Source organism: Moschus berezovskii, chromosome 22, assembly GCF_049115385.1.
Source record: "Moschus berezovskii isolate FMDL1 chromosome 22, NW_MosBer_1.0, whole genome shotgun sequence".
NCBI classification, from domain to species: Eukaryota; Metazoa; Chordata; class Mammalia; order Artiodactyla; family Moschidae; genus Moschus; species Moschus berezovskii.
In genome coordinates this window covers 50,379,926-50,493,027 of record NC_142481.1, presented here as the reverse complement: position 1 = coordinate 50,493,027, position 113,102 = coordinate 50,379,926, and the positions used below count along the sequence as shown (strand labels likewise).

At 50.8% G+C, this 113,102-nt stretch overlaps 1 protein-coding gene across 8 annotated transcripts; it reads left to right on the top strand.

The window, feature by feature from the left end:
• Positions 1-12,661: 12,661 nt before the first annotated feature.
• On the top strand, positions 12,662-82,481 carry BANP (BTG3 associated nuclear protein). Of its 8 annotated transcripts, none has more exons than XM_055412976.2 (13): positions 12,675-13,001; positions 30,607-30,745; positions 34,339-34,430; positions 37,218-37,417; positions 48,267-48,383; positions 49,619-49,794; positions 56,904-57,143; positions 61,477-61,644; positions 65,305-65,432; positions 66,906-66,977; positions 68,861-68,899; positions 80,498-80,737; positions 81,843-82,481. In XM_055412976.2, exons 2-13 carry the CDS (start codon positions 30,676-30,678, stop codon positions 81,912-81,914), a joined length of 1,614 nt encoding a protein of 537 aa, XP_055268951.1. In that variant the 5' UTR covers positions 12,675-13,001; positions 30,607-30,675; the 3' UTR covers positions 81,915-82,481. The 8 variants fall into 8 exon arrangements, with proteins under 8 accessions (XP_055268958.2, XP_055268951.1, XP_055268952.1 ...); XM_055412977.2 differs by having other exon boundaries at positions 12,676-13,001; positions 66,915-66,977; XM_055412979.2 differs by having other exon boundaries at positions 12,681-13,001; positions 66,915-66,977; positions 80,498-80,641.
• The last annotated feature ends 30,621 nt before the right edge of the window (positions 82,482-113,102 follow it).

The following is a 113,102-nucleotide window of genomic DNA, read 5'->3' as shown; positions in this document are numbered from 1 at the left end:
TGGCAGCCCACCAGGCTCCCCCGTCCCTGGGATTCTCCAGGTAAGAACACTGGAGTGGGTTGCCATTTCCTTCTCCAATGCGTGAAAGTGAAAAATGAAAGTGAAGTTGCTCAGTCGTGTCTGACTCTTCACAACCCCATGGACTGCAGCCAGCCAGGCTCCTCCATCCATGGGATTTTCCAGGCAAGGGTACTGGAGTGGGTTGCCATTGCCTTCTCTGTAGCATGCACTTACACGTGCACAAATCATAATGGGAAAAATATATTTAAAAATGTATGTATTTGTATTACTGAGTCACTTTGTTGTACAGGAGAAATAAACACAACATTCTATATTAACTATACTTCAATAAAAAATTTTAAAAATAATTTTCATGAATAATTTTCTCCATCAGTGTATATAGCTTATTTCAACACAGCATTTCATTTTTTTTTAAATTTTACAATATTATATTGGTTGGTTTTGCCATACATGGACATGAATCCGCCCCGGGTGTACATGAGTTCCCCCTCCCGAACCCCCCTCCCACCTCCCTCCTCCCCTTATCCTCCCTCTGGGTCATCCCCACACACCAGCCCCAAGCATCCTGTAACATGCATCTACCCTGAACTGGCAATTCGTTTCACATATGATAATATACATGTTTCAATGCCATTCTCCCAAACCATCCCACCCTCACCCTCTCCCACAGAGTCCCAAAGGCTGTTCTATACATCTGTGTCTCTTTTGCTGTCTCGTATACAGGGTTATCGTTACCATCTTTCTAAATTCCATATATATGCGTTAGTATATTGTATTGGTGTTTTTCTTTCTGGCTTACTTCACTCTGTATAATAGGCTCCAGTTTTATCCACCTCATTAGAACTGGTTCAAATGCATTATTTTTAATGGCTGAGTAATACTCCATTGTGTATATGTACCACAGCTTTCTTATCCATTCGTCTGCAGATGGACATCTAGGTTGCTTCCATGTCCTGGCTATTATAAACAGTGCTGCAATGAACATTGGAGTGCATGTGTCTCTTTCAATTCTGGCTTCCTCGGTGTGTATGCCCAGGATTGCGATTGCTGGATCACATGGAAGTTCTATTTCCAGTTTTTTGAGGAATCTCCACACTGTTCTCCATAGTGGCTGTACTAGTTTGCATTCCCACCAACAGTGTAAGAGGGTTCCCTTCTCTCCACACGCTCTCCAGCATTTATTGCATGTAGACTTTTGGATAGCAGCCATTCTGACTGGTGTGAAATGGTATCTCATTGTGGTTTTGATTTGCATCTCTCTGATTATGAGGGATGTTGAGCATTTTTTCATGTGTTTGTTAGCCATCTTTATGTCTTCTTTGGAGAAATGTCCGTTTAGTTCTTTGGCCCAGTTTTTGATTGGATCATTTATTTTTCTGGAATTGAGCTGCAGGAGCTGCTTGTATATTTTTGAGATTAATCCTTTATCAGTTGCTTCATTTGCTATTATTTTCTCCCATTCTGAAGGCTGTCTTTTCACCTTGCTTATAGTTTCCTTTGCTGTGCAGAAGCTTTTGATTTTAATTAGGTCCCATTTGTTTATTTTTGCTTTTATTTCCAATATTCTGGGAGGTGGGTCTTGGAGGATCCTGCTGTGATTTATGTCAGAGTGTTTTGCCTACGTTCTCCTCTAGGAGTTTTATAGTTTCTGGTCTTACATTTAGCTCTCTAATCCATTTTGAGTTTATTTTGGTGTATGGTGTTAGGAAGTGTTCTAGTTTCATTCTTTTACAAGTGGCTGACCAGTTTCCCCAGCACCACTTGTTAAAGAGACTGTCTTTTCTCCATTTTATATTCTTGCCTCCTTTGTCAAAGATAAGGTGTCCATAGATGCGTGGGTTTATCTCTGGGCTTTCTATTTTGTTCCATTGATCTATATTTCTGTCTTTATGCCAGTACCATACTGTCTTGATGACTGTGGCTTTGTAGTAGAGCCTGAAGTCCGGCAGGATAATTCCCCCAGTTCCATTTTTCTTCCTCAAGATTGCTTTGGCTATTCGAGGTTTTTTGTATTTCCATACAAATTGTGAGATTATTTGTTCTAGTTCTGTGAAAAATATCGTTGGTAGCTTGATAGGGATTGCATTGAATGTATAAATTACTTTGGGTAGTATACTCATTTTTACAATATTTATTCTTCCAATCCACAAACATGGTATACTTCTCCATCTATTAGTGTCCTCTTTGATTACTTTCACTAGTGTTTTATAGTTTTCTATGTACAAGTCTTTTGTTTCCTTAGGTAGATATATTCCTAAGTATCAACACAGCATTTCATTGAAACACTTATCATAATTTATCAAATCTCTCTCCCTCCAGATGCACTTTTTTTTTTGTCTTATATGTAACACTGCACTGAACACCTCTGAATGGAATTCCTAGGTCTGACGTTTACGGATCAAAGGAGAAAAGCACTGACGCTGTTGATCCATGTGTCACGCTGCTCACCTGAGAGACTGTGCCAAGTCCCACTTTCATCCACTCACCTATATTTTGAGCCAAAGAGTCTCAGTTTATCCAACTCAACACCTGCTAATTTTTGGCTATCTCCTTTGCACATAAAACACTATCAGTGGGCTTCATGGACTATAATTCTCTGCAGGAATTGGCGAGGCCTCATGTGGATTTGTGATGGTGAATTCTGTGTCAGCTTGACTGAGCTGTGGTGTCCAGATATTGCGTCAAACGTTATTCCGGATATTTCAGGATAGGCATCTTCTTGGATGTGATTAACACGTAAGACTTTGAGTAAAGTAGGTTATCTGCCACAATATGAGTGGGCCTTGTCTGATCAGTCAGAAGCTTTAACGGAACAAAGACAGATTCCCCTGGGCAAGCAGAAGTTCTGCCTTTGGACCTCACCCCACACTCCTCTACCCACCATGTCAGATTTTGGACTTGGTTCATTTCAGTTCAGTCGCTCAGTCGTGTCCGACTCTTTGTGACCCCATGAAGTGCAGCATGCCAGGCCTCCCTGTCCATCACCAACTCCCAGAGTTCACTCAAACTCATGTTTATCGAGTCGGTGATGCCATCCAGCCATCTCATCCTCTGTCGCCCCCTTCTCCTCTTGCCCCCAATCCCTTCCAGCATCAGAGTCTTTTCCAATGAGTCAACTCTTCGCATGAGGTGGCTAAAGTATTGGAGCTTCAGCTTTAGCATCAGTCCTTCCAATGAACACCCAGTATTGATCTCCTTTAGGTTGGACTGGTAGGATCTCCTTGCAGTTCAAGGGACTCTCAAGAGTCTTCTCCAACACTACAGTTCAAAAGGGTCAATTCTTCAGCACTCAGCTTTCTTCACAGTCCAACTCTAACATCCATACATGACCACTGGAAAAACCATAGCCTTGACTAGATGGACCTTTGTTGGCAAAGTAATATCTCTGCTTTTCAATATGCTATCTAGGTTGGTCATAACTTTCCTTCCAAGGAGTAAGCGTCTTTTAATTTCATGGCTGCAATCAGCATCTGCAGTGATTTTGGAGTCCAAAAAAATAAAGTCTGACACTGTTTCCACTGTTTCCCCATCTATTTCCCATGAAGTGATGGGACCAGATGCCATGATCTTTGTTTTCTGAATGTTGAGCTTCAAGCCAACTTTTTCACTCTCCTCTTTCACTTTCATCAAGAGGCTTTTTAGTTCCTCTTCACTTTCTGCCATGAGGGCGATGTCATCTGTATATCAGACTTGTTAGGCCTCTCCAGTCACATCTTTCAAAGGGCAGAAAGAAAGACTGAAGTTTCTATTTTTATTTCCCCTCTCACCTTTTATAATTTCTCTTTTCCATATGTTTCTTAGAGGACACAGTACATTAGAACCTGATATACGGATATAATTCATACATAATGACACATGCATTGAAGGAGCAGACTCCAAACCTTTTTGCTGAAATGAGTGTGTGATCAAAGAAAATAATTTTTCTTCGAGAAAAATTTTCTATGAGACCCCTCAAATTTCTTGGCATTACTCTTTACAAATAGCGCTTAAATGACAGAAATTCAAATTTGCTCCTAAATACAACCAAGTGCTCTCCAAAGTGCTTTAAGATCCCAGCAGACACACTGTCCATAGTGAAAAGTGAAAGTGTTAGTTGCTCAGTCGTGTCCGACTCTTTGCGATCCCAAGGACTGTAACCCACCAGGCTCCTCTGTCCATGGGATTCTCCAGGCAAGAATACTGGAGTGGGTAGCCATTCCCTTCCCTAAGGGATTTTCCCAGCCCAGGAATTGAACCCAGTTCTCCTGCACTGCAGGCAGATTCTTTACTACTGAGCCACCAGGGAAGCCAACACTGTCCATAAAGGAATTCTGTTTTAGTCCAAAAGAAAAAAGAAAAAGAAAAAAAGGAAGAAAAAGTAAATAGAAAAAAACACTGGGCAGAATCTTGAGAACACATGGATGTTTCAATATGTTTTATTCATAGTAATTTCTTTTGCTTCTGCACTGGATTGTTTATACCACAATTTTCAGCTTGCACTTTTACTGATTTTATGGATCCCGGTGTTTCCGGATCTGCAGAGCCTGAGGGAATGCTTTGTAGTGGAAATTTCACGTTTACAGGGACATCACACCACAGTGCTGCCCTGATGGCCATCACCTGTCTGGCTTCACTGCTCTGCGCCTTGAGTCAAATGAAAACAATGAAGCCGGGCTGCCATGGAGCCCAAGGAAACCAGCTCCTCCTCCACTCCTGAGACGCTCTCAAGCCTCTCTTTCTGGAAAGTGTGACTCAACAGCTGCTGGGAGAAAAGAGCCTCCCCTCTGCTGGACAAACCTCAGCGTCCACATCACAGCTGGAGCTTGGCTGCTCCTTGGGTCTCTCCAGAGCCCAGGGACACACGTGCTGGCGCAAATGCCTTGATGTTTCCCCCATACCTGGCCGCGTCTCCTTCAGTAACAGCACCTAAGAGTTCTCCCTAGGATACTCCCTCCCCTGCCAGCTGACTCCTCCCCCCTCCCTGGTGTATATCAGGCTTGGCCAATCAGAGGGAAAGTGGCTCACAGGTAACCTGAGTTGGCCAGTACCTGTCAGCCCTGGAAATTGCTGCAGCTGTAGGAGAGAGGCCCTGTCTGTCCCTGGGCGTTATGAAACAGCTCACGACGCATTGTGAGATCCTGAAAGGATCCAAGAATGGAGAGAAAATTGAGCCCCGAGATGGGAAGGGTGGGTTGGGAGAGACAGAGGCAGAACGAGAGAGATGCACGCAGACACAGCGGCCCTGCTTCAGCTGAGCACTTCCCGTTGCTGCATCCTGAAGTCCGTTTCCAAATTTTCAGGTACTGCATCGATAATTTCCTTTTATGAAGCTTGTTTAATCTGTTTTCTGTGTATCCCAAAAGGCCCTGCCTGAGTCTCCATCCTACAGATGACGCACCCGCAGCTGAGAGTGGTGACAGGACTAAGTCCCCTTGCTAGGAAGAGGCAGAGACAGTGCTCACGTGTGTGGCCTTGAGCTCTTTATCTCTTTGGGCCCCACCACACGACTAGTCTTCACTTCCACAGGCGTATACTTAAGGTACACAATCATTGCTTGCGGTATGACAAGTAGACAGTCAATCATCTGTTCCAGGTTCTTACCGGGTCCAAGGAGATCTTTGGTTGGAATAAAAGATGTGCATAGACTCTAGACCCCAATGATGTGCTGTTGCCCAGCAGACCACCCCAAAACAGTGGCTGAAAACAACAATCATTTATTGAGCTCACACATCTGTAGTCTGGGCCGGGCTCTGTGGGAAGAGCTCTCTCTGCTCCAAGAGGCATCAGACTCGGAGTTCACCTGGGGCTGGAGGACCCACTCTCAAGATGGCACACCCCTGTGGCTCCTGGGGGTTACTGTCGGTTCCCCTCCACATGGGCCTCTCTCAATCAGCAAGTCAGCATTTGCTCACCCAAAACAACGAGGAGTGTCATTTAGGAGGTGAAGCAGGTCCCCCAATAAGTTAAATCGAGAGTTGTACCTTGTGTGACCCAGTGATTACACTTCTAGGTATGCATCCAAGAGGTATGAAAGCATAAAACCACACAAACGTACATCTGAGTTCATAGGGGTGGTATTCATAATAGCCAGAGACAGAAATAACCCAAAGGTCCATCAGTGAATGCATGAATGAATAAATAAAAGTATATAATTGCAATTATTTAGCCATTGAGAGGAATGAAGCTATGGTGATCAAGACAGCATGGTATTGGCCAGAAAACACGCACCAATCATTGGTACAGAATTGAGAGACAGGAAATAGACCCACATAACTGTGGTCAATTGATTTTTACCGTGGAACAAAGCAAAGATCCCCTTTTCAACAACTGGTGCTAACACAACCGGACACACATCCACATGCAAAAAAGTCAGTCTACACACAGACCTCATACCCTTCACAAAAAGTAACTCAAAATGGATCACAAAGGGTGGAGTGGGAGGGTTGGGAGGGAGGTTCAAGAGGGAGGGAATATGTGTATACTCATAGTTGATTCATGTTGTATGGCAGAAACCAACACAACATTGTAAAGCAATTATCATCCAATTAAAAATACATTTAAAAAATAGATCACAGATCTAAATGCAAATTCAAAGCTATAAAATTCCTAGAAGGTAACATGGGGGAAAATCTAGATGACCTTGGACTTGATGATGACTTTTTAGGTACAATATCCATGAAAGAAATAATCAATAAGCTGGACTTCAATGGTCGTGAGTTTGAGCAAACTCCAGAAGTTGGCGAAGGACAGGGAAGCCTGGGTGCTGTGGTCCACGGGGTTGCAAAGGGTTGGACATGAACGAACAGCTGAACAACAACCACAGCAGCAGCCACTCTGGAAGACGGTTTGGTGATTTTTTACAAAACTAACCATCGTCTTCTCATGAGCTGCCAATTGCTCCCCTTGGTCTTTACTCATAGGAGCTGAAAACTTATGGATGTTTATAGCAGCTTTATTCATAATTGCTAAAGCTTGGGCACAACCAAGATGTCCTTCAGTGGTGAAAGGATAAATACACTGTGGAACATCCAGGCAGTGGAATACTACGTAGTGTTAAAAGGAAATGTTTGTCAAGTCATGAAAAGACGTGGAGGAAATTTAAATGTGTTTTACTAAGTGACTGAAGCCAATCCAAGAAGGCTATAGGCTGATTCTACCCATATGACGTTAAGCAAAAGACAAAGCTGTGGAGAAAGTGACAAGATCGGTGCTTGTCAGGGACTGTGGGGAGGAAGGAGGAACAGGTGGAGCACAGGGGACTTTTAGGGCAGTGAAACTACTCCGAATGAGACTATAAAGGGGGATACACGTCATGGCATGTTTGCCCAGATCCATAGATTGTAGGACACCAACAGTGAGTCCTGATGTAGACTTGGGACTCTGGGCGGTGCTGGTGTGTCTATGCAGGGTCATCGACAGTAAGAAATGCACCACTCTGGCTCCGGAAGGAATGCTGATCAGGGAGAGGTTGGGGATGTGGCAGAGGGTATATGGGAAATCCGTACTTTTCTGTTCAATTTTGCTGTGAACTGAAAGCTTCCCTAAAAAATAAAGTTGAGTAATTTAAAAAAAGGAGTGATGCAGTGACACAGGCTACAAGGACGAGCCCTGAAAACGTTACGCTGAATGGAAGACGCTGGTCAAAAAGGCCACATACGTGTGATGCTGTTTATATGAAACGTCCATACAGACAGGGGCTGGGGGAGGAGGGGGGAAGGAGGGCAGGTAACAGGGAAAGGTGATGAAAGCATTTGGGAACCAGTTACTGACAGTTGCACACCACTGTGAATGCACTTGGTGCCACTGGGTTGTACACCTTTGAATGGTTAATGGTTAATTTTATGTTAAGCGAATTTTTACTGATGATAATTCCTTAAATTTCTTCATGGCCCAGAACACACAGCAGTTGCCGGTCCTGGGTTGAGTGGAATTCCCCACCAGGTGGGGGTTGCAGCTACAGGGCATGCTGGATCCTGCTCCTTCCCACGCCCCTGGATCGTCTCTGAACTCTGTTCCCAGGACCCCAGTTCACTCCAAACCAGGTCTCTTCCAAGTGTCTGGGGAGGGGGAGGAACTACAGAAGGGACCCCAGGGTGGCACTGCCCCGGGCAGGCTCCGGGAACAGCACAGCCATCCATCAAGTCTCACATCTGCAGGTCCAGGTGGCATCGAGCGCTCCGCTCCCCTACCCCCACCCACCTGAGGGTCAGATTTGTGCTTCTGTCCTGTTGAATCACCCCTTGGAATATTCTGATTCTGTCCCCCCTGCTTCTCTACCACCACTGTGACCACCCTAGTCCAAGTCTCCATCGTCTCTTGCCTGGACCCCTGCCACAGCCTCCACTGCTCTCTCCAAGTCCACTCAGGACCCCTCCTCTCCACCTCCAACTTATTTTCCAACACTTTAGCTAGAGTGAGTTTTGAAAATTCAAATCTCATCATACCCACCCTGGTCCCAAAACCTTGTAAAGGCTTCGAGTTATCTTAGGACAAAGACAAAACTTGTCCCTTGGCAAGTTTTGACGGGGACCTCCACATCCCACACCCTAAGTATCTTTCCTGCCACAGCTCACAAGCTTCCTCCTCGGAGCGATAGCACTGCCATACTATGGTTAAGAGTGCTGTTCAACCGCTCTGAAATTCACGTCCTGCACAATGAAGAGGGATTATAATCTTGTGCCTGGCCTAGGCGAGGTAACTCAACACACAGGAATATGCCCGTTTCCTGAGACAGACCCTCCGCTAAACCCTTGACAAACTCTGCTTCCCTGAATCCTCCCAATGTGCCCGTGAGCTGTGGGTTTGAAATGCCATTTCCCAGAGGAGGTGGCTGACTCGCCACAGGAGAGCGAGGACTCCAAGCCCAGGTCGAGCCTGCTCCCACAGCCCTGCTCTGTGGAGATTATACTCTCTTCCAGGCTTTTCCTGGGCGAATGAGGGCTTCACTTTTCTCCCTGATGGGTGCATTTTCAGGAGCAGGATGCTTCTAAGGATTCCAGGGTGTGCCTGAAGTGGGCCCTGCGTGGTTTCAAACAAAAGAGATATTTGCAAATGCCTGGCATGTGTGCATCCACATGGGCCCCCATCTCTGGGGCCATCCAGGCCAGCATGCACCTCCCTCTCTTTCTATAAAGCTCTCATCGATCTGTCTTCAGCCTAGTTAACTCTGGAAACTTGGATTGGATTCTATTTTATTTATTTTTGGCTGAGAGACTTGTGGGATCTTAATTTCCCAAACAGGGATTGAACCCTGATTCCTGGCAGTGAAAGTTCGGAGTCCTAACCACTGGGAAGCCAGGGGATGGGTGGTGGTCCCTGGATCAGATTCTAGTAAGGCTTGATGGCAAGGAGAAGGGTCCCCTGTGGTAGGGAAGTGAATTTCATTGGTAGGCAGTGCTCTTCACTGATTTCTAGTTATTTGATTTTTTAAAAACCATGGTGAATCAGTTAGGCGTCAATACTGCACACCTTCCTTTGTCTCAGTTCTTGGGCAGCAAGTGAAAATGAAAGTGAAAGTAGCTCAGCTCTGTCTGACTCATTGTTACCCCAAGGACCATATAGTCCATGGAATTCTCCAGGCCAAAATATTGGAGTGGGTAGCCTATCCCTTCTCCAGGGAATCTTCCTGACCCAGGAATCGAACCAGTGTCTTCTGCATTGCAAGCAGATTCTTTACCAACTGAGCTATCAAGGAAGCCCAAATAAAGTAAATAAAACAGAAACATCAAAAACAGAAAAGAGAAGTCTAGCACTCTAGCCTAAGGACAATTACTGTTTTGCTCCACTTAAAAGTGACTCAGGATGACTGAGTAGTGGCCTGTAATGGAAGGAGCAGGCAAGCCCACACCTGAAAGGGGGCTGCAGATGAGGACTTGGTGATATTTTAAAACAGTGTGAAAAATACCACCTTACATTCATCTGCTTTCTAGTCAGATACGCACGTACCCTTTTAAGAATTTTAGAGTTAAGTGTTCAGTCTGGTTGTGACTGAAGAAGAGGTGGGGAAAGCACAGCTCTCTTGGGACTTTTGTGGTTGGCTTCAGAAACCCTTTCCCCACTGTGAGCAGACCCTGGACTCCAGATTCAAGTGCTCTGGATTCAGGACCCCACTTTCATCTTTTCCCAGCTCTGTAAACTTGCAGAGAAACTTTCCAATCTCTTTGGACTCTTCCTCAACTCTGAATAGGACAGATCTCATTTCAATACCAGGATCTTCCCTGCTCTAACCTTCTTTGGAATTTCCTGAGGGCACTTTTCCTGCAGAGGAATCTGGTGACCGGTCTCAGAAGACCCCTGAGGGCTAATTCTGGAAAAGCCCCAACAAGGTTGCCCAAGGCTCCACAGCTGGTTACTGCCCTGAGTAGTGTTTTATTATTGGCAAGAGAGAGGTGGGCAGGAAACTCACAGTAAATCGTTTCTTTTCTGAAAGAAAATAGTTCTACCATTTCATGTTTGGAGGATCCAAGGAATTTTAGCTCATTGTAAATGATCACCAAAGAATTGATGCTTTTGAACTGTGGTGCTGGAGAAGACTCTTGAGAGTCCTGTGGACTGCAAGGAGATCCAACCAGTCCATTCTAAAGGAGATCAATCCTGGGTGTTCATTGGAAGGACTGATGCTGAAGCTGAAACTGCAATACTTTGGCCACCTCATGCGACGAGTTGACTCATTGGAAAAGACTCTTATGCTGGGAGGGGTTGGGGGTGGGAGGGGAAGGGGACGACGGAGAATGAGATGGCTGGATGGCATCACCGACTCGATGGACATGAGTTTGAGTGAACTCTGGGAGTTGGTGATGGACAGGGAGGCCTGGCATGCTGCGGTTCATGGGGTCACAAAGAGTCGGACGCGACTGAGAGACTGAACTGAACTGAACTGAAACAACTCAGGAAACAGAGGCAAGTGTAAAGAAGAAAAATGAAAAGCAGTGGTATTCCCAGAAATATCGGTAAGCAGGAACAACATTCCTGAGAATTGTCTATAGTTTGGGACTGTTTTTCCTATAGTACCCATAAACACACTTTCATGCTCTTTAAATACAATACAACCATATTTACAGTGTCTATATTTATATATAAATAACATTGCATTATTACATATGGACATTCTATACAGTATACATTGTTGTTCGGTGGCTCAGTCCCGTCCAACTCTTTGCGACCCCATGGACTGCAGCATGCCAGGCTTCACTGTCCATCACCATCTCCTGGAGCTTGTTCAAACTCACGTCCATTGAGTCAGTGATGATATCCAACCATCTCGTTCTTGTCATCTTCTCTTCCTACTGTCAATCTTTCCCAGGATCAGGGTCTTTTCCAATTAGTCAGCACTTTGCATCAGGTGGCCAAAGTATTGGAGCTTCAGCTTCAACACCAGTACTTCCAGTGAATATTCAGGATTGATTTCCTTTAGGATTGACTGATTTGATCTCTTTGCAGTCCGAGGGACTCTCAACAGTCTTCTCCAACACCAAAGTTCAAAAGCATCAATTCTTCAGGGCTCAGTCTTCTTTATATCTAACTCTCACATCCATACATGACTACTGGAAAAACCATAGCTTTGACTAGACAGACCTTTGTTGGCAAAGTAATGTCTTTGCTTTTCAATATGCTGTCTAGGTTTGTCATAGCTTTTCTTTCAAGGTGCAAGTGTCTTTCAATTTCATGGCTACAATCACCATCTGCAGTGATTTTGAAGCCCAAGAAAATAAAATCTGTCACTGCTTCCATTGTTTCCCGATCTATCTGCCATGAATTGATGGGACTAGAAGACATGATCGTTTTTTTGAATGTTGAGTTTTAAGCCAGCTTTTTCACTCTCCTCTTTCACTTTCATCAAGAGGCTCTTTAGTTCCTCTTCACTTTCTGCCATAAGGGTGGTGTCACCTACATATCTGGAGTTATTGATATTTCTCCCAGGAATCTTCATTCCAGCTTGTGCTTCATCCAGCCCAGCATTTTGCATGATGTATCCTGCATGTAAGTTAAACAAGCAGGGTAACAATATACAGGACTGACCGCACTCCTTTCCCAATTTGGAACCAGTCCCATTGTTCCATGTCCTGTTCTAACTGTTGCTTCTTGATCTGCATATAGGTTTCCGAGGAGGCAGGTAAAGTCGTCTGCTATTTCCATCTCTTTAATAAGAATTTTCCACAGTTTGTTGTGATCAGCATAGACAATGAAGGAGAAGTAGATGTTCTTCTGGAATTCTCTTGCTTTTTGTATGATCCAACGGATGTTGGCAATTTGATCTCTGGTTCCTCTCTGCCTTTTCTAAGGATACATAAAAAACATCAATTACACATAAAATATATTACACATATAATTAACATATATATTTTCCAGGAGCGTGTCTTGGAGCCTGTAACGACCCTGGGAACCCCTGAGCTCGCCGGCTACTCAGGGGAACCCCGCTGCAGCAGCGGCCAGAGACGCGCCCGGCGCAGTGGACTTGCACAATTCAACTACAAGTCCCAGCATTCCACGCGCTGGCACAGGTCAGGGGGATGGGACCACAAGTACCAGCAGGCTTCGCGCAGACGCAGGAACCACGAGTCCCAGAATGCACTGCTCGAGGCTTGCGCAGGGCCTTCCGGGACATGTAGTCGTCTATGGCGCTAATTCCTATTCATTGGACCTCAAAGAAAATGCAAATTCCTCGAACGGTCCGCCAACGCGACTTTTCAGGGGCTAGTGAGAAGCTTGAACGCGTGACAGAGAAGTAAGAAGTTTGGGGGCCAATCTGTGGCGCGGATGCAGGACCCGTGCGCATGCCCAGCGGTCGTCGGCGACAGCCCAGCACGCGCGGGAAACTCCGAGCGGCAGGCCCCGCCCCCGCCCCCGGCTCTCCTCCCGGTGAGCCTGCGCAGATGGTGCGGGGCGGAGGGCCGCGGGGAGGGACTCGCGGCGCCTGCGCAGAGCGGCGGCTTCTCTCGCGAGGACGGACGCCATTATCGCATCTCCCCGACAAACACCACGAGAATTCCGCAGCCCACACGGTAATTGCAGCTCCCGCAGCCGGTCGCGTCTCCACCTCCCCCTTCCCGCGGGGCGAGAGCGAGAGCGAGATCTCCCCTCCTCCCTCCTCCCTGCGCCCTCCTCCGGCCGCGGCGCCCGCGCCGCCGCCCCCGCCCCCCTGACACGGCGACCGGCCCCAACGGCCCGCCGTCCTGTGCGCCCCCGCCTCAGCCCTGTCAAGCCGCCTGCCCGCCGCGCCTCAGCGCACCCGCACCCGGCCCCGGCCGCCCATCCCCTGGCCCGCCGCCCCCGCCGTCGCGGTGCGCGCGGTCAGTCGCGGAGCGGGCCTCTCTTCCGGGACCAGGCCCGCACGAGCAGCGTCCGGCCGCGGGCGGGCGGGGTGGGGTCGTGCTGCTGCTGCGGTGTAGCCGCCCTGGACCGTGAGGCCACGGGCGGGCAGGCGGCTAGGCGGCGCCCCCCCCGGGGAGACCGGAGGCCTCGGACGCGGGGACAGCGGCTGCGGGCGGAAATGCGGGAGGCGGCGGTTCGCGCTGGGCGGGCGGTGGGCCCGGGTTGGGGGCGGCCCTGGGGACCCCTGCCCGGTGCTCGGAATTTCCGAGCCGCCGTTACCGTTAATTCCGTGTGTTTAAAGCTCCTTTGCCCCCCTTTTTCTGGCCATTGAAATAAGCGTGTGCTCCTGGGACGTTGGGTCCTGTCAGGACGGCTCCAATTTTGAGAAAGCGGATGCCGTGTGTCCCGCCAGCGTTTCCAGCGCTTCTCATCGCGGCGGTCGGGTCAGGTGGACAGGGAGGTGGCTGCGGCCCACGGAGGGAAGGGGCTTCCCTGGGACACACGACCAGGTGTGAACGCGATCTGTCCCAAGTCCATGTTCTGAAAAAATTGCACACGTTTGATACTTTAATAAAGTAATGCCACAAAGTGTCAATGGCAAACTATAAAACAACGGCCCCAACCCCACCTCCCAGTTCCACTCCTCCAAGAGTTTTTTTTGCTGTTTCCTAAGCAAGTTCTTCGTAGCTGTAAATAATAAACTGGCACTTTACTGGTTTTATACATTCCTGACTTGCTGTTAACAGATAGAATGACTTAATTTTTCGTATCGTATCTCACCTCCTCTATCCCCAGAATTCACTATGTTCAGTTAGTTCAGATTGTTTATAACTAAGCAGATACTACTTCAAAGCCAGATAGTCTGTATTACCCTGTTAAACGGGTGTTTGCTTTTTTTCTGTTGTTTGTGGTGGCCTTTCTTTTTCTTTGCACTTTCTGTTCCTGTTCACTCTTTACCTTTTATTATTATTATTGTTTTTTTTTACTGTTCCCTGAGGCATGTAGGATCTTAGTTCTCTGGGGATTGAACCTGTACCCGCTGCAATGGAAGCGTGGAGTCTCAACCACTGGACTGCTAGGGAAGTCCCACTTTACCTTGTTTTAGATTCTGAAGGATGGCACTGAGTCTCTCTTACCGTCGCCATCCCCAACCTTGTGGTGTCCTTTTTCTAATCTGGATTGTTTACTCCTTAGACCAGCACCGATATCATCCTGACATTTTCTTTTACTATACCACTGAGTTTGTTCAGGTCTCATGTTTTAATCTTGACTTCCTTTATTAGAGTGAGAACCTACTGCCAAGTAGCCTTATTCCTTTTAGATAACTGTTCAGGATTCTCTTTGGTTTTAGACATTTCTGGAATTCCCCAAAAATGTAGAGTCCTACTCTGAATGCTTTCTGACTCTGGGGACTTGTCCTTCAGCTCTGGAATTTGAAAGTCTCTTGTGTCGTGTGAGAATGTCTTCTGCTCTGCTTTTGGTGGTGGTTTAGGTGCTAAGTTGTGTCCGACTCTTGTGACCCCATGAACTGTAGCCTGCCAGGCTCCTCTGTCCATGGGACTCTCCAGGCAAGAATACTGGAGTAGGTTGCTATTTCCTTCTCCAGCTCTGCTTTTACTCTTCTGTTTTAGGAGTTTCTGTTAGTTTGATGATGGACATCTTGGATTAACCCTCTAAATCTTCTGTCGTTATCCTCTTCCTGTGCCATCTTATTCTTGTTTTTGGGATAGAAACATTTATCGTCCAATCCGACTTTAAAGTTTTTTATTTCCACAGTCAAAGTTTAATTTCTAAGGATTTATAATGTTCCCTTTTCATAATAATGTATTGTTTGATGAATGGATTATCTCCTTGACTTTGAGGTTACTAATAAGGATTTTTTTAGTTCTCTGATTTCTTGTGTCCTGTTGGACACGACTGAGCAACTGAAATGATTGTGTCACTGTTGTTTTCCTCTGTTTAAAAAGGCTGGCTTTTTGCTTTGTGTGGCAAGTACTCGTCAAATACTGGTAATTATTGTTGTCTAAGGCCAGAGGAAGCAGGCAGAGAACTTGTGAGTTTGGGGGGCTGATTATTTTGGTCGCAGCCACATGGCAGCTTGTGGAATTTTTGCTTTTCAACCAGGGATTGAACCTGGGCCCACAGCAGTGAAAGCATGGTGTCCTGACCTCTGGACCACCAGGGAATTCCCCTGTGGGACTACTTTTGAAAATGTGGAGGTTTCCCATTGGGTTTTGGGGAACTTTTTGTTGTGCTGGGACCTCAAATGCCAGAAGGCAGATTTTCTCTGGGGCTCTCAGCTTAAGGAAGATGCCTTTGATTGGGGGCTGTTCCACTTGGTCTAGGGAGGGCCCTTGTACAGCTCTTCATAAGGGACCTGACTTCCATGTGCAGGCACAACCCTTGCCCTCTCCTGGTTTGGAGTCCTAGCCTTTATAAGCTTCGAGGCCTCCTTTGTTGTATCCACTCCCGTGTGCTCCGATTACTGTTTCCTCTTCCCCCATTAATCCTCCTGGTCTGCCAGAAATTTGCAGAATCTCTTGCACATCTTATATTCTTTCTTGTAGATTTATTATATGATACTAAAAGTCATTTTAATGGGATGAGCAGAGTTCACCTCTGAGGCCAGTCGCTCTGTGTGAGTAGGTATTCCAGCCTCGCTTCTCATCACTCTGCTCTCCTGCCTCCCATTGACTGTAGTAACGAATGCCTAGTGGCAGAGGGATGACTGGCCAAATCTTGGTCCCCATGGCCTCCTCCGCATTGCATTTGTGGGTGGATGGTGTGTGTTCCCACTGGATTTTCTCCTGGCTCCAGAGCCGTGGAGGGGTGCCAGGCTTAGGTGGGGAATGCCAACCATAGATGATGTTAGAGCAAAGATTGTGGGTTTAGCCTCTGCAGGGGGCTTGCCTTATATCACTGGGCCAGAGTTTAAGGATTGCCTCTAGGCAAGTGGTGATTACTGTGCTTGAAGTGTAACCTTGATGCATTTTAGTTGATTATCCTTCGAAAGCTGTGAATAGTGAAATACACCAGTTATGTTTGCCGGGGCCTTGCTAGTGGAGGCATTGCCATCGCTGGACATTTGTGAGAAACATGGACCCTCAAGCCCTGTCCAGATGTATGGAATCAATCTGCAGCTTTATAAACTTATCCTTTTGAAGGAACTTTAGATTTACAGAAAAGTCACAATAGTTCGGGAGCTTCCCTGTGCCGTTTACCCACTTCCCTTAACATTGACACCTTAGATTATCAGATATCGTCATGAAAATCAGAAACTTAACATTGTCACAGTATTGTTAGCTGAAATGTGGACCCTGCTGAACTTCATCAGTTCTCTACTAATGTCCTTTTTCTGTTTCAGGATCTAATCCAGGACCTCACTCTGCATTTAGTTGTCATATCTCCTTTAGTCTCTTCCAATGTGGGATGTTTACACATCTCTCCCAAAATGTTTATAAATTACAAAGGAAGAATTATACTCTCAGAGTGGAAAAACCTGGCATCTCCAGTAATAAGACATAATGATATCATGTTCCCTGATGATATGCATTGAGATAGAAACGTATACATGAAGTCTAATCATGAGAAAACCCAAATTGAGGTATATGCACCAGAATCTTGACTAGTGTGCCTCAGAAACGTTCCAGGTGTGGAAAGATAGCGAAAGAGTCAGAATTTGCAGGTTAAAAGATTGTCAGGTATGGTACATGCACTTGCTGAAGAAATACTTCTGTGCTAAATGGTCCATAAGGAGCTAAGAGAGAAAACCCCCCCAGCCTTGTTTGGTGGGTGCTAAATGGGTCTGCCTGGCGCAGGCTCTAGGTGAGTCTGTGTAAGCAGCTCATTGATAACACCCTTATAGCTTACTAGCCTTAGTTTTTCCTTACCATCTCATCTACACTATAAATTCTGAAGACTTTAGCTGTACAGTTGAATTCATGATATCATAATGCCAGACTTTTAAATGTCCTTATGACTTTACCACTTTTAACTTTTTAAATCTGGAAAAAATAAGCATTTTCTCATTTTGAAGAAAGGAGTTCTGCAGGTAATGTGTATTAAGGTTCTTATTGAGAATGTCTTGGAAAAATGTGTAAAAAGCCCTCCCTTTCCAAGAGAAGGATAAAGATCATTATTGTGTCCTCTGACTTCACATACTTGATGGTCAGAAAAACAAAAGCACATAGTGAATTGTTCACTGGAGGTGCCCTGAACTATTCTGAAATGTTTATTGGAATTCGAAGGAATTTGACAGCAGCTTTTGGGTCCTGTGGTTGCAAGTTGCTCTTAAAAAGTGACACGTGCTTCTTATTCGGGAATAGAACCTGGAGCTCACTTATTGCTCAGAAGAATAGACTCCTAGCATCAACCCTCCTTTCGGAGTACTTTTAAGAATTCTCAGCCCTTTGGTTTCTCACTTTTGTGTAGTTTGTGAAACCAGTTTAAAGTGAGAGCTTTAGCTAATCATCTTATCTTATGCCATCTGCCTTGCCGTCGGCTCTGTCTGTGCCCGGCCTACCTCCTGGGAAGACGGGGCTGTCTTCAGATCTAGAGGGCATATTCTTGACCCCGTCTCATCCCCCACCCTCCCGCCCCAGCCAGGCATCCCTTCACCGTAATAGTACGTCTTCCCGGGTATGTCTAAGAGGAGGCTGAGCTTGGGATGACTACCCAGAGCCTGCCCCTGCTTGAAACCTGTGGATGCTTTTGAATTAAACCGTGATGGAAACCTTAACTTCCCAAACAGATAGCACATCTGAAGCATTGTGGAAGTCACCTGAATGATTCCATTTTTTAATTAAATTCTTTGTGTTTTCCACATCTACCCATTGTCAAGGACCAGCCAGTTTGATTTTATGTTTTGGTCCACCTGCCTTCATGGTGGGGTGAACAGTAAGATGGCCTTGTCTTTATAGTGACCCTCATACTGGGGTGGAGGGATGGTGATGGTGCTGACCACTGCCCAGACAGGTGACCCATAAGGTTGGATTGCTGACAATACATAGATGGTGGAAGAATGAACTCCAGCAAAAGCCAGAGGAGGTGAAGAGATGAGGACAGGTAGAGAGGTGAGAGGAGTGTCTGTGGAAGGTGACTACACTTTCCTTCCGCTGAGTCCTTCTGTGTTAGCGTTTAGTTGAGTGCGGGGAATGCTCTGAGTGAGTGAGTGGGCAGGAAGAGCCCAGGTGGGAGGGGTGGGTGGGGGTGGAGTGGCGTCAAGAAGCTGGGGACTGGGCTGAATGGCTTGGGGCAGAGCCCTGTACCGACAAACCTTTTGTAATAAAGATTTACATCGTGTGCTGCAAAGAATGTTGCTTCTGGTCTCTAGTGATTTTTCCTTTCTCTTCACAATGGAAAGTCATCAAATAACTTGAAGCAGAATTACACCTTTCTAAAGTAGCAATGGGTTTGGATAAACTGGCAGGGAAAACTTGGTGCTGGTATTTCCTTGTTCGTGTGAACTGTGTGTCCCTTGAGTGTGGCAAGAGCCCCGGGCACCTTGATCTTCCTGGATGGAGTGGGGACAACTCAGGCTGGGTGCCAGCTGCCACCACCAAATACACCCTGTAGTCACGTTGGCAGGTGGACTGCAGGACAGGACTGCCTGCTGCTACACTGTCCTCCTGGAAACGCTCATGGCTGGAGCCAGGGTGGACCTCACGATCAGGTGCTGTGTCAAGCTGCCTTTTCTGCTGGGATCTTCTGCAAACACAACACGTAATTCACGATCTCTCCAACCACCCCCTTCTCCCCGCCCCAATTTTGACTGGATCTGTCCCAGAAGGCTAAGCGTTCTGTTCGCCAGCGAAGAGGCGCAAACACAGTTTGTAGTTACATGGCCTTCTGGTTTTGAAACACTTGATGGATTTCTTTAAGGTTTGCAGGATTCAACTAACAACACATTTTTTGTGAAAAAAAGGCTTCAATACTTTTTACATTATTTTAAATTTGTGTAATTTAAGTTTATAATTCAGCTGTGTATAAAATGCAGTCCTACTATGTTAGGAGAGAGGAGGCTGAAGGGGTGCAGGAGGATGAAGGAAAGGGTGCTGCCTGGGCTCTCTCCATGCCAAGTGGCAGTGAAACACTCCACTCCCCTGGCTTCACTGGTCCTCACTGCTTCTCCTGGGATCATTCAAGAGCCCAGGAAGCCTGCTTTGCCTCTTTGGGATTTCTGTAGATGTGCTGTAACCTGAAGCAGAAATTGCTCCTTCCAGCCAATAGGAGGTGAAGCAGGCAGAGCCAGCTCAGGCTGGAGCACCCTCAGGAGGCCACCATCATTTTTCTGCTTCTCAGTAAAAGTTCCTGTTTCTTTATCCCCTATCTCAGTCTCCACGCAGTTTCGAGAGTCTAGAGGTGCCACTGCTGACGTTAAACACTCTGCTCCAGAGATGTCGACAGACTTTTTGTAAGGGACTGGAAGAGTAAACAGTTCTGGCTTCGGGGTCTGTCCCATCTACTCAGCTCTGCCTTTGCAGAAGCCAAAGTAGACGTGGCTGTTTTCCAATAAAACTTGTCTACAAAAACTAACTCCTGGTGGGGCCTGCCTCTCAGAATGTGGTCTGTGACTCCAGACACCGTGCTAATGCAAGTGGAAGACGTCCAGGCGGGGAGTCAGCAACACTGAGCTGATGGTGGGGGGTGCTCCCAGTGGGTCCCTCTGCACAGGCCACTCCTCCAGCAGCTGTGCCCATCACCACTGACTTGGAGGGTCTGGAGGTTTTATTTTGGAAAAATCTACACTGAGAGAAAAGTCAGAGGCAGCCCTGCTGAAGTATAATTGGTGTCAGATGAGAATGCATCTTTCTGTCCTTAGCACTGTTCTTTGGAACAAAAGCCTTAGCAACTCTTCATAGGAACTGGGTTCGGATTTTTTTCAGGCTTGAAAGTTGTAAGAATAGTACAAGTGATTATGGTGTAGTCTTCCCTTAAGGTCTCAGATGCTAATATTGTATATTTGCCCTATCCTTTCTCCTCTGCAACTCTTCTGTGTTTGTGTGTGAGTGTTTTTCTTTTTTCCCAAAACAGTTTAAGCTATAATGTCCCGTTAACCTTAACATTTAAGTGGCTGTTTCCTGCAAACAAGGACATTCTCTTATATAACCACAGCACAGTGTTCAAGGCTAACAGAGTCTTATCAAGAGAATGTGCTGGTCATAGCTAACACCCTTTTCCAAAAACCCAAGAGCGAATACACATAGACATCACCAGATGGTCAGTACTGAAATCAGATTGATTTTGTTCTTTGGAACCAGAGATGGAGAAGCTCTATATGGTCAGTAAAAACAAGACTTGGAGCTGACTGTGGCTCAGATCATGAGCTCCTTATTGCAAAATTCAGGCTTAAATTGAAGTAGGGAAAACCACTAGGCCAGTATGACCTGACTCAAATGCCTGCTAAGAGTCGGACATGACTGAACGACTTCACTTTCACTTTCATGCACTGGAGAAGGAAATGGCAACCCACTCCAGTGTTCTTGCCTGGAGAATCCCAGGGACGGGGGAGCCTGGTGGGCTGCTGTCTCTGGGGTTGCACAGAGTCGGACACGACTGAAGCGACTTAGCAGCAGCAGCAGGTATGACCTAACTCAGATACAGTGGAAGTGACGAATAGATTCAAGGAATTAGATCTGATAGAGTGCCTGAAGAACCATGGACAGAAGTATGTAACATTGTACAGGAAGCAGATACGAAAACCATCCCAAAGAAAAGTGCAACAAGGCAAAATGGTTGTCTGAGGAAGCCTTACAAATAGCTGAGAAAAGAAGAGAAGCGAAAGGCAAGGGAGAAAGGGAAAGATATAGCCATCTGAATGCAGAGTTCCAGAGAATAGCAAGAAGAGATAAGAAGTCCTTAAATGAACAATGCAAAGAAATACAGGAAAAACAGTAGGATGGAAAAGACTGGAGATCTCTTCAAGAAAATTAGAGATACCAAGGGAACATTTCATGCAAGGATGGGCACAGTAAAGGACAGAAATGGCAAGGATCTAACAGAAGCAGAAGAGATTAAGAAGAGGGGGTGATAATACACAAGAACTGTACAAAAAATGTCTTAATGACCCGGATAACCACAACGGAGGTTATACATCCTGGAGTGTTAAGTCAAGTGAGCCTTAGGAAGCATCACTACGAACAAAGCTATTGGAGGTGATGAAATTCCAGCTGAACTATTTCAAATCCTAGAAGATGATGCTGTTAAAATGCTGTGCTCAATATGTCAGCAAATTTGGGAGACTCATCAGTGGCCGCAGGACTGGAAAAGGTCAGTTTTCATTCCAATCCCAAAGAAGAGCAATGCCAAAAGAATGCTCAAACTACTCTGCATTTGCACTTATTTCACATGCTAGCAAGGTAATGCTCAAAATTCTTCAACACTACGTGAACTGAGACATTCCAGATATACAGGCTGGGTTTATAAAAGGCAGGGGAGACAGATCAAATCGCCAACATTTCTCATAGAGAAAGCAAGGGAATTCCAGAAAAACATCTCCTTCTGTTTCATTGACTACATTAAAGCTTTAGACTGTGTAGATCACAACAAACTGGAGAATTCTTAAAGAGACAGGAGCACCAGAGCACCTTACCTGTCTCCTGAGAAACCTGTATGCAGGTCAAGAAGCAGTAGTTAGAACCAGACATGAAACAAAAGACTGGTTCAAAATTGGGAAAGGAGTGCATCAAGGCTGTATATTGTCACCCTTCTTATGGAACGTATATGCAGAGTACATCATGTGAAATGCTGGGCTGGATGAATCAACAAGCTGGAATCAAGATTGCAGGAGAAATATCAATAACTTCAGATATGCAGATGATACCACTGTAATGGCAGAAAGTGAACTAAAGAGCCTCTTGATGAGGCTGAAAGAGGAGAGTGAAATGCTGGCTGAAAACTCAGCATTCAAAATACTAAGATCATGGCATCCGATCCCATCACTTCATGGCAAATAGAAGGGGAAAGAGTGGAAACAGTGACAGATTTTGTTTTCTTGGGCTCCAAAGTCATTGTGGATGGTGACTGCAGCCACAAAATTAAAAGACGCTCCTTGGAAGAAAAACTGTGATAAACCTAGACAGCGTATTAAAAAAAACTAAAACATCACTTGGCCAACAAAGGTCTGTTTAGTCATAGCTATGGTTTTTCCATAGTCAAAGCTATGGTTTTTCCAGTAGTCATGTACAGTGAGAGTTGGACCATAAAGAAGGCTGAGTGCCAAAGAATTGATGCTTTGAGTTGTGGTGCTGGAGAAGACTCTTGAGAGTTTCTTGGAGTGCGTGGAGATCAAGCCGGTCAGCCCTGAAGGAAATCAACTCTGAATATTCTGTGGAAAGACTGATGCTGAAGTGTTGGGCGCGACTTAGTGACTGAACAACAACAGCAGTTTTCAAAACTAGGAATCTCATCGATGCAGCTGTGTTATCTAAGCAGCAGATCCAGCTCAGATTTTGCTTTTCACTGATTATCCCAGTAATGTCCACTCCTTTTTCTGTTGGCTGCACAGTGTGGCCCGTGGGATCTTAGTTCCCCAAGTGAAGGTAGAATCTGTGCCCCTTGCTCTGTGAGTGCACAGCCTTAACACTGGACCACCAGGGATGTCCCATTATGTCCTTTTTTTTTTAAGCAAAAGAGAAAGGGGCTCCTTTAATAACTTTGGATATATTTTCCCCAAGAATATTTGCCCTGGCTGATATGATCACAAGTTAGGCACCATACTCCTTACAAACTGCAAATTTAATAACATCAAAAGTTTGCATTTTTATTGTTGACAAATCACCTTGCATCATTTCCATCTGCCATTCTGTTTGAGAGAGGGAGGGGAGACTGTGAGTAGAGGTAGGAGGCAGAATACCAGGCTGTTTCTAAGGTCTCCACAGACCACTGGTTGCACATGCAGATGTGGTGGGATTGTGAAGTGCTAGAGTTGTGGACCCAGAAAAGAACATTACCTTACTTGGTGGCATTTGCTAGGTTTATGAGAAGTTCTCTGAGGTCACTCTCTAGTATATATAATCCTGTTGACTCGGGTAAAGGTTATTTTGGGGGGCTTCTTCTGTTCGGTGGTGGACCCTTTTATTTATCAAAGTGAAGTTGACCCTTAAACAATGTAGGGTTGGGGAGCCAGCCTCCAGGTAGTGGAAAATCGGAGTGTAACTTTCAGTCGGCTGTCCACATCCATGCCTCTGCATCCTCGGATTCAACCAGCTGCAGCTCCTCAGTACCATAGGGTTTGCTGTTGAAAAAAGTCATGAGGTTAAGGTACTTAAGCCTACAGATCCAGTATATTGTTACAGTCCTGCATCTTTGGCTGATGTCATATTTTATGTTATCAGAGTAATACTTCACAGTGTAAGCTGTTTAGTAGCTACCAGGGAAGAAAAAATTTTAGGCATTTGTGTATGTAGAAGCCAAAGCCTTTATTACAAGATATGTGTAGACCTCTGCAGTGTATTTACATTGATTGTTGGCAGTTAGTGAATCAAGTAAGAGTTGCTTTTAATTACTTTTATGGTTTCTATTTTACAGCAGACATTATCTGAAATTCACTTTAACATGTGTGTGGTTCTTAGGCTTTCTTTTTAGAGCTGTAATTCCTGAAGGCAGTAGTTGACAGAGTGTGGGCCCCAGAACCCTGCGGATGTCCTGGAGACCTTCCCAGCAGTGAGAGTAGTTTTCATAATGATTGTCAAGAGGTCATTTGCCTTTTTTTGCTGACGTTTAGACTGAGACCCCGAGCTGTAGGGATTCTTCAGTTCACACTGCTGTGCAATTCGGAAAAGCCATTCTCATCTAAGAATATCCTTGATGAAGCAATGAAAATCATTCACTTTGTTAAGTCTCAGCCACAGCCCCTTTCTGTACTCTGTAATAAAACAGGATGTGTGTGGAGAGTGCTTCTGCGTTTTGGAGTTGGAAAGTTGCTTGGAGGACAGGCCCTTCTGCAGTTACTGGGTTGTTAGCTGAACCGGCCGCTCTTTTTCATGGACCACCAGAACAGACTAGTTGACATGTTAACAGTATTTCTTACTAAATAACCAGTTAGCCTGTGACTGCAGGGAAAGCAGCTAACCCTACTGTCAGTGGTAACATTTGCGCTTCCAAGTGGAACTGGAATTTCAGAAAGCTTTGTCTGCTACTGTGAGCCTACAGCTTCCTAATATGTCAAGGCGTTTCTGATGAGATCAGTGCTGATACTAAGGAATGTGATGCTTTAGATAATCTGTAATAAATGGCATTTGGAAGATCTGCCTAACTCACTGAGCCAGTATTTTCCAGATGACCAAATCAGACCTGGGTCAGTGTCCATCTCAAGTGCAAGACAGATCAGTGGATTTTAAAGTAATAACGTAAAGAAAAGTTCATCAGTAAGGTTTTAGATTCCTCACCACAGCTTGCCTTCAGGGAGAAATAAAGCCCTTGATGAGTGTGTTGGGGTTGATTACAGAGCGTTTCTGCAACTACCTGAACACGCTGCTCAGGTGCGCCACCCCCTCCCAGCTGCACCTCTGGTGAGGCCGGCTCTTTCTCTGCAGCAACAGATAGGAGAACCTAGTTGTTTTCCAGTAAGTCTGACATTGAAGAAATCTGTGGAAATGTAGAACTGGGTCTCTCTTCTTGCTAAGGTTTTGCTTTTATTATTTTAGGAACTCTAGTAATTTTTGGTAAAAAAAAAAATTTTTTTTTTGTGTTAATATATATTGTATTGATTTTTGTAGTTTTTAGATGAATAAAGTGTTCACACATTTTCTGTTCTAATCTCTGAGATGGGGATGTTGTTAAACACACGTCCATGAGCACGAGCTCGCCAACTTTCAGAAGGGGAGGGACTGCTGAGACCGTTGCATCTTGATTGAGGACAGCGGTGCTGTGGGAGCAGCTTAAATTTGGCCACTTCCCTTTCTTGCATTAGTGGTTTGTATTTGAGGCGATTTATCCATTTTGGAAAGTGTGACTAGAAGTGGCCAGTTTAATCAAATATGATAATTGTAGGGGGAAGGAACTGCTGTCTGCAGCTAGTTTGACCTTTTCCTAATTTCAAACTTAAACATCTCTAGAGGGCCTGTTTTGAAGAAGAACTAGTGTGGTCTGAATGTTCCTTTGAATCAGTGCTTCTTCCCGATGATACATTTTCTCTTTCTTCCCTATTTCTCCTTTGCGTCTTCCCCTTGCCAAAGCTGAGTCTTCTTCACATGTTTCGGTTTAATAAGAGTTGATTTCTTTGCTTGCTGCATTCTGGTTTTTAATTAATTTTTATTACTACATCTGTGTTCAGACAGGTCTGACTGAGTGGAATGGTCTTTATTCTCTTGAAGGGGCCCTGAGCTTGAGGTTTTTAACTGGGCACCACTGGGCCACTTCCTGGAGGAGATGGAGGTTGCTGCTCTGGTCTTCATGGCGTGTGGACTTGGTCTTGCTGCTCAGGTGGGCAGAGCAGAGCTGGCGCCAAGGTGGGGCAGTGGCTGGGGGACCGGGACCTGGGGGTGGGCTTGCTGTGGAGCCTGGGGCTGGCGGATCCCATGACTCCTCTCCGAGACTTGTCTTTGGGGTCTTCTGTCTCTTATACTCATCAGGGACACTCTTGCCCCTCTGAGGACTGTTGTCCGAGTATTTGGCATCTGTAAAGGGAGGTCAGACTGGCATGGCAACTCCAGGGCCCCACCAAGGGTACCCCCACTTCCACCTGTGACTTCAGGTCATGCGGGCCGCGTCTCTTCACATGGTCACTCTGCAGGGAGCTGATGGCTGGGAAACGATTCTGGTGGAGCAGGGCCAGGTCACCATCCTGGTGTCACAGCAGCTGCCTTGCGTGCCTCTCTGGACGTAGCCTCCTACAGACAGGGTCCACAGGTGCTTCTTCAGGGGCCAGTGGGAGAAACAGCTCTGCATGGTGTCTGCCCTAAAAACCCCAGGTGTTGTGACATCCCTATTGGGATGACTGTGTGACGTAGTTCTCGTGGTGACTGAGGAACCCAGGGTGGATGCAGCGGGCTCTGCCTGGCTGCTTTTTCTTGATGCCTTTTTGTCACGTGACAAGTGCTGCTGGGCTGCAGGGTTTCCTTTTCTCACCTTTACTGCTGGCGCTCAGTCACGTGTTCAAATACAGTAGCTCTTCTTTTTCCCCCCTTTCAGTGGCCTCATGGTTTTATTTTATACAGGTGTCCAAAATATTTAAAAACTAGAAAAATCGAAACTAAACGTACCGTTCTGTGTTTCTGCTGATGAACAACTGCTCCTGTCTGTCACTGACAATCCGCAAGAAGCTTGTATTTCCACTGTGAAACCTAACATGTCATTTGCGTGCAATTCACAGTTACAAGCTAAACAGGTCTGTGACTTAGTTACACTACAGTCATTGAAATGAGAGCCTAATGCCGAGAACTCTGCAGGCCTTACTGCATGGTTTGTCAGCAGACATGCCGCCCTCCAGAGTTTCGTGCTGGATGGGCAGCAGGGTGTCTCCCCAGTGCTCCCCCCTAGCCCCACCACACTGATGTACATGGTGTGCCAGGCCCTATGCCGGGCAGTGAGTGGGATGGTGAGGGTTCCTGCCCAAGGGAGCTTGTCTTCCAGCAGGGGAGACAGATGCCAAACCAGACAGATATTTTGCCTGTGTCGCAGGTTAGATGGAAGGGCTTTGTGATGAAGCAGGAACAGGCAGCCGGGAGATGGGTGCTGCTGGTGGGCGTGACGGGTGGGGCGTGACTGGGCGGACGGGCAAGTGGACGGCAGAGGGTGAGGACTGGGCTGGTGTGTGCCCGCCCGGCTGGGGCGGCCTCCTCAGGTGGCAGAGTGAGGAGCCTCAAGTGGAGCCTGCGGGCACAGAGGGAGCCTAGCTAGTGCCAGGCGCCAGGCACGTACCTTGACTGAGCGGGAAACCTTTGCTGGGCTTTGAGCAGACAGGGCCGCTAAGATGGGCTTTCATGTGACCCATAGCCTCTAACAGGTATTGGTGGCGATTCTGGGTGAAGGCAGACCAGGGAGACCCAGGTAGGGCCAGCACATGGGTCCAGATACGCACTGATGAGGCCAGAGTGAGGTGGGAAGTTCTGCCTTCAGGTCCGATGAGAGGAGGAGAACCACACCTGGGTGGGCAGCCTGGAGGTGTGGACAGGGACCAATTCAGTTTGGCCTCTTCACATTGAGACTGGAGACCCAGAGGAGGGGGCCCAGAGGCCATTTGGCACAAGGATGTGAAGTTCCAGGACAGGTTGGAGGTGGAGCTGATTGTGTGCTGTCGGCAGGGAGATGGTGTTTCAGTGCCAATGAGAAGAGGCCCAGGGCCGAGCTGGAGGGAGAGAGAAAGCCTGACCCCCCAGCCTGGGAGAGGGAGCGCCCTCAGGGCAGGGGCAGGGGCACCAGAGGTCCTGGCTGTGGATGCACACGCATGCAGGCTGGGAGCAGGGTTTGAGGCAGGGTGGAAGAAAGCACCCGGTTTTTATCCAGATTTGATGTGGTTGGCTTCATCTGTGTGGTTACTGCTTTATTTTAGAGAAACTATTTCCAGTGTAATAAGCACAATAAATAGAGTGTGCTTGTAGGAGGCTCAGCGGCCAGAGGACGAAGGATGAAGGTCAGCTGGCGTTACCTGCCCTCTTCCCTTGTGGCTGCTTTGGTTCAGTGAGTGTCATTCTGGAGCATTTTGTGTGCATTCACACACACACACACACACACACACACACACACACGTGACTGTACACACCTGCAGTTTTCCTTTCATCCTTTTTTTCTGTTAGTGTTATGTTCTGGAGACCATTCCATCCACATGGATGGCTGTGGTGTTCACGTCACTTACTGTACAGTCCCTGGTGACTTAGCACTGGGCTGTTGACTTGGCTGGTGGGCACCCTGGAGGATGCTGTCTTCTCGTTGCCATTAGAGACGTTATTGAACATTTATCGCAGTCCAGCTGCTTTATGATATTAAGACTGGACTATCTCCAGGACTTCTGAGAAATGGCAAATTTAATTTGCCAAAATGGCAACTGCATGCATTGTTCTGTTCCAGTTTTCTTGGGCTTGTTGCCCTAGTTTTTTTTTTTTTTTTTTTCTTTTCAAACCATCACAGTTAGCAGAATTTTAAATGACTCTATCCTGGCAGCAGAATCATTTTGAGTAAACACCCTGGATCATGTGTGGTGTCCTCATTTGGACGAGGGTAGGGTTCAGGATTTTATGGTTAGCTCGGAGTGTTAAGCCACTCACAGAGCTCCCAGAAACCAGGGAAGGCTCAAGTCTGGCACCTGAACACTTTTCACTAGCTCTTTGTGAGACAGGTATTTAACGTGGGACTTGAGGCGCCAGGCCATCGTGAATGGGCTTCAGGGTGGATCACAGAGGTTAAGCCTGGCTGCATGCCACAGATTCCAGAATATGTTGTTTTTAGAGCAGGTGACTGGCAGTTTTCCTTCAGATCAAGGAAGTCCGGGAGGCAGGTGGTCAGGGAGGCAGCAGGGGAAGGGCACGTGGGAAGGGTCTGGGGGCTGCCCTTGCACCAGCTCACTCACGCTCCATTGGCCAGGGGGCTTCATGTGGCCGTGGTGCGCTGCAGGAGGGGCTGGGCTCTGGTGGCCACATGCCCTTTGAATTCACATTCTTACAGCACTGAGTGTAGTGGAGAGCAGGTACTGGTTGGCTACCAGCTGTCTCTGTGAGGTGACTGAGTTTCAGGAACTTGGCAGTGTCTCTGTGTGCTTTTTTCTTGAAAGAGAACCTGTAATTAAAAAAAAAAAAATTGATTCTGAAAGCAGTGTGTGACCCTAAAACACTTTAAACCCATTAGTTCAAAGACCGAGGTGAGAGGGTGTTATCTAATTGAGGACCACTGCCTGCTTGAAGGGGCTCAGTGTACCCCTGACCAAGCCAACAGCATGAGTGGCTTTGGTGTTCATGCTGACCACAGTTAATCTGTTCAGAGATCACCTTCAGGGGACACAGATCTAGGGAGACAGACCCCTGGTGGGCCCTCCAGTTCTCCCAGCTTGTTCCTTCGGAGGCCTGGGCCTGCTGGTGAGGCTGCACTGGCATGTACAAGGGGGTAGGAGGTGACGGTTTCCCTGTAACAGATGCCTCAATATTTAGTTGTCTGATCATTTTAAAAAGTACTTTTTGAGAAGGTGATACATGTACATGGTAAAAGCAAATATAATTTCCTTTTATCTTTATGCCCCAGAGATAGTCTGTGCACATCTAGCATATTTCTTAAAAAGAAAAAAGCAGATTGAATGCATCCTCCTACAAATGGTTGTCTGTCCCTAAGAAATTCTGGAGCTGCTGCCATTTAAGCTATACAGTTTGAATCAGAATTTATAGGGTTTAAGAACATGTGTGGAACCTATGAATTTAATTTTATGCCTGTTGGAACGTAGCCACTTAAAGGAGCTGTCAGTAGACTCCTGGTTGGAAGTGGATGACCTAAGACTCTTGATTTGGCTGCTTCTGCCTGGAGCGGGGGTGGACTTGCCTCAGGACTGTGAGCTTGTGTGTGCGTGTGCGTGTGTGGCTGGGGCAGTGGGTGGTACTGTCCTGGAGAGTTGGGCACTCAGTGTCCGCCCTAGGGAACGAGCAGTCTAGTTGGGGAGCATTTACTTACAGGTGATTAAAATACAAAGTGTACAAATATTACAGTGGCATTGGCTCCTGACCTCCAGGTACCCAGTGTGCAAGTACCTCGTTTAGACCCGTGTCAATGGGTTGAAACTGGAGTGGCCATGGCCTTGTTTCTCTTTTGGGAAAGGTGTGTCTGGGCCCAATCGGAGAGTTCCAGGGCAGGAAAAAAGGAACAGACTGTGTTGCACATGTGATTCTGTCTCAGGGGTGACTGGTGGGGGCCTAGCTCTGGCCTGGGCAGGGGGCTGGTGCCACGATCAGTCCTCCCAGGCGCCGGCCCTCTGCTCTGCCTGCCTGAGGGGAGGGCATGTGAGGAGTGGAAACGGGCAAGGGGACAGCCTTGATTTTTGGAGTGTGGTGTGTGCAGTGGAGCTGAGAGCTGATTGGGGCAGGTGAGGGACAGAATGTGTTCTGTGGGCAGAAAGGGGGCCTGGGGACATCTGGCTTGGGGGTGATGCATTGCGGCTGTCTTAGGAAGGTGACTTGGGGGTGTATGGGAATGGACTGGCAGGGTGGGGGCTCATCTAGTAACAAGGGACATTTTGATGGTTTGAGGCAAGAAGAGCCTCATGTGGACATGTCCACAGGCTCCTGGGGAACCTGTGGATATAGAGCATGGCCTCAGTTTCCATCATTTCAAGATCACGGTTGTTCATCTCCCTCTCGGCTTTCTTGCTCTTGTTTCTAGGTGGCAGGAACGCGGTCCTAAGCGTATCTGATTCCCGCTCATCCACCTGCCACTCTGCTCGCATCCTGGATGATGTCAGAACAGGACCTGGCCGACGTGGTGCAGATCGCCGTCGAGGAGCTGAGTCCTGGCCACCCAGGTACAGAGCTGGGGGTGGTCTGGGAAAAAAACCCAAAGGATCTTCCTCAAGCTTCCCTTCCTTCCCTTTAGTAAAGCAAGAGAAACATCAGGACATGCTCAGAGTGCGTGAGCCAGTCAGCCCCACGCCTGTCCTCGTGGTCCCTTGGCAACCCCCAGCCCACCCTGCGTCCCGGCCATCCAGCCCTGGCTGCCCCGGCCCCCCTCAAGCCCCCGTGGTCCCGTCCGTGCCTCTTCTGCAGCTGCAGATCATCTGCCGTGTGTGTGGACACCTTCGAGGTGTTGCTGCTTCCGCCTTCATCCGCTTCTTCCCTGGGAACGGCGTTCACGTGGTTTGCACTGTTTTTCTTCTGTGTACACCCTGCAGTAAAGGTCTTGCTGTGTATCATGGCAGATATTAATATTTTTGTAGGGTGAATTCCCAGAAGCAGAGCTGCTGTGTTTATTCAGAGTTTTGATAAGACATTGACAGGCGTCCCAGAAACACTACCCAGTTATTCTGAGAGATGACTTTTTCCTGCACTTTTGCCAGTGCTGGTAATCTTCCTTAGTGATGTTCAAGGCACTCAGCTACTTTGGAATCTTAACTAGATACTAGACACTTTATAAGAGGAAATATAGATTTCAAGAACTTTATGAAACACTTTGTCAGCACTTTTATTTTGTAAAAAAGATTTCTTAGTGTTCTCTTTTTTCCATTAAAAAATTTTATGTGTTTAATATGTCTGTTAAGTTTAAAATAATAAGCATATATAATTAAATCACAAAAATTGTTTTGGTTGCCTGGTTATTCTTTGTGGAATTGTTTAGTCATTAAGTCATGTCCGACTTTTTTGTTAGTCCGTGGATTATAGCCTGCCAGGCTTCTCTGTCTGCGGATTTTCCAGCAAGAATACTGGAGTGGGTTGCCATTTCCTTCTCCAGGGGATCTTCCCGACCCAGGGCTCAAACCCAAGTCTCCAGCATTGGTAGGCACATTCTTTACCACTGAGCTACCTGGGAAGCCCTCTTTGTGGAACAGTAGTATCGAAATGCTGACTCTTTTCCCCACAGAGAAGAGAATTTTTAGAAATCTCAAAGTGTGATGATGTCTTGTATGATCTCTTAGTTGAAGAAGCTTAGTTGGGAAATTAGTTATGTATGGACAATGGGCAGAGCTTGTAATTTTAGGCTTGAACAAGCAATCATGAAGAGATGGGGATACCCTTTTAGAAATGCTACTCTTTAGTCAGTTTTTTGGGTGATGAACAGGTAGGCCTGGCGTGCTGCGATTCATGGGGTCGCAAAGAGTCGGACACGACTGAGTGACTGAACTGAGTCGGTTTTTTTCCTAATTTTGCTTCTGAATTGTTTATAAGAAGTACTGTCACCTGGTAACTGAAACGGTCAAAAACTTGGCAGATCCTTGAGCAAAGTCAGGGCATCTGAAGTTAGCTGTTAACCCCAGATTTCTCTGTAAAAAGCGAAGCGGTTTGTTTAGAGCGAGAATATGAAGCCTTGACCTCATTTAGTGCCACTCCTCATATACCAGTGAACTGAAAACAAAGCAGCACTGTCACCAGGCATCACAGTTTTAAAAACAGTTGCTCACATTTTGTTGGGTAGACAGTTTCTTTAGAAAACACTCACACTGCAGTACGATAATAAAAGAAAAAATGGTCCAGTTATATAAGTTTTAAGTGTTTTTAGAAACTACTAAAATTTTAACAGTTTACTTCCCAAGTAAATTCTCCCTCTGTTTAAAAAAAAATTTTTTTTCTCCCTCTGTAGATTTCAGTCCAGAGAAAGATTAGAGGAGTCATTCTTGATCCTGGTTTTGTTCCATGTAACTTCCTTAAATGGCTGTGAGCTACAGCTCATGGCTGTGTAATGGGTACCTACTGTGTGCAGGGAGGGCTCTCTGAGGACAGGGGACCCACCGTCTCTGGCCCCAGGACCCCCCACACCATCAGGCACTGTGCTGCACCCCCACATTTACGTCTGGAGGGAGTTTAAGGTTGATATTATTTTTTCATCTCTAAAATGTAAACTTTGTAAAATTTAAAAATGCAGTCAAGCAACTAGAAGAAATAGAAGTTTCCCATAATTCTGGCAGGAGAACTGCTTTTGAGCTTTTGACATATACATCCTTCCATTTTTCTTGATTTCCTGTTGAAATCAACATACTCAGTTAGGTTCTTGTGACTGTGTGTGCCCACCATGTAGCCACAGTCTATTTGCCCATCTGCATACACACACACGATTGTAACCTTTGTTGGGTCTGCCATTCCAGGTGACCGTGATGGCTTTAAAATGAACATTGAGCTTTTTTAAAAGAAGTGCATGCAGAATTGTAAAACCCAAGGACAAAGAAGAAAATGAACTAGGAGCCCCGTGGCTCATAGAAAGTGGAACCAGGTGTATGCCCCTGTTGCCACCACAGGCTTGTCTCCTTTTCCTCATGTGCTTTGCTGCCCCTATCTCATCACCTTGAGATGCTTCATGCTGCCAAGGGAGAGGAGACCAGTTGTGTCCCTCGTCAAGTCACTTAACTTCTCTGGACTTGATGTCAGCAAATTAAAAGGATTAGATTAGTGGTTGCCAGAGCCTCTTCATCCTCCCAGTTCTGTTTTAATCACCAGCTTCCAGTGGGAGTAAGCAGGCTTCAATGAAGGCTCTAAGAACCTGTGTTGCTAGCACAACACGTGTAGGCTTGGATGTTTCCTTTCTCTTAAGTGAGAGCTTGTTCCTGCATATCTTATGGAGATGCGTGAGGTGTGAATACACAGTGTACGACGCAGAGCCCTCTGGTGAGCACGTCGCTCTGGCTTTGTTGGCCTGTGGCTGGTTTCTGCCAGGTAAAGCTTCAGTGTAACTTGAACCTCTGGAGACCAGCTTAGTGCTCTTGCCTGGGACCCCTGAAGGGGGTCCTGCTAGCGTCTCAGGTCTGTTCGGTGTCTTTACATTTTAGAGTTTTGAGACAAATCACCTGGTAAGTACAGATGTAAAGACATCAGGATTGGGACCATATTGTGTCAGTCCTGAACCTGGGCCGAGTGACTTATCAGTGGAGAAGTCGTGAAGCCCCCTTGGAAGGTGCTGGTGGGAGACCTCCATTTCAGATACACTTTTGGGGAGTGGCTTTCCCTGAAACTTACTGTGTTACGTTTGAGACTAGTTTGATGACCAACACTTGAGAAGATGTAGCATTCTTAGAGTGGTTTTGTTTTTGGAATGAGGTGGCTGGCTGACAAGACCGTATTTTAAAGTTGGGAAGAAATCGTTGTTAGCACTTGGTTTCTGTCACAAAGGGTGGCTGGATAGAGCCTTGAGTAAGAAGCCTGCAGTCTCAGTATCAACTCATTGGCACATTAGGGAGATAATTTATCCAATATCTCAGTTTTTTTTGAGATTAAGGAGAGGTCCTATTTTCTGCCTGACTGATAATTTTAAGTTAAACCTGTAAATAGTAAAATAAGAAACAGGTTGTGCTAATTCTCGTTTAACCTTAGGTGACACCTTTATGTTTAAGGTGTTGCAATGGTTTACTGTCTTAACATGAAACAGCTCTGTTCAACCTTTAGTATTGAAGTGTTTTTTGTCTCTGATTTTCAGTTGTATTGGAGAATCATGTAGTGACAGATGAAGATGAACCAGCTTTGAAACGCCAGCGATTAGAGATCAATTGCCAGGACCCTTCTATAAAGGTGAAAATATTAATATATGTGGTTTTTTATATCTGATGTGGTGCTGCTGTAACATTATCACAATTTGGGGTGAGGAGGAGCTTAAATAAATACCAATTTACTTTCTCACGGTTCTGGAAGTCAGAAGTCTGAAATCAGGATTTCCCCAGGGCTGAACTCCCTTCAGAGGCTCCGAGGGAGGGTCCCTCCTGCCTCTTCCAGCTCCTGGGGGGGCCCCAGGCATCTGTGGGCTTGAAGCCGCACCCCTCCAGTCTCTGCCTCCGTCTTCACGTGTCTTCCTCCATGTCTCTGTCTTTTTTCTATCTCTTAAAAGGACAGGGTCAACCTCACCTAGGATGACCTCATCTTATCTTGGTTACATCTGCCAAGATCCTGTTTCCAAGAAAGGCCTCATTTACAGGTCCTGGGGCTGAGGATGTGGACATATTGTTTCTCTGAGTCCCTGTTCAACCCCCCACAAGGCGCATCCAGCCATGAATGTTTCCCCTTGAAGACTCACAGTGTTTAACCAGGATTGTGGCCTCCTACACAGACCCATGGACCTCCCATGCTCGGAGGGAACGCACACCATTCCCCCAGTGATGAAGCACTTGTGTGCCTGTTGTTTAGGGTACCTAAATTCTACAGTTTGCTAGATGGGGCCTTGGAAACCACTGGCTCAGTCAGTGGGCGATCACTGTTTCTTGCCTTTATTTGTTGGGTCTGCTGTTTGCAGAGCCACAGAGATGAACACCAGCTCCTGTGAGAAGTTAGGACTGCAGTGCAGAGGAAAACCAAAGGAACTTTTAGTTGATTTATACAATATTGGGTTTGTTTCTGCTGTACAGCAAAGTGTACATATACATGTATCCACTTTTTTTTAGATTCTTTTTCCATACAGCTCATTATGGAGTATTGAGTAAAGTTCCCTGTGCTATACAGCTGTATTCTCTGTTTACCTGGGCCTTCTGTGTGGAAACATCTGGCTCATCTTGTTAACATGGAGAAGCAGCATGAAGTTAACCTTGTGGGTAAAGACACATCTAGTTAAATTTCTATTTCAGATAAATGTGTAGAGGACCACTGGTTCAGTTTGGTTCAGTCACTCAGTCATGTCCGACTCTCTGCGACCCCATGAATCACAGCACGCCAGGCCTCCCTGTCCATCACCAACTCCCGGAGTTCACTCAAACTCATGTCCATAGAGTCGGTGATGCCATCCAGCCATCTCATTCTCCGTCGTCCCCTTCTCCTCCTGCCCCCAACCTTTCCCAGCGAGTCAACTGGTCGCATGAGGTGGCCAAAGTATTGCAGTTTCAGCTTTAGCATCAGTCCCTCTAGTGAACACCCAGGATTGATCTTCTTTAGAATGGACTGGTTGGATCTCCTTGCAGTCCAAGGGACTCTCAAGAGTCTTCTCCAGCACCACAGTTCAAAAGCATCAATTCTTCGGCGATCAGCTTTCTTCACAGTCCAACTCTCACATCCATACATGACCAGGGGAAAAACCATAGCCTTGACTAGAGGGACCTTGGTTGGCAAAGTAATGTCTCTGCTTTTTAATATACTATCTAGGTTGGTCATAACTTTCCTTCCAAGTAACCCTACGTTATATAGTTAAAAATAAAATGCAGTTAGAATTTCGTCACAGAAGAGGCTTGTGTGGTGAATAGCACAGCAGTCAGATGTGGATAAGGTCAAGTGAAAGCTGTCCCGCCACGTCCCTGGCCTGCAAGCACAGCCTCGGGCCACAGCTGGAACCTGCCACACATGTTCTGGGAAGTGTGCTCACCAGGTTGCCAGAGCTCTGCAAAAGGGATAGATTTGGATGATTTTTGGTTAATATCACTTGTATCTAGGAGACTTATTTAAAAGTGCTATTCTTTGCCTTTCTTTATTGATTTGTGAAGTTGTGTTGCTGGTATATGATAACTGATGTTCATCCAAACTCCAGGCAGAATCATTTCTAATTCAGAATTAAGACGATAAAGTTTTACTGTTTAGAGAATTTGGGAGCCGCATGGTTGATGTCTTCAAATTATAAAAAATAGTGGGATCATTAGTGATTTGACCTTAGGACTTCGGCTACTGGTGAGTGGTTGTCACGATGCTTAAGTCAGAGGAGCCTCGGACACCGTGTCTACTGGGCTGAGCCATCACGGGCTGGCTCCCGCCTGGTAGCCTCGTCCCCATGTCAGCTGTGAGGCCAGCAGGGGCGCGCCCCACCTCCGTGTCCCTGTTGACCCACGGCAGGAGTGGCCGCTGGGGGAGGGGGCAGCTTCTCACTGGGTGTTTGAGCCGGTCCTTGGTCCCAGAGAGGGACTTGGGTGACGGCGGTGGAAGGTGGGGCAGCTCTTCCGATGGCCACTAGGTGGCAGGTGTGCTGCTCCCACACGCGGGAGCCTTGGCATCATCACACCTCACCTTGGGGCGGTGGGTGTCCCGGGAGCAGGCAGGTTTCTGGGATCTTTTGATGTTGGGTGTAATCTTTTTTCATAGAAGCATTTGACTAGTTTTATGTGTAGGTTTACTGATTAATAGACTCACTTGTAAAGCCCACTTAGGTTCTGTGGATCTCAGTGTAACTGAGAGTTGCAGCTGCTCAGAGCAGAGCCAGTCACGCTGTGAGTGGACAAGGTCCAGCTTGTTTCCTGAGACACTGCTACTCACAGCTAGAGCTGGAGTGCCGGGCTCGTCCTGTGGGGACAGATGCAGCCGAGTGTGGGAGAGAGCTGCTTGGTGTTCTTGGAACCGTCTGCTTGGACTTCCAGAGGCCCTTCCTGAAGCTCTTCTGTTTTTCTCTTGCAGTCATTCCTGTATTCCATTAACCAGACAATCTGCTTGCGATTGGATAGCATTGAAGCCAAGCTGCAGGCTCTGGAGGCCACGTGTAAATCCCTGGAAGAGAAGCTGGACCTGGTCACCAACAAGCAGCACAGCCCCATCCAGGTGCCCATGGTGGCTGGCTCACCCCTCGGTGCCACCCAGACCTGCAACAAAGTGCGATGGTGAGAGCGCCCTCCCCAGGCTGCGGCCTCGGCACTCAGGGTGGGACGCTGGTCAGACCTGGACAAGACATGCGCCTTTTCCAGGCAGCTGGGTTGTCCTCACAGCTTCTTCGTGACATAAGCTGGTGCATCTCTGCTTTGGAACTGGCTCGCCAGAGCTTTGAAGCTGTACCTTTGTTTCTTCTCTTTTTCTGTTCCATCTGGCTAGTCTTGAGAGGTTTTTTTTCTTCAGAGGTAGCTTTTTATAAATTTCACTTGAGAGTATCAGACTTTCCACTCAAGCCTGTAGTTTTCATTGTGCCTCTTAGTTTTCTTCTCTGTTTAGAGCCTAACTGTAGTGGGGTGTGCAGTAGTTCAGGTACTGTTTGAATCAAAGCTTCTGGAGCGTGTGGGCTGATGTGGGGGTATGCCTGTGCTTGGTCCCGGGCACCATCAGGTTCCACGGAGATGGGCGGAAGCCCAGGCCGGGGTGGCTGCACCTGTCAGTCCTGCTGGCATTTCTGTCCTTTCCCACGATGGGCTGCAGAGAAGTCTCGTGCTGGTGGTGACACCTGTCTGTGCTTGATGAGAACTGGGACCTTTACCAAGGGTCTCGGGGCCAACTGCTGCCTCCCGCTGAGTGTGGAGGGGCCGGGGGAGGGGAGGTTGCTACTCAGGAGTGGGGGCCCTGGCCAGGCTACTGCGTTGTCTGCGGGTCCCCCATCTGCCCCCTGGGGAAGGGGCAGTGCTTTCTGGGGCATGTGGGATTGGGGAGGGTGTTCATGGACGGGCCAGCATCCAGTGGCTGCCTGTTGGTTTGCCTGGGATGGCTGTGGACGACACCTGCAGTGTGCACCCTTGTAACTCTCAGAAGTGTCACGGTGTGTTGGGGACACTGCATGGCCCCGCCACCTGCTCTCCAGCCAGGGTTGGGGAGGCCTCAGGGGTCTCCGTCCCCAGAGGAAGGCTAGGTGGTCTGTGCTGTTTTAACCCAATGTTTATACTATGTCCTGACGGTCAGCTGTGTCTTTTCTCCCCGTGGACACTTGGTGGAGTGTGTTTTCTCTGCAGTGAGACTCAGACTTGCCAGGACCAGTGCCATTTTTAAAGAAAAATTTTTTGTAATGATCCCTTAACCTAAGATGTAATGTCTAGAAAATAGAACTCATAATTTAAAAAACTGAAGGATGGTAGCGTATAGCGTATAATAATGTAACATATGTCACAGTACGTAAAAGGCTGGGGGCTGCGTCGGGAGGCCGTGGATAGGCCCACGCCAGAGCTGGCGACCAGGCGGCTGTCGCTCTGGGACTGGGATGCCAGTTGGAGGGGGAATATTACAGAAGGAGTGGTTCCTGTTAAAGCGACAAGTAAAACAATGTGCAATTCTTTCTAGACTCAAACTATAGTAAAACTTCTGGAAAATTCACATTATGTTAAGATTATACAGAAATATTTTGTGCACGAGCATAGAACACGGTGAGTCTGGGCTTAGCAAGTTAGAAGCCGGATTCTCACTCTGAGTGTCTGGGACGTTTGCAGCGGGTGTGGGGGGAGAGGTGGTATTAGGGAGGCTTCTCGTGCCTCGCAGGCTGTCAGCCCCTCGGTCTCTGCCCCTCGACCTGGGGGAGTCTCTCAGGCGTGAGCAGGAGTATCACGGGCCCCACTTCAAGACAGCTGCTCTGAGAGCTGAGACAAGAGTGAAGGCAAGCTTCCTGCCCTGAGTGAGGACAGCCTAGTGGCTTGTTGCTTTATCACCGTGTGGGGAAAGGTTGTCCCCGGGGGCAGGGACACAACGTTCAGGCTCACCGTCTGTGGTCTGTGCGGTCCCGTGGGGCGGGGGATGGGGACGAGTCCGCGGGGTTGCAGGTGCTGCTACGGCTGTGTGTGGACCCCGAGGCCGCTGGTTTGGGCTTCCCTGGCGTCGGGTCCTGGGAGGAGGACAGGCCCCCCAGCTTGCCACGGGTGATGCAGGGCTGGCGGGGCGTGTCACAGAGTGTGCTGAGTTGTGTTCGGTGTCCACACCGCCCGTCCTGGAAAGGAGGACTGCCTGCCCTGGCCCCTCCCACAGGCAGTGAAGGACCGCCGTGGCCATGCCTGCCCGACTTGGGGGAGGCATTTCCAGGCTGCAGGAAGCCCCTTCTCTCCCCAGCGTTCCAGGAGACCCGCTAGCAGCCTTCCTGGTCAGAACCTCCCATGCTTTGCTCTGTGGGGAGGAGCTTTGATCATGCAGAGGCCCGTGAGCTGTTCTCTGTATGCATTCACAATTAACACAAGAGTAAAGTTTCCTAATGTGGACTCAGATGTATAATCCAGTTCACACAACTCAGCTTTTCTAGTTTTAAAGAATCATATCATCATATTGTCATATTATTGAATATACTTATTGGCAGCAGGTTTATTGTCATTAATAAAACCATTACTTATACCTATTAACGTGAGATTGACAGAAGGAAAGGTCATTTCTCTGTTTTCTTAGGTATAGTTTAAAATAGGTTGCATATGAATGATTTTTTAAAGAAGATATTAAATCTGGCACTTCCCTCCATGTAAGTTCTAAAAAGGAAAGAAAAAAAAAGAAGTATGTAAATCCTGGATTATTTTATATCCGGATCGTGTATTTTCAAAACTAACTGTAGTTTCATTCGGCTGCTTGGCAAGGTAGAGAGTGTGATTGGGCAGTTCACCATTTTCCAGGACAAGTGAGGATGACCCTGAGGAGTTGGGAGCAGGACTCTGGGTGGTGGGTGAGGCGTCACCCACTGCAGTTGCACCGGCCTGTCCTCCTCGAGAAGCACACAGGGCCCAGAGCAGCCCCAAGCACACTCGCCTGTGGGTTACTTCTAATGGAAATAGGCCCAGACTAGACTTTGGTATCAACTCTGAGAAGTATTTTTTTATTCTCCTGGGTCCCTGGAGCATAGAAGCCAGTGGACTGCTGCCAACTCAGTTGGCATTTTTAGATTCAGATTTTTCAGATTCTATTCCTGAATGAGATTCTTTAAATAAATTCAAGAAAAAAGAAGACAGACAAAGAAAACCTTTTTCTGTGATGCTCAAGCTTAATTATAAGAAACTTGCCTGTGAGGTTACCTGGATGGTGTGTCATCCACTAGTGCTGGGAGAAGGAAAGTGGACTTGAATTCTTAGGTGGATGCCTTTTTTTCCTTTCTTGCGAGTGTACCACACATTGGGATTTTATTCATCGTGATTCGAGGCGTAGCAGTGTGAGGCTTTAACACTGAAGCCATATTGCGCTGGCATTGGAAATGGCGGACCGGAGGCTTCCTTTGCTGAGCTGCATGACTCAGTACGTGACAGCTTGTCCGTCCTTCACACGCTGCAGTAAGCATTTCAAGATTGGCCTCCGTTGTGCTGTGAGGCCTGGAGGGGTCAAGTGTATGTTCAAGGATGTTTATGTGGACTAGTGTAAAACACCCTTTCTGCACTTGTTTGAAGCCAAACTTTGGGGTTCCTCTGTGGCTCAGATGGTAAAGAATCTGCCAGCAATGCAGAAAACCCATATTTGATCCCTGGGTCAGGAAGATCCCCTGGAGAAGGGAATGGCTGCCCACTCCAGTATTCTTGCCTGGAGAATCCCATGGACAGAGGAGCCTGGTGGACTGTATAGTCCATGAGAGTTGCAAAGAGTCAGGTACAACTGAGCGACATTGACTTGAGGCCAGACACAGCCACTTGAAGGATGTGCAGTAGTTAGGACTGAGATGAGCCTGGGGTGCAGGCCCACGTAGGGTGCTGTCCTGGTGGGTGCCCACTGAGGGGCCCACATGAGGGCCCCTGTGCCATGCAGAACCCAGGGAGCAGTCCCTGGTGCCCAGCGAGGTCCTGTGGAGCCAGACTTCTTGAGAGTGACTCAAAGTCAGCTGGTTTGCGCTGGTTTGTTTTCTTCAATTGAATGTACTGATTAACTAGAAAAATGCTTGTGTTTCCTTTAAAAGCAACCAAATTTTATTCTTTATTTTTTAATGTATAAATGGTTTATTTGTTTATTGAGATGTAATGGACATATACCAGGTTTTTATTTTTAAAAGCTTAAACATTTCTTATAAAGTTTTAATGTATTCCTATAATTTTTAAACAATTGTAATGAATCAGAGGTTTCTTTGCATACTCAGAACTAAAGATAGAAGTTTTTTTTTTTTTTTTTTGCCACACTGTGTGGGTTGCAGGATCTTAGTTCCCGATCAGGGATTGAACTTGGATGAGTGATTATTTTGAATTGCAAAAGGATCAGTGTCAGCAGAGTATAATGCAGATGGAAGGGAGGCACACACTGTTCCAAATATTTTTCAATATTCTGCCGTAGCTCCCACCATCACAGATGACAAAGTTGGGCATCATCATGTGAGTGGAAATAACGCCTGACTTGACCACCTCACCTGGGTGCTGATCACGGTAATCAATCAACAGTCTATAATAGGAAGAGAGGAAATCTTATCTGAACCAAACTGAGGACTGTAGCCCGGAAGACAGCCTCTCAGATTACTCTGAGGAACTGCTCTGAAGAAGAAAAGCACAGTTTTAAATCTTACAGAGCAGAGAGCATCAGACAAGTCAGGGATTTGCTCCTTCAAGGTTTCAGAGCAGCAGACCAGCACGCACACACACTTTGGCACTTGGGGGAGGAGGGAAGGGAGGCTTATCGTGGAAGGAGACCCAGCACTGGTGTCTGGGAGGGAGACCTCTCGTCTTCAATACAGGTGTTCTCTGCTGGCGGTCAGGGTGCCCTTTTATGAAGAATTAAAGCAGGCTGCTGCTGCTGCTAAGTCGCTTCAGTCGTGTCCGACTCTGTATGACTCCATAGATGGCATCCCACCAGCTCCTCTGTCCCTGGGATTCTCCAGGCAAGAATACTGGATTAGGTTGTCGTTTCCTTCTCCAAAGCATGCACGCATGCTAAGTCGCTTCAGTCGTGTCCAACTCTGTGCGACCCCATGGACAGCAGCCCACCAGGCTCCTCTGTCCACGGAATTCTCTAGGCAAGAGTACTGGAGTGGCTTGCCATTTCCTTTTCCAGTTAAAGCAGGCAGTGGGGCACAGACAGGCTGTTTTATTAATCACAGTGACTCAGGTATAAGCTAAAACTATTCCCACACCTGAGTGCGTGAGCGTTGCTTTCATCCCAGGCCGAGGGGGGCAGATCCTGGTGAACCTTGGTGCCGAGCTGGGTTTTGGTCCTGAAGGTAGGGGATGGAGTTTGAGGCAGACACCGCAGCCTGGCCTCCCCAGGTCTGTCTGGTGAGGACTCTTTGGAGGACTCGGCCTTTGGGCACTGAAATTACCTAGCTTGTCTTTTGGAGGTTAGAAGCTTCTGCCCAGACAGCAGCGCCCTCGGCCTGTGTGGAGGCGCAATTGTGGACACTCGAGGACCGCCTCCTGTCCTGGGACTCAGCCCCACCCTAGAGCATCTGGTATCAGTGCATCGCTGTGGGTAGTGGCTGGACTCCTCTCCCGGTTGTTTGCTTGGAGAATGCATGATCAGGGCCTTCCTACTTTCTCCTTGCTACCTGGAGACTGGAAATAAGGGGTGACTGTGCTGCTCACATAGACCTGATCTTCCCAGGGACCCCATTCTCTAACGGAGCTTAATGAATGCTGGTGGGTTTAACCCCTGCCCCGTCCACTGATGGTGGCCACAGTGTCCATTCAAACAGTGGTCACTTGGTGGGACTGATGAATTGTTTTAGGACAGCAGCTCACAAAGCAGTTTCCGGACACTGAGGGAAAGTCGAGGGCCACTTTGTAAGTGTAATTGGAAAATGCTTGCCAGTACACCTCTGAAAGCTGAAGACATTTGATTTCACATCCATCAAAACAAAGTGATTAAAATTCCCAGTACTGAAAGGTGAGTGGTAGCAGTCATTGAAATAGGATTATTTCTCTTCTCCACCAGCAAGTGGCAAAGGACAATGAGCGATTCTCGGTTTTGAATCCAGGCTCCATTGCCTGTAAGTGGTGAGACCTCAGGCAGGTTCTACCCTTTCTAAACATCAATTTCTTCAACAGTAAAAGGGGAATAAAAATCATAAGGGAGGGTTGCTATGAGGGGTAACCTGGGAGGTGAGAAATCACTAGTATTAATGCTCATCCTTTGGCGAGTGTTCAGCATCAGCCAGCCTCACACTTGCTGAGGCACCAGCTCAGGACGCAGGTTGCCCTGAGTGAGGACAGTGTCCTGGTCTGTGCCGCAGGCCTTGCGTCTCTGGATGCCTGCTCTGTTCTTTTCACCGTGCAGACCAGCCGCATGAGCCTGGGAACACCACTGGGATCTGAGGCTGCTCCTCGACCACACAGGACTGCCGGTGTCCTGGGCATCCCTCTGGAAGGCTGGAATACATCATTGAACAGAGCAGACACACAGCACAGAGGCTGTGGGGGAGGCCTGGGCGGCCGCAATAGCACCAAGGCTATTGTGCTTGGTGTTTGAAACCTGCGCAGCCATCAGAATCACCCAGAGAAGCTGTTCAAAAACAAGAGTCAGGTTCAGGGAGTTGTGGGGTACAGATCCAGCTCCACAGACTTTGGTCAGGAAGGTTGGCTCTGTTGCTCAAGGACTTGGACTCAAACCTGACTTTACCACTGAGTAACCGTGTGACCTTGGACTGGATGTCGGCCTCTCTGTGCAGGGAAGGTACTGCAGTGCCTGCTGCCCGTCGAGGGTGAGGGTGAGGCCTCCTTTCAGGCGGGGTTCTGAGCCACTCCTGGCCGTGGGGAGCGGCCCTCCTGTGGCTGCCCTGCAGGGCAGTGGGGGTCCTGCACTCACAGTCACTCTCCGGCAGGGTGTTGGCCCTTGGTCTCATGCGGTGGGATGACCTTTACTCCTGAATGAGAGTATACTTAGGCAAGAGTACTCAACTAGTAACTACTGTAATCTTAAAATTGGGCGAGAATGTCCAGCTTGCAAATTAGCCTAATCTTAGAATTAAAACAATCAGGGTGATCTCTGGGTCTAGCCATTTCCCTTTTGGTTAAGTTTTCATTTAACAGGAACTTTAAAAGCAGACATACAGTTCTAGGTAAAGATGTAGTAATAGTTTAAGACTGTGAGGGAATGATTTGAGCACGTAAAGATTTAAAACCAGAATAACCCAGGGATAGATAAATTGATCAATGAAATGGACTTGAGAGCCCAGAGTTAGACCAACACAGATATGCCAGCTAGATTGTGAGAAAGCTGCACAAGCAATTTAATGGAGGAAGGACAGCTTTTTGAATAAATGGTATTGGAGCAGTTGGTGTCCACAGGAAAGATGAAAGAAATGAACCTTGGTGGAAACTTTACCTTAAACAAAAATTAATTCAGAGTGGATTACAGCTTTCAAGGTAAAATGTAAAGTTCCAAAACTTTGGGATAAAGACACAGGAGAAAACCTTTGAGACCTGGGAGTAGGCGGAGAACTTTTGAGACTTCATACCAAAAGAACCATCCATGAAAAAAAAGATAAATTAGATTTCATCAAGTTTAAAAGTTTATGTTCCATGAAGGGCCTGTTGGGAGCTTAAAAGGCAGGCTACCGATTAGGAGAAGCTATTTGTAAACCACACATCTGATAAAAGGTAAAGACCTGTCCAGGGTAAAGACCTCTCGAAACTCAACACTGAAAAGCCAGCCAATCCAGTTTGACAGCTGGGCAAAAAGCAGAAACCAGCATCTCACCAGAGAGGAGGTGTGGATGGTGAGTAAGCACATGGAGAGCCACTGAGCAGCGTCAGCCAGCAGGGAAATGCGGCGAAGAGGCCACAGAGCTCCCCAGGGACCCTCCCGACGCCAGCGAGTGCGGAGCCCCTGGGCCTCCCACCACCACTGTGGGCGTGTGGGCGGGGGCCCCACTCTGCTGCAGGGTGGCAGCGGGAGTTGTTCCACCAAGCTAACCTGTCCTTACCACACGGCCCAGCAAGCACATCCTCAGGCACTTAGCCCAGAGAAGTGGAAACTCGTGTTCATACAGAACCTCCACACAAGTGTCCATGACAACTTTATGTGTAATAACCAAAGCCTGCAGACACCCCAAGAGCCCCTGTCTGGGTGAAAGGTTAAACAAACGTGCGTGCCCCAGGCACACACTCGGGCCCAGGCTTATGCCCTACACGACATTGGCTGACACAGCATGGGGGTGGCCAGGCACTTATGCAGGCAGTCTGGGGGGCAGGAGGATGGGGAGGGGGTTCATCTCCAGCAGGGACTCCGCGGGCAGGAGCTGTTTGGCATCTCCAAGACCAGGGAAAGCCTAAACTTCCTTTTATAGGTCTCTCCTGATCAGGGCAGGCCCACCCAGGACGATCTGCTCCTTGATTAATCTAATGCCAACAAGCTGGGCCTTTTAATCACCCCTGCAGCCCACCTTCCCAGTAGCGCCTCCCCCCCCCGCCCCCCGTTGTGTCTGACTTGTCCCTGGGGCTGTGACTCCACCTCGGCAGGACGCTCACGTGCTGTGACACTCGCTCCTCAGGATAGCTGCTGCCTCCTCCTTAGTGTCATGTGGATGTTGCATAGTTTCTGAAAACCAGAGTATTATTTTGTACAGTTTGAGGTCGACATAACTCTATTAGCAGAAAGGGTATATTGTCTGGCATGTTAATGTTGATATTTAAAAACAGACTGATTCATTGCTTTCTTAAGTGTTTCCATTATAATCCAAATACAGTCATCCTTAAAAATCCCATGAATAAGCTTTAGACTGTTAAATTTTACATTGTCTCTTTTGCTTTTTTGGACTTTGATTCCCATTTCATTTTCTTCACAAAATTTTATCCTGTGAACCAGGTTGTTACACGCCTTAGTAGTGGAAATACAGATAGAACTTGAAGCTGAAAAATGTATTTCTTGTAACCATAAAGCCTGAAGGGTGTTTTTTTTTTTTTTAATCTCTTCTGGATTGAGAACTCTTTATAGTTATTAGTATGCAGTTGAGGAAAACCATGCAAATTACTACTAGTTTACAACTAATTCTTAACAATGCAGTATTGTGAATGTACCTCCCCGCCCCCAGACGGATGGGGCTTTAGTGTGAGTTAATTCCTGAATCTCTGGCTAGTGTGAGTAATCTGTCACTTAAAATGAAGCAGGCTCAGCACCACTTCTGTTTCTGTCCTCAGCTTTTACAGTTCTGACCGCCGAGAAGCTTCGTTTGTGTAGATCAGGATGTGGGAGGTGAAGGGCTCCTCATTACTTCCCATGCGTGCTGGCAGCCTCAGCAGTCCGTCACCACAGGTTATGTTCAACTGTTTGGGCGCTGAAACCGGCTGTTGTGGTTTCCCGTGTGCTTCATGGGAGGCAGGTGGTGAGGAGTGACCCCCGCAGGGCGCTTACTATCTCACGTCTGGGTGGACAGGGCTCCTTAGTGTGGTTGAAGGGAGGCTTTGTGAAAGGGAACAACCACATTGGCCAGAGGTGCTGTCCCGGGGGTCATCTTTAGGATGTCGTACCTTCTGGAAGGAGGGCCTCAGGGAGTTGAGTCACTGAGGCCCCAGCATACCTAAGGAACCAGGCGCCCCCTGGGCTGCCTTTGCTCCAGCTTGAAGTGGGTGTCTCAGACCAGCGTTTGCTCCACCTTGAGGTGCTATAGGAAGCAGAGGTCCGTTTAGTCATCGACTCTACCAGACATTGGTGTGAACCCGTTTTAACCTGTTATTTCTGGCTCACCTCTCGGCCCGTGAAAGGGCTTATACGCCACTGGGGTGAGGGGATGGATGTCTCTGTGTGGGGACCTGGGTGACACCAGCCTTCCAGGAACACACTTGGGAAAACACCATCTCCTGTTTTGACACATGAGTTGCTAAGGCTGTCACATAGGAGCCTGTACATGTCACCTCAGTACCTGGACACCTGTGGGTGGGTGTCAGGGCCTGGGGGGTTACCTCTGGTGTCACTGACAACTGAGTAGAATAACTAAGAAGATGATAATGGCTGTGAGTGGAATGTAGTGACTGTTTTTATTTTAGGAAAACACCCCTTGGTCCTGTGATTCACTGTGCCAAATGGCAGGAAACAGTACCATTTGTGCCTCTGATTTTGGGGGTGTTGACGGTGTGTGGCTGGGACGGGGGTGGGGTTTTCACGGGTGCTTTTGGGTATGTGAGTGCTCCGCCTGTAAAACAGGGTCCTCCCAGCGCTGATTTTTGGGGGGTGAGGTCTAGGGATGACTTTCTTCCCGGGTGACATAGCTGTGCATCCCAACCACCTGTTCTTTCTGCACGAGGCGTGGCCAGGAGCACTGAGGATTGGAGGTCTCAGGAGCAAGAAGTCTCAACGACTGTGCTTTCCATGCGTTTAAACACACGTCTCCCCCGAGGAACAGCCCCTGTCAGGACACGGTTCTTTGAGCATGATTTCCATCAAAGCACAGTCTCCGGCCCTGGGCTGTGGGTCCTGCACTGGCCTGGCATAACCCAGCGGTCAGTGCTGTGCAGTCACCTGTGGTCCCTGCTACAAAGGTTTGCCCCTTTGCACACAGCACTCTCCCCTGGCATGGGACTGAAAGCCTAGATTTCAGAAGGGAATTCCCTGGGGTGGTTTTCCGTGCAGACTTGCTGCTTCAGGATACTGACTGTACAGTGACAGCTGTGACACCCATCTCTTCTCCATAAAGATGTGAACATTCCTAAGCCACTCCTGAGACTCACTACCGTCTCCTGATGGTACCAACAAGAAGCAGGGTGAGACTCTGTTAAGAAGCCCCCCACTGCCCCAGCTGGCCCTCCGCCCGTGTTGCTCATGCACGTCAGGGGACCCTGCTGGGCCTCCCTGGCTCGGAGCAGGGCAGGGACGTTGACTGTTGATGACTCTGCTCTCACCATGAACGCTGTCGTGTTAAGGTCTTCTTTTCTCTGTGATTCTTTTGTTCCCTAGCGTCGTCCCCCAGACTACAGTAATTCTCAACAGTGATCGGCAGAACGCCGTTGTAGCCAAGATGGAAGACCCCCTGAGCGGCAGGGCACCGGAGCCCCTGGAAAATGTCATTAGCAAGTCAGTAGCACGACCCCACCTCTCACCACCACCGCCGGGCCCCGGGGACGGGGCGGCGTCTGGGGCGCCCGTGTCGTCAGGCCCTGCGTGCTCATTGTGGTCCGCGCACCCTGCCCTCTCACCTCACTCCCATCTGTCTGTCTGTCTGTCCGAGCATGTCGGGTCGGCGGACACCCCGTCTCATTGGCGAAGTGGTGGAGGCATTTAGAGGTGGTGCCTTCTCCACTCCTTTCTCTCTGGAGATGCTTCGGCTGTAACCTGAAGCCGAGGCGAGGGTGCATGGCGGGCGTCTTTGCCCCTCATGTGCGGGGCCCCCCTCCCCGTGGCGTCGGCCCCGCCACACTGCTTCCCAGCGAGTCTTGCAGGCCCTCCTGCAGCAGTCCTGCTGCTTCTTTGTCGTGGCCCAGGCCCCCAGGAGCCCAGCCAAGGGAGGTGGGTGCAGACACGGGGCCAAGGCCATGGAGCAGACGGCCCGTGAGACCGGCCTGGCAAGGGTGGCTGTCATGGCAAGTCTGGAGCATTTAGTGAGGTCCAGCCCCGAGGTGGAGCCGCCGCCCCCACCGGGGTGCAGCCCCCTTGAGCAGGGATATCTCACTGCTTCCCCTCTCTGGGTGCAGCAGTCTCTTGAAGTAAGTCGAAGGGTCACGTGTCTCCAGATAAATTTTTTTTATTTTGAGCGCATTTTGGAGCTGTGGTGGTCTGGTGTCCCAGTGGTGTCTCACCGCTCCGCATCAGGGTCCCTTGTGGTGGTGAGAGGGTCCCCCAGGAGGCTCTTGACTGGCTTTTTTTAGCCCGCTTGAGCGGCTTCTGTCAGCGGGGAACAGTCGGCAGTGAGAACTGCATCCTCCCGGGCTGTCTTGTTCAGAATGTCCCGGGATGGAGCAGGTCGGGGCTGTCATCTGAGTCTGCAGACGCTTTCCCAGAAGTCGCTGTGACCCCGATGGCAGTGCTGTGCAGGGTCACCTCCGTGACAAGAGGCTGTGTGCCCAGCCTCGAGTCACAGCCTGTTGTGATTTCACTTCCTTTAAACGTTTCAAGTTTCCTGCAGTTTCTTGGAGCCGCAGACTGCTTCCTGCTGTTAACGTGAGCAGAAAGACCTGCGGGAAGGCTGGTGGCGTGGTGTGCGTGCAGGGGTGCGTCTCACTGAGACGTGAGGGGGAGCGTGCGTGCAGAACTGTCTCCGCGTGCTGCCACGCTGCTCTCACCATGCTGCTGGTGTCTCTGTTTCCGCACAGTGCAGTGCCCGGGCGTCGGCAGAACACCATCGTGGTGAAGGTGCCGGGTCAGGAGGACAGCCACAACGAGGACGCAGAGAGCGGGTCTGAGGCCAGCGACTCCGTCTCCAACTGCGGGCAGTCAGGAAGCCAGAGCATCGGCAACAACGTCACCCTCATCACCCTGAACTCGGAAGGTGCGTCCTCCCCGCACGTGAGGTAACAGGTGTGCAGTGGCCCTTGAACGGCACAGGCTGGAGCCGCAGGGCCCGCGACATGTGGACTGTTCACTGGCGACCACGGAGGGGGATGACTAGCAGTGACGTGTGAATCTCTGACCGCATGGAGAGTGAAATCCCCACAGGGCTCAGGTTTTTTTCCCCCATTGTTTGGAAAAGTAATACATATTTATTGCTTTTGAAAGATGATAAAATATAAAAATGACGAAGGAAGTGAGAATAACTGGAAACATTTCTGGTCCAGAGAGCTCTACAAATCACATGCTGTACTTACCACCCTATAAGTTGCTTCTCCCCACTGCATGGTAGAAATCTCTCCATGTTAATACTGATTTACATAATCATATTCAGTTTCACTCGCTGAATCTGGTTCTGGTGATGGGCAGTTGTGACTTGATAGCTGGTGGTTGGCTCACTCGTCTGACCACAGCTCTGTCCTGTGTCTCTGACGAAGGTCAGGGTTCCATTCAGAGGGACTGCATGTCCAGGTCAAGGCCATGCCGGGGGCTGTGCCACTCTTGCCCATTGTGATGTAGGGGGACCGTCCTCTCTCCTGTGGGGACTGGGGTCCTCTCTCACCTGGCCCTGGGTTTGGGAGGTGGCCTGGCTTGTGCTCCAGAGAGTTCCTGCCACCTGGCAGCTCTGTCCTGCTCTTGAAGGTTGAGTTAATGTTTCCTAAACAGGCCTTATGACAGCTTCTGGAAAGAGAGATGTGATTACTCAGGCAGACGTAGCATCGTGTCACCAAGTTCTCAAGCCTGTGGTTTGTTAACTAGAGAGAGCTGGTGGGGTGTTTCTGCTTCTTTGTCCAAGTTGTTGATTTTTTCCTGAAAGTGTAGATTTTTCTGCGGACAAAGATTGTCCCGTTTGAAAGACTTATTACCACATTAAAATGTTGAAAACAAAGTTCTTTTTAAAACATTCACCTCTAACAGAAGTTGCAGAGTGAGCACAGGGAAAAGGTTTCCATTCCATCAAACCGACCATCTTAAAGCGGACATGCTGGCAGGCTTTAGTCCGTTCACAGAGTGCATAGCACCACTGTCCAAGTGTTTTCCCCAGAGAGACCCCAAAGCAGGACCCCGTGCCCCGTCCTCCAGCCCCGCCGCCTCTGACCAGCTTCTCGTCTCAGGTTGCTGGTCATGCCGGTCCCCCGAGGGAAGCAGAAGTGCTCTCCTGTCGCGTGTGCCAGTGCTGCATTCTTTCTGGCCGGCTGATGGCCCATCGTGGAGACACGTGCTGTTTGTCTATCACCCGTCGATGGACACCAGGGCTGTGCCCACTTTCTGAGTGTCATGAGCAGCGCTGCTTTGCACATCTGTGTGCAGGTTTTTGTGTGTGTTTTCATTTTTCTGGGGCAGATACCTGGGAGTGGAATTGCTGGGTCAGGGGCGCTAGTCTCTGACTCATTAGATATGAGGAAGAGAGGCGCTCCTGACTTCATCCTAGTGGAAAGCGAATGAAAATTACACTTGCAGCAGCTGCAGAGAAAGTTCTTATTCTTCATCCATGTGGGTTTTGGGTAACCTCCCTAGATCTGGCTACTTACTTTAGACCTGATTTGTTTGGTTTAAATGGCATCAGCTCCAGACATTTGGGGGAGTCTGGGATTATCATAAAAATAGAAGATGTTGTCTTTTATTTCTTAATGTGGTGTGATTAATGTGAAATATATTTTAGTGGGGGAAGCTGCAGACTGAGTCAGATGTGAATGTCCATAAAGGAATCACAGTTTGACCTTCTTAGTATTAACATCTATAGGAAAAAAGTAGAGGTTTTTCTGGGGGTCTGAGTAGGAGATTACCACTGTCCTCTGGAAGGTCCCCCCGCAGTTCCAGCGTCCTCAGTGTCGGGTTGAGTGTCCTCGGTTGGCCTGGGGTTTGTTAAGACGGAGCAGAGACGGCGCGTGCGCCTAAGTGGCTGCTGTGCACGAGGACACAGGGAGAGGCGCTAACCCAAGGACGAGTCCTGTGGAGCTGCCACCGGCTGTCTGGTCAACATTCTGAGTGATTCAGATGCTCTGAGCAGGGGATTAACTGTTTCCCTGCCACACCCTCCTTGGACTGACCCGCCAGGCCTGGGGAGCGCCTATCGGAGAAGCAGCATTAGCCCATAGGTGCTGAGGGGCCAGAGTCCTCTTCTGATAAGAGCCCAGGGCTGCACTGGACACACGCTCTGATATTCTTACCAGAGTACTTCTGTGCCTCACTGCAGAGAACCACGGATTTTCAGAATGGTTATTTCTTAGAAATCCCTTGTGGTCTGCATGGGTTGGCATGCCGTGCTGTTCCCTGATAGATCTGGAGGTGTCAGGGATTTACTGTGTCTTAATTTGGCATTTCTGGCTGCCGCAGTACCGGCTCCATTTGGATCAGAGGGAAGTGCTAGATGGGAGAGGGGCAGTGAACAGTAGGCTTACTCCTTAGCTCCTGCTTTCCACCCTGCCCCTGGCAGAGAGAGGTCGTAGTTCACCCCTGTCTTTGGTTAAGTACTGACAGTGTGTGGGGTGTAATGATTTCGGTCTCTTAGTTCAGAGACTAAGTTGGTGAGCTCAGTTAGGGAAACAGACTAGCCAGCATGGACTGAAAATGGGATGTCTTCATTAATGAAGGGATTTCATTAGATTCTTAATGATGAGTTTTAATTCTTGCTGTTTATGCATTTGATAATTCTTACAGAGCTGGACTAATCCTGCATATAAGATATTTGGAACTTGCTTTCAGTAGCGAAGTACCTTGATGAAAACTGAATTATTGTTAGAAATCAGACTGTACATGTCGCAAAGCCTCAAGTCAGTGAAATGATTTTATGTACCTTTCTGGGGTGTGCTGGGGCGGGGGTGTGGCAGGGAAATGAAGCCTGGGAGGAGCAGGTGGTTTGGGAGCCTTGAAGAAAGGTGTAATACCTTCACTCAGAAGGACTTGGGTCAGCATAGGATACGAAGGGTAGTGTGTGGTTGTGTTGGGAGGCAGCCCATGAAGCAGGTTTTGGAAACCTCTCTGAGCCCCTTCCCAGGCCCCTTGGTGCCCCCACAGCCTACATGTCACACACAGAGAAATTCACAAGCAGCTGGGGCAGCCTGTCTGAAAGCCTGGCAGGAGTGCAGCCCAGCACCCACTCATGACACAGGGCGTCCTCTGAGGCTGGCCTGGAGAGGCTCGAGGCCTGCCTTGAGGACCTGATCTCCTGTGACCTTCCCCAGGTCACGCATGGGCACCAATGCACCCTGAAGCCTATGGTGAATGGTGAAGGTTGCCCCCTCTCAACTTGTTCACTATCCTTTAACTGGAGACTGAAGTGTGTCCCTGGTCCCCTCTCGTGGCTGCAGAGATTTGAGCCAGTCATCAGTGAGGGTTGAGGGGGACCGGAGCCCAGGGTGTCTGGGGGACCTTTCCATCCATCACAGCCATGTGCACAGGACTTAGAGCCTTCTGGGACTCCATGGGTGGGCCCCTGGCATCTTTAGAGAGAGTTCAGGCAACAGGCTGGGTTTGGTTGCGAAATGGCATCTGGAGTGGCTGTTGACCTCCCAGCCTGCATGAGACGTGGGCAGGGCGTGCAGGTCACTGTTCATGGATTCGAGGGTTGCCCTTTGCTTTGGAGGCATGGTGATGCCTCATGGGCATTTTCTCAGAGTCGCTGGGTTTCAGTAATGCATGTGAAGTCCTGGCTTGCAGGAGGCGCAGGTTAGATACCATCCTGTCCTCCCCACGTGATCAGCTTCCCACTTGAAGAAGAGGGATGCAGGGGTGCGCACACCTCAGTCCAGGGACAGCCAGGTGGCTTGGAGTCACGTCTCCCTGGTGTTGGCGGATGTGTCAGGGTGTGCACCACCACCTCAGGAGGTGGGCCTTTGTATTCAAGTGATGTACACGTGTGTATGCATGTATATACACATGTATGTGTGCACGTCAGGAGGTGGGGACACAGGTGGCTGCTTTCTCTGCTTCAACTTGATGCCCTTGAGAATGCAGTCATCCTCTTCATTTTGTCGCTTTCTCCTCTTCATTTCATTTTCCTAGAACTAAAATAGAGCCTCGAAACACATATTTATATTCTGAACTATTTGAGTGGTTAGAAAGTTCAAGTTACTGCTGAAGGGTTTTCTTCAAATAGGTTTTCCAGAAGTGTCAGTTAATTTAATTAAAGATTTAAATGATTGGAGTAGAAAGCAAGTTTATTTTTCTTAAAATCCAACTGGTAGTTTTTAAATATAGCTACTAGAATCTACTGTTTCAGCTGCCAAAACTGGACCAAGCTATTTTAGCAAAATAAATATATTCTCTTTGAATTGTCAAAAGGCAGATTTCTCAAATATTTATGTGGGCAGGTGCTCCATCTTATTTTACATTTAAAAGGCATGGTTCATTGTCACTGTCAGGCTAGGCTCCGGCCCCCATGTCAGACCAGAGGTGAGACAGGGCTGTGTTGACAGTTGTGACTGGTGCCCCTGGGTGAGGACGGAGCATCCGGGCCAGGGAATGTGGAGGGTGCTGTGTTCTCTACTTGTGTAGGAACTTGAAGTGACGTCTTTCGTCCTCCAAAATGTGCTGGTAACTGCCCTGCAGCCCATGTGCCACCTCCGGGGCTGGGGCCATGTGTCAGCAGTGAGCTGGGTGAGGAAACAGCCTTCATGGGTTTGAGGGCTTGTCCTCGTGGCCTCGCGCCTCCGCTCACAGTGGCCATTCGGTCACTTCCTCGCCATGTCCTCCCGTGCTTGCATCTGCCGCAGGATTCCCAGAGCTCATCTGTGAAGCCTGGGTAGTTTCCATCAGGCAGCATGATGGGTGATTATTGTTTACATAGAAAACGAGGATTAGTTTTGGTTTGTAAACTTGTTCAGTCATTGGACGTGGTGTTTTGCCTTCCTGAGAGTTCAGTTTAATAGATGAGGTCACTTCTTCATTTCTCCCTCTCAGATCAGCTGGACGGTGTCTGCCTCTTGCCCTCTGTGTCCTGTGTCTGTGTGTGTGGGGGACGGTGTGGCCCTGGCCTGTTTTCTCTGTCGTCCCTGGAGCCTGGTGGCTCCTGGTGGGTGGCGTCTGGAAGGAGGATGGTCCTTCTTCTGCCACGTCCCCATTGGGGCATCAGGGCCAGGTCCAGGGCTTGGACAGGTGGGCGCTCCTAGCACCGGCCCGGGGCACCAGAGGACCTCTTGCCGGGGGCTTTTGGGACTGGTCCCCTCCCTTCCCTACCCTCTGGTCTGCGGGTCCAGCAGGGACGTACACGGTGCGCACACAGGCTCTGGGGAGCCAAGTAGGGGTATGTGTGCAGGCAGCCCCCAGGGAAGCTGATGTCAGTTGGAGTCTGTGATGGAGAAGCTGAGTCAGAACCCCCCTGCCAGCGCCCCCTCCCAACCCACCTGCTGTCCCGGCTCCTCTGCACACGGGCGCAGCATCACTTTGACATGATGTTGACTCACAGTTTGGAAAATGACACTGAACTTTTGTCCAGGGTTTACTTTGCTTTAAAAATATTGTCTAAACATAGGAGCTGGCTACACAGAGTTCGTAATACTTGTTCCTGAGAAAAACTGCAGGGTCTTTGGCGGTGTGGAGGTTGAGGTTGAAGCCTGCAGCCCAATGTCCTTGCACCAGCCTGCAGGGTACACTCCTGCAATGACCCCTCCAATTCTCTCCCCACTCCCTTCCCCTGTCCTGCCCCTACTTGCTTCATGGGTGGAGGGCAGTCCTTCCGCTCTGGTGTCGTTAAGCTTGTCATTCTAGGTTCACTGAGGATTTAGATCTTGAGCATTAGACCCAGTGCCGGGCATAGAGTTACCACTCTCTGTAGGTAAGTTAATAAACTCGCTGAGAGCTGGTGCCTTTTGGGCATTCCAGCAGTGCCTCTAGAAGTCCCTTTGCATCACATGTGTATCATGTGTCCACTTGCTTCTTCTGTGGTCAGGTAAATGCCACAGGTGGCTGATGGCAGAAAGCTGCTCCTGGCTCCCCCTCTTTGCCTCCAAACCAGCCTGTTCCTGAGAAGTGGTTCTTCTTACTCATCTCTTACTCTGAGTTCCAAAGTCAGACTTGTGATTTGTTTTCTGTCCTTAGCCAAAGTCAGGACCTAGCCTCCCTCACCCCTCTAGTGACCGGCTGGCCCAGGGGTGACATGGTCGTCATGATGGGGCTGCCAGGCCTTGCCTGGTGTTCGAGGAAATTGTGTGATTCAGAAGCCTGGCCTGGAGAGGCTGTCCTCACAGAGCAGAGCGTGCGAGTCCCAGACAGCCGGCCCCTTGGCCTGTGCTCTGTTCCAGGCCTGTGGCAAAACGAGGCGGGCTGGCTGCCCTTTGCGGGGCCTTTTTTTGTGCATAGAGGCCAGAATGTAAATATCAGGACATTTCAAAATAAATCTCATGAGAAATCTTGAAACAGTGACAACCCTGGCTGGAACATGACTTAAAGGCCCCTGGCCTGGTGACCCTTCGCAGGAAGCCGGGTCCCCCTGTGAGGTTTAACTCCCCTTCCTGTCACCCTGCCCCCAGGTGCGGGTGCTTTCAGGGCCTGTTTTGCGCCTCAACTTGCTTCCACATGAGGATCAGAAGGAGTGCTTGGAAAACGGCCAGTGTGCGAGCAGCATCGAGCATTCTCTTGATTTGCGTTCCTAAGTGGAGTTTCCTTTGGCCAAAAGATGAGGCTTTTTAAGGTTGATGTTTGTTTGACAGCGTTAAGCCCTTTCACACACTCAGTCAATCCTGCAACTCCCGGGAGGCTGTGACAGACAAGGGGAAGCGTGTCGGAGACACTGGCCCCTGGTCAGGGTGTAGCGTCGTCCCTCATTGCTGACGGAGCTGGTGGGGGTGCCGCTGGGCTTGCAGACAGGTGGGCTCCTGCCTCCCGCCGGGCGGAGGGAGCGCCATCCGCCCTGATGCCCCGCCGCCCCCCTTTCCTCCTTCGGTTTCCTGCCTGTCCCAGGCACGTTCCGGGCTGCCTCGCTGAGGTCAAGAGGGCAGGTCCTCCCGAGTGAGCTGAGCTCTGGACGCTCGCCTCGCAGGCTCCCCTCAAGAAAGCTGGGGGCGTGGGTGCTGTGGCCGCGAGGCTCACCCGGCCCCCTCTGTCTCCCAGAGGACTACCCCAACGGCACGTGGCTGGGGGACGAGAACAACCCCGAGATGCGGGTGCGCTGCGCCATCATCCCCTCCGACATGCTGCACATCAGTACCAACTGCCGCACGGCCGAGAAGATGGCACTCACGCTGCTGGACTACCTCTTCCACCGCGAGGTGCAGGCCGTCTCCAACCTCTCGGGCCAGGGCAAGCACGGCAAGAAGCAGCTCGACCCCCTGACCATCTATGGCATCCGGTGTAAGTGCTGCCACCATCCCATCGAGGGAGGGCTCCACTGGGGGCGGGCACTGGGGGACCCCCAGAGGTGGGCTGGGGCAGCTCTGGGTCAGAGCTGGTCAGGAGCGGGTACCCTGTACACGTACACTTAGCTTATAGTTTCTTTTTTTAATTTTATGACCACATTTCTTGGCATGTGGGGTTTTAGTTCCTCGATCAGGAATCAAACCCATGTCCCTTGCAGTGGAAGCGTGGAGTCTTAGCCACCTGCCCACCAGGGAAGTCCCTGCAGTTTCTTTTTCAGACTTCTGACTTTGGCCACGCCAGCCACCTCCTGGGTCAGGAACCCACTGTCACCGCTGCCAGCCACATTTACCTCACTGTGGATGAGACTGGGTTTTACATTTTTCCTTTTTCTGCTTATCAGAAGTGTTTTCCTTGCTTGGTTTTTTCCAGGGGGCGAAAAAAATCAGCATTTGAAACACAAGCACTTCTTTGAGCAAGGGAGCAAGGTTACCGAGCAAGAAACGTGCGGGATGCCAGCTTCTTCAGGCTTCCGCACAGTTAACGGGCCCCCAGAAGCTGGGATGACCAGCCATGCAGCTCATGTGCTCTGTGCAAGAAGTAGCTCTTTATTGTAAACGTAAACGGCCATGTTGTCGTGAGGCTTAGGATCTGCAGGCAGAGCAGTTGCCTTTTCCCCACTGAATTGATAGTGCTGTGGCCTAGTTCTCGGGGCTTTATTGGTGAGTCACAGAGACATCTGCTCAGGCTGCGGGAGCCTTCTGGCTGATCTCATGAGACCAGAGATGAGGCTGGCATGCCCCTTGGGGCCCTGAGCTGACAGGTCTTTGAAGACAGCTGTGAGGGGGCCAACGTGGAGAGACCCCAGTGCCGGGAGATGTGATTTAGTAGCACAGGTGGGAGTCACGTGTCCATGAGGACCGTCGTCAGGTTTTCCCGAGGCAGCCTGGGCAGAGATGGTGTTGCTGATGGTCCACGGGGACCCAGAGCCCCGCTGACACTGGCCTGTCTGGTGTGTGACAGGCTGGCCGTGTCTGCGGCCATGAGGTTGAGACCACGGTTCTAGCAGAGCCAGTCTCCCTGGGAGGACTGGGATTGAGTCTGGCTTGTCTGTGGTGGAAGTTCACAGCCTGTGACCCATGGCCATTGTGGTTTGTAGCAGCACGAGTCAGTGTCTGTCGTCACACGGCCGTGTGATCGTGTGTGTCTGTGTGTCTCTCCTCTCCTCCTGGCCAGCCCTGTCCTGCTGTACTCAGAGCCCACTGTACTCCAGTGTGACCGCATCTGCGGTTAATTTGTCATATCTGCAGCTACCAGGGAGCATCACCACGTTCTGGGTCCTGGGCGTGGACGTGAACTTCGGGGCACGTTTCAGTGCAGTGCTCAGGGCCTGGGTTCTTTGGAACCCCGGGTGATCAGGCTCCTCCAGGCCCAGCCCAGCACGCCTCTTTGGGGGCTAGGAGGAAGTCGTGGTCAATGTGGACTGGTGTGGGGAGGGAACCTGTGAGAAGCAGAGCAAGTGGGGCCCTGGCTCTCGGGTCACCCTGGAGCTGGCTTTCCTCACACTCCAAGGGGCAGGGCGCCCGTGGTGGGGTGGGGTTTGCCTGCTGCACAGCCCTCCGCCGCCCCACCAGCCGCTGAGGGGCTGGCTGGCTTGTCTGTCTCTGAGACCAAGCGCTGAGATGGAGAGTCCTGAGGTGCTGGGGTGGGGAGGGGCTGCTGGGCTGTCTTTGCCCGTTTCTTCTCTACGTGGGTGGGCGCCGAAGGCTTGAATTTTCAGGCTGGTTCTCATTTCTCGCTGATAACTCAGCTTTGGAGCTGAAGTGAGGATAGTGGCGTTCTTATTTCATGAGGTTTTCTTACGAGCATCAAATGACTTGAGATAAAATGCTTCAACAAGTGTGAAATGCGGTTAATTCAAAGTAATCTTTTTATCACTCATTATGGGAGCTTCCCTCCTCCTTTCACTCAGCTGAGGTTGCTCAGAGCTGTCAGAAAAGATGAGGGACGCCTTTGGCAAAGTGAGAGGAAGCCCAGCTGTGGCGCCAACCTTCTGTGCTGCCCCCCCACCTCCCCGTACGGTTCCCGGGGTAGAGCCAAGCCTCTTGGTGCGGGGGCATCGGTGCTGCTGGTTCCTTCATTAGTTTTTCTTGGCAGCCATCATGGGGGCATCTGCCGGAGTCTTGAGTCACTGCTGGAAGGAACTATGTAATAAGATGTCTTAGATGCATTTAAAAATGGTTAATGCAGAACTAGGAGAATGTGTGTTTTTTCTTTAAAGGACATAAGCCAGGTTTTGGACGGGCAGGTTGGTTTTTACAAAGTCGAATTTAAGTATTAACGTTTCCATTTGTTTCTTACATTTGTACACCCTCGTGTGTCTTGTATATATTCTTTTCTGTTAGTAACAAGTTCTGAAAGTTTGCATTATCTTGTTAATCCCTCGAGGTGTTTGGAAGGTGTTTTCCTTGTGCAGAAGGCATGAGGGGCTGGAGGGTGGCCTGCAGGGGTCCGTCTGTGTTGGAGCAGGCCCCTGCCGAGGTGGTGGACAGGCCTGTGGTCATCAGTTCTTTGCCTGTGTTTGGGCTCCTCTGCAGTTGTGGTCAGTAGCTGGCTCTTCCTGCGACTGAACGGCTGTATTTAGTGGTTGGTCCCCAGTGACTGTATACGATTGTCGTTCCAGTAGTTGGACGCAGTCAGTGTTTGAGTTCCATTGTAACTGCAGCCGGTACTTGGGTTCTCTTGTTGCTCAAGTGAATAACTGGCTGGGACTCTGTGAGCTTGCCCTGCACTTAGAGCCATCCCTTGCATGGAGCCATCCCTCAGTAAATAGTGAGGGATGACTCTGGTTCGAGATGACCTGGAAACCAGCACGGAGGTGCCGCGGCCCTCATGTGTTTCCTCCCCTGCAGGGTGACAGTGTGGGGCTGAGACCACTGTGGCTCAGCTTCTCCCCAATCCCCTAAACCCAGCCCTCCCTAAGCCCATTACTCTTTATCAAGATTACAGACATTTTGGTTGTCATTCTGTTTAGAGTTAAAAACGTCTTAGCTTGTGTTCACAAAAAGTCAAGAGGTGTTTGACGAAAGAAAACAGTTTACTTGAGAAAACAGACAGTTCCTTTGTTTTGATTATTTCTAGGTTGTGTGGTCCCCATAGAGCAGATTTCAGATTTTGGGTATCAGTTTATCTCTCAGCAGACACTCCAGACTTGGTGCTCTTAGTAGTCAAAACAGGAAGTTTTGCAGCTTAATCTTCTTCTTATTAAATATTTGGATTTCGTCCACTCTTTATGCAGTGGAGCTTCATGACCAGCTAGACGGGAGGTCACACTGGTGACCAACATTTCTTGTGGTTCGCACGTTCCTGACAGTTACTTTCTGTCAGTTGAGCACAAGGAAGGGATGAGGTGGTCCACTGAGAGCTGGGCGGGCTGGCAGGGCAGGCTCTCCTGTGGGAGGGCGTCTCAGATGCCCACGTTGCACACTGGGAACTTGCCGTAATGCAGGGGCCCCCAGCGAGGGTGCTGGTGCGCTGCAGCCTGGTGCCCCTGCCTCTCTGGCCAGCGGTCAGTGGACATGATGCCCACTAGGCTGGGTGTGCGAGGGCTCCAGGGAGGGGGCCGGTCTTTACCTTTAGGGAGTTCTGTTCTGACTGAGGAGGCAGATAGGGAGGCAGGGGAACTTCCATAAGCCTCAGACTCAAATAGCTGTGGAAGAATGTCTTCAGGTGAATTGTAATCAGTGTTTAGTCAACGAACATTGCTGCGTCTGTCCTCGCTTGGACGTTCTGGGTTCTTGGCAGGCATGGGTGAGCAGAACAAAGATCCCCTGTGTTTGTGGAGGAAACGGAGTAAACATCATCAATATCTAGGGGGTGGCAGTTGGGAGGGTTCTGGCGTCAAGTGGGCTGGTTGAGGAGGGGATCATTTAGATTGTGTTGGACCCGAGATGTGAGAGGAGGGAAGGAGGCGGCTGGGCAGCGCGATAGGGGTGACAAGCTGCAGTTTTGGTAAAACTCTCAGGTCCCTTGACTTCGTCTCAGCCTTGGGACCCAGAAGGCCGTGTATTAGATCAGGGTGGATGGTTGGAGCATGGGCATCCAGGATGCCTGTGGGAACTCTCACCTCCAGCTCATAGCTTGTCTCCCTCTGGTGTGAGTGGATCAGGGCAAAAAAGTTCAAGTTAAATGAACGGAAAGCCATTGTCACCCATGACAGGCTCACCCGAGGTGGCTTTTGCCCATCAGGCTTTCTGTTCCCGCCACGCCCTGACCACAGCTCGGTGGGAGGCCGCGTCTCACCTTTCCTCCCGTCGGATGTGTTCTACAGGTCACCTCTTCTATAAGTTTGGAATCACAGAATCCGACTGGTATCGAATCAAACAGAGTATCGACTCCAAGTGTCGGACAGCCTGGCGGCGAAAACAGCGAGGCCAGAGCCTGGCCGTCAAGAGCTTCTCCAGGAGGACGCCATCCTCATCCTCGTATGGAGCCACAGGTTCGTGGGCAGCCGGGCGGGTGGTCCGGGGCCGTCAGAGGCAGCGTGCGCTGTGCCTGCTTGTGCCCTGGGAGAGGCTCCCGTGCAGGTGCCGAGGAGCAGAGCGTCCTGGGCTCAGCAGCAGGAGGGTCTCGGCCAGGACCTCTGGCGGGTTAGCCTGTGGCCGGCTCTCTGGCCGCCCCTTGGGATGGTGTTCAGATCCCCCATCTGGGCAGCGGTCTTGGAACTCTGTTTCCAGCTAGCACCTGTGTGAGGCCCTGAGCCAGCCTGGACTGGGTCCGAGCCAAGGTTGGGGAGGCTGGGCTGGGTCCTAAAGCGCCCTTTGCCCCTCAGGCTTGGTCTCCAGCAGAGACTGGTGATGACACACTTCATCTTGACTCTCACTCACTTATTTAAGCGTTTTTCTTCCAGTTACTAGTGTTTCTTTCACCTGAATGACAGTAATTTGGTTTAATGGCACTTTTGTGTCTTCGGTTCGTTTGTTCTCTGTGTATGAACATGGCAGTGTTCCTCCTGAGCGGCTGTGGGTTTGAGCAGCTCGGTGTGGCCATTGGCCTTGTGTCCTCTTGTGGGTGGCAAACAGGCTTTTCAGTGCCAGTGCTGGGCAGGCTCCGGTTCTCAGGATGTGTCCTTTGGGATGGACTCTGGCCAGCCCTGGGAAGGTCTGCAGAGTCCAGTAGTACCTTCTGTGGCTGGAGTGACTGGAGCTTTCTCAGGGGCGGGGACCCCCATGTCATTCTGCTTTGTCAGCTGTCCTCTGGGCCTCGGAGAAGGACTCCTTGGTGCTGCAGGGTGCGCTGCTGCTCCGTCCACCCAGCTCTCCACGCTGTGCCTCTGGGGTGGGCTTGGGCTGCTTTCAGGAGGTTGGTCTCCTGGGAGCCAGAGGGGGCCCCTTCCTCAAGCACTGGAGCCCTTAGAGTTTTGAGAGAACCACAGAACTGCACGTTCTTCTTTTGTCAAAGTTCCTGTAACTTCCTGTTGACTTGATGTTTCTCTGTCTTAACTTACTGCCTACTTGGCTCAAACTTGATAAGCACAGGGTGGTTGGTTGATGGGCCTCTGGGATTTTGTACTGATCTTCCTGCGTACTCGAGGCCTGACACAGCGAGTCTGGTACCTAAGGCTCTTCTGGTGACAGACGTAGTCCAGGAACATGTCATTCAGCTAGGATTCCGTAAATTTGGGCTTCGTAGTAATTCCAGCTGGGGTTGTCTTGTTTATTTCTGAATTATCAGCACACTGAAGAGGAACTGACAAGTAAATGCTGTCAGTGAGCATCTGAGCCAAGGCTGCTCTATTTAAAGCTGGATTAGTACTGCCAGTTTGAGCGCAAACCACATCACTAGTTTCAAGGGACTTTTAAAGTATCAATTTATTAAAACATCTGTATTTCACAGTCCTATCCGGCCACACTGTGTGAATTTTTATACGTGCTTGAGTTTAAGGAGCCGCCCTTTATTGTGTAAACACCCCAAGCGCTTTCCCTTCAGCTCTCGTTGGGGAGCATCCATGTAGGGCACAGAATGTGAGGGTCGCAGGGAACCAGCTCCCGACCTTGTGTCTCTCCGGACGTGGAGGAGCGTCAGCCAGTGGCGGCAAGGCCTTTGAGAGGCTGCCCTTTCTGTGTCTTTCTGTTGGGAGCAGGGGGGAGGTCTTCCCTCAGCAGGAAACCTTGTCTCCCATCGCTTGCTGACGCTCATGGATTGTTGTTGGATCGTAAGCAAGTAACTGAGGCCTGTTTTTGCACTGGATTTTTATATCAATATAGATTATAAAACATGGATTTAAATTGGTTCTCATGAAGTTGCATGCTTATAGGGAGCTATTGATTGCGTGGTTAGTTCAGTAACTTTAATTTGAGGTTTCTGATGTGTTGCACGTGTTTACATTTTAATGCTGTTATGTTTTAAGTTTTTAAAAGGTAGTCAGGGAGTCTGTACCATGTCAAGTTGATATGCACCATTCAGCTATCAAAAGTGCATGAAAAGTCTGTTCTTCGAGAATCAGATGTTTTATATCTTTTTTGTCCTTCCATTCATGTCTGTATTCCACTTCTCAAGGAATTTCACTCTAATATGTCTTTATCTTTAGAAGTTTTCTGAGTAATCCATTCTTAGAAAGTGAAAGTCGCTCAGTTCAGTTTAGTTCAGTCGCTCAGTCGTGTCCGACTCTTTGAGACCCCATGAATCACAGCACGCCAGGTCTCCCTGTCCATCACCAACAGAGTTCACTCAAACTCATGTCCATCGAATTGGTGATGCCATCTAGCCATCTCATTCTCTGTCGTCCCCTTCTCCTCCTGTCCTCAATCCCTCCCAGCATCAGAGTTTTTTCCAGTGAGTCAACTATTCGCATGAGATGACCAAAGTATTGGAGTTTCAGCTTCAGCATCAGTCCTTCCAATGAGCACCCAGGACTGATCTCCTTTAGAATGGACTGGTTGGATCTCCTTGCAGTCCAAGGGACTCTCAAGAGTCTTCTCCAACACCACAGTTCAAAAGCATCAATTCTTGGGCGATCAGCTTTCTTCACAGTCCAACTCTCACATCCATACATGACCACTGGAAAAATCATAGCCTTGACTAGATGGCCCTTTGTTGGCAAAGTAATGTCTCTGCTTTGTAATATGCTATCTAGGTTAGTCATAACTCTCCTTCCAAGGAGAAAGCATCTTTTAATTTCATGGCTGCAAAAGTTGCTCAGTCGTGTCCAACTCTTTGTAACACCATGGACTATCCAGTCCATGGAATTCTCCAGGCCAGAATACTTGAGTGGGTAGCCTTTCCCTTCTCCAGGGGATCTTCCCAACCCAGGAATCGAACCAGGGTCTCCTACATTGCAGGCAGATTCTTTACCAACTGAGCTATCAGGGAAGCCCTAATTCTTTCTTTACAACAAAAATATGTATGTACATTGATAATTAAAAGTTTTTCTGAGTCCTAATGTTCTAAGTGTATAAGAAAATTCTCCTGGTTGAGATAGCATTGCGATTAAAAGTGATACACATGAAAACAAGCGTATCTCATTTTGGGTTAAACATGGGAAAGTACACTATTATTGGGCTTCCCTGGTGGTTCAGCAGTAAAGAATCTGCCTGCAGTAGAGGAGACCTGGGTTCGATCCCTGGGCCAGGAAGATCCCCCTGGAGGAGAAAATGGCAACCCACTCTAGTATTCTTGCCTGGAGAATCTCATGGACAGAGGAGCCTGGTGGGCTATAGTACATGATATTGCAAAGAGTTGGACACAACTGAGCAACTACACAACAACACAACTTTTATTGAAAAGTTTACCTTTAATTGAGCTGGTGAGGCTATTCCCCCAAATAATCCATGGACCAATCCTACTTTGGGCTGGTCTGAAACAGAGTTTAGTGTCTACTTTCTTCCTGTTTTTCATTTTTGTTGCTTTATCTGAGGAGCTTCACTCATACCCAGTGGGTGGCTGGGAACCGTCCCTGTTCCGGGGTGGTCGGGTCTTCATCTCTGTCCACAGGTCAGAAATCTCTGCCGTGTGAACAGCTGCTGCTCATGATGCTGCGCATCCAGGAGCTGCCAAGTCCAGGATGGAGGGCTCCCCCTTGCTCCCTGTGGGGGCAGGAGAAGGCAGAGGTGGGCTCAGCCTGGGCTGGTCTCTCAGGCCCGTGTGTACCTCCCTGCAGAGACCATGATGAGCACGCCGCCCGCCGGTGAGCTGCAGCAGCCGCCCCCACAGGCCCTGCACTACGCCCTGGCCAATGCCCAGCAGGTCCAGATCCACCAGATCGGGGAGGACGGGCAGGTCCAAGTAGTACGTACTTCTCGCCAGTCTGCCCTCGTGGGCGGGAGGGGAGGGGAGGGTTGGGGGCACAACCAGCTTTCCCTGTGGTTTTGGACCTGGCTGACAGCTTGGGGGAGGGGTCCAGTGCTAAATCAAAGCAGAAAAAGTAAGGGTAGGCCTCCTACAGCTCACAGATACCCACCCCTTGTGGTCTATGCAACTCTGCGCTTCTGCCTGTCTTTCTGGGGGGCACCATGATGTGTCCTAGGTATTTCCTCATCTCAGAAGCACGGGCACCCTGTACTGAGGGCCAGCGGAGGAAGCTGGAGGCCTTAGCGTGTAGCTTCTTTGGATTGGGTGACAAGTGCCCCTCGGCGTGGCGCCCAGCCACCTGGCCCTGCCTTGTGCGCTGCTGGCCCAGGTGGACATCCCTCCCAACCCTTCGTGGGTCCCGTGGCCAAGGAGAGTGGGCAGGAACTCCCTTGGGATCCTGGGGGTGCTTCGTCACCCAGCATCCTCACTGGCGGGCTCTTGGCAGGACAGCCTCCTGGACACCTGGTTAGATGCCGCATTCCACACCGTCCAGAGAGGGAGCGTTTCCTGAGAGCACAGGGGGCACTAGTGAGGGGCATGTCTTCTGGGGGAGACAGAGCAGCTACAAACAGTGTTTTGCTGACAGTCCCAGAGGCAGTGACTCTTAGCTCGTTAGTAAAGAAGCTCTCTGAAAGAATTCCAGAGTAGATAACTGTGATGCAGGATTTATACAGACGTGGTAACATGAATGCCACAGAGAAGTCTTCAGTGGTTTATTTTCAGGCCCATTTTGATTAAGGTAGAATTTTAAATAAGATAATGGTTATTCATTTTATTGAACAAAGTTAAGATTTACAGTCGTTACTTGTCTGCCTGTACCTGCCAACATTTTAGTTGGAGTCTTTGATTCTTTGGAACTATATTTATTAATGTTTACTTCAGCTGTTTACGTAGTCATTGATTTAAAGAGTTGACTGACCTGTTCTCTGTGTGGATACATGTACAACAGCCACTCACCTTTCTAGTCATGCTGCTGTATGGCCTCGTGCATACACCTGCATACACCTGCATACACCCCCAGGTTACTAGGGGCACTTCCTGAAAGTCCACGGTTTCTGGTCCTTCCCTGTTGATAGTATGATTTAAAAAAACACCAAAAACTTCAGTTTTCTGGAAAATTTTGGTTTCTCCTCTTTTTTGTGTGTCCTTCACATTCTTAAATTTGCTCGTTTAGTGCCATTTAAAGATACAGCAGAGTTTCCCTAGGCCTCGCTGCCCCTTTAAGAATGACTGCAAAATGTTAGTGTTATGGTCTTAAAGTGGTCCTTTGGGAGGCGGGTCAGTAGCTCACACAGTGCTCTGTGACCCTGGCGGCTCTGATCTCCACTGTCTTGTCCCGAGCTGTGAGGGTGAGTCAGGAGCGAGCGTCTCCTGTCTGCCCTGATGCTTCCTGTGTCTTCTCTTCTGCGGATCCCACAGGGCCACCTACACATCGCCCAGGTGCCTCAGGGGGAGCAGGTGCAGATCACGCAGGACAGTGAGGTGAGTCCGCCAGTCCGCCCAGGGCCCACAGGCCCCCTGCACTCCGGCCTCTGCAGTGCGCTTGACCACTGGGCTGCTCCTGGTGACACGGGCGTCTGGCAGGGACCCCCTGACGCGCACTTCTGGGGCACAGACTTGAGGCCTGCCTGCCCTTCAGGCCTTCCTGCCCTGGCCGCACCGGTGGCCGTCAGGGTTTATTTCTGGACACTGTATGGAGGCTTTTGCTCTTGGCGCGCTGCCCTCTGGACCACTGTCTCGCCTGAGATACAGACCTTCCTGCACTCCAGCCCAGGGGTGGAAGGAGCATAAGAGGGTTGCCACAGACTGTGGCCTCACTGTCCTCCCCACCGATCTCGGCTCCCTCTGCTCAGGGGGCTGGTGCCTGCCTTGAGGGGGTGGGAGTCCCGTGAGAGAGTACATGTAAGCCTGTGAGCCGCCTTGCAGCTTTCTCTGGCCTCTCCCCACTGGCGTCCTCCTTGCTGCTACCCATAGTAAGGATGGAGGTGGGTGCTTCCGGTTGCACGCCTGCCCTTTCTGTGCATGGCGGCTGCCACGGGGCGCCTGGCTTGGGAAGGTCAGCTTGACGTCCACCTTCTTCCCAAAGGAGAGGCTAAAGGGCTGGGCCTTGGGGCCATCCACTCTGGCCAGCGTGGTTCCCTGCACCTTGTCCAGGACCCTGGACCCACACCCTGACCTTTGACTCTTGACCTTTGTGCCCAGTGTGGGTGGAGCTGAGGGATGGGCTTGCTTCCTGCTTCAGGGCTGTTGCCCCCCCCCCCAACCTCTGGGTCCCAGGTCCTGGGAGAGTTCTATGGGCCCACTGGCTCAACATTCTTAAGGGGGCGTCTGTGATCTCATACAGAGCAGCAGGTTGTGGGGGTTGGGGTGGGGGAGCAAGCTGCAGGCTAAGCAGGGGCACCCCCAGGAGTCTGGGGGCTTCCCTTTACTGGGCACAGGTGAGGGGCCACACCCACTGAGGGCCGGGCATCCACCAGCTCACCTGCCTTGCCTCCTCCCTCAATGGGGGCTCTTGAAGGAAATCTGCAAGAGTGGGAAAAGGAGGAAGCAATGTGTATTGCTTTTATACTGTTTTTGCTAAAAATTCACTAGAGTACTTCTGAATTTCAATTTTTATTATCAGTTTTACTCACTTTTCCTCCAGTTTCCTTAACTGAATCCTTCGTCCATAGAACCTAGTGTTTTTTTGCTTCCATTAGGAATTGGGTGCACTGAATTAGAAGCAATTGCTGATAGTATAATGATTACTTTGTAATAAGTTATAGCATGAGTTAGTCTTCTTATCACATTAAAACCTTACCTTGTTCATTTAAAAATTAGGTAATTATTTTGTCAAAATGAGGATATCCGTAAAAGAGATGTTTAGCAGAACCTACCAGACTTAAAGCAACTATTTTTTTAAACCAATGGAAATGGATTTCCAGCTGATGAGATCCTGGTGTACGTGTGGTCTGGTTAATTGATTTGTGTCCCATAGGTTTCCTGGTTGCAATAATGTCACATGATGTGTCAGGTGTCTTGTGGGGGAGTATGGGACCTCTTTGGGCTACCTTAAATTCTTGTGAGTCTAAGATTGGTTCCAAGCAAAAAGTTAGAAGAAAATAACATTTTCATTTGGAGGCAGGGTTGGGGGTTAGGTACAATGTTTTTTAATTGGTTTGCTTTGTTTTTGTAAGAAAAAAATAGTATTTGTAAATGTAGCTTAAGTATTTTGAGGTTTTTATGGCTATGGAGGATTGTGTTTTTGTAGAATGGATGTTAACAGTCCTGCTGATGCTCACAGACGGCCTGGGAACATTCCTGCCTCTGTCTCTTGAGTCTTGAAGCATTGTCGTTGATTGCCTTTTTTTTCGTCTGTTTTGCAGGGCAATCTGCAGATACACCACGTGGGACAGGATGGGCAGGTAAGTGCTCACTTGTGGTGGGTCCCGGCTGATGTTGTTGCAGGCAGGGAGGGGCTTGTGGATGGCAGGGCCCTGGGCTGCTATGCAATCTCTGTCTGCCACTATAAGGCAGGTTTTGTTCTCGTTTATTTCTGTAACCGCTGCCATTTTCTTCTGGTCCTGAGATAAAGACACAGAAACCCTCACTGAGCTCACCTGATGTGAACTATCCAGAGCTGTGGAGTTCCCAGGCTGTCGAGAGGCCCAGGGGTCTGCTCTGTCTAGGGCTCCTCCTGGGGCTGGAGCTGGGCTGTCCCCCCAACCCTTTGGTCCTCATACAGGCTCCCCGTGTGGCCTGGGGCCTCACAGCATGGTGGCCAGGCCCCCAGGGGATGTGGCCAACTTTTGAGAGCTGGGATGCAGGCACACAGGCCCTGAGGTGACCACCCTCCGGAGGGCAGTGTGGGCTGTCTGTGTCCTGCTCTGAATAGGGAGGACGATTTGTGAGGTGGTCAGCAGGGAGGCATGCGGCATCTCTCGGTACCCACGCTGGGCCCATGCAGCTTGAACATGAGCTGCTGAAGGGCAGGGCCGTATCCTTCCTATAGAGGCAGGGTCCTGCCCGAGCACCAGGAGGGACCTGGCAGATTCCCATGGAGACAGTTCCTGGGTGATTCACGCACCATAAGCCCTGAAAGTGAGCCTCCTGCTCAGGCTGGTGGATTGGTGGTGAGCCTGTCAGCCCTAGTGTCAACCTCAGCCCACCCACCCGAGTGGCATAAAATCTGCATTGAGAAACTTGAGACAACTATTAACTGTGTACTTTGTTGTTGGGGCAACTTGGCCGATGGTAAAAGTTGGGTGCATTTTTTATGATTAGAGTGTATCGTTAAGATTTTGTTGAACTGTTGTTGTTCAGTTGCTTAGTTGTGTCCAAGTCTTTTCGACCCCACGGACTGCAGCATGCCAAGTTTCTCTGTCCTGCACCATCTCCGGGAGCTTGCTCAAACTCACGTCTGTTGAGTTGGTGATGCCATCCAACCATCTCATCTTCTGTCGTCCCATTCTTCTCCTATCTTCAGTCTTTGCCAGCATCAGGGTCTTTTCTAATGAGTTGGCTCTTTGCATCAGGTGGCCAAAGTGTTGGAGCTTCAGCTTTAGGATCATTCCTTCCAGTGAATATTCAGGATCGATTTCCTTTAGGGTTGACTGTTTAATCTTGCTGTCCATGGGACTCGCAAGTGTCTTCTCTAGCACTACTGTTCAGAAGCATCAGTTCTTTGGTGCTCAGCCTTCTTTATGGTCCAACTCTCACATCCATACATGAATACTGGCAAAACCATAGCTCTGACTAGACAGACCTTTGTTGGCAAAGTAATGTCTCTGCTTTTCAATACATTGTCTAGGTTTCTTATAGCTTTTCTTCCAAGGAGCAAGTGTCTTTTAATTTCATGGCTGCAGTAACCATCTGCAGTGATTCTGGAGCCCCCAAAAATAAAGTCTCTCACTGTTTCCATTGTTTCCCCATCTGTCTGCCATGAAGTGATGGGACTGGATGCCATGATCTTAGTTTTTTGAACGTTGAGTTTTAAGCCAGCTTTTTCACTCTCCTCTCACCTTCATCAAGAGGCTCTTTAGTTCCTCTTTGCTTTAGTCTTAAGATGTCCTTTTCTGCATTAAAAAGTTGAGATTTAAAAAAGTCTAGAGTTATACAATTTCTGAGGTACGTTTTGCATTCTCTTCATCTTGGTTTGGGGGGAGTTTAAGAAAACAAAGCAAAGACCCCAGCAATTATTTGTGTGACTAAAAGTTGTGCTCCCGAGCAGTTTGGAAGAGGCGCCTCTGTTTCCAGGGCTCGTCGGCGCCCAAGGACAGCGTGTTCCTGGGAGGGCACTGGCGCCTTTGTCGTTTCCGTCAGTACCACTGTTGACTATGAAGCATGTGAGGAGGGTAAGAGCAGACCCGTAGGCTGTTTCCTGTCTGTGGTACCGTGCAGTCCGCAGGTGCCCGGGTATGGAGCCAGGGGATGTGTGGGTCAGGCGATTATGACCTAGTGGGATGTCTCTACTCTGTCTTCAGGCAGCATCGTATCTGTTGGAACATTTGAGTCGGGTCCGATTTTGTCTCTGTTTTGGAGATTTTTGCAACATGAGAAATCTTTAAAGACTGCAGTGTTAGTCATGCTCTTTATATTGAGAACCATGAAATGGTTTGATACTGTTTCAGCTAGATGCATATTTTGGTAGAAGATTTTTATTTTTTTTACAGTTGTGGTTAACGTAATCTAAAATGTGTATGAAAAAGGTTTATGTGTGTCTGCAGGCTGAATGACATCAGGACACTTGGAAACCTGGGAGATGGGTGTGTTCTGGTAAGCCCATCTCTGTAGTGATGAATATGCCAGACACACACAAACATGTACACACACACACACACACAGAGTTCACGTGGCTTACAGAAAATCAGACCGCATGGTTATGTGTCCACGTTCCTCTTGTCTTGCATCTGTGAGATGTTTCCTCAGGATCTAGATAAACAGCTTTGGCTTTCTTGAGACTCTAAAGCCTCTCTCAACACCTTTGGCTTTTGTGTGCGTCCTTATACTTTACTTAAAATTGAATTTCAGTAGCTTTCAGAATTTTTTCCGTAAAAGGAGGCCTTATAAACCCAGCTGTGAAAAAGATTAGAAGAGATGGGAAGTATCCAACATTTTATGTGTAGATCTTTTTTGTAGTGGATGAGAAGAAGGGCTGTGTGCGTGTGTGTGTGGGGGGGGGTGGTATGTGTGTGCAGGGTCCTTTCTCTGTGGCGTTGGAGCAGTCTCTGCCATCCCTGGGGCTCCAGTCCACTGTTCATGGTCTGAGACACCTTGCCACCAGCACACACTGTCACTTCACTTCTAAGAAAAATGTTTCCTTCAAGAAAATACGTTCCTGCCAAAATGCAGACACACATCTTGGAGAACCTAGGTAGCTTGGGATTAATCCCTCTCGGAAAAGCCTTCTCTACCAGAAATGGTGGAAAATATAGTTTAATCTGTAAAAGGTCAGATGCAGAGAAAGTTTGGTGTTGACTGGTTCCCAGAAATACCCTGGAGAAGCCACAGAAGCAACCCTGCGTCTTCTGTCTCGCTGGGTGTGGTGCTGTGGGCCATCATCCTGTCTGAGGCAGCTGGCCCCGTTGGCCCTAGTCTCCTGCTCCCAGTTCCATTCCTCAGGAATCCTGGTCCCCCAAGGAGGCTTGAGACTGTGGGAGGGTACCCAGCGCCCAGGATTCACCGTTCAGTGTCTCCTGAACCTGTGGGCAGCAGGGAAGGCAGCTTCAGGCTGAGGGTAACTAGTTAGTGCCGCCGGCATGTCAGTCTAGGCCTGTCACCTGTCCCTGGAGTTGTGCCAAACAAGATGGTTTCAGGTTGGACAAGGCCAGGTGGAAGTTGACTGAGATCTGAGCTGGAAACATGGTAATGCTTTTAAGAAGTTGCATGTGTAGTTACTTGTGTCCATGCTTCCAGTGTCGTAGGTTGTTGGAATCACATTGTCTTTGGAGGCTCATGTTGGTTGAGGCCAAGTAGCTTTACAGTAAAACCCCCAAGGCTCTTCCTGTTGTTGGATGATCATCCATGGCCCTGAACCCCTTTGGTCAAGTCTCACCTCAAAGGCTTTGACTCCAGATGGTCAAGGGAGGAGAGACAGGCCTTCAAATTGGAGAATCGTTTCTGATCCATTTTATCATTTTCAAATATATGTTTGAAGTGTTCAATTAAACAGCTTTGATTCCATTAGATCGAAACTTTATTCGTTTCTGTTCTTCACCCACCCACTGAAGTGTGACTTTTCAGCACTCAGTGATTCCTTGTTGGTGAGTGACTGCAGTAGCATTAGTTAACTGTAAGATACCTGTTGGTTGAAGGCATTTTGCTGCACTTTTGTTTTTAAGCCATTTAAGCCAAAATGTACCATATGTCCATTGATGATTTTAGACATGTGTTATTACCTGGAAATGTACAGAGGAGAGCTTACCTGAAACTCACAGCTCAGTAGGCTGAAAAATGGTGACTTCTGAGTCATTCCAAATTTGTTTTTACTGCGGCCCAAGTTGTAAAGCTTTTTCTGCACAGGAAGGCTTGGTGATTTCTCTGGAGTCTTCTGAAGCTCTTCTGTCCCTGCCTGTTTTCTGAGAGGGGCCTGGAGGCAATTTGGAGCCCACGCAGGTGCTGGGCCAGCGTCCTGGCGTTTGGGTGACGGCACAGAGCAGCTGAGGATCCTTCCCCAAGAATTTTGCTCCAGACGCCGTCAGGGAGCTGCTGTCCTCCAGAATGAAGTGAGATACCCCTCCTGCTCCACAAGCTGACTCTGTCAGTTTCCAGTTTGGCGGAGGGTGGGCGGCAGCTGAGCCCTCTGATGGGGCTACCGTGTGAAGTGCCGGAGGTCTCTCCAGATGGCTCACTTCTTTACAGTTAGGGGGACGGGAGGTGCCGTGGGGACGTGTCCCTCCTGTCTGCCTGGCCCCAGCTTTTCCCCCCACACACTCCAGGCACCGTGACCGTCCATGAGGTAGACACTGGAGGACGCTTCTCCATCCTCTTAGCGCGGGCATGTCTGGACTTGGGGGCTGCAGTCTCAAGCGGGGTGGCTGCCCCGCATGCAGTGTCTGAGGTTAGACAGTGGACTCGGGCACGTGGGGTCTGGAGTTGGCACTGGGCTGCCCTGCGCCAGGGGAAACAGGACCTCCTGAGGACCTGCGGAGTGAGAGCCGAGTTCTCACGGGGCCGGGACGTGAGGGTGCCCTTGAGGCACGTGGCGGCAGAGTCACGGCAGTAGAGTGCCCTTCCACGCACAGTGTCACTTCCCACTTTTCCCCTCACTTTGTGAGTGAACCTCGGAGTTCTCTTGAGGTTAACTTCACTGGGTGTGAGGAATCACACCTCTAGAAATCAGGGCGCAGTGTGATCAGGGTGCCCGGGTATGAGACTAAAGCCACTGCTCTGATGGGGCCGGAGTCTGAGGTTGGTGGACAGGATCCCAGTCTGGGCCCTGGGGAAGTCGTGTTCAGACTCTGGCAGAGCCTCCGCAGCAGAGGTCGACTTCTGGTCCAGAAGGTTCCGAGGAATCAGGATGGCTTCTCCTGCATTTCCTCTGGTCAGGTTCTGAGGTGAATGTACTGCCCTCGAGTAAAGTGAAATTGGTGTGACGTGCCACTGGATTGGAGAGTGTGTGGCACACCTGGCAGGTATTATGTGTGAGAGGGGAGGAGGGAGGGGTGGAAGGACCCTTGAACTGACAGGTGCCTGAGCATGGAGGGATTCAGGGTAGAAGACGGATCTAGAATTACTTTCACGTGTGGACAGACACAGTCACCAATATCAAGACTGAGGCCCCCAAAGTGAACCGAGCAGTGGGTTCACCAAGTGGCCCCGCAGCAAGCGTCAGTGCTGCCTCCCGTCCGCTCCTGAGCTGGCACAGGCGCTGTCAGTGTTCCCATGTGACCTGTGCTTGCATGGACACACACACACACCTGTGCTGACCAGCGAAGGAAATGCACACACACACACGGGCTGACTGGTGAAGGCCCGCCCAGACTCTGAGGGTGGCCGTCTTGTGGTGAGTGATATGGCTTGGAGTGGACGCGGACTCTGGAGCAGATACCTCTGACAGATGCCTGACCTGTGGAGGGTGGCAGGAACCTCCTAGCTGCACAGGCCATCTAGACGCGGCTCCAAGAGGCTGGGGAGCCGCCCAGGGACACTGGCACAGCAGTTGGAGTTTGGCTGAAACAGAAAGGAAAGCAGGGGCTCCTTCTAACTCAGCGTTAAGGATGTGACTGCTGGGTTGGGCTTACATTCAGGGCAATGCTTCACTGGCGGCTGAGTTGAGCTCCCCAGAACTGGAGGGTAACCCCAGGTAGATGAGGACAGATGGGCAGGTGTTTGGCTAGGAGAGAAGCCAAAGAGGTGGAGAGAAAGGCTCAAACCCCTTCTTCACAGAGGCTAGTGGAGAGAGATTACCCTTTAGAGGGAGAGTTCTCTGGAGTCACATGGCGTGGTGAGGTTCCCACTGTCTGGTCTGTGTTCTCCTGTTCAACTCTTCCTAATGCGCCCATCCTCCTGACTGACTGTGGCCTAGTGGTGTGCCCAGCGGCCTCAAGGAGTCGCCCAGTGCCTTCAAAGCCTCTTCTGTTTGCTTGTTTTCTCTGGCTTGTGGTCCTGGGCATGTGAGTTAGCCTGAGTCCCCACTTTCTCCCGGGCCAAGGGGCACTCGGGGTAACAAACTAGAACACCTGTGCCCTGTGTCCAGGCTGCAGCTCTTGAGCTGCGGCCCCAGGACCCCTAAGGGCCCTCCTCCCCTGAAAGCCCACTGACCTGGCGGTCCCAGCAGCATGCAGGGCCTGTCTGCTCACAGGCAGGCTGGATGATGACCACGGTCATGTCCGTGTCATCCTGACACCAGCAGCAGGGCGGCGTCTGTGCCCATGTGCTGTGCGGACAGACACGTCACTCTTAGTTGGCTGCACTGTCTCGTGTGAGCCTGGTGTTTCTGATGGCACCCCTGCCTCAGAATGCAGCCCCCAGTTCCCTGTGCAGGGCGTGGGAAGGGCTGGGATGTTTGTCTCCTGTCACCCCGTCTGGGTTGGGCAGCTGTAGTCGGGTACCGTTGGGGAGGTGCAGATGTGCGCACCATGGGGCTGAAGGCTGGGAGCCCGCCAATAGGGTGCTGGCAAGGACCATCTTGCTGGTTATGTCCCCACATGGTTTCCTCGATGTGCACGTGGGGCGGGGCCCCGTGTCTCGCCTCCTCCTGGGGAGTGTTGAGCCCTCATGGGCCCCGCCCCATGGCCTCATCTAACCCATTTCCACATGCTGGCATGGTGGATCATTGGGCTTCTGGGAGAGCACCCATCTATCTCAGGAGGGATGTGGGACGTGGGACAGTGCTGCTCGGGGGCAGAACGGGGTGCAGGGTGCTTTGGCCCAGAGACCTACTTGACCGTGTGTGTCACATCAGACGTCAGACGTGGCCTCTGGTTGGCAGGCTCCTCCTGGGGGGCAGGGGCAGGCGGCTGGGGGGTGTTGAGCAGACTCTTGAGGGGATTGGGCAGTCTTCTGGCAGGGTGGGGCAGGTGGCTGGGGGGTGGGCATCTTCTGGCAGGGTGGGGCAGGCAGCTGGGGGGTGTTGAACACACTCCAGGGGGGCGGGCAGTCTTCTGGCAGGGTGGGGCAGACTCCTGGGGCACCACAGCCGGGGTGGAGCTGGACCCAGTGGCCATCGCTCAGTGGGTCATTTGCTGAGTGCTCCCTGATGACTTAAACTCAGTAAGAAGACTGTACCACGTCTTTGAGAAGTTCTTCCTCGTCCCATCACAGTAAACCCAACAGTAATTTTCATGGTTCTGCACAGTGAGCTTTCCAAACTAAAGAATGAAACGGTAGGAGCCGAGTACACCGTTGGGGGTCAGGGGAGCGAGGGAGGCCTGAGCTCTGCTTCCTGGTTGTCCTCATCCTCGGTAGGTGTTTTAGCCATGAGGGTGACGGTGGGCACCCTCTCCCTTACCCAGGGACAGGGTGGATCACTTACATGTGTAATTAAAGCCTGTCTTGTTTTCCTGCTCCATCTCGCCCACTCCCTACCCACCCAACCTGCCCCTTCTAGAAGCCTGAGGCCTGGCGCCCACGTGTAGATGGCAGCCCTGGACTTGACTCTGGCTGAGTTGTTCCACCTTCTCTCCCCGCTCGCCCCCCACTTGACCAGACGATCTTCAGACTCGTGGTTAAGATTTGTTCCCAGAGATGCCGCCTCTGAAATGGTGGGCTGGATGCCACTTGTCTGCAGACTTGTGTTTTTCTAGGCTTTGTTTTCCTGCCCCCAGGCTGTATTTGAGGCTCAGGCTCCGATGCTGCAAGGAGGCACAGAGCAGAGGGCACAGGCTACCTGTCCTGCCGCCTGCCCTGCGGTGCCGAGACCAGGTCCCTGGGGCATCTCCCATCGCCTGGGCTATAAATCTTGTTTCTGCTGCTGGCCTGTCAGCTATGGAAGCACCAGCTTGCCAGCCTGGCCGTAGAATGGGTCTATGGTCTATGGTCTGGAGCCCCGACTCCTCCTGTGAGGAATCTCCAGGCTGGGCCTCGCACTGTGGGCCCCAGGAACATGTAGGAAGTACTGTTTGCTCAGTTCTCTTCGGTTCTGTCCATGTCCGCTGGGGTTCCTTGGAGGTTGTGCTGGTGTCTGCCCATCCTGGGCAGGAACTCAAAGTAGGGCCTGAGGTAGGGGCTTCGTGTTCTTATCCTCGGGTTTAGAGGCTTAGAAATTGTTATTTATTTTTGGCATTTGCTGTATGAACGTATAAAATAGATTTTGTGCTGCTGGGTCTCCTGGCCAGTTGTCAGTTTGGGGTGTCTTCCTCTCGCCTCCTCGTCTTTCTGTCAGGGGAAAAGCTGCTCTTTGAATTAACATCCAGATTTGGAGAAGTCCACTGGCTGAGTTGATTGCATTACCTTAACCAGCTGGGTTCAAGCAGAAACGCAGACACCAGTCGGCGACCTTGGCTCCTTCAGGCAGCCTCGGGTGTGGGGTCCGGGCCTGTTTCTGGTCACACATCTAAGCTGAAAGCCTGTCTTCTGAGTGCTTAAGGGTTTCCTGGTTGGTTTGTGTTTTCGGGTTGTGTGTGTGTGTGTGTGTCTGGGTGGGTTCTTGGTTGGGTTCAGAATTTTGTTTCTAAATATTACTGAAAAGTCCTTGGGTTCCTTGCATTTATTTTAGATTTTGCACCAGTTTTGCATTATCTCAGTTGGGTATTAAACAGAGTTTCAGAATTGGCAGAATATAGAGGAGAACCAGATGTGTGCACTCCAAAAAAACAATGCTGGTAGATCCAGGGTTCCCTCGGTCTACTGCTCCACATCCATGCCCTGTGCCGTTTTTCTTTGGTCTGAAAATAACGGGCTGTGCTCCAGGAACATGCAGGAAGCTTGCAACTGAGGCCAGTCAGGTGGCGTGAGCCGCACCCAAGTCCACACAGGCGTGTCTCCGCAGCCCCGGGGCTCCCACTCCCGGTCCAGCCCAAGAGCCTGGCGTGATGCTCCTGGCTGCTGTCCTGGGAGTCCGTTGCTGCCCAGTTAGATGTTCCTGAGGGCCCGGCCCCCACCCCATCCCACCCTGAAGCCTGCGAGCAGGAAGGAGCCACAGCTTGCTGCTGGGAGACGTGGGAGCCGGTCCAGGTGTGCTGGGCCCTCGCCATCCGGCAGGACCTCCAACTGCGGGCTGGTCCCCTGCCAGAGCAAGGCCCCCGGCTGGTGTCCAGCAGGCTCACGGCCTTGGGTGCTGTGGGGATCCTGCTGCTTTGAGCTAAAGACTTGACGTCAGCAGGCATCCTCGTCACCCGTTAGGATCCAGGTCAGCACGTCCCGTCCCCGCTGGACCGAGTTTTGGGAGGCTGCACGGCCCAGCCCGCACAGTGTCTGTGCAGTTGGCCTGCGAAGCACTTTGTTCTGTTTGTCCGCCCAGGAGAAGCGCCCTGCTCCCGGTGCTGTGACTGTTGGTGGGGTGTCCACCCCTGCCCCTCCCTCAGGAGAGGCCCGGGCTGCAGAACTCCCTGAGGCCCTTTGGGTTGTCTTTTGTGGGGTCGTGCGGGCCCCATGCCGGCCGGGTTCGCTTCCTGGCAGAGCTGTGGTATCCTAGCTCCCGGCCAGGGGGGCTCCTGCCAGAGCCTGAGGGCCAATGGGGGCGGGGAGCATTGCAGAGCCAGCTTCCTGACCACTCCTCACAGCCTGATCCTGTTCCAGTCCTGTCCAGCTTTGAGAAGACATGTTCTTAAGTCAGGGGCGGGTGGCACAGACAGACTCTTCATGGGCCGCCCTCCCTGCGGTAGGCACTGTCGTCGCCCCTCTTTACCTGCAGGGGTGTTGTCATGTGACCCCCTAGAGCGTGCCTGCAAGGGCAGATAGTACCGAACCCGTGCTGCGTTCTTCCTGTGCATGCACACCTGTGTGACGTCTAATCTGTGAATCAGGTGCAGTGAGAGAACCGCATGTGGCCAGCATTGCTGCTCTGGGGCTTCGGGGCCCTCGTGAAGTGGGAGAAACCTGTGACCCCTTGAGAGTTGAGACACCGCTGAGTGCTCACGAGGCAGGGGGCCACAAGGTCAAAGGTCAGGATGGTGCAGGGTGTCCTCTCGGGGCTCAAAACAGCAAACCTTAGGACACGTTTATTTCTGGAATTTCCCCTTTAATATTTCTGGACCGCAGTTGATCGCGGGTAACTGAAACCTGGGATGAGAAGGTGGCTTGGTGGGTGGAGCAGCCCTGGAGGCCGGGACACCAGGCGTTTCCTGGTAGAGCGTCGGAGGCTGACCTCGTGGTGCCTTTGCTCCAGTCTCGCTCGTCTCACGTGAGAAGCAGGCCCTCCTTCTCAAGGGAGTCAGAGCCGCTATTCCCACGGAGACGCTTGTCTCCATTGCTGCCCTCACCCCCCAACCTGGGTGACAGACCCCTCCCTGCACTTTTCGGGGCTGGGGGTTGGTGCCGAGAGTGGTTTTCTTGGAACAGTCTGGAGGGCCCGCAAGGTAAGGCCAACTCATTCATGAGTCGCTTATCGAGACCAAACCAGCGTGGGACTGTTTCAAGGTCATGGTGTTTGGAATGAATTCCCAGTTGAGAACATTTTACTATTTTTATTTTTATTTACCCTCTAGGCTGGTAATGGGCCTGCCTTCCTTATTATAAATGTTGCATGTTTAGATTCTGGGGTTTCTGACTTTGTAATTCTTAAGATTTAATCAGCTGTGCAGATCATGTGCGGAGAAGGCACTGGCAAGCCACTCCAGTACTCTTGCCTAGAAAATCCCATGGATGGAGGACCCTGGTAGGCTGCAGTCCGTGGGGTCGCTATGGGTCGGACACTTTTCACTTTCACTTTTCACTTTCACACATTGGAGAAGGAAATGGCAACCCACTCCAGTGTTCTTGCCTGGAGAATCCCAGGGACGGGGAAGCCTGGTGGACTTCCGTCTATGGGGTCACACAGAGTCGAACACGACTGAAGTGACTTAGCAGCAGCAGCAGATCATGTGAAAAGTCACTTTATTGGCAATGCCAAGAGGAAAAGCTCTCTGTTAGAGTACCACAGATGCCTTCCGTTTGTAGGGGTGGTGGCTCATCACCAGGACTAGAGTGCCATGATTTCATAAGTTTCGTTAAAAGATAGTTTTTGACTTGACTTTTAATTCATATATTAAGGGATCTTTTACCAGGACAACAACAACAAAACCAGGACAACGAGATAACACCTAACGCATGTGGTTGAGTTCAGGACCCGCAGGGGGTGAGGCCAGGGCAGGAGACTTACGGGGTGGCAGCAAGGGGGACTGGCTCACAGAGCATCCCTGCACAGGGCGAGTGCCAGCTGAGCGATGCCGGCACGGTACATCAGCACTGCCCGGCTCACGCCCACTCGGCAGCTTGTCGGTCGCCCGCACCTCAGGCGGGTTGCTGTGGGATTCGGGGCCTGGTGATTGCATGCCTGTTTCTGCTCCAGGCTAGGGGTCTAGAAGTCTCCAGGTTGCCAGGACGCGGCTGCACCTTTGAATCACTGCTGTTCAGTCGTTGAGTCCTGTCCTCTGTGTCTCAAGGTGCTCCAGGGGGCCCAGCTGATAGCAGTGGCTTCTTCGGACCCGGCTGCCACGGGGGTGGACGGCTCGCCACTCCAGGGCAGCGACATCCAGGTCCAGTACGTCCAGCTGGCGCCGGTGACCGACCACACCGCTGCGGCCCAGGTGGGTCCTCCCTTCGGGAAGTGCACAGGGCCCGGGGCTCCTGCAGGTGTGGACACGCTTGGGCCTTTCTACCTCGGACCTTCTTCTGTGAGGAAGGTAAGTGACCGTGAGAGGCGCCCGTGTGGACCTAGGCGCTCACTTGGGATTCTGTCTCTCGTAAGTGCCTGGAAGTGTGAAGGTGAGAAGTCGGTTCCTGGCCCAGGGACCAGCTTGAAACCAGTTCTTGAGATACTCTCAGGCACATGTTTACCTATGAGTTCAGAGGCCAAATCAAGTGTATCTGAGGCCTTGCTGTTCCTCAGGTTGAGGCAGGGCCAGCCCAGGGTCCGAGGTCCTGTAGGCCCGCCTGTGGGTTTGTAACCCCCAGTGATGGTGCTTGGTCAGGAGACCATCATGGCCTCCGCTGGGTCTGGGGGAGTCAGACCTGGACCCCCGTGTGGTGCCCAAGCCCATAGGATAGGCAGAATCATCGGGGTCTGTCAGGGCGTGGTCAGGCTCAGACTGCTGGGGCGGGGGTGACACGGGTGTGCTCTCCTCAATACCCTCAAACCCAGCCCCTCTGGAGGAGGCCTGTGCTGAGCCCTCAGATGGGCGGGCAGACACCCCTACTTCCGCCACCCCCACTATTGGAAAACACTGTTACGTTATGTTTGCACTGAGAAAGCACAGCCTTGAGCACAGTTGGAGGAGCAGCGCCAGCCCCACCAGGAACTCTGCCTCCCCTGCGTGGCCCCGGAACCCATCCAGCTAAAATTCCTGCCAGGGGAGCCCACCTGCATTACCTTTGACCAGTGGTTCAGGGAGTCCAATAAACCGCCAAACCATCTCTCTCTGGGGGCCCCATTCTTGGTGGCCAAGACGTGTGGTCAGTGAGTTATTCTAAGATTGTATTTTTCCCTTTGACTTATCCTAAACCTGTGACTATGCTGACCACTTGGAGGGTGCCCCCAGTGAGAAGCAGGGTGGGAATGGAACCCAATGCTGGTGGTGGGGGGTGGCTGGGGCACTTGTGGGAGGGGTGAGTGGGTGGGTGGATGGGGGCAAGGTGGAGGCCCTGCAGAGGGACCTCGGCATCCCCGGATCTGTCAGTGCCTGGGCCACGAGCCCAGGTGTGTGTTCTACTCTGTGCCTGAAAACCACACATGTCTGTGACCAGGCGTGGCCTGGGCCCCTTGATGGAAAGCCCTCTCCCCTCTTGCAGGCGGCTGACGCCCTGCAACCCACCCTGCAGCCTGAGATGCAGCTGGAGCACGGGGCCATCCAGATCCAGTGAGGCTGCTGACCCACCCAGACCCGAGCCACGCTGCCGCTGCGTGCTGACCCCTGCACGCTGGCCCCCGCCACCCACACTGTTCACACGCGCCCGCCCCTCGGCTTCGCACGAGAGGGGCCCGCCCGCGTGCTGCTGAAGTGCATCTGAGCGCCCGTCCGCGGGGAGAGTGCCCTGGGAAAGGAAGACAACGGTAGCCCCTGCCGCCCCCGCCCGGAGACCCTGTTTCTTTTGATCTCCCCGCACGTCCAGGGAAGGAGCGGGAAGCACAGAGCGGTTGCATCAAGTGCACGCTGGAAATCAAGAACTGCGATATTTTTCTCTGTTCAGCTTTTTTTAATTTGCTATGGTGTTTATAACAAAAAAGAAAATCGAAAAAAAAAATGGAGTAGCAGTAAACCTTTTGCTGTGTGCTCTGTTCAGTGTAACAAGGATAGATGTTCACAGGAGATGACTAATGATTTTGATGGAGACATTGCTTACCTACTTTTTTAGGGGGATGGATGCGCTCAGCGCTGTAATTGTGCATTTCTAATGAAATAAATGAAATAAAATGTATTTATGACCATGGCAGCTGTCGCATTGTTTCCTCCTAGGAGCTGCCTCCTCCCCCAGCCTCCCCCCTACCCCCCGAAGCCAGCTTGCTTCTCCCTCGTCTGGGCGCTCAGACCTGACACGGCCTCCTCCAGCCCCAGAATGTTCCAGCTCCGGGGGGTCCTTGGAGGAAGTCATGTCTGAAGGAGCCATGCTGTGTATAAACAGGAAGGAGAAGGGCAGGAAAGGAGTTCCACACAGAAGCCCCTGAGGGGGTTCGCGTTAACCGTGGCCAGCGGGTCTGGCCTGCTCTGCCCCTGCCATGTGTTAGCTGGCGAAGTCACAGCAGCTGTGCTCACTGACTCAGAACGTGGCCACGGCGCTGCTGCCAGGGAGCTTTCCTGGGTGTCCCCTCAGACTTGCCTTCTCCACCCAACCCTGTGGGGTTGTGGGCTGGGTCATGCCGAGGCTCGCCGTGGGCTGCAGGTGGTCTGGGGCAGCGCCCGCTATGGCACAGCATCCCTGTGTTCCCTGTCCCCATCTGCCCTCCAGGGATGGGCACTTGGAGGCCACGCCTGAGGGGGGAAGTGAGAGGAAGGAGCTGGTGCAGGTAAACATGTGTCTGATCCCAGAGGAAAGAACAGAAGGAGGTGAGAGGTGAGGGGATTCAGGAAGCAGAGCAGATCCCGAGCAGAAACAGACAAAGTCACACCTGGACGTGCAGAACCTCAAAGACAGAGACCATGCAGAAGCAGCCAGAGAGGAAGGACGGGGGAGGGAATGTCCGAAGCAGAGGCGTAGAGAGAGATGCTCCACGCGGAGCCAGGCCTTTAGTAGGACAGCTGTTGAGCACCACAGGCAACAGTGCCCGTCTGGTTAGAGTTCCACCCCGAGGGGCACACCCAGGAGAATGGACTCCGTGCATTGCACACAGGCACGTGTGCACAGCAGCACTAGTCACAGTGGCCAGAGGCTGGGGGCTGCTGAGCATCCCTCAGCAGAGGTCTGCCCTCACGGCAGCCCCGTCAGTCGGCCATGAAGGGAAGGAAGGAAGCACCAGCACGGGCTATAAAGTGGAGGAGCCGTGAAGGCACGCTGAGAGAGGGCAGCCAGGCCCCACGTGCTGCGCGTGCTGTGGTTCTCTTTATCACTGTCTTTCTGACGGTAGGAGCTTTTTTTGTATACTCTGGTGTTTTTGGCTGCACCGGGTCTTCGTTGCTTTCTCTGGTTGTGGTGCTCGGGCTTCTCATCGCAGTGGCTTCCCTTGTTTCGGCCCCTGAGTTCTAGGGCGCTGGCTCGGTGGTCGTGGAGCACAGGCTTAGTTGCTCTGCGGCAAGTGGGATCTTCGTGGACTAGAGATGGAACCCGTGTCCCCTACACTGGCAGGTGGATTCTTAACCAGTGTTAAGTGTTTACAGTGTTGTTGTTTTTAAATAATAAAGCACACGAAGGGCCAAAATGTGCTGTCAGTAGGCCTGCACTAAAACATTTTAAAACCTGCACTTCTGGCAGAAGCAAAGTGGGCCCAGATGGAGGATCTGAGATTCAGGGAAGAAAGTGGTAAAATGTGTCGAGTCATCTAGAAAATGGACTGCATGGGAGAAAGTAATGTCTGTGGGGCTTAAAAGGAAAAGAAAGAAGTAGTGTGTGCATAGGAAGAAGTGGTTGTCAGGATGAGATGGTCGGATGGCATCGCTGATTCGGTGGACATGAACTTGGGCAAACTCTGGGAGATAGTGAGGGACAGGAAAGCCTGGCATGCTGCAGTCCTTGGGGTTGCAAAGAGTTGGACATGACTGGGTGACTGAACAATAATGAGTGTGCTGGAGAGAGTTTTCAGAAAGATGGTAGGAAGTTAATAAACTCAATCCATTAAGTTGTAATTCCCCATCCATTAAAAGATCAGGGGCAGTAGCGACAGCTTCCAAACTAATAGGGAGGGAGTTGCCGTGAGGAAAAGTACCTGGTGCATCCAAAAGAAGGCAGGGAGGGAAGGGGGCACAGGGTGGGGCCTCCTCTTGGAGAGCGGGGCTGCCCAGGTCTTGAGTTGCTGGGTCGGCAGTGCCTATTGAAGCAGACACGATCCTAGCGAAAGGAAGGTAACGTGGAGTTCCGTCCACAAGCAGTTCTGCACACTCACTACCCAGCACAGTCAGAAAAAAGCAGCCCAGACAAAACCAACATGGCAGGTGGCGGGTGCAGCGCTCGCCCCAGGCTTTCCACCTGCTTAGGCTGCTCAGAGAGAGACTGTAAACTGCCCTGGAGACTGTCTCAAAGTACAAAATGGTCATTCTACAACTTTGATAGAAAAATCAAAGTTAAGAATTCACTATGTAGGTATCAGGCAGAGCTGTGAAGATCACTGGCGAACTGGAAAATAAAGTGGGAGAAGACAGCCAAAATGAAGAATGTTATACCAAATGCTCAAAGAAGGCCTTATCCAATTCTTTCTCAAACTCTTCCAGAAAATAAGATGGGACATTTCCCAGCTCATTTTATGAGGCTCATATATCTTTGGCATCAAACCTCAGAAGATAAAATAGAGACAGAAAATTACAGAACAATCTTACTCAGAGAAAAAAAATGTATGCAAAATACTAGCAAGTCAAACCCAGCAACCCACAGGCAGGAGATCATTTGCTCCCTGACTCGCTGGGACCAGGAGACACGTCGGCATGAGATTTTATTTTATATCCAGGAAACGTGGCTGGGGGAACGCTGGTTACACAATCTTCCCTGAAAGTTCCCCCCACCCTTGCTTTCTCTCGCCCCCACACACCCTCTGGTTGCAGCACAGACGAACATGCCAGGAAATTCTGAGGCCCCTCCTCAGAAGCCCTCTCACCTGGGTAGGCTTTCTCCTTGGGCCCCAGCAAGTCTCATTCCAGAAGGGCCTTTCCCCTGCCATCCCACAGGGCCCAGCATTTGAAGTCGCCAGGCAATAACCCTGGCCCGGGTTCCGCTTTCCAAACTGGGCCAGGCAGAGGGTAATAAAGGGCCCAGATCCACACGGGGGCTGGAGGGAGCCCCTCCCTCTGTGTCCAGAGGCAGCTAACTCGGGAACCCTGTTTTGTCCTTGACCCTGGGCACCGGGAGGCGGGGCATGGCCCCCACGCCAGGCAGGGTGGAGCAGAGCCCCCAGTGCCCCCACTCGGGACCCAGCTGGCCTATTAGCCTTGCAGTTTCTCAGTGATGCCCCAGGGGGCCCAGGGGCTGTTGAGAAGCTTGGCGACCCTCCTGAGAGAACTGGGGACAGTGGAGCCGATGGTTTAGAGGAAGGAGTTGGGGCCACGGTATCCGTTGTTCAGGACAAGAGGCGGAGCGGGGCGTCCCCGAGCCGTGCCTCCTCTGCCCCTTTCCTCCTCTCTGCCCATTTCTCTGCAAGAAAACTGGGAGGTGGGTCAGGCTCTGGCTCCCACTCCAGTGGCATCAAAGGCCCCTTACCCCACTGCCCTGTTCTAAGACGTCTTGGCGCCAGATGACAGCCTGCACTCCACCCGCCTTTGTTTATGCCTTTCCGCAAATCCACACCTGAAGCCCTGGGGCAGCGAGCTGGTGGGCTCTATAAGGAGTGAGGTTCGCCCGGAGCGTTTCTGGCTCAGGCCTGGCTCCTCCTCTTCCTCACGGCTGCAGGAGGAGAAGGTGAGGCAGAGGGTCCCGGGCGCTGCACCAGCAGGTGGGAGAGGGAGGGTCACTGCTGTGAGCACGGCTGCTGGGTGCCCAGGTCGGGTCTCTAGGTCAGCTGCCCTCTCATTGGACGGAGGGGCAGAGGGTCAAGGGCAGGCGGGGGGTCTGTGATGCCCAGAGGAGGCAGGGGAGGGTGGAGAGAACTGGGCAAGCCTGGCTCACCTGCTCAACTGGATGGCAGCCTGGGGTTCCAGGAGAACTCGGCTGTCACCCTGGAACCAGACTGCAAACCCAGGTGGGCAGAGCTGGGAGGACTGGCTGCAGACAGCCCCGCTGCCCGGCTGGACCTGAGCCCCTGCCTGACCCTGGGAGGTGCCCGCAGGGGCTTCTGCCCCCAATCCCCACCCCGCCCCGGCCTCTGAGGCTGCGCGCCCCGCCAAGTGTGCTCGGTGATGTCTTAGCTGCATTTGGTTACGACCACCGTTCCACCCCCCACATCACCTCCCTTCCTGGCACCGTCAGAGCAGCGGCTCTGGCTCGTCTCAGGCCTGTCCCAGAGCAGCAGGCCGGGGAGATGGAGCATTTGGGTTTGGTGGGATGTATTGATGGGGGTTTGCTGTCTCTTCTGGTAGAACTGAGCACTGCTAGCTGTGCTGGGTATAGGGGCAGCGGCCAGGGAGAGTCTGAACACCCAGGCTGGACGCACCAGTGGTTATCTGGGATGTCTCTAGCAACAGGTGTGCACTGTCGTGCCAGTCTGGGGTCCAGGGTGCACACTGCTGTGCCAGTCTGGGCTCCGGGACTTGTACTGCTTTTCCTGAAAAGGACCCCAGAGTTACATAAGCTGTTGCCTCACAAAACCAGAGTTTGTCCTCCATCTAGTCATCAGCTCCCCGATTCATGGGCACTGGTGGCTGAAGGGCCAGGAGGGACAGATGAAGGGCTCTGGCCTGGGATGTGGGTGGCGGGGCTGGTCTTTAGCACATTCCCTGTGCATTGTACCCCGGACGAGGTGAGCCTTGGGGCCCAGCCCCCTCGCTGCCCCAGTGCTGGCCCTGCTTCCTGCGAGGACCTCCGGGTGTGACCACACAGGGGCCCTGGCTCCCGGCCAGGTGAGTGGGCGTGGGGCAAGGCCTCTCAGTGGAGTCCCAGGCTCTCTCCGCCCACCCACCGGCAGCCTGCCTAGTGAGGACTCATGCCGGCCAGGCCGAGAAGCTTGGGGCAGCTCCAGGACCCCCAAGCCCAGCCCCGGCTTATCACCGCCGTGTTTCCCGCCCTCGAGTATTGGAGGATGATCTCAGCTCCGTGGGCGTAGCTGACTGTAGGCCTGAGTCTGGTCTTTGTTGGGTTTATCACGAGCTCTGCAGGCGGATCCCTGTGCACTCGGTGCAGTTTGCTTTGTTCCCAAGTTTCTCCACAGCCGGGACTAGGCCCTGAGACTCAGGATCCCCTGAGTGCCTGCCCAGCCCCTGCCTCCTCCCTGGCTCACAGCGGGGTGGTGGAGTCCTCTCACCCATAAGCCCTGGGTGCCAGAGCCTTATTGGCGAATAGAGGGGACAAGGGCGGATCATAGGAGGACCCCGTGATTCTCAATTGGAAGGTTCTGCACCCCCCAGGGGCCGCTGGTCAATGTCTGAACACTGGGGAGGTGGAAGCTGGCGGGGGCGGGCGGGGATGCCACTGATATCTAGCTGGTGGAGGATGCAGGGCCATCTGGGGGACCAGGAGTGAGGGCTAGGGAGCAGGTGGGAGAGCAGAAAGCACCAGAGGCCCTGTCCTGGGCACAGCTGGCTTCCCACCATGGGCATCCCTTTCTTTCCTTGGCCAGGAAAAGTGTAGGGGCCAGTAGAGCAAACTTCAGCCCAAACGTCATGGTTCCGTGTACCTCCGGGGGCAAGAAATTCCCTACGGAGCCACTTTAACTGGTATTTCTCTTCAGGCCTGAAAATACCCCCTCAGGTGTTGAATGTCCACTTGAGTTGGTCGTGGTGATGGCAGATCCAGACCACTGAACCACATGTACAGTGTGTGAGTTTATCACAGCAAAGCTGCACATTTTTAAAGGGCCTTGTCACTCACTACAGTAAGTAAATGACAACACCATCACCCTTTGGCACTCTGCTGTTCTTTCTGTCACCTGTTCCATCTCCAACACATAGGAGTAGAAGGGGGTCAGGCACCACGTGGTCCCCATTTTTCTGCCAAGGGAGTTCTGTGATACTCACAACCAACCCCAGAGGGGAAGTGGGAGGGCTAAGACTCTGGCTCGTGGAGTCTGCAAGCTCACTGTTAGCCGACCTATCATGATTCAACACCAATCACCCTCATGTCTAAGTTGGTCACTTTCAGGTTGGTCAGTGTGATTCCCTGGACCCTCCCATTGCTTTCTCACAACCCACACTCCATTACGGCGCTGTGGTGGTCGGCCTCCACGGTGGTCCCACCAACCCCACCTGTTGGTCAGCATCCCCGTCCCATGCATAATCAGGGCTGGTCCATGTGGCCGAGAGCACATGGTGGAGCTGACGGGTTGACTGAGGCTCTAAAAGGCTCAGCAGGCTCCACCTTGGCCTCTTGAATGGCGGCAGCCCCACAGAGAGGGCCACCTGTAGAGACATCGCGTGCCAGCACATGCTGGAGCCACCTGGGAAGTGACCCTCCCAGCCCAGCCGTGGCCCCAGCTGACATAGGACCACGACCAAGTGAAAACTGCCCAGCTGAGCCCTCCCCAAGGGCCTGGCCAGCTGACAGCGTGAGAGAAGCCACCAAGTGTGCGGGTGACTAGAGACACAGCAGGAGTGACTGGCACAAGCAGGCAGACCTGCACAGACCACAGACATGGTGATGCACCCAGGACATACAAAACCGTCTCATTTCCCTGCCTAGGACCCCTCTTACTCACCCTGGGTAACGGCACTCCCACCAGCACTGGTGACCTGCTGGGGGGGTCCACTCCCGCCCGCAGGGCCTTGAGCCAGACACACCCTCACCTGACAACAATACTAGCAGCTTCATGGCTTGGGAGCCCATGTTTGAGTCTCAGCTCCTCCCTGAGCTAGGGCAAGCTGTTAGCAGGGGGCCTGCCTGTGTCTGCCCCATGAAGGAAAAGCCTTCATTGGGAATGCCTAAATCAGAGTTATTGTGGGTAGACCAGAGGCTTTGAGCCTCTGCTGCACATTGGAAGTGGTGCAGGGAGCTGGAAGCTCCCAGTGCCCGCCCCAGCCGGATACCCGCTCAACTTCTGGGACACATCCCGTGTGGAGGCTCAGACCTACTCGGATGTTCAGCATGCGGCCGTGGCTGAAACCGCTGGCTCATGTTGGCCAGTCGGATGCTTGTAAAGTGTTTTCAGGCCTTGTTTACAACACAGAGCACTTGGTTAAAAAGGAGATTCCCACACATCAGGCAGTCCACATCTTAGGAAATGGTTTTCCTGGACATGGCGGTCTAACCTGAAATGGTTTATGTTTAATCGCATTTTGCCACAGGAAAAAGTGCCCCAGGAAACACTGTGCGGAGGGCAGGATGCCCGGCTGGACTCTTAAAATAGAAGCGGCCACAAACAGGGCAGTTCACTGATTCTGTAAACGACCACAGAGGCTCTACCTGCCCAGAGTGCAGCTGCCCAGCTGGATGGAAGTCATGAGGAAGGAGGCCCCACGGGGACCACTGCGCTTTATTAACTCATGAGGTCCCTTCACACAGTAGCTACTCAGAGACTGGTCTGGTCTGGCACTGGGCAGGGCTCTACCAGGGATGGAAGCTGTGCGACGTTTTTATACAGAAAGAGACTGACTGCAGGGCTTGGTGCACACGGCTGTGTGGCTGGCACCTGGGAACAGCCAGGTGTTCTAGATGCTCCTAACAATACTAGCCCAAAGGCGGGATTTCTCCTCCCTCGAGGAAACCCCCCCCCTTTTCTCCAAAAGCCATTCAGCCACGTGGTTGAGCCTCGCCCCATCCTGGAGGGGGATCTTCACCTCAAGTCAGCTGATGGCAGAGCCACCCACGTCCCCCAGGGGCCTCCACTCAGCCCCCAGGTGAATGCTTGATTGAATCACGACAGCAGCCAGCCAGGTGCCACACTTGGCCTGCTATGTCCCGGCTCCCTCCTGGCCACTCCGTGGAGGGGCCTTCCCTGGACACTCCACCCAAAATAGCTGCTGTCTTGGGATTCAGTCCTGCTCATTGTACAGAACTTCAGCAATACAGAAGAGCAGAAAGAACAAGGTAGGTAAAACCACCTGTAATTCTGCCACCCAGACACCAAGATTAAAGTTCAGGGGGTATCTTATTCAGTCGTCTTCTCCCCTGCCACCAGTTCAGGACTGAATGTCTTAGACATCAGTTAAGATGATTTTACAATTCTACTCATTTTAATGCATTGTCCCTCTACCCTGGACAACAGACTAAATAGACAATTATTTTGTCTATTCTAGGTAGAATTCTGAATATATATATTAATGTATATTACATCTATTAAATTTATATCTAAAACATATATTCAAATACAAACTCACCAAGGTAAGAACAGCCACTCAAGCATCACCCCGGGGGCCCCATGCTAACCCGTGTCATGATGTTTCCTAATTTACCAACCCCCTGATTTGGGAACCCTTCATTTCCAGTTATTTACATCCTTGTAACATGTTTCCTGGATCTGGGATTTCTCCCCTAGAGGAGTGCTCATGGAGTGACTGCAGCAAACGTTTGAAACATTTTCAAAGCTGCAGACACACGTCAGCAGGTTGACTGTCATTGTATGTGTGAGTGCCCGGGGCCAGCTCTTACGTGCTCAAACTATAGGACTTCTCAGGGAGCATCAGTACCAGGAGATGAGGGAATCTCTCCTTTGAGTGCCAGTGATATTAACAGCACTTCCAAGAATGTTTCATGTGCTAAAAGTCATTTAACCCTGAACATAATCCCCACGAAAGAGGTACCATTATCAACTGAATATCTGTACACTGAAGCTCAGAGAGGTTAAGCAGCTTGCCTTAAGTGGCACAGCCAGCAAGTGGTGGAATCGAGTTTGAACCAGGCAGCTGGCTTCAGAATCAGGGTCTGACCTGACAAGGTGGCCATCCCTGGTCCAACCAGTGCCAGCGTCACCTACCCCCTATACACAGGACTGACCTTCCTGTATACTTGCCCCAGGTCCCAGACGGTGATTGTTCTAATCAAAGGGGCCATGAAGGGAGAGCCCCTCTGCTCTTTTCCCTGGTAACCAGTAAGCCCACCTGACAATTCCCCTGTAAGCCCATCAGTTCCCCCTATGACTGGTAACCTCCCCTTCTCCCTGGGAGTGAAGCCTGCCACCTGGTCCTGCGTGCCCTCTGCCCACATGCTGGGGTGTCTCCAGGACCCCGATTAGACATGTAAGCGCCCCCCCCTCATTAAACCAGTGATGTCTGTTGCTGACTCTCGATTCTTTCTTGGGTCTCAAGACTGAACGAGCACAAGGCTTGCAGGCCTGCAGGTGGCAATCCAACAGACCTCTATGCAGGGCTGCCTCTCAGGCCCCGGGGCGGGGGGCTGTTGCTGAGAGGGTCTCACCCCTTCCTTCCACTTGGGAGCAGGGGAAGCCACTGAAGGAGACCTCAGGGACCTCCCCCTGTGGACTGGAGCTCTCCACCTCAGGTGAGTTCTGGAACCAGGAATCAGAACCATGATTGGGGAGGCGTCTTTTCAGGCTCCCAGTCTAATGGCTGCCGAGGGTCCTTATGGAGTCTAAGTCAAGAAGGGAGGATTCCTGAGACCGCTCGGAAGGATCACGTGACCCTTGTGTGACCACGAAGTATAACAACCACGGCCTCACAGGGTCCTCGGGGTCAGAAGGGAGTGAGAACGTGAGCGCCTGTGGTGCCTCAGCGCGTGTGAACGGGCATGCGTGAGCGAGCGTGTCATGCGTCTAGCTGTGCGTGAACACGATGTGTGCGTGGGCACGTCTGTGGCGGACATGCGTGCCCGTACGTATTATGCGTGCGTGGGCACGTCTGTGGCAGACGTGCGTGTCATGCGTGCGTGGGCGCGCCCGGTCCCCTGGGGGCGGGGAGTTCTCCCCCAGGGCTGCTGTCCCTGAGGGGTTGTAGCTGACGGTGTCCACTGCTGCCCGCCCTGGGGAAGCCTCGCCTGGCGGGCAGTGGGGTCTCAGGACCCGTATCGGGTCAGCAATGGCCGTGTTAAGCTCTCGGACTCGGTTTCCGTGGTGGCTGACGAGAGTGGCGGACACTGTGGTGAAAGGACAGAACGGGCAGCTTGGGACCCGGGGGCTGCGCAGCTCGGAGGAGAGGCGACTCTCGCCCTCCCACCCCCACGGCACGTCCAGTCCCCCCAGGGGATTACTGGCCGGGGGTGCCGTTGACTTCTGACGAGGTCGCCGGACCTGAAGCAGCGTGACAGCTGAACATCTGAGGGGAACCGGGGGAGGCTGGGGTCCGCCGACTGGCCGCGCTTCTCCCACCCTTCCGCGCCCAGGGGCGGGTCTGAACCGCCACATGCTCCAAGGAAAGCCCCCATAGAAGCCCTGCCAAAGGCAACGCGCCCCCCGACCCCCACCCCGCAAGACCTGCGGGCCGGGAACCCCGGCCGCAGGTGCGCCCTCGCCGCCCAGGGGGCCGGTCTAGAGGCTGGAGAGACCGGCCAGCTCTGCGGAGAAGCATCTTCTGGCTGCTTGCACAGGGTTCAGTTGAGGAAGCAGGAGCGAGAGGGAAGCCCGGCGGGGACCGGGCGAGCTATCGTCAAGCCGGGGCTTCTTCCGGCTCGTGCGCCCCGCCAGGCACAGCAGGGTTAAGTGTGTGCGGGGGGCGGAGAGGGAATCCCAGACCGCCGGAACTGGAGACTTCCCAGCCGAGGGCGAAGCGGCCGTGAGAGGCAGCGCCGGCCACCCCGCGACTTCCGCTGGCACCTGGGTGCGCGGAGTCGGGAGGACACGTCGACAGCCGCCCGCAGGACACGCGGCACACGCGCCAGGGCCGCCGCCAGGGTAAGTGCCGCCCGGGGGCCGGCAGGGGCGTCCGAAACGCAGCGCTTTCATGAGGAGCTGGGGTGTGCTGCTCTGAGAGCCATCCCTGTCTTATTACTCGTGCATTCAGACTCGCAACCAAGTCGTGGCAACAAATGCAGTCTGGAAACATCTTTACGGCAAAACAAAGCATTCTGCTTTCCTGTTGACAACTCAGAGAGCTGGCAGGAAAGCCAGAGCCCAGAGGCAGATTGGCCTGGTGGGTAGAGGTCCGCCTGCGGTCTCTGCTCTGACCACGCAGTCAGGGCTCCCTCCTTCTTCTATTCGCTGACCGATTTCTTCTTTTGTCGCTTCCTTGGTGACTATCTTCTGTTTCAGCACCCAGGCTTGGATGTGCTGCAGACAAGCCCGATTAGCTACACTTTCTGCTCAATGTGCGTCTCATTATGACTGTTCTGAGAAAGTGTGGAGTCGGGGCTGGGTCCCCCAACCCACAGTGGGAGAATGGGGTCCACTCAGTGGCATATAACCTGTCACCAGTCTGCACTGTGGATAAGAAACCATGCTATGATACATGGGGGGAGCCGTCTTCTGGTAATGGCTTCATTTGAGCAAGTCTCAAAACAGTTCGCTTCCTGGTGCTTCTTGATGTGTCTGTTTCCCATTACACAGTCAGCCACCAGTGAAAGTGACAGTCGCGGTTTCCATGCGGAGTCTGTGAACCACCTGGAGGGGCCCCTCCACACATGCAGCGGCACCCACCACCCTCACTGACAGGCTTCCATAGCAGGGAAGGATGGCACCACGCCCCTGCCCCCCACCATTGGTTTGGGGGTTTTTCTGTTAGTTTTTAAATTAAAATACAAAACCCTACCTCTTAAACGGTAAAGAGATGAAAGAGAAGATTTGCAAATACTGTTGCCTGCAGAGCTGGAATGGTAACAGTGATAATATAGTAACAATATTAGTGACATAGTAACAGTAATAATAACCTGAAGACAGTAATAATACAGTGTTCCTGTGGCTTTTTAAGTGTGTTATGCTTTTATTTCTTCTTATCTCATTTGATTTTGAAACTACTATTTTCAGATGAGGAAACTGAGGCTCAGAGAGGTTAAGATCCTGACCAAGAACACATACCTAGTGAGTGGCAGGATTATTAACTGCAGGGCTCTGAATGTTAATTCCCACATTTTGTGCTTAAGTCATTTACCCCTTCTTGTTGTTCTCCAGTGTACTTGAGTGCTGCCCTGGAAAATAGAAGGTGAGGCCTGGCTGGAAGTCTTTTAAGATGTCAGAACTTGGTATGTGTTTAAGATCCAGCAGTTAACAGGGTTAGATATTTATGTACCATCTACTATGTAGGTAATGCAAAGAGCCCAGGATGTTGATGAATCTGCACTGATGTGATCTATTGGGGAAATAGATGGAAATGTGAGCCGCTTGGAAGCCTTTCTTAGTCCATCTCCCACATACTGTGTGTGTGTCCACCGGGACCTGCATCCACTGAGCGCCAGCTAGGCAGAGAAGGTCCTGAATTGTTTGTGGGAATTCTGGGAGGGGACTTTCTGTTAGGGAGAGGGTCCATGAAGGGTTCATTTGAGCAAGTTTCAAAGCCACCCCCACTTCTCTCTTGGGGACCAGCTTTAACCTCCTTGCTGGGGATTCTCCACCCATGTTTGGGGCACTGTTCCTCCTTCCCAGAGCCCCCACCACACATACCGTGTTGGCTTCTTGTGGATTGGGGTGTAGGAGCCTGCTTCCCTTTCTCTGCAGGGAGCCGCTCTCCCACCGTGGGAGCCATTGACCCTGCCCCGTGGTGGGCGAGGGATGGGCACAGCTCTCAGGAGTGGTCAGAGGAGCCTTCCCTCTGACTCTGGGATCAGGCCTGCTCCTGAGCACCAGGCTGTTGCTATTGTGGTTTTTCATCCTCATCAGAAGCCCCATAGTCCCACAGGGAGAGTTATCTTAACCCCCTCAATGGTCACAGAAGCTGGACCTCAGGGCAGTTAAGACACTTGCCAAGACCACCTGGCCGGAAGCTCTGAGCCTGCTGGCAACCTGGCTGTGCTGGAGAGGGGTCATCTGCCGCCCAGATGCAGTCTTAAAGAAAAACAAAACAGATTGCTTGAGCTGTAACTCACGTACCGTACAGTTCACTCATTTAAAGAGTACAGTTCTCTGGTTTCCAGCCAGTCTGCGGAGTGGTGCAGTAGCCTCACCGCTAACAATTTCAGAACATGTTCATCAGCCCACCAGCAGTCACCCCATCTCCCCAGTGGCTGGAGCCCCTAACCCTCTCAGTGTCTCTGGATTTCCCCTGAACAGAATCAGACAGTATCTGGCTTTTGTGTCTCTCCGCCTCCTTCAGCGTCACATCCTGAGGGCACGTCCATGTGGCAGCCTGTGTCTCTGGGTGAGACCCCTGGCCTTTCCCACCGGAGCCCCTGAAGGCATCCAGAGACTTAGGAGGAGCCTCCAGCTTCATCTAGGGCACTGCTTCATGTTTTCTCATGGAGACCTCATGTTTTGCCCTGTTCTCCGTGTTGTGACAAATGAACACAGAAGGCTCAAGGACCCCTGGCCATCTCTGCCAGATTTGCTAAGTTAACAGCCCAGCCAGCTTTTACTGTTAACCATGGGACTCTGCTGGCTTCCCTCAGCACTTGGACTTGGAGAGGAATTTCCACTTCTGAAAGTGCAAAAGGGATTTCCAGGGGACCCTAGGGAACTTTTTCAAAATAGTGTATGAAGTGTGCATTTGAAAGCAAACAGCAGCCTCAGGCAAGATAATTGAATGTGTGTCATTTCAGCTGGACCTGCCTAAAGCACTATGTTATAAAAGATTCCAAAGCCCTGACTGGGATTTGGTGATTGATTGATGATGTCTGCTGTGGGCTAGGTAAGGGGTGACAGTGAGCTGTGTGGTGGCAGATAGTTGAAAGGGAGAAGTGGATCCTGGAAGCTAAGGCCAGGCACACTCAGAAGGCAAGCCTTGCACCAACCTGTGTGTGTGTGTGTGTGTGTATGGAAGGACACGTCCTCAGGCCCAGCTGTGCTGACCAGTCCAAGTTTCAGGCAGGCGGAGTCTGGACCCAGGCCCAGCAGGCTGGTTTCAGGGAGTCTGCGAGGAAGTCATCTCCCAGGTCAGCCCCCTCTGAGTAATCGAGGATTTAATAACCAGAATCTCTTGCCTCCCCACATCTGGTGACTTTCAGGCCAGCACAGTGCGTTTCCTTCTTGGCCGGTGGGTCCCCACAGAGGGAGCATCGTGGGTGGGTGCCAGTGCTGGGCCGGGGTCCAGCCCCCACCAGCCCCCACCATGTGCCCTTGCACCTCTGAAGTCAGCGCATTGCAGAGGAATTACGAGCCCGTCCCCCACTGCCCTGCGCCCGGCGCCTCCCCTGCTCACAACTAACGAACAGTCCTTGGCAGTTGGGGCTTCTGAGGAGTGTCCCTCCGTTGGAGGGAAAGCAAGTACAGTGAGCGCCCATGGAGGAGGCTGGAGGAGAAAGCCAGGTGCCTTCTCAGGGGAGTCAGGTGTCTGAGGCCCACTGCCAGGTCCCCATACTCATGCATGCATTTATTTGTGACCTCCTGCTTAACTCATTTCTCTTGGAAAGTCAGTTTTTCCCCTTAAAAAGAGACCCAGCTAGCAGACGACCAGAGTGGGGCGTGCACGGTCAGTCTACTCCCATCTGGGCTAATGAGGACGTCACCCCTACCTCTGGCTCTACCACGGCTGCTTCTGTTCTGCAGTGGGCAGGCAGGCAGGGCTGGCATGAGGCTCCTCCCCATCCTGCTTAAGTGCCTGGGGGCCATTTATCCTGAGCAGACCGAGAGAGGCTGCCCTACCAGCCAGGAGAGTGGACCCCAGGTGGCCACTGCTCTGCATGTGGCAGGGTGACCTCAGCGTGGTCCCTATCACCACTGCTGTGTTGACCTTGCCAGGCCCACAGAGTGTGCATGTCCTGTGCGCCTCTGCCTGCTTTGGCCTTTGAGGGCAGGTCTCATGTTTTAAGGTCTTGTGTTTTAAGATGAGGTGACTGGGGAGGCCCCCAAAGATGCCCCCATCCTGATCCCCAGAACTGCAGATATGTGACCTGACATGGCAGAAGGACTTTGCAGGTGTGATTAGATAAAGGATTGGGGATGGAGATGGATGGATCATCCAGGTGGGCCAAGCATAATCTCAGGGTCCTCATACAAGGCAGGGGACTAAGCCTCTGATGTCGGACCTGTCAGGTCATGTGGGTGTTATGTTCCTGTTCCTGACCCCTAAGTTGGGGGCTTTATCAGTGAGTTCCTATCTTACCTGCATACACTTGGTGGATATGAACAGGTGTCCTGAGAGGTGGCCGCCCATGTCATGGTGAATCCAGAAAACCCTCTGCCATAAAACAGTGTCCCCAAGGCACACACCATATGGCCTCAATCCTCTTGTTAGCGATCTTGATTTGTCCTCCCCACTCAGCTATGAAATACACACCCTCCAAGGAAGAAACCACGTGGACCATTAACATCTTAGGAGGGGAAGTGGCTCTCACAGGATGTCTGAGCCCAGCCCCTTGTGAAATCACCCAGTGGGACGCCACTCAGCCCTGGCACATGAGAACTGCTGGCGGCGGGGAACAGAGGAGGAGCCCCTTCTGGGTGTCTTGTCCTGCCAGCATGCATGGGCCTAGGAACCTGCATGTTTCACATGTTCCCAGACAGTCCTGCTCCTGCTGGTCTGGGGTCTACACTCTGAGAGCCCCTCTCATTCATGCATTCCTTGTAGTAAACACAAGGTGAGTCATGGACTTGAAGGTAAAATGGGTAATGACACAACTTCAGAAGAAAGAAACAGGAGAAGATCTTCAGGACCTGGGCCAGGTGAAGTTCTGAGACCTGACATTGCAAAGCGCAATCCCTTGAAGGGTTGTCATAAAGGTACTGACCCCGATCAAATGGGCTTGATCAAAGTATTGACAGATGCTGTGGAGAGGATGGACAGACGAGACTCAGGCTGAGGAAAGATTGTAAACCATAGAGCTGACAAAGGACCTGGGTCTAGAGCATACAGAGAAGTTGCAAAGTCAATGGTAAGAAACAAGCCAACTGGAAAATGGGCACAGGACATGAGCAGACACCTCATCCGAGAGATCCAGGTGGCAAATGGGACACAACAAAACATTTAACATCATGAGTCCCTGGTGGAAGTGCATGTTAGGTCCGCAATGAGACGCCACACACCTGGCAGAACAGCTACCTTCCTCACGTGGGTAACACTGGGTCCTGGCAGCATGGGGAGAAGCCAAGTCTCGGCCATTGCTGGGAGCGTGCAGCACGGCATAGCCCTCAGAAAAACGGTTTGGCACTTTCCTCTCAAAGTGAAAATGCAGTCCAGTAACGACACTGAGGGCATTTATTTCCCCCAGAAATGAAGACCTGTCTTCACACGAGAGCATGCACAGCAGTTGTACTTCTAGTAGCCCAAGCTGGAAACTACAGCTGTGTCCGTCACCTCCATGGAAAACCACTTGTTAGTGAAAAGGAATGAACTCTGTGAGTAGAGAACTGCTCACACACAAGCACACAAATGCACACATGCACCCACACACACGTGCTTGCCGAGCCGACGGAGTCCAAATGCGTGAGACCTAGGCCCCCCTCCTGGCAGCGACGATGCCTCCTAGGTGTGTACAGGTTGTTAACACAGGGGAGCTGGGAGTGGGGGAGGAGACGTGGGCCCTCCGGCACATGTCAGTTTCCTGTGAATTTGTCATTATTGAAAGAGTAAACTTTAAGGGGAAAACCAAAGAAAAGGCACCATGAATTCTTGTTTTCTCCTTTTAATCTTTTTTGCTTGGAGAGTGACTAAGTCCATCTGAGTCACGAGGTGGCTCTGGGGACTCAGGCTGGTCAGACCCCAGGGGAGGCAGGGCTTTTCCAGGAAGACCACGACCTAGCTGGAGCCAGGGACCCCATCTCGCTAAGCCTTGATAACGGGTGAGTAACCTACCCAGTCATCATGTGGACTGTGTGGGGGAGTGTTCTGAAGGTTGTGTAGCATAGTAACATTTGTGGCTGTTCCCATCAATGGTGCACACTTAGCATCCAGCCAGCAGATACTTACTGAGCACCTAATGTGTGCCAGACACAGAAGATGGAAGGGAAGCACAGAGAGGTAAAGCTGCTGGCCTCAGGTCACACAGCCAGTGAGTGGCAGAGTGGGGATTTGAACCTGACCTGATTCTAGAGGCCACAAGCTTACTCACCCCCCATGACTAGACCAGTTGTCACATGCCCTGGGGGCCTTCATGACCCTCCTTCCTCAGCACAGACGAGTTGGGGTCCACCCTGGGTCACCCAGCTCTCTGTACAGAAGGTGGCTGGGGTGACGTGTGTCCCCGCCATGGTGGGTCAGCTGTGAAGCCCTTGGTGGGGAGTAGCTCGTTGTCTTTCCTGAGTTCTGACCCAGCCCGGGCCCCTCAGGCAGTGAAGGCCAAGAGAGGCAGAGCCAGTCTGGCCCAAGGGTGTGGCTATGCCTTGGTTGCCAGAGCAGGTCTCCAGGCCTTGGGGAAGCCTGTTGCTGGGAGCACCGACTGGTGTCAAAGGGAGGGAAGCCGTAGGCTCTGAGTGCATGTCCTGCTGTGTGACCTACAGTAAGTCCCTCGACCTCTCTGGTCGAGCCCCAGTCTCCAACTGACAGGCTGTGACAGGCTGTGCACTGGGATGCAGAGGCCTTTGCCCTCCTTTGCAGCCGGGTCAGAGGTGAGTTCTGGTATGTCCTCTCTGAAGCCACCAGCCCTTGTGGATGACTTCGTGCTGCCTGGTGGCCTGTCCCAGCATCACAGTTGAGAGACTGTGGTCACGTGTTCAGGGCCAGCTTCCCCACACCCATCTCTGAGCTGCCATGTTCCTGTGGGGAAGAGGCCCTCCCTGCTCCTGCACCAGCAGCTCCACCCAAGGAGGGGGTTTCATTCCCTCATCAGGAGCTCAGTTCCTGGGCTGTGCTGTGTCTGGTCCCGGCCCAGATAAGGGGCCCTGACTGGTAGGGTGCTGGACACTTTCTCACTGTAAAGACTTTTAAACAAAGTAAAAATTCTCTTCTGGACATACCAAGGAGCCCAGCTCTATCACAGTACAGATTCCCAGTAGAGCAAACCCAGTGATTTGTAAGTTTCTCACAGGGCCGAGTGGTGCCCAGCAGCCCCTGGGCTCAGATGCCATGCTGAGCACACACTGCCCCACTGGCACCGCGGGCTCTACCGCATGTGGAAACAGATGTTCATACTTGAAGGAAACACTCCAGTTCACTAAAGGGTAGAAAAAAATGCAGATTTTAGTGTTTTTCCCACTCAACGTCATGGAGTCCTTTATCCATCCTGGGGATGGCAGATTTACCTTGGCTAGGTTCATCAAAAATACAGATTGCTGGGCCCCCAAGAAGATCAGATCTGGGATCCCTATGGGCAGAACCTGGGAGTCTGCTCTGTAAGCCGTGGCCCTAGAGGATGTTTATAGAATTAAAGTCTGGAACTTTCTTGAGTGTGCAGGGCGGGTTCTAGTAACTGAAGTCTCAGTGTGTTTCAGCTGCACACCAGGAGCCAGATCCCCAGGCCACTGACAGACAGACGGCCACTAGGGGTCCTCCTTCCCCCTCCCTCCCCTCCTCCCAGCCTAGCTCACCCCTCTTCTTCCTTTTTCCTTCTTTTCTAGGCAGTCACACCTGTAGACATGTTTTTCTCTGTGGCTGGCTAGTTACTGACCGGCATCTCTATATTAAAGTTGCTTTAGGGCTTTCGGAGGTGGTGTGTTTCTTCCAGGGGGTCTTCTCTAGAGTCCTGGGCAGTACTTTGGGCCTTTGGACTTTCCTTGAGGGCCATTCACAGCAGGGCCCAGAGGTGTGAAGGCCCTGGGACTGGGGCCTCACATCAGCTGCCACAGGCACAGGCAGCAGGGAGGACCCAGTGTCTGGCCGTGCCGGGTGGAGGGATTGCTTTGGGGCCAGTAATGGATTTAGGAGCAGAGTCTGCATTTGGTTCACTTTCCAGTTAATCTCTATATACAGCTGGCTATATATACAGCTGAGCCTAAGATTCCTCATCTGAGGAATGAGGATGAAATGAAATGCAGATGGTCGGCACATTACCGATGCACCAGACCGGTTCATTGTCCTTTTTCTTCTCTGCTGAGTGGGCTGATCTGGGCTCAGGGCCACACTGGCCATTTCCTGACAGTGAGACCCCAATGGGAGAGGGTCATTTTAAAAAGAAGATAAATATCTGACTGTAACCAGTACAAAATGCACACATCAGAGATTTTATTTCACTCATTAACTAATGAGAGAACCAGGGAGACATTGCCCATGTTTCAAAGGTTCCAGAGAACCACACGTGCAGGCAATGGGGATCTACAGAACGGCTGAGCCGCTTGGCAATGCACCTGTCTTTCTGTGGCTCGAGATCATGCTCCCTTGGGTGCAGGGCTGGCAGCGAGGGCAGAGAGGCAGAAGGGGTTTATCTATTTCTGTCTATGCAGGTTTTCCTGATGCTTGTAGCTTTTGAATGGTAGTGACATTCCCCCAGTCCCCAAGTTGTTGAGAGAGTAAAGGAAAGAGATGGAGGAGGAAAGGCTTTGCAGAGGCTTTTCTGCATCAGGTTTGTGGAAGCTGAGGGGCTCAGGGGACGCGGTGCAGCCATGGCTTCATGTTAGTTCTTGGCTTGGCTGGAGCCTGGTTCAAACTCACCGCCCCATTTCTTGTGTACCTTGCTCCGTCTTTTCAGCACAGGCTCCCTTGGCCCAGAACCCTGGCACCTGAGCAGCCTGCAGTGCGTTCATCACTGTAAAGTGGAGTGAGAATGCCCTCGGGCTGTGGGAATCATAGCTTTTCTCCTGGTCACTGTTTCCCTTTCCAAGAAAATGGCTCAAAACAACCAAACACCCCATGTGCAGAGATGAAGGACACCTACTACTGTCAGGGGCCAAGGCCCAGGCTTGGATGTGATTTCCACAGAGGGTGGGACACAGAGATGGAGACACAGGTGCAGGGAGCTGTCCCCGGCTGAGCATGCAGCCTCCACCCACCAGGGAAGACGCTGGCCAGCCAGAGGAGCTGGACGTGGGAGCGGATGCTCTGTTCCCAGCATCTTCCCACAATTGGAGAGCACTTTGAGGAAGGTGGTTTTGCCTCAGTCCCTAAACTCTGGTCTTGGTTAATTCAGAAACATCAGAGTGGTCACAGGTGAGGTAAGACAGCTCACCATGGGTAGTGGGTGTGGACATCTCTAGTTGTTCTAACCGAGCTTGTGGGGGGATGCTGGAGAAGGGATGCCGGGATCAGCTTGAAGAACCCCGTGGTTTGCCTGTCCTTACCAAGTCTCTCACAGCTTGGGAAGCAGTCCTTTCTGGGGAGGCTGCTTAGCAACAGGTACCTGGATCTCCCACCAACAGAGCTGAGAAGCCCTCTGCATCCACACAGGGTTCTGGAGGGAGAAGACACCAGCTGCACGTGGGTGATGAGCCCTGGGAAGGTGGGTGGGGCATGCACCCCCACTCCCCCTCCCTTCTCCAGCCTTCCCGCCTCCAGGGAGCGCTGGGTTGGCCTGATGGTCTCTGAGGATGAACGTCCTCGAGGGAGTGGAGCAGGCCTGGGTGTCCCTTCTTGGTAGTGCCTCCAGGGTTTGAGACGGGGCTCAAGGCCCCCTCCTCTGCCTCACACGAGTCATAGAAAAGGCAGATGATAAATTCATTTGTGCCTCTGAGCTTTGCTTCCATTTCACAAGTGATGTCATCAGCCCTTTGGGGAGACATTACTAGCTACAGGGCTGGGAAAGTAAGCCGAGGGGCTCCCCTAAACCCCAGGCAGCTGGGGAAGGCGGCCAGGTGTCAGTTATTAGGGTCACCTGAAAACTCAGTGGCAGAAGGCTGGGCATTCCCAGGCCTGAACCCTAATGTGAGCAGCTGAGTGGAGGCATCTCCCCCACCCCCCACCCCCCAGGACAGGCGCCGCCCTGTGTCCATGGAGTGCTCAGCTGGGCTGGCGGGGCTGGCGGCATCCAACCCGCCAGAAATCATGAGTCACCACAGCTCCGGGTGGACCTCACGGGTGAGGACAGAAGGTTCCCACGCACCCTCTGTACTTGGCTCTGGGTGGGCAGAAGGTACAGGGAGAGGAAATGGAAGGCGGATGCTCAGCCATGTCTCCTAGGGGATCTGGGGACAGGGGCCTCTTCAGGGAGACAGAGGCCAGGCCGAAGTGCCAAAGCAGTCTCCCATGGCAACCATGTGGCCGCAGCATGGGCTGGCCTTCACGGGACCTTTTGAGGTTCTGGAGAAGCTCTAGGATAAGGTGTGGATGTTCTGTCCCCGCCCTTTGTTGACCAGATGCCTCTCGTGTGCCCCGCATTGATCTGTGCTAAGTGTCAAATTCAGAAAGTTTAATAGATTTGTACAAAGTCAGAAAATAGAAGCTAAGCTGATTCATCCAAAGCCACCTCACAGGCTGAACATTTCAGAACTATTGATCATGGCCATTGGGTGGGTGAATGCACTTAGCTCAGGGGTCTGCTAGCAGAGGATGGACTTGTACTTGACAGGGATTTGGTTTTGGCCACATGGCCCTTACAGACTGGCTGTGGATCATGGTGCTGGCCTGTCTGCTCCAGTCTGGCCCTGGGCCTGCGTGAGAGTGAGTAGGTGAAATTCCAGAAATGTTTAAGTATATCTATACTTTATTCCAGAGACCTCAGAATAATAAATCATTTTGTCTGTTGTTCGGTAACCTTTAAGTCCTGTCTTCCTAATCCCTAATTGGCAAAGCAGTTGCAACACCAAATTGCATAGTTCTGATGTAACTATGTAAATATTAACATGCTAGGTCCTGGCTTTGGTCAAGTTTACTCTATAATTCGGGTTTTATTTTGTCAAAATATGCCTTTTCTTTCTTATTCCATGGGGTGCTAGAGTTTCACTAAAACGTGTAGAGCTACACGTGCCTACAGTGTGCCTCTTGTCCCCACCAGAGCTGTTTCCTGCTCTGTTTTCAGTTGCACACAGTAGTAAAACAGTGTGAAAGAACCCCCCGCCCTGTGGCCAGCCACAGCAATTATCCACCTTGTATGGTTTTGCTTCTGCAGTTCCTCCCACCCGTGCCCACCACCTGAGTGCTTAAAGCAGACCTCACATTGGATTGCCCAGCGGGCTGCAATGTTGGGGTCCCTCTGTCCTTTGGAAGAACTGCTTGCCTTCTGCCTGGCCCTTCAGCGCTGGCGAGCAAGCCCAGGTCCAAGGCTTCATCGGGGATTGACTGAGTCTAGCATTGGTTCCGTGCTTTTAGGACTTTCCTGCTTCACAGAGGATCATGTAAAGCAGAGAGAGGGGAACCAAGCATTCATCCTGGTGAGTGAGCAGCCTCCAAAAGCTAGGCACATGCATCAGTGTGATGATCACGCCAGGGCTGTGCATGTGCTGCTTTGCTTGAATCCATGCGTCTTCATATTTTTGGTACTATAATCCATCCTTGCCCAATGGGAACCCTCCGAGGTGCTTCTGAGTCCTTTCAAATTCTTAGTTTTTATTTTTCATGTTAAATGCTTTTAATCATTTTGAATTTTACATGTTGATGAGTTCAGACAAATTTATACATGCATGTAACCTGCATCACAATCGAGATAAATCGCCTTCATCAGCCCAGTCTACCGCCCCAGCTAATCTGCTTCCTCTCACAGATTAGGTGGGTCTTTTCTAAACTGTCAAGTAAATGGGACCATCCACTATGTACTTTATGTGCATTCAGCTTCATTCACAGCATCATGTTACTGACACCTATCTGCATAGTGTTGTTTAGTAGAGGTTGATCCCCCATCATCACCAGCAGCATCCGGTGTCTGGCTCTTTGCGTGTCCCCATGTTGGATGAACTTCCCTGGTGGCTCAGATGGTAGAGTCCACCTGCAAGAGACTGGTTCAATCCCTGGGTTGGGAAGAACTCCTGGAGAAGGGTATGGCAATCCATTCCATTAGCCTGGCAGGCTACAATCCATGCTGTAGTTAGTCCAGTCGGACATGACTGAGCGACTAACACCTTAATGTTGATGGACGTTTGGGTTTTTTGTTGTCCTTTGGCACTGTGATGAATAAAGCTCCTGTGAACCTCCGTGTGCAAGCCCCTGTGCACACTTGTCATTTTCATCTTTTGGGTGAGTACCTAGGAATGGAATTGCTGGGTCTCAGACAAGTGTAAGCTGAGGTGTTAGTCGCTCAGTTGTGTCCAACTCTCTGCGACCCCATGGACTGTAGACTGCCAGTCTGTCCATGAGATTCTCCAGGCAAGAATACTGGAGTGGGTTGCCATGCCCTTCTCCAGGGGATCTTCCCAACCCAGGGATCAAACCCAAGTCTCCTGTATTGGCAGGCAGACTCTCTACTGTCTGAGCCACCAGGGAAGCCCATCCAAGTGTAGGCTTAACTTTATAAGCAGCTGCCAAGGTGTTTTCCAACGTGGCTGCCCGCTGTGCACTCCAACCAGGAAGGTGCCTGAGATTGGGTGTCAGAGCTGGGAGGAAGCTGAGACGAGTGAGCCCAGTCCTGGGGTCCCCGTTGGCCAGGCCTGCATGAGCCTGGGGAGGGCACCCCTCACAGTATCACCTGGGTGCCTCATTGCCCCCCATCCTCATCAGCACTTGGTACTGTCAGACATTTTAAACATTTTTTAGCCATTTTAATAAGGGTGTAGTGGTACACATGGTGGTTTTAATTTTCATTTTCCTAGTGACTAATAATTTTGAGCATTTTTTTCATATGCTTATCTGCAATCTTTGATGAAGTGTCTACTTTAATCTTTTACTTATTTTTTATTGGGGTATTTTTCTTCTTATTAACGAGTTTTGAGAGCTTTTATGTGTAGTCTGGACACAAATCCTTGATGAGATATGTGTTTTGTGAATATTTTTCTCCCAGTCTTGGCCCTGCTTTTTCATTTTCTTCATAATATCTTTTGAAGAACAGAAGTTTATGATGGTTAATTTATCAATTTTTGTTATGGTTCATGCCTTTTTGTGTCCTCTCCAAGGACTGTTTGTCTATCCCAAGGTCATGAATAATTTTTCTTACATTTTCTTCCAAATTTTTTATTAATGTAGCTTTTATATTTATATTTGTGGTCCATTTCAAGACAGTCTCTGTATATGGTCTGAAGTAAAGGTTGAGATTCATATATTTTCATATGGATATATGTTTATGTCAGCGGTGGTGGTAAAAGGACTACTCTCCCCACCCTCACCCTACAAATTACTGTGGTGCCTTTTTGAACTTGAATCAGCTGTTACCTTTGAGTCTGTCTCTCCCTTTGACCTGGATATCTGTTTTCACACTAACACTGTCCTGATTATTTCAGCTTTATAGTATGTCTTAAATACCATCTTCCAAATTTTTTCTTCTTTTTCAAAGTTATTTTGGCTATTACAGATCCTTTGTATTTCCATGTAAATTTTAGAATTGGCCTCTCAGTTTCTGCAAAAACAATCTGCTTATGCTTGTCTGGGATTGGGATGAACCTCTGGACCAGTTTGGGGAGAGCTGCCATCTTGCTGTATTGACTTTTCCAGTTCATTCGCATAGTCTGCGTCTTCTTTTATAATGCTTAGTCTCCTGTAGCGCCTCTCAGTAGGGCTTTGTAGTTCTCATTGTCAGGTCTAGCACACAGTTAAATGTGTTTTCTTCAATTTCCAATCAGTTGTGCTTATACAGACCTTATACAGAGGAATGTGATCGATATTCAGTATTGACCTTTATCCTGAAGGTCAATTCTTGTTCTAGTCACTTTTTTCTTTTAATTCCTTGGGGTTATCTAGGTAGACATTCACATTACTTCAGAATAGAAGGTTTGTGGGTTTTTTTTTAAATTGAAGGGAAGGTGATGTGCAATGTTGTGTTAACTTCTGCTATACAGCAAAGTGGTTCAGTTATACATATATATTCTTTTTGTATTTGTTTCCATTATGGTTTGTCACAGGATATTGAATAAAGTTCTCTGTGCTCTACAGTGGGACCTTGTTGTTTATGAGAATAGAAGTTTTATTTCTTCCTTTCTGACCTGTGTTCCTGTGTTGTCTGTTTCCGCCTTTCTGCTCTGGCCTGGACCTCCAGCATGGACCTCCAGTATAATTGAGACAAGTGGACATTCTTGCCTTGTACGTCACATTAGCGGGGAAAGTCCAATATCTAATCATTAGGGCCTGTGTGTTCTCTGGATTTTTCACAGATGCCCTTTATTGGACTGAAGAGGTTCTATTCTATCTCTGATTGACTTGGAGTTTTTATCATAATCAGTTGTTCAGTTTTGTCCAAAGCTTTCACCGCATCTTTTGAGAGGATCATATTGTCTCTTTTTTTTTCTGCCTGAAATGGGGAAATTTGTTGATTGATTTTTAAATGTTCGATGAACCTTGCATTCCTGGGGTGAATCCCACTCGGTAATAATGTGCTATATTTTCATATATCTCTGGAAATGGCTTGCTTATATTTTGCTGAGGAATTTTGTGTCTGTGCTCATGAGGGGTCTTCATCAGGTTTTGGTGTCAGAGTAACAGGCCTCATAATGTGGGTAAGAGAACATTCCCTTTCTGTGTATTTTCTGAATGAGTTTGTATGATTTTGGTGTTACTCTTTTCCTTGAATTTCTAGTAGACTTCAGTGATGAATCCACGAGGATCTCAGGATCCAGTTAGAATGTAATTGTTTCACCTGTTTTCAGTGTTTTTTTTTTTTTCTGATTGCTTTCTATTTAGTCAGCTGATTCTGATTTTTTTCACATCAAGTTGATTTCTCAATATTTGTATTTGAGCTTACAACTGAAGATTGAAGTGAGATATATAGTCCCAGGGTATTCAGACATGACAATAATTGTGCATTAAGATTAGAAAGACTGAAGTGTGTAAAACAGTACGTGCTAGGCTGCAAGTGGGAGAGGCCTTGGGGTCACCCTACCCCCCCACAACCAAGTTTCTGTGTGTATTGAGAATGCCAGATGGATTCAGGCTGTGGGTGAGGGTGGGTCTCCTTTTGATTTGGATTCTATACTTGAGACGAAGAAGATGAGATTTGGTGACAGTCAAAACTATGTTTAGGTAGAAAACTTCATTACTTGAAGCAATGCTTACTCCTAAGCTGCTGCTAAGTCACTTCAGTCGTGTCCAACTCTTTGACCCTATGGAGCCCACTAGGCTCCTCTGTCCATGGGATTCTCCAGGCAAGATTACTGAAATGGGTTACCATGCCCTCCTCCAGGGGGTCTTCCCCACCCAGGGATTGGACCTGCATCCCTCATGTCTCCTGCTTTACCATGCAGGTTCTTTACCACTAGTGCCAGCTGGGAAGCCCTGCCAGCTCCAGAGGGCTGGGCCGACTGCCCAGGAAGGAGTCAGGACCCACACCAGGGCCTGTCAGAGGCCTCTGCCTGCCGTCAGGGCATCACTGCGCTCTGACCAAACTCAGGCTTCAGTCAGGGTCACAAGGTGTTGGAGTACAGAATAGAGGGAGCCCCTCTTTTTACTGGAGGCCTTGCACCAAGATGAGTAAGTGACACACATACCTTTGCTCCTAAAACTGGCAGTGCGCTCACATGTGTCATCTAAATGGTTAACAGTGAGTAATGTGAGTTAATACAAACAATTTGTAATAAAGCACTAGAGTATGAAATCCCCAACAGTCCAAAGGCACTGGCACTCCTTCCAAGGAGACCTCCTTGGGAGCAAGAGATGCCTCCACTTGCTGGGCGCATTTGCGTACGTCACCAGTCCTCTCTGAGCCTAGGAGCCCTTGACTTAAAGGATGGGATTAGCCTCAGGCTGCCTTGTCTGAGCTGTGGGCGGTGTCTGGTGGGCAGAAGGCCCCCCGCTGACCTGCAGCAGCTCTCCCTGGTGTATTCCTGTGCTGAGCTGTGAGCCTGTGACTCAGCAGGGAAGGTGGGCTCATCCTCTGACCTGAATTTACTGTTGAGGGTGCTGTGTTGTGTTATAGCAACTTATCAAGCTCCTGTTGCTCAGTCTAGAGCCTTGTTTGGTTTAATGGCCAGTGCTTAGCACTCAGATGATGAGCTGTAAATTCTTGTTCAGTTGAAAGGTTTGCTTAACCAGCCACTGAAGTACTCTGAAGGAAGCCTTAAGTTCTTTGGTTTGAAAAAGTTATCAATTTGGTAACTGAATTCTTATACTCAAAACCCTGTTGTGCTGCAGGAGGACATTTTTGTAGCTTTCTCTTTAGTGAAAAACAGTTGTCCATCTGATTTTAAAGGATTGTTACAAACGTGGGATAAGGAGTTCATGTTCTGAAACTCGCCACAGTCGAATCCTTGCCTTGTGGCAGTCATATGTGATCCAAATCTGTGCAGTAGGCAAAGGTGTTCTTTGGAGAAACCACACATCACACGTAACACGGATGATTCTGCTATGATGTAACATGTGCATTCCTAAAAATCAACACATCCTGTAAAATCACACAATAAAAACCACAGGGTTTGTGGTAAAGCTGGCACTGGGGACACAGCCTCAAAACTCTATCAGTGACAAGTAAAGATGGAAGCCCAATAAAAGGGCACCGTTTCCTGGGTTCATTGGGTGAACACGTTGCCACCATGGTGACCCTGCATGTGACAAAGGCAAGAGTTTGCAGGGGACATGAGTGGAAGGGGGTCCTAGAGGGGCCAGAGGGGTCTGGCTGGGGTGGGAGTGGGATGTGCCCAACGAGGGGCCCTAGGCTTAGGGTGTGTGCAGCTCTGTTCAGTGGCATGTCTGAGTTCCCCAGTGTTTCTTGGCGGATGAAATTACACATGAGAAGACAGGCAATTTGTCTTATATTCAGACTGTTCCCTAATACATCAGTCGAGTTGAACAAATTTGTGTTTTCACAACAGGCGTTGCAACAGGGCTTGCTGGGGAGCCGTCTGGGTCATCCTGGGTTGAGTCTTTGTAAAGTGAAAAGTTGACACACGTCATCCTACACTGTTGAATAAATTAAAAAATGACCACTTTTCTCAGCCAGAGACTGCTGAAAAAATGAAAAGCAAAACAAAAGAAAGCAAAACAAAACAAAGGCTTGGCGTGTCTGCTAAGCCTGTGACCTGTCCAGAGGCAGATGGGGGCCAGTTTGTGCCCCCAGCCCTCCACTCTAGGGGCAGGCTTTCCCTAACCACCTTTCCTGGGTCTTCTGGCCCTCAGGCAAGGAAGGAAGTGTGGTTTCACGTTTTCCACGGTTCCACAGATCATACCACACACCCTTCCTGCACGAGTGTTGTACAGATGCTGGGAGATGAAGCTGGCGAGGCTCGATGCAGCTGACGGAGCGCCGGTGCTGGGTGCAGATGTGGCTGGCAGGGTGGGAGAAAGTGGACTAGGAAGGCAGAGCTGTGTCCAGCGGGCATCTCGGTGGACACCCCATTCAGGAGGGATGCGTGGAACAGGGCTCAGCCGTTGCCCTGTCCACTGCTGACGGGCACATGTGCTGCCTTTGGACATAGCGGAGGTCAGGATTCACTTCTGTGACCTCCTGGGGATGGGTCCCTTCCTCATTGGTGGCTGGGGGTCCCCAGCTGCTCACACACGGCACCTCTGGGCCAGGCAGGACACAGTGCCCACCCGGCTCCTGTCTGTCTTCAGGGGAGCTGAGGACAGTGGTGCTTGACCTCAGCCCTGCAGGGCCCGGTCAGCTGGGAGAACACGTCCAACCTTTCCATCTGCTTTGCATCGTGGCCCGGAGTTCCGATGCTTCGCAATCACTCTCGGCCACATGTTTTGGAAATTACCCTCCACAGCACGGCTTTGCCGATGACTTCAGCTGGCTCATGCTCCCTCGTGGTAATGTCACAGGACATGGCCTGCCTGCCATTCCAGCTCAGAACTGGAAGGCTCTCGGGGACCAGGGTCCCTCCGTGTACCCCGCTCCCTGACCGCGGGCCTCCCTGGCCACAGCAGCTGCCACCTCTCAATCATTTCTTCACCAGCTCTCGGCCGGCCTGCACTCCACACAGAGTAAGGGTTCCAGAAGTGCTGCCTTGGTGGTTGGCGGGGTAGCAGACCCCAAGGATGTCCACATCCAGACCCCCAGCATTCGTGGATATGAGATGGGGTCTTTGCAGGTGTGACTAGGTTAAGGGCCTTGAGGTGGAGTATCCAGGTGGGTCTGTGTCATCACAGGCCCTTACAAGGGGGAGGCAGGAGGTCTGAGAGCAGGAGAGATGTGGTCACAGGGGCAGGGGTGAGGCTGGTGGCCTGTGTGCTGCTGCTGTGCGGATGGAGGAGGGGCCCTGAGCCTCTGGAAGCTGAAAAGGGGCAGGAGCACAGACTCCCCCAACCCCTCCCCCCAGAACCTCCAGAGGGAACTGGCCCCCAGCCCCTTGCCAGAGCCCTGTGAGGCCTGGGTCTGACTTGGGACCCCCCTGACTTCAGGTCAACTTGTGTGGCTCTAAGTTGTTTGTTCCCAGCAATCACCTCTCTGCCCTGCTCAGCTCCCTTCCTGGCTGTAAATGTGAACCAAAGGGCAGGGCTGTGGATGGTGGGTTCTGGTGCTCTGCTCCAGGGCCGGTAGGCTCAGCTAACACCCGCCACCCACAGGTCTGCTGTGTGCTGAGCGCCGTGACGCCTCTGTGCCTGGAGCTGGGATCACGTCCAGGCCACCTAAGCTGTGTCCGCCCAGTGCCACAAACTCGTCAGGACCCACACGACCCAGGACGGCAGTGAGTCAGCTGCATTCCGAACGCTCACCCACCCAAGCTCCACTGCCACTTATCAAAGCATTTTTGGAATAGTTTAAAGCTTCTGTACCTTCTTCCTTTGGATGTTCTTGCTGGTGACAAACCTTTATCTTGCAAGAGTGGATTCAAATTTCAGGACAAATGAAAGTGGCTGGAACAGAGACTCACTGGTGTCCTGGTCCTCTGTAAGTGGAGTTGGAAGGCTGCCTGGAGGCTCAGCAAGGGAGGATTAAGTGAATTAAGACACGTCGTCAGCAGGTCTGCAGCGCCCCTGCAAGGCAGACACCCGGCGGACAGAGGTGCCCTGGGGTAGATGGGGGCTTTATGAGGCAATGGACGCAGTGGGCTCCCTGGGGAGAAAGCCCATGATTGTTTCAGCCGAGGGCTCCTGGGTATCTGGGCGGTGGTGGTGTCAAAGGAGGGCACCTCCCTCTGTGTTTCTTCTCTCAGCAAACCTTGATGGAGGGAGGTTGCTCCTCTGTGCTGGGTGGGCTTGGGGTACAGAGTGAAGAAGAAACATGAGATCTGCTTGAGTGCCTCAGCGTTTATTTAATAAATCCCTAATTGATGGGTTTAGGTAGTTTGGGTTTTTTCCTACTACAAACCACGTGGCAGTGAGCATCTTTATTTATCCATCCTTGTGTAAACATCTTATTAATGCCTTAGGATCTACTTAACATTTAGACAGGAATCCAAGTAATTCCTACAAAGCTTGATGCCACAGCTTCCATTCTGCTGACCCAGGGGTCCCCCATGCCTCTGCTCTGGGGGTCAGGGCTCATGGCTGCTAGGCTGATGTGACTTCAAGGAGGTGCAGGTGGTCAGGGCTCCCTGCCCTCATGGGAGGTGGAAGTCAGCTGGCTGGGGCAGGGGCCATGGGCATTCCTCAGGGCAGAGCTCCTGGGCAGCATCCCCATTTCTCCCCCTCTTTCACCTCCCAAAGCCTCCTTATCCCGAGTCCATATCTGCTAAGGAATTTCCCCGGCACCTCTGCTTGCCGGCCACTCTGTGTGGGGTTCCAGCCCATTCCGATGGCATCTGGCTAGAAGAATTTGAGGCGGGTCTGTTTGTGTCAGTGACACCCCCAGAGAGTTCACCCCAGGTGGTGTGGAGATGGGAGGGTCCACCCCGAGGCCACCCCAGGGCCTGCTGTCGACCGGAGCTCCCTGCACAGCATGGCACCACCTTGCCAGGGTACAGGGTCGGGCTCCCTTGGTGCGGGTCTGCATGTCCCTGGTAATCAGGATGCCCACAACCCACGCACCCACAGCCACACGTGTTGTAGGACTGCTGGGGTAAACAATGGAGCCCTCCCGTGAAGCTCAAAGCAGTCG

What these genes read in the sequence shown, in the direction of transcription:
- BANP (XM_055412976.2), top strand. Translation starts at nt 30,676, where the DNA reads ATGATGTCAGAACAGGACCTGGCCGACGTGGTGCAGATCGCCGTCGAG. An exon ending in GCCAGGACCCTTCTATAAAG is followed by an intron (nt 34,431 to 37,217) that starts GTGAAAATATTA and finishes TTTCTCTTGCAG; the next exon opens with TCATTCCTGTATTCCATTAA. An exon ending in GACCTTCTTCTGTGAGGAAG is followed by an intron (nt 80,738 to 81,842) that starts GTAAGTGACCGT and finishes CCCCTCTTGCAG; the next exon opens with GCGGCTGACGCCCTGCAACC.